Below are 144,179 nucleotides of genomic sequence, written 5' to 3'. Positions count from 1 at the left end.
AGACCATTGCATAGTCCTCTCAACAAGTCTCCCTGCATTCAGTCTTTTTCCATTCCAAACTACTGTTCTTTTTTTTTTTCTCTTTCTTTGGAGACAGAGTCTCACTCTATCACTCAGGCTGGAGTGCAGTGGTGCAATCTCAGCTCACTGCAACCTCTGCCTCCCGGATTCAAGTGATTCTCGTGCCTCAGCCTCCCAAGTAGCTGGGATTACAGGTGTGCACCACCACCCCTGGCTAATTTTTATGTTGTTAGTAAAGACAGGGTTTAGCCATATTGGCCAGGCTAGTCTCGAACTCCTGGCCCCAAGTGATCCTCCCCTCACGGCCTACACGTGTGAGCCACCTGGCCCCACCCCAAACTACTTTTTATACTGGAGACTCATTCATTGACTTTTCTAAAGCAGAAATCTGATCATGTCACCTCCTGCCTTGCCTTAAGTCTTCCCATTGCCTATTGAGTTCAGTTAAAATGTCTTCATAAGGCACGCAAGTACTAGTCTTATCTCTTGTCACTAACCACTTCTATATTAAATACACGTAGTGTTATTTCACCCTATAATCATACTAAACTGCACACAGCTGTACACATATTCATTTCTTCTTTCATATCCAGAGTGCTCTAATTCTTACTCATTCTTTTATGTTTTTTAATTTTTGTGGATACTTAGTAGGTTTGTATATTTATGGGATACATGAGATGTTTTGGTACAGGCATGCAATGCATAATATTCACATCATGGAGAATTGGGTATCCGTCCCCTCAAGTATTTATCCTTTGTGTTACAAACAATCCAATTATATTATTTTAGTAAGATTAAATTATTATTGACTAAAGTCGCCCTGTTGTGCTAGCAAATACTAGGTCTTATTTATTATTTCTATTTTTTTTTACCCATTAGCCATCCTGCCTCCTCTCACCCCCCACTACCCTTCCCAGCCTCTGGTAACCACCCTTCTACTCTCTATCTCCATGAATTCAATTGTTTTAATTTTTAGTTCTTTAGGTCTCAGCTAAGATATCCTTCCTCCAGGAAGCCTCATCTGACTCTCAAAGACTGTGTTAAATATCCCTCTTTAATTTTATCATAACACTGTTATTCCTTAAACACACCACTTAATCCCACTATTTAATTATTTAATTACCTGCTTATTTGTCTAGCTTTCTCCACCAGATTGTAAGCTCCTGGAGAATAGTCCTCCTTTATTGCCAGTGTTGAGCAAATTAAAGACATCCTGTTGAGGCAGAGAATCATCTTGAAAAGATGTATAGCCGGGCGCGGTGGCTCACGCCTGTAATCCCAGCACTTTGGGAGGCCGAGGCGGGTGGATCACGAGGTCAGGAGATCGAGACCATCCTGGCTAACACAGTGAAACCCCGTCTCTACTAAAAATACAAAAATTAGCCGGGCGTGTTGGCGGGCGCCTATAGTCCCAGCTACTCAGGAGGCTGAGGCAGAAGAATGGCGTGAACCTGGGAGGCGGAGATTGCAGTGAGCCGAGATCGCGCCACTGCACTCCAGCCTGGGCGACAGAGCAAAACTCCATCTAAAAAAAAAAAAAAAAGAAAGAAAGAAAAGATGTATAAAGGAAAGAAAACCACTTTATTATTGAATTAGACCTAAACCAGATTGCAATATGCATCATAGGCAATCACAGCTAGGAGATTACAAAAACGAAAGAAATTCCACCCTATATAACACCTACTGGCTACAATCTGTTATATATATGTTCTCAAAATTAAAGGTAACTTGTGCTCCTATAAAAGGACATTACAACACCATTTGTTATGTATTCTTTTACGGTTCATCCCAAATTGACCTGGCAACTAAGGTAGCCATTTTTGTTAGCTAATTGCCTTCATATGAAGGAATAATATAACTTCTATCACTAAGACAAATATGTGGTTACAACTCAGAGCAAGGCACTCCTATAGCATCAGGGGGATAGGGACACTATATTACTTGATGTTTACCTCTTAAAGAGATGGCTTCTAGGCCCTTAAGAAAACTCCTCAGTTGTGAAGCTGGAAAGAAGCTTACCTAGACTTTAAAAATATCTACAGAGCCATCAAAGGGACAGAGGAAGGATCCACAAACAATAGGTTTCTCACAGAAATGTGCTGAGAAAGGGAGGGAGAAAGACTACTTTTCTTTTTAGCAATGAGAAAAGATCCAATTTAAAACTACACTAGTCAGCTGAAATAGACAGAGCTTTGTCCCCCCTTGATATGCAAGCCTCCCTAGTAGAACATATTCTCTCTCACACAATCCATGTGCCCCTTAGCAAAGAGGTAGGCTTATTTGTTCCTTACTCTCCATTAAAGAGTAAATGTATTGAGAAAGTTAGACCCATGGCTTAAAAATACATACATATGTTGATGAAATGCTCAGATTATATAGTTGGCTGAGACGATTTCCTTGAACTCAAATACAAGACTCATATACAGAGAATACATTAAAATATATAAGATCAGTATTGCATGGGCATTGGCCAATCAGAAGAGATACAGCCTATATCCTATACAGGTGTATTTCCACTGAATAACTAAAAGCCATCTTAAATGTAATGTGTCCAAAATACCTATCCTTAGGCTATAATTACCATAATCTTTTCCCTATCAGTAAAAGGCCACTCCCTTCTTTTAGCTGCTTGGGCCAAAAAAGTGGGAGTCATCACTGACTCTCTCTTATATGCCACATCGACTTTATCAGGAAATCCTGTTGTCTCAAACTTAAAAATGTATTCTTAAATCTAAGCATTTCTTATTGCCTCCACTGTTAATACTTTAGTCAAAACTATAATAATTTTTTGCCTGGATTATTGCAAAAGCAATAATCCTAATAATCCTAAGTAGTCTCCCTGTTTCACACCTTGCATTTCTGCATTCTCTTCTCTATACAAAATCTGGAATAATACTTTAAAAATCCCAAATCAGATCATGTTTCCCCTCAACTCAAATCTTCAATGACTTCCAATTTCACTAGAGTTTAAGTCAAAGTCTCTGCACTGGCTATTTCTTCTGTCTTGAACTCTCTTTCTTGAGCTATTTGTATGACTGTCTCCTTTACTTCATTCACCATTTTTGGAAGTATTTTTTAAATACATTTTATTGAGATAATTTACATACTATCATATTCACCATTTTAAGGTATACAATTCAGTGGTTTTGGTATATCCACAAAGTTCCACAGCCATCACCACTGTCTAATTCAAGAAACTTTTCATCACTTCATGAGTGCTAAAAACCTTAGACAAATTAAATTTAACAGAGTTTAATTGAGCAAAGAAAGGTCTGTGTAACAGGCCCCAAATCACAGAAGATTCACAGAGACTCCAGTGCAGTCACGTGGTGGAAAATGTATGGACAGAAAAAGGGAAGCGACATTCAGGAAACAGAAGAAGTAAGGTTCAGAAACAATTGAATTGGTTACAGCTTGGCGTTTGCCTTATTTGAACCAGACTTAAACAGGTGGCTGCCTTTGACTGGCCAAAACTCAGTGATTTGCACGAGCCTAGGTTAGAGTCTGTTCACACATCTGGTTAGGCTGCAGTTCACTATGTATGGAGAAACCTTTAGGTCAAACTTAAAATATGTAAGGGGGCAACTTTAGGCCAAACTTAATTTAACAAAAGGAAACCCTGTACTTATTAAGGAGTTACTTCCTCATTCCTCCCCTGTCCTCACACACTGGCACACACACTTTCTGTCACTATAGAGTTGCCTATTCTTGTCATTCACACAAATGGAACTATATAATATGTGAACTTTTGTGTCTGCCTTCTTTCACTTAAGCATAATATTTTCCAGGTTAATTCTTTTTGTAGCATATATCAGTACTTCATTCCTTTTTGTCTGTTAAAATATTCCATTGTATGGATATTTTATAATTTTTTCATTCATCAATTGATGGACAGAAACACTAACTTTTAAATGTTAAAGAATAAGTTTGACATTAGTGTATCCACAATTATAATAGATAACGTCAATATTATACATAGTGTAAACAGGATGCTATGTAGAAGTGATATAAATTATTTGCCAGCAAGTGTTTTTTGACAAGGTCCTTTCTGGCTTTTGTTTTATTAAATATGTGAATATAGTATATTCATCAATCTCTTACCTCTGAAAACTTGGTATATGGGGTGGAGTTAGCCAGATCTCTAGAGCAACAATGGAGTTTTCAGTCCGTGCTTGTAAGAGCAACACACTGTAGTTATGACTATGAATCTGAACATCAAGGCATTGTCATAAAAAAAAAACAGCCATCTGGGAATGGCTTTGCCACCGTGTTTTTTTTTTTAATCTATGTAAAGCACTATTCAATGAGGCACTCAACACTGTGACAGACTTGTGTGCTGTGCCCAAAAATGGCTAGACGGTTCTAAGAGATCTTTGCGACACCATGACTCTCAGTGATCCACTGAGAGTCCTGAGACTCACCTGCACCATATTCAGGAGCTGTGGCCTTTATAGCTGGAAAATAGGCCTCAGCCTGGAAAAATCTCTGGGTTCCTACCACCTCCTTTTACTTCCAAGGGCAGCCTGCTTGCTTTTAGAAAGACTTCACTGAGCCACACTTGCTCAGACCTTGCCCAAATCTGACTTTGTCTTGAGGGGCTTTTTCAGTTGATAAAATTCACTTACTATCAAGTTCACTATTTAAAAGTATATCACTTAGTAGTTTTTAGTATATTTACAAGGTTTTACAACCATCACCACTGTCTAAATTGAGAATGCTTTCATCACCACCAAAAAAAACTCCATACACAGTAACAGTCACTCTCTACCCACTGTCCTCAGACCTTGGCAGGCACTAATCTACTTTATGTCTCTATGATTTTGCTTATTCTGGACATTTCATACAAATAGAATTGTACGACATGTGTCCTTTTGTGTCTAGCTTCTTTCACTTAGAATGTCTTTGAGGTTCATTGATGATGTAGCATACATCAAACTTTGTTCCATTTCATGGCTAATATCCCATTTTATGAATGTACCACACTTTGTTTCCCCATTCATCAAGTGATGGACATTGGGCTTCTTTCAACATCTTTAATATTATAAATAATACTGCTATGAACTTTCATGTACAAGTTTTTGTGTGAACATATCCTTAATCTTTTAAATTAAATATCCTCTTCTCAGTGAGCCCTGACCTAACAATCTTATCTAAAATAATAGCATCTCCTTCCATTTCCTGATATTCTCTATTCCTATTCTCTGGGCTACTTTTTTGCATGACACAGGTGGCATTTTGCTTATTGTTCATCTTTCTTCACTAGAATGCAAACTATATGAGAGCAAAGAATCTTTTTTTTTTTTTTTTTTTTGACAGATTCTCGCTCTGTCAGCCAGGCTGGAGTGCATTGGTGCAATCTCGACTCACTGCAACCTCTGCCTCACAGGTTCAAGCAATTCTCCTGCCTCAGCCTCTCAAGTAAGGAATCTTATCTGTCTTGTTTAATGCTATAGCCTCAATGCTAGAAAAGGGCCTGACACAAAGTATATGTACAATATGTGTTTGTTGACACTTTCTATGTCCTTCCTTCAGAGCTATTACTGTCCCCACTGCCCCACATACACCATGCCAGGAAAGGCCAATCCCAAACAGAAGATTTTGTTCATACACCTTCTATACCAAAGGAACTGAAAGAGATATATGTGTGGATATGCTCTAGACACTCGATCTCCTAGATGCCACTATGCTCTCCTAAGCAGAATGGAGGAACTAGGAGTAACGTTGCAGGGGGATATGGGTGGAGGGCACATATTCCTCCCTCCATGAAGAGAAAAATAATATGATAGAACTGTCTAAATTTCATGAAATGTGTACTGTGAAGGATGCACATATGGGCTTTGGAAGCAAAAGGCCTGGGTTTGAATCCCTACTTTGTTGCTTTTTAGCTGTATGACCCGGAGTAAGTTAGTTTCTTTAGTTGAGTTTTCTGATGTGTAATACAGGGATAATAATTGTACTTATCTCATGGGGTTGTTGTGTGAATATATGTGTTAAGAAATGTAAAGCATTTTTAACAGCGCCTGGCACATAGTAATTATTATCATTATCGTTGTCATCATCATCACCATCTCATAAAATGTAAAACAGCTCATAATATTCTTTATTTCATAGTAGCATAGAAATTACAAAATTTCCATCAATGTGGAAAACAAAGAAAAATCACACTTTGATATCAACCAACTGACAATGGCACTTCAAGCAAAGAATTTCAGATAATAATCAAAATATATCAACTAAAATTTAATGAGATTCAGTGCGGTATGGTAATTAAGAACACAGTCTCTGGAGCCACACTGCCTGGGCTCAAATCCTCACTATACTGTTTACTAGCTATGGGACCATGGACAAGTTATTTAATCTCTTTTTGCCTCGGTTTCGATTAAATGAGGATAATAAGAGTACCTAGTTTATCGGGTTGTTGTAAGAATTAAGAAAGTTTGTACATGTGATGAGCTTATAGTAAACACTCAATATATTTTAGCTGTTACCACTGGGTAGTATGTGCTAAGCACTATGCATGAAGACCTCCACGACAACTACATCTAAGTAACCTAAATCACTCACAAATATTTTATCCATGCTGTGCCTATAATAAAAATCTTTAAGTAACAATGAATTTCTGTCTATCTTTTTTACATAACTGCATCTCCTTAAGGGCCTATATCATTTATCTTCGTATCTCAATTATCTAGGAGATTACTTAGACTATAGAATGTGACAGTCCCTAGAATATGGTAATTGATAAATGCTTGAGAGTAGAAGGACAAAGGGACAAAAGCATATAGGCCCCAGTCAAGCTAACTGTTGCTACTGTTGCTACCCCTCTGCTCGGAAGTCTATTTCTCCATTTATTTTATACACAAGCTTTCTGACTCATGGTTCTCTATGTTCTGCTCTCTTGAGCTACTAGGCTAAAGGGCTAACATAGGTAGCAGAGAAACCTCAGAGGTTCCTACCTCATTAGCAAATTAGCCATACATGTATCTAGAATAGTTAAGCCCCAATATGTAAGTTTCCAAGCAATAATTTGACACTTCTAACACTATTTTTATGAATGATCTAAATATGTACAGCCTCAGTTTTCAGTAAACTCAGAAATAACTACACTGATTCTAATAAACTTCTTCACAAGAAAACAGGAGACTCTGTCTAAGAAATTTTAAGATAGACTTTAAATTGCCAGAATAAGGCCTAGAAATAATGAAGAAATAATGAAGTAAAACAGGTCATTTTATAGTAAGTTGGGTCAATATCTGTCAGAGTAATTGCAAAACAGCATGACAGGGCAGGTCTAATTTTTAAATTATGAAATCAAAACTGACAGACAGTGTATTTACGATTTTACATTTGAAATGAGCTGTCAGTATCAAAATCGAGTAGTTGACAATCCCACAGCAAACTGAAAATCACAAGCCAAATGTAATAGTCATCATCTTCTGAAGTTTCTCAAATTTGATTTAATATACCAATATACCATCTAAGCTTTTAGTTAATACTAAAATAGATCATACAGAGAATTAAGTTACTCATTTCTCATTAAAAAAATTGCTATGGCAAAATAGCAATCATCAGGGAAGTGTTTAAATCCAAGGCCTCCAAACAAAATTTTATTATTTTGAGTGGGTAAGGGGAGCAAAAGAAAAATAATTCTTCTAGCTTTATCCCCAGAAATGACATCCCCTTCTCCCCAAGCAATGCCAGAGGAACTATACTTTATGTAACAAAAACAAACAAAAAACACACAGAAACATGTATTTTCCTGTGTTTGATTATCATTTCTTTTGTTATTTCCCAACCTTCAATGGTGTATGAAGAATTGTCTAGCAGTTCCAGGGTAACAAAGAGCAGAACTTCTGATCTAGAAGTGACAAACTACAAATAGGAAATGATGTATGTATAGTTAGATGCTCCTAGAAATGCTGAGGATTTACTCTTTCCAGGCTCTCTTGAACTTGTGAATTCAGCATTGTTACCTTTGATTTGGATATCCATCTACTATCCTCTTTGCCTGATTGAACTCTTTTTATTTTTTAAATATATTTTTATTTAAGTAAAATATACGTATATAACTTACAATCTTTATCATTTTTAAGTGTACAGTTCACTAGTAATAAATGCATTTATACTCTTTTTTTTCCTCCTTTCTCCTCCTCCATCCTCCCCTTCCTGGCCTCTGGTAACAACCAATCTACTCTTCATCTTCATGAGATCAACATTTTTAGCTCTCACGTGAGTATTTGTTTTTCTGTGCTCATGTCACTTAATGTAACATAATGACCTTTAGTTTCATCTATGTTGCTGCAAATGATAGGATTTCATTATTTTTATGGCTGGATAATATTTCATTTTCTATATATAAACATTTTTATTTTCCCTTATCTGTTGATGGGCACTTAAGTTGATGGGCAGCTAAGTTCCTCATCTTGTCTATTGTGAATATTGCTGCAGTAAACATGGGAGTGCAGGTATCTCTTTGATATATTGAGTTTCTTTTTTCTGAATATACACCCAGTAGTGGAATTGCTGGACCATATGGTTGTCCTATTTTTAGTTTGTTGAGAAACCTCTATACCATTCTCCATAGTGGCTGTACTCATTTACATTCCCACCAACAAGTGTAACAAGAGTTCCCCTTTCTCCACATCCTCGCCAGCATCTGTTATTGCCTGACTTTTTGATACAAGCCATTTTAACTGGGGTGAGATGATATCTCATTGTGGTTTTCACTTGCATTTCTCTGATGATCAATTATGTTAAACACCTTTTCATATACCTCTTCGTCATTTTCTGTCTTCTTTGGAGACTGTTCATATCTTTGCCCATTTTTAAATCAGATTATTTGTGGGTTATTATTACTATTATTTTTGCAATTGACTTGTTTGTACTCCTTCTATACTCTGGTTATTAATCCCTTGTCAGATGGAGAGGTTGCAATTTTTGTCTCCAATTCTATGGATTGTCTCTTCATTTTGTTGATTATTTTCTTTGTTGTGCAGAAGCTTTTTGGCTTGATGTAATTCCAATTGTCTATTTTTGCTTTGGTTGCCTATGCTTTCGGGGTCTTACACAAAACAGTCTTTCCGCAACAACGTCCCAGAGAATTTTCCAAATGTTTTCTTCTAACAATTTAATAATTTCGGGGCTTACACTCAAGTCTTTAATCCATTTTGATTGACTTTTTTGTATGGTGAGAGATAGGAGTGTAGTTTCATTCTTCTGCATATGAATATCCAATTTTCCCAGCACAATTTATTGAAAACACTGTCCTCCCATTGTATTCTCTTGGCACCATTTTTGTTTTGTTTTGTTTTGTTTTTACTTTTACAATTTTTTAAACTTTTAAGTTCAGGGATACATGTGCAGGCTTGTTACATAGGTATACTTGTGTCATGGGGGTTTGTTGTACAGTTTATTTCATCACCCAGGTATTAAGCCTAGTACCCATCAATTATTTTTCATGATTCTGTCCCTCCTCCCACCCTCCACCCTTCAAAAGGCCCCCGTTGGTGTTGTTCCCCTCTGTGTCCGTGTATTCACATCATTTAACTCCTACTTATAAGTGAGAACGTGCAGTTTTTGATTTTCTGTTCCTGTGTTAGTTTGCTAAGGATAAAGACCTCCAGCTCCATCCATGTCCTTTGTTGAAGATGAGTTGGTTTTAAATGCATGGATTTACAGCTGGGTTCTCTACTCTGTTACACTGGTCTATGTAAACTCTTTTTATTCTGTAAGGTCCTACTCAATTACCACTAATAGTGATAATATAAAGTAATCCCATTACTGGGTATATACCCAAAGGATTATAAATCATGCTGCTATAAAGACGCATGCACACGTATGTTTATTGCGGCACTATTCACAATAGGAAAGACTTGGAACCAACCCAAATGTCCAACAATGATAGACTAGATTAAGAAAATGTGGCACATGTACACCATGGAATACTATGCAGCCATAAAAATGATGAGTTCATGTCCTTTGTAGGGACATGGATGAAGCTGGAAACCATTATTCTCAGCAAACTATCGCAGGGACAAAAAACCAAACACTGCATGTTCTCACTCATAGGTGGGAATTGAACAATGAGAGCATATGGACACAGGAAGGGGAACATCACACACCAGGGCCTGTTGTGGGGTGGGGAGAGAGGGGAGGGATAGCATTAGGAGATATACATAATGTTAAATGACGAGTTGATGGGTGCAGCACACCAACATGGCACATGTATACGTATGTAACTAACCTGCACATTGTGCACATGTACCCTAAAACTTAAAGTATAATAAAAAAAAAGAAAGAAAGTTGTAATACAAGGTACAAAGTGGTACAGGCTGTGAAACGGTACAGTAAAAGTACTGTGGAATTCTAAATGTTAAAAAAAAGACAGTTAGGTTAAGATAGTATCTGCCAGATCTCTCCACTAAGTTACTTGCCAAAGAGCTTTCTTTGATTTTTCTAGTCAAAGGAATATCTCTTGATATCTTGATGTCTTAGAGTCCAGAGCTGGCCAGCGGCTGGAGGATAAAGAATAAAAAGCGAGCTTGGTATCTCAGCTAAAGTATTGTGCCTGCTCTATTGGAGGAAGGGGATTGGCTATTTTATGCACATCCAAGTAAATGGGGTTTCTTGATTTGAGCTATAGCCATGGTTATTCAATTCAATTCCTTTCAACCCAATGACTATTAATCAAGCACTTAGTAAGTGCTCAACTATATTCTTGATGCTATTATGGGGAAAAGGAATATCAATATTGTTCCTGCCCTTCTGGAATTCATAACCTCATTGGATTAACAAGCATACACTGAAGTTAAGTAATGATTAAGTGTCCAACTGTGACGTACGGATTATACATTCTTAAGTAGTTCATAGGATGGGACGCCCTGGTAAGTTAGACTAGTCAAGGAAGACTTCTGAGAAGAGAGAGAATGTGAGGTGGATCATTAAAATATAAAATAATTTGAATCATGTTCTGTTTGAAAATATATCTATTAACTGGAATTAGCAGAATGGTTAAAATATTTATGAAAATATTTATGATCTCAGTTATTTTAGAAACTCTCAATAAAGATCTTAGGCAAATTGCTTAGCCTGGTTGGACCTCAGATTTTCCATATTTAAAATGAGGGAGTTTGGCTGGATGATTTCTAAGAACCCTGGGAGTAAGACACATTCAAGCTATGATTCAACAATTAGTTTCATGCTATGAGAAATTATGTGCTTGAAGAGAACAGCTACCTTTCTTTAAAAAGTATTGTAATTTTAATCTTTTACTAATTCAAACTTTGTTTTACCCAGATAACAAGGTTTTTGGCAGTGTCAAACACTGGCCTACAGGGGCCAACCTGTTGCATAAATATGTGAAGTGACTGGGTGTTTAAAACTTAGGATTTGTGGAAGTTGTGGTAAGTTTTAGAGTTCCTGCCCTAGGTGCTTCTTAACTCTAGCTTACTATTGCCAGCATGAACGTGAGACCAATATGGCAAGATCTTCCACGTTCAAAGGAAATCATAAATTTAGATTTTTAGGTAAAATATCTAGACTTTTCCAATTTTTCAGCCATGTGGAGGTCTACACACTCTTGCTAAAGCAATGTATGTGTGTGCATGCCAAAATCAGCCCAAGGATCACCAGTTTGTAACCTCTCTTATACTAATACTCTCTATTGTTCAAGATAAAATTAATTCTTAAGTGTCATGACTGCTATAGTGTTGTCATTTCACATAGTTCAAGATGAAAACTTTATTTCACACATAGATGACATATCTGAATGAGCATCGGGCAGGCAAGAAACTTGAGTCGGTTATGGGACAGAATTTATCCCAAGTCACCATACCTTCTCATAATAACCACCATGTGGCCAATAGCATATACTTGTAATATGGCTGGCTAAAGCCAACATAGGAGAGTTTATAAAGCCTTTTTGTCTCTGCATGGATGTTATTCTATACCATGAGGTAGAAATGAACACATCATATGTCATTCTAAATTCTTGAATAGAAAAAATTTTGTTTTTGACCTATGTTCATTTTAGAGATCAAGCATAATTCTCTTGCTGTTCTTTGCAGCTGTTACTAACAGGCAATTAATAGGGAGGGATCTTCCCACCCAGGAAAATTTTTAGCTTATTCCTAGAGAGATTTATATCTGAGATCTGATCCAAGCATCACTTCGAAACAATTTGAGAAGTAAACTGCTAATGTGTGTTAGAAAAAGATACCATGGAAAAAATGTACAATTTTCCACAACATCAGTGAAACGTAGAGTGAGAATGTACTATCAAAAGTCACCTAGTATTGTCCAGTATTCCAAATCCTTGCAACGCTCTTCTCCATGACAACCTTAACATTTTAGACATGCTGTTCTCCCTGTGTGGATGCTTTCCCCCCTAATTGAAGTTAACTAATATTATTGAGCACACATTCAGTACATAGCAATGTAATAGTCACTGAGAATTCTGGAATAAATAGGGCATGACCCTTCTGTAACGTAGCCTCCAATCTCATGTTGCATAGTATATCTAGCAAACTAAATATATCAATGAATTTAAGACTTGGCTTTAGACTCCTGTTACCCAATAGAAAGCTTTTCACAGCCAAGTCCAATGACATCACCATTATGATAATGGTGATAGTCATGAAGGTCATTAACTTTCTTTTGTTTATTTGCTACTTTGCTCTCATATTGCCTCAAATATGTATGGAGATCTAAGCAGCTGGATGTTAAGTTCTTCAAAGTGATTGACTAATCTTTAAAGCCTTTGTGTATACATACACACACACACACACGCACACACATACATGCTTTAAGGACTAGACTATGTATATATATATATATATACACACATATATATGTGTGTGTGTATAAAGTATGTGTGTGAGTATATGTGAAGAGCTGGGTGTGCAGCATAAAGTGGTTAATTCCACAAATATGATAGAATTAAGAAATCTCACGTCATTTTGTTTCTAAACTGAAAGGCAAGTCCTCATATTGAGTAAAATGATAATTTATATCCACAGAATACATCTAGTTCAGAGAAAAGAGCATTACATATGATGAGGGAAGACAAGATCAAGAGCTGTCTCTGATTTACCGTGTGACTTGTGGTAAATCACTTCCAATGCCTGAGCTCCAATTCCCATCTCTGTAAAATGGGATAATGGCTTTCTCCTTTTATCAAGAGTTCAGAGACTAAAGTTACCAACCATGAGGTTTATTCTAAATTGGTAATTATTTTTCATTAAATATTGCTGCTGCTTTTCAATAATAATTGTTATATTTCATTAACACCCTTCCTTGTGGTTTCTCTTCTTTCTACCAAATAACCTCCATTCTCTAAATATTTCTGCAGATTGCTTTGCACTCCATCCGTATTACAAAACATTCCAAATAAATAAGGTGATACGTCTATACATGTTTTTGTAGTTAATCCAAGATCTCCCTGATTTCTATTAAGCCTTTAATAATAAATCCACTCTTTAACAAGAAAAATAATAAGTGAGGTATTCCATGTAATTATACTGTTTAATCACTGTTAATAAAGCTGCCATGTATGGCATAGCTCATTTTATTTATTTTTATTTTTTTTCGGAGACTGAGTCTCACTCTGTCACCCAGGCTGGAATGCAGTGGCAGGATCCCAGCTCACTGCAACCTCTGCCTCCCAGGTTCAAGCGATTCTCCTGCCTCAGCCTCCCCAGTATCTGGGATTACAGGCGTGCTCCACCATGCCCAGCTAATTTTGTATATTTAGTAGAAACGGGGTTTCACCATGTTAGCCAGGCTGATCTTGAACTCTGGACATCTGGTGATCTGCTTGCTTCAGCCTCCCAAAGTGCTGGGATTACAGGCATGAGCCACCACACCCAGCCAAGCTTTAATTTTTTTAAAAAAATATAGACTATAATAAAGTATTCTGATAAAAAATGTTTTATAGTTAAGAAGGCAATTAAGAATTGGCAAGCTTATCTTAAAATACATATGGAAATGCAAGGTATCCAAAATAGATAAAATAATCTTAAAAAATAATACATTTGGAGAACTCAAACTTTCTGATTTCAAAAGATATTACACAGCTGCAGCAAGCACAACAGTGTAGTAACAGCATAGGACTGACATATAGACCAATGGAATATAATTGAGAATCCATAAATAAATCTTTGTTGATTTTACCAAGGATACTAAGACAATTCAATGAGGAAGTGATAGCCTCTTTAACAAACAGATCTGGGACAACTGGATATCCACATGCTGAGGAGTTTGGCTGCAGGCCAGACTTTTATGTGATCTTTCAGGACAGAACATAAGCAATTACAAAGTCTTTGTCTGGCAAGCTTCATAGGGGAAAGTTGCCTTCCCCACACCAGACTTGATACAAAGCCAGTGCATTTCGAGCTCTGGAGGGAGTTGCAGTCCAGGACCTAGCTCCCACTCCCACTCCCACCACCCACCACCCTCACTGTTCATGCTCTTACACATATCTTTATTTATGTCCCAGGCGTCTCAACACAGAGACTTCCTCATCAAGGACCTTGAAGGCAATTATCTCTAGTATGTAGTACTTTTTCAGGATAAGCCCTTGCCTTAGGTCCATAAAACAGCAAGAGCCCTTTTTTGGGGGGAATTACTCAGTAAAGAGATGATTCCTCACCTGTGCTGATATACTTAGTCTTCACCCTATGCCCTTCTCTGGGAAACAAATGGAATACTGGGGGTTCTGGCACCTGCTTCCATGCTACTGTATGTTAGCAAGTGAATGAAGGCTTGATTGTTACTTTCAGTTTGGTTTTTTGTCCTAATTGATCGCCTTGATACCTGACAACTCATGATACATACAACAGAATGAAGTTGGACCCCAACCTCACACTATGCACAAACACAATCTCAACATGGATCGTAAACCTAAATGTAAGTGCTAAAAAATATAAAATTATTAAAACAAAACCATAGATATAAATCACAAAGACTTTGTCTTAGACAAAGTCTTCTTAGACACCAAGCGCAAGCAACAAAAGAAAAAAAATAAGATAAATTTGGCTTCATTAAAATTAAAAACTTTTTTGTTTTAAAGAAAGCCAAGAAGAAACTGAAAAAACAATCCACAGAATGAGATAAAACACTTCCCAATCATACATCTTATAGGGGATTTGTATTCAGAATACATAAAGAACAGTTGCAACTCAACAACAAAAAGGACCAAGCATAGTGGCTCATGCCTGTAATCTCAGCACTTTGAGACGCCAAGGTGGGTGGATGCTTGAGCCCAGGAGTTCAAGACCAGCCTGGGCAACATTACAAAACTCCGTCTCTACAAAAAAAATACAAAAGAAAATTAGCTGAATGTGGTGGTGTACACCTGTATTCTCAGCTACCTGGGAGGCTGAGGTGGGAAGATTACCTGTGTCCAGGAGGTCAAGGCTCTAGTGAGCCACGATTGTGCCACTGCACTCCAGCCTGGGCAACAGAGTGAGACCCTGTCTCAAACAAAGAAATAAAACCAAAACCCCCAAAACAAAAAGAACAAAGAAAAAACAAAAACAAAAACAATAAAAAATGATCTGAATAGATAGTTCTCCAAAAAAGATATACAAATGGCCAATAACACACAAAAAACTGTTCAACATCAACATCATTATGCATCAAATAATGCAAATCAAAATCAATGAGACACCAGTTCATATTCACCAGATTGTCTAAAAAAGATAATAGATTGTCAAGCTAAATAAGAAACAGTCTTTTAAATATATATATGCACAGATATATATATCTGACATGCCTACTTCCATTATAATAATTAATCCCTATATACATATATATGTGTGTATATATATATACACACACATATATATATACACACATATATATGTGTGTGTATATATGTGTGTGTGTGTGTGTGTGTGTATATATATATATATAGGGATTAAGTATTATAATGGAAGTAGGCATGTCAGAGTGACATATGGTCATTTATTAAGATGGCCTCATCCAAACTAGATCCATAATAATATTAAAAAGCTTCTACCAAAAGGAGGGAGGCTCAGTCTGACAGAAAACTCACCAAGGCAGAAAAAGTGAGTCATGGAACAGGAGAACTTAAAGGGCTCAAGTGAGTACCATACACTGGCTCCAAAAGTCACTGATTCTTTCCAATTGTGATGTTTTTTACATCCCACTTCTGACACCACAAAAATCAACCTAGATAATAGGGAGAGATTTTTCTAAAAGAAAATATATTTACTTGGGAATAAAGGATTATAATGCATATGTCACATGCATATATTCATATAATGCATAATGAATACATATGTCATAGTAAACTATGTATGTACTCAGGGAGATAAAGGAAGACAAAGGCTTTTAAAGGCAAAAATGAGGAAGATGACATAATTGTTTTGAAACAATCAGCCTTGACTATAAAGATCAAAAACAAGAGTGATGCCAGTCTGAGGGTGGATAGAGAGTTGCTGGGAAGATGTTCTACCAGAAGTATTTTTTTGCATAAGGTTGTAATAGTCTTTGTGTAGATTTCTGTTTTTGCAGTCTTTTTGTAATCAGGCTTATAAGCATGAAAATCCTATCTTTATGATCTTTTTCATCTATATTTGTCAAGGTTTTCTTAACAATGGTGACTATTTTGATTTTGACAACTTTTACAAAACATTGGCAATGATGTGGAGAAATGTAAACTCTTGCACATTGCTGGTGATATTTTAATGGTTTAGCCATTTGGAAAATAGTTTGGCAGTTTGCCTAAAGGTTGAACAAAATAGCTACAATAAGATCCAGTGCTTCAATTTTTAGCTAAATAACAAAGAGAAATGCAAACACATTTTTGCAGAATAACTGTACATGGATGCTCATGTCAGTATTATTTATAATACCCCAAAAGTGGAAACAACCTTACGGTCTACCAACTGATTAATGGATAAACAAATACAGTACATACATACAATGGAACATTATTTAGTTGTAAAAATAAATGAAGTATTGCATGCTATAACATGGACAATACTTGGAAACATTAGGCTAAGTGGAAAAAGCGAGTCATAAAAGATCATATATTGTATGATTCCCTTTACATGGCATTACCAAAATAGGCAAACCCATAGAGATAGAAAGTAGAGTAATCATTGCCAGGGGTTGTGTGGAAGGGGCAAAATGGGGAGTGACTATCATTAAGTACAAGCTTTCTTTTTGAGATGATAAAATGTTTTAAAGTTAGATATAGTGATGTTTGGTCAACTCTATGAATGTACTAAACATCACTGAATTTTATATTTAGCAGGGTTAATTATATTGTAGGGAAAATTTGAGATCAGTATCTGGAAAGTCAATTATTATGATATTTAGCCAAACAATAAAATGCAAGTTAAGGGATTTGACAACAGATAGAATTCTTGGCAAATCCCTTTCATTGTTCCTTTATTCATGCACACATCAAGCCTTTTTTCCATTACTAGAAATTATAACTACTTATTTCTCTGTTTCCAAAATAATATTATCTTATATATCTGAGGAGCAGAATGATATAATAAATAATGGGCTATTACTGAAAAGTCCAGGATGCTAGTCCCGATTCTGTCTCTGTGTGACTATATGCAAGAAATAAGCTTCCCTTATTCCAACCTCCATCTGAGAAATTGGAACCCTTGTACATTGCTGGTGGAAATGTAACAGCCGTTGTGGAGATAGTTTAGCAATTCCTCAAAAGATTAAACATAGGATTAACATATGAACCCGTAATTCCACTCCTAGGTATATACCCAAAATAATTGAAAGCGGGTACTCAAACAAATACAAGAAAGTTTACAGCAGCATTATTTATAAAATTCAAAAGGTAGAAACAGCCCAAATGTCCATCAACAGATGAAGGAATAAGCAAACTGTAGTATATATGTACAATGGGAATATCATTCACTCATAAAATGGAATGAGGTGCTGATAAATGTTACAACATGATTGGGCCTTAAAAAAACATTTTGCTATTTTGCTAAGTAAAGGCAGCCAGACAAAAAAAAATGTCACACATGAGAGAAGGGGAAACAATTGGTTAATGGGTGCAAAAATACAGTTAGATAGAAGGAATAAGTTCTAGTATTCGATAGTACAGTAGGGAAATTATAATTAACAAAAATTTATTATACAATTTAAAATAGCTAAAAGAGAAAATCTGTAATGTTTCCAACACAAAGATAAATGTTTGAAATGATGCATATCCCTATAGCCCTGATTCATTACACACTGTATACATGTATCAAAATATCACGTGTACCCAAAAAGCATGCAGAACTATAACATTAAAATTCACATATTGTAGGAGTCCATTATATGAACTATCAAGACTAGAGACCAAAAGCAGATTGGTAGTTGCCAAGGGCTGGTACAGAAAAGAATTGGTGAGTGACGGCTTAATGGATATAGGGTTTTATTTCGGGTTGATAAAAATCTTACAGAACTAAGATGAAGATGGTGATTGTACAAAATTGTGAATGTACTAAATGTCACTGATATGTTCATTATAAAATGGTAAATCCTATGTTATGTGAATTTCACTTAATAAAATTAACACAGTAGGATATGAGTGTCTGAAAAGATTATAATGGCCTAGAGAATCTGTAAAGATTATCCGCAAACACATAAATCCTTAGCCTCACATACCTTAGTAATAAAGCTGAATAAAGCTGGATGCCAACTTTTTGGAGATGTCATATCCTAGGATAAGTTCTGAAACTGTTCCTATGAAATTTTCATCCAAAAAAGGATGCACTGATGGAGAATGTGCAAAATGCCAACTTTCACATTGTTCTATGAAAATAATTTATCGGTCTACATAAAAAGCAAAAATTTATGGAAAGAATTTAACAGTATAATCCCTACTTAAATGTTATTATTAAATGACTATAATTTTTTATGTATATTGCCTTGTCATGCCCATCTTCTCTGCAAGAGTCTCCCAGTCATTGTAATGAGTATTACTCAGAAATAACATGAAGCTCCTGTGGTATATAACATTATCAATATTAAAAAGGGCATTGGACTCCTAAATTTGAACTCTTCTCTACTACAGACAGGTTGCTAACAACTTAGATCCTGGGAGCCTAACAAATTGAGTACCATTAAATCTGATACTAGCCAGAATTCATGAATGCATATGCACGTTTTCATTTCTATGTATGTTTTCATTTCTATGTGCATCCACGCAATCCCCACTGCACAACCTTCTAGCTACATATTCCTTTTTAAAAGCATCTTTTCCCGTGAACGAAAAGTGGACTAAAAAGTTTCATCTCTGAGATTTACTCCACAGAAAGAAGGAAATAAAACTAGCAGAATGGCAAGATACATGCCAACTATTGGGTATGAGCCCGGTTACATAGCACTTCCTTCTACAAACTCCAGAGGCAGAGTAGGCTTAGAGAAGAATTTCACTCTCTGAAAAGTGTTTTATCGCCTACATACCAAGATTACAGGTTCCTTAGAAACACAATAATATGGAGATAATATCAATTCTAAATACGAACACTCCAAGTGTGCAATTATTCCATTAGCTCACAGAAGACTATCTAATCTAAATTGCCTCTTTTGTGAAAATATAGGGTAGGTATTGCTATTTGGCATTACATTTTTACTTCACTTATCTTGGTACTACACTTAGTGAGGAGAGAATATTTGGTTAAGTGTGAAATTATAATTATCCAATTGAAGAAAAACCTGCTGCTTTCACATACTTCTAATTTCTGAAAAATATGAGAAGTGCCCAATGATGTCCTCACTGTTATTTAGATAAAAGAAGGTATAAAGTGCGAAAACAATTAATTACCCATTTACCTATATTTTTGCCTGACAGAGAAGGGGTCTTACTGAACTAATTAAAAGTGAAACTAAACTCAGGAGAGCCCACATTACTCATTCTTCTCAACTGTCTTCTAGAGAAAATAGGAACTTGCTACAATGTGAAGATTAGAGATACTTTCTCCAGTTCTCATTGCATTCTCTTCCACTGGTCAAATGGGTAATGGTTTACTTTGTCCATCCCTGTTAATATTGTGATGTCGGAGAAAGCAGGAAAAGAGAGAAAGGGAAATTATGAAAATACACATTGGATATACACATTTGAATGATACATTTATGTCTTTTCTGGATGAATCTTCAGATAATTACAATGAATGCAAAAAAGCAATTCCTAAAATGCTGAATATTTCATTTATATAACATTATTTTTAAAAAAACATACAAAGCAAAATATATTATAATTAAAAGGGGAAATTAACAAGTCTACCATCGTAAGGGTTTTTTTTTTAATTTCCATAGGTTTTGGGGGAACAGGTGGTGTTTGTTTACATGAGTAAGTTATTTAGTGGTGATTTGTGAGATTTTGGTGTACCTATCACCCAAGCAGTATACACTGTACCCAATGTGTATTCTTTAAATGGCAATATCATACAAAGTGTAACAGATAAGTTGCCACATGATAAGAACGGGTGAAGGTAGGGGGAAATAATGAGAGTGGGTGGTGCTCTATAAAAGAACAATATGAAGGATCCCTGTGGTGATAGAAATGTTCTGTACCTTGACTGTATCAATGCCACTATCCTGGTTGTGATGTGCTATTACAACATCACAACATGTTACCAATGAGACAAACAGGATAGAGTGGAAATAACATTTTTTTGTATTAATGGGGATTCACCTGGGAGAGTTCTTGGCTTCACTCAGGAAGGAATTCAAGAGCAAGTCAAGAGTGAAAGAAAACACGTTTATTAGAGCAACAGTGTACAGCAAAATGGCTGCTCCATAGACAGAGCAGGGCTATCCCATAGGCAGAGTGGCCCAGAGTAGCACTCATGAATTGCTGGCTAGCTGTATTTATACCCATTCTTAATTATAGGCTAGCCAAAGGGGTGGGTTATTCAAGAACTTTCTGCAAAGGGGCAGGGAGTTACCAGAATCACGTAAGGTAGCTTCTGGGTCATTGCCATGGCATCATTCATAAACTCTCATGGCACTGAGTATCTTATGCAAATGCATTATAATTAGTGTGTAAGGAGCAATGAGAGCAACCAGAGGTCTCTTTTATCACCATCTTGGTCCTTGCTAGTTCTGGCCCGTTTCTTTGCTACATCCTGCTTTGATTAACAGGGTCATGACAGGCTCACAAATCAAGTCCTACTGATCACCCACCTCAAAATCATTCTTGCCAAAATCACAGACATCCTTGTAGTTTAATCTAATGAATCCTTTCACAATCCTTATCATAGAACCTTTAGATACCATTGACTACCAGCTCTTTTTCAAGGTATTTTTCTCCCTTGCTTTCCACAAAACCACATTCTCCAGATTTCTCTCTTTTTAACCTGTTTTGATGGCTACTTTTAGTATGGCCATCCCTTAAATGAGGGCTTACTTCTCAGGGATCTGTTCTGAGCCCTTTTCCTGCTAGTCAATATACTCTCCCTGGGATCTCCCAACTCAAAAGGCTTCAATCATTGCCCATATGTTAATGACTATCAAATCCATGGATTCCACACATACTTCCAACAGCTTCCTAAATTATTTCAGTGGAATGCTTTACTGGGAAAACTAAATTATTATCCCTCCCATTCCTTAATCTTTCTCCAACAGTGTTGCCTGTTTTAGGAAATGTTCAACCAGAAACAGCATCTGCTGCTGGGTCTTTGATCTCTCACCACATGCCTTGGCTGACACATCACCAAATCTTGTGAATTGTAACTCCAAAATCTCTTGAATCCACCTTTATTGCCACAACCCTAATTCATGCCTCCATTTTTCACATGGATTGTTACAACACCTTCCTTAATGACTGCACTGCCTTTGCTCTTGTCCTCCCACTCTGCCTTGCTATGCTGCACACAACAGTAAGAGTGATCTTTTAAAATATATCTGGTTGTGTCACTCCCCTGCTTAAACCTATTAAATGATTTCTTTTTGTAATCAATATTAAGTCTAATACATGGCTTTATGGTTCTTATTGTTTAGCTTCTGCTTCCCCTCCAAGCCTTTTGTTGTTGTTGTTGAGACGGACTCTCGCTCTGTCGCCCAGGCTGGAGGGCAGTGGCGCAATCTCGGCTCACTGCAACCTCTGCCTCACAGGTTCATGCGATTCTCCTGCCTCAGCCTCCTAAGTAGCTGGGATTATAGGCGCCCGCCACCATGCCCATATAATTTTTGTATTTTTAGTAGAGACAGGGTTTCACCATGTTGGCCAGGCTAGTCTCGAACACCTGACCACAGGTGATCTGCCCGCGTCGGCCTCCCAAAGTGCCGGGATTACAGATGTGAGCCACCATGCCTGCCCCTGCTCCAAGTCTTACCTATTACCACTCTCATCCTCAAGCTGTCTTCTCCAGCACTGGAGATTCTGAGCTTGTTCTCACATCCAAATCTTTTTATAATCTGTTTTCTCTATAAAACCACATCAATTCCTCCATTATTCTCTTAGCTAACTATTCTATTATTTACCATTTATATCTCATCTATGTTAATTTCCTCTAGAAAGCCTTCTCTGAAATTTTGGCAGACTTAGATACTTTCACTCTGTGTACATATTACACCGCACTTCGATCTTAGCATTTATCATGCTGTATTATAATGTGTTCACATGTCTACATTCTATATTACACTGTAAACTCCAAGATGATATGGGCCATACTCTTGTTCACCAATAAATCACTAGAGTTGAGCACAAACACCTGACACATAGTAGGTGCTTAATAACAATTTTCTGATGAAAGGAAAGGAAAGACAGAAAAGAGAAAAATTCTAAAGAGCCAGTCAAAAAGACTTACTTCCTTATTAACTGTTTATTAAGTATCACTAGCTCAGAAGACAATCTGGCAGTTGCTTGAAATAATAACTTTGCATTTGTATGTTTATTTTTAACCTTTTCTATTGAAAGAAGAAATAATAGTCCTCATCCCCAAATTCTTACCTGTACAAGCTTTAAACTTCTGATAAAAAATAATAAATTCTTCCAACACCATGGCATTTCACAAGGCTTCCCAAAAGAATATGCTGCAGCAACCCCAATATCAATTAAAAGTTGCGATTTTCTAGAAAGACAGTCAAGACCTTATTACTATCAATATAGTTCATCTCATATAATAGGTCAACTGCTTGGAGGCATGAGGAACATTACCAATTCCTCAGACATCATATGTTACTTATGGAAATTTTTTAAAGCACAATTTCAACTTTTTCCCCAACCAATTTATTATACTTTTCCATTTTAAAAACATATTTGCCTTATGTATACTGTATGAGCCTCACAGGTTAATTTTAATTTGTTTAAAATACTTCCTTTAATTCATTTTTTTAAAATTTAACATGATTAATTCCATTTCAAGGATTCTCATTAAAGTTACTACGTGGAAAACACATTTATCAAAATCCAAACAAATAATGAAATTATCCATTCTCTCAAATCATTTCCCAGTGTGCTTTTTCATTGTACGAAGCTTTTTCATTGTAATTGATTCTATACAGCCTTTATTGAGATATTTAGTTCAGATTATTTATGACCTTGACTCCATTCCCACTAGTGCATTTCATTCCAGGGGTTTTTATTTTCTTGGGAATGTGTTGAGAGATTACTTTTCAGAGTCCATGTTGGAGCAACACAGTAGGATATGAGTGTCTGAAAAGATTATAATTGCCTAGAGAATCTGTAGATTATAGCATAGCTCCCTGATTGACACTAGAAAACAGATACAATTCTGCTCCTTATTACATTATCTCAAAATCATACACAGCCGGTATTAAAGGTCTGAAAGAAGAATGAGTAAAGCAACATTTGCTCTTTAGGCTCTTAAGATTAAAGCTGTGTCTACAGGAAGTCAACTCCAATGGCCTGAAAAGGAAAAATGTCCTGTTAGACTACTACTTTGATGTATTAATTTGTCCACAGGACCCAAATAATCTGTTTCACTGAACTCTATCACTGGATTGACCAATTTCTTACAGAAAATGCAAGCAATGGGACCACAGTATTTTTTAACTACCATAATGAATTGTTTCTGAGTAACGAAATCCCCAGTAGTTGATCTGATTCAGTAGTTCAGACAATGCAAACATATCCATTATGAACATATTCTTTTGGACAGAATTGGGCAAGTAGGATTTATAAATCTTCTTGCATCCAATTAGCTAATACACATAAACATTGGTGTTGTCTAGGTTTTCCACCTTGAGAAACAGAGTCATTGATTATTTTTCTTTTTCCTACCCCCAACCTATCATAGCCACTGCTTTTTTGTCTGACCTATCTTATTGTTTTTGTTTATATTTTGAAGTTTCCTCAAATAGCACAACATATTGACTTGGCCATGTCAACGTATTTCGTTGCCTCTTGAGAAATAATAATTCTAAGTATCCTATGAAATTGTAAGAATTTATACATAGGTAGTATGGTGACATAAAATGAAGACAAGCATGGATAGTTTTACCTAAACTCAAATCTAAGACTGGTCACATATCAACTGTACGATTTTAAGCAAGTTATTTAGTTTTCTCAAAATTCATTTATATTCATTATAAGAATAATAATGATCTTATACAGTTGTTATAATTAAATAAATTATATGGGATATGGAAAGTGATCAGTAACTCATGGTCCTTTCTCTTCCTGTTTCCTGAATTCATAGATACAGAGTTTTCTAAGGACTTTTTAAACTAATATAAGTCTGTCACTTCCTCTACACAGTAGAAATTGATGTATTCCCACTGGGTATGACCCACACACTGTCCACATTTGATACAATGTCCTAAAATATTGAAGTACACACCAAATGCAGCTACTTTATTTGTTGAAATTTTACTAGTTCATCATTTCTCTTGCTCCTTGTAGCTCTTGTCATTTCCTTTCACATTGAATGGTTCTGGAAGCATTGATGTTGTTCTGCAGTTCCAATCACCATGACGGGGCAATTTTGAAAGTTTAATATAAAAGCAACCATTCGGCCATGATCCTTTAGTTTTATCTTCTCTAAATTCAGACACTAAAAGTTACTGAAATTTCCTAAATGCTAGGGCAAGGGAAAAAAAACCCAGGAACATTTCTGTGTCAATTTACTTAATTCTACAATTGTGTAGTCATGAGCAAAAATTGCTTGATATCACAGAAGACTGGTCTCTATATAAGGGTTTCGACTTTATTCAATGTTGTGAATATGTTAAGAAAATTGTAAATCTTATGCAAGTACAGGAGTATAGGACAAGCATGGTATTTGGCATCCAAGTCTAAGGATTATTGATAAGAGACAATTCTCTATGAGTTTCTCATTTTCTGCACATCTGATTAGAAGCATTGAGAGATTTTTACCAGACTATCTTTTCACAGATATTTGCTAGCAAACAACTTTGGAAGATGGAAATAGTGTATTCTTCTAGGAGAGAGAGCAGGTCTATTTGCTGTTGTCTGGGATAATAAAGACAATGTCTTCCTCCAAGTACAAATGTTGGGGAGGTTAAAACATTGAGGCTTCCTAAGCTCAGGGTTCCCCATCTGCGAAGTACATTACTGAATGTGCAGCAGCCACCTAAGCCACATCAGATTACTCCAGTGATACTTGAAGGGCAATGGGAAAAAACAAATTTTTAAGCTTCCAACAAGCAGAATAAAATCTGATATTTCACAGTTCTTGACAATTACGGTATTGAACATTCATGAATTCCTACAAGCTTCAATTCATTTATTTGTTCAAAGCAAATGATAATCATAATTAACATATCTATTTTGTAACGCCATTAAGAAGACTAAATTAGATAATGGTTTGGAAAGTTATTTGTAAACTGTAGAGCACTGTACCTATAAGATAATAATTATAGTAGCCATCTCATTTTAACTATTAGATTAATGTGCTTTTCCTGCTTAAACCTTCAATGGTTTCCCATTACCCTTAGAATAAGGTTCAAACTCAAAAACTGGCTTGTAAGATCCTTCATGATCTGGCCCCTGCTTCTCTCTCCAGATTCACATGTCCTGTTCACATTAGTGTATTATATGCACCTGCTGTATTGAATTCTTTCTAGTTCCTTAAAAGTCCACTTTTTTAAAAAATCTCTGGGATTTGTCATATGCTGCTCTACCTGCCCAGGACTCATTCCCATCCTCCCAGCCCTTGTTCACTTATCTACCTCCTGCTATTTCTTTAGGATTCAACCTAGAAGAAGAAAACAGAACTGAAGAGTCTACCCTTAAATAAATCACACACATTCACACACAAACACACACACACATTCACACACACACACAAACACTCCTTAAGAAGTGAATTGCTCTGGATACATGCTATTTGTTTCTTTCTCTATGTTAGCAGGACTTCAATCATTACCAAGAAAAAGTTTTTTTTTTTTTTTCACAGCAGTAGCAGTGCTGCATCATGCCTATTTAGTAATTTTTCTGATAATGATTACATCCAGGCAAAACTTATATCAAGGGATGTTTAACTTGAGATCACGACTTATACCTTCATTCAGGAGTGCTAGTTGCTCTTGGAGAATCAAAGTACAAAAATCCTCTGAGAAAACTAATATTTTGAAAAGTAAATCGATAAGCTCATGAGAGTAAGAGTTTTCCACAACAGGATTTGCTCTTTGCTGACACTTTCCTAATGTCATAATGTTGTCCTAAAGTACAGAACCCATGACTTCAGCACTTTCAGGAAACCTTTAAAAATAAGATTATGCCTCCAGAAATCTTGCCTAAGACAATTCTTATGAAACTTCTGTCCCAACAGATAGACTTTATTTCCTGTGAGCTTTGCACTCAGACTCTAGCTATTGAGAAAAGACAGAGTAACACTGCTCAAAATCAGACTTCAGTTCCTGCCAACTTCTGGCTACCTAAGTTCTCATTAAGAGAGGCCCTATAAGTAGGTTCCATTACATAAGATAACCAACATTTCTTCACCTTGAATCATGGGCTGTGGTTACAAATTAAACAAATTGTAATGAGCCTGAGAATTTGGCATATAGCATTGAGGAATGTCTGGCTGGTACACACTAGCATTTCTTACTAAGCAGAATAAAAATATGACCTCCTTTTCCTGATGAGCACATTCTCAAATCTTACGACTACATTTCACTATAGATCTAGAGAGAGCAAAGAATTTATATAAATTTCAAGAATGACCACATCCTCTTTCAATACTGTTAAGGTTCAAAATAATAACCATGTCATGGAAGAGGAAGAGTAAAATTGCTGGTCATTCAAGGTATTGATTGTTTGCATTAATAATGGGGAGCACTAGTGCAGAAAATAAAAAAAAAACAGATAATATAATAGATGTCCTCGTTATTCCATATCTATGGTAAACTAAAAGTAAAAATTTAGGTTAATATAAAATAACCTCTTCAACATTTATCTGTCATCATGTAGGGTTTTGTTTTCCTTACTAAATGGTCACTGAGTAGATAAACTAAATAAATTATGAGGCAGAAAACTGTAGCAAATTAATGATGGGCGAAAATAAACCCCTGGAAAATCAGAATGTAAAGGAGCTCATCTGTTCATCAGCAAATGTAACAAATGCATCCCTAACTATAGTGGGGGGTGACCTTGTTTTCTCTTCAAACTTTTTGAGCCTCAGGCCAAATGCCATGAATTCAGTTTGATATGCCATCCTTAAACTTACAATGTTCTAGTTGAAATATTTAGAATCCTTCCTGTGTCTCAAAGTGAAAGCAAGTTCAGACCAATATGTTTCTGATTAATTTACACTGACTCATCAAAACATACTTCTTCCTCTTGTGGCAATTTATACACAGACTCCTTGGATTACTGTGATGAACCATGTTGGCATTGTTCTCCTTGTATAAACAGGAAATCCCATTTTACATGAACAAACAAACCATAGATGATCTCGTTGAGAGATGGTATAAGCTTTAAGTGATATGAGTCATTAAATGTGTGATTTTAGATGTGTATTACAAGTCTCCCCATCTCAATCTATTTTATACCCAGCACCATCTAGTCTCACCACAATACTGCTTACTTTTCTTACTGAGTCAAAAAATCTTATCATAAATTAATACATTGTTTTACTAGTTAAACCACAAATGTCCGTAGTTATATTCCAAAGGCCACTATTTAAATGGATGACAGAGAGCACTATATCAAATTAGTATGTCTTTTCTCTTGAAAGGTAAAGAAAGTGGTGCCCTTAGGCAATGGACAACAGAAGGCAATTTTTATCTTTGGCAAGAAGTGTGAATTAGTAAAACAGGAACAAGTAAAATAACTATGAAAAGCAGGTCAAGATACTGTGAAGATCAAGGCTTCACACAATAAGGTAGATGGCTATGGTGCCAATCAATTTTCTAGTTTCCCCTTTTTTATATATAGTTGGCTCTGTGAATTTCAAAGGAAATTTGCCTGTGTACAACTGTTACAGACTCAAACCTTATTCTGATTATACATATATTTAATTCTGAAGTTATTGTGGTTTTTCTCATCTCTATTTTTATAAATTTGAATGTATGCATGGTGTTCATTTAATATAAAATACAGAGCCAAAGGAAAACTAATTTTATTACCTCTCAAAGAAATCTTAGCAAGGCTGTCATAATCTACATGATATTATACTATCTAATGGATTCACTGCTATATTAGTTCTACTCAGGTCAGAAGTAACTTGACACTGTCTTTTTAAAATTGCTTTTTATCCCGTATCCTGATTGCAAAAGTAAAATAAAATTTAGTAAAATACTCAAATAACACAAATGCAAATGAATAGAAATGAGAAGTTCTTTGAAATTCCACCCTATCTCAACCTCAAAATATAAATATTTCTTTCAATTTGACAGAGTTTAACTTGACCACTCGTGACCATTTACAAAGTAGCAGGTTTCTACAAGTGCACTATGTCATATATATAATTTCCCTAAAAGCATTCAAGCAGGCACTGTGCACTAATGATGTATATTAAATGAAGAAGTGAATATTCAGCATTTTTTATTGCTTGAGTACACAATAAACATGTCTATTATAGAGCAAGTAAGCATATAAATAAAAAACAGAAATGTTTTTGTGTGTACACACACACACATTTATACACACACATGCACCTGTTTGATATAAATAAGCATTTAAATGAATTCAGTTCCTCAGACGATCATTCTCCCAAACTGCTTCTCTCAGGAGTATCATGCCTCTATACTATATAAATATTCCAACAAGATGAAAGTATGACAAGTCTCGATGTTATTTATATGGGGTATTTAAATAGATTGAGTCAAAATTCAACAACAATTTAAAATCAAACAATTAATTTAAACCATGTTTTATTCAACAAAATTAAATTACTTTCTGGGATCTAGCTTTCTCTTTGACAGGAATAGTATATGTGTGTCTGTGTGTTTATATGTGTGTGTGTGCATACAAGGCCAATTGGTATGACTCAGACTAAAATATGGTATGCTCTTCCCTCTAAAAATAGTTATGTTTGCAGAAATATCACTATTCATGTGAACTATAAATACACAACCACTGGCACTATTTAATAAACGGCAAAAATCTCTCCCCCAGTCCCTACTGCAATATCCATTTGAATACATTCATTTGTAAATGTCCTTTGCATACACTCACTTCCAGCCTCAGGCCTTAGAAATTCTGATCTCTCTTGTCAGTCTCCATATTTGTTAGATAAATGTTTCTAATTAAATTGTCAACTGCTCACTCTTTGCTATTTAAATACTGGGTACACAGAAATGAATAAGGGACATTCCCTGGCCTAGAGAAACATACAGACTATTGGGAAGATAGACAAGTAAATAGACCATATAACCTAATAAGTACTTGAATAGAAGAAAACACAGAGTGCTACATGATCACAATGGCGATGCATTAACTCAGACTTGGAACGTAAGGCTTCAGTGAAGACTTACCAAAGGAGGTGATGACTGAACTAATTCTTGAACACCAATAAATAATTACAGACAGATGATTTTGTGCAAAGGTACAGAAATAAAGAAAATAAGACACACTATAATTGTACATTGCTATGGTTATAGGAAGATCATGGCAAAGGCCAGATCATGTGGAGTCTTGTATCATGCTAAAGTGATTTTATTTTATCTTGAAGACTTCTACCCCAAATTATTACTAAAGCGTATAATGCCTTTATACTGCATATAGTCATTTCAGCTCCATCCTATGCTTACCTAAAATAGATATTTGGATGAAGCAGGTTTTTAATGAAGGAACACAGCATATCAGAAGGATCTACAAAATGCATCTTAGTCACTTGGTAACATGGAAAATATAACTCGATATAGTTACTTGTGAATCAGAGAAATCTTCCTTTGTAAAATTCTACAGCCTTCTACTATAAAACAAGGAAATAGTGAGGAATCAAGCATCAAAATTTCATTTTGGATTACATGAAAACCTGGAAAGTCCTGAAGAACCCAAAGGGAGAATTTGTGATACCAAGAGAGAGGAATCTGGGCAAGCATATGTTTTACTGGGAAAATAAAGGAGGAGAAAATAAAAGAGGGAAGGAGGAGAGTGTTCTGAGCACAAAATGTAGCATCAAGAAGAAGAGCTGATTCAAAGCCTCTGGATCTGAAACTGCACCTGAGACACTATTCAGAATGTACCTGAAGCAACAATGGGGTAAGAATCCAAAGCCAGACTAGGCATGAAAATAACCTTTGGATTGGAATGTTTGAAGTGGTAATAAAGAAGAACAAATTGGAATTCTAATCAAGAGAGTAAGATTTGTATCTTTAATGAAGTCAAGCTACTAGACATAAAGAAGGTATATTTCAGATAAATAATAATAACATAATTTCTTAGTATGTACCATGAACTAGGTGTTAAATACAGCATTTCTAAGTTTTATTACTTTTCTTTCCAAGTAGACAGCAGTATTTACATTTTACAAAGAAAAAATTAAGGCTAAGAGATATTAAGCAATCTTCTATACAACAAGTAAATTATGGAGTCAAATGTTGAACATAACTCTGATTCTATGGCTATTCTTTTTCTACTGTTCACCAAGCTACAAACTATCCCTGTTTGTATACAAGGGTGGTGATATTTCAAGAACCCTGGGAAGAGCATGGGAAAACTGGAGACATATCAATGTTATTCTTTTTTTTTAAAGGAAAGAGATGGATGGGGCAGTTCATTTTATCATTGAAAAGATGATTTTATGATCACTTTTATAGGATTGCACATGAATTCATGGAGAACAAGTTATACCAAAGTAATCTCATTTATTCTTTTGGTAGGTTTTAAGTGACTGGTAGATAAGGGAAAGTGTTGTAAGTGTACTATATCTGGCCTTTAGCAGGGCACCAAACAAAGCCTGTCTCAATACCCTTAATGCAAAAATATAGCAAAATATGAACTGAGTTTTGGTAGACTTAGACTGATTTGTGTTTGAGATACCTCACAAGAATGTGGTAATATGTGAAGTAGTGTCAACTTAAAACTTCAGTGGCATTTTATGGTAATTCTTGTCAAAAATTATTATTAATTAGTTGAAAAAAATGTTGCAGTTTGGCTTACGATTTTGTCAGTGATGTGGAACTTGAATCAGAGTGAACACTTTGGATGACAGAGGCAGGGACCAAAAAAATTAACAAGAAGAATTATACCCAGGATTGCTATAGAATCTTGCCCCGGGTCTAAATAACAGTGTTCAAAAGACTGAAAAAATCATGAATCTGCAAGCACATATATCAACAAACTAAGATTTGAGTAGACTGACTACATAATTAATATGAGTCAGCTGTCTAATATAGCTGTTTAAAAATTAATGTGATCCTGGGATACTGCTGTAGTTTGAATGTGTCATCTCTAAAATTCATGTGTTGTGAATGTGATAGTATTAAGAGGTGGGGTCTTTAAGAGGTGATTAGGTAATGAGAGCTCCTCCCTCATGAATAGGATTAAACACCTTATAAAAGAGGCTTAAAATAGTCTTCATCTTTCTTTCTCTTACACCATGTGAGGGTGCAGCAGGAAGGTCTTAACCAGAAGCCAGCACCTTGATCTTGGATTTCTCAGCTCCCAGAACTCAGAGAAAATACATTTCTGTTCGTCATAAATTACCCAGTCTGTAGTAGTATGTTACATAGCCAAAATAAATAAGACAGATGCAATCCAAAAACTTTGATTAGTAAAACAAGTGAGATGATAGACCTGTATACTCTAGAATAGCCAGATGAACTACTGTATTCTTTGGGACTAGGTCATTTCTGAACTCTATATTGGCAAATCACATATTCAGAGGAGAATGAACACAATGGTGAGGTGGAAAGAAACCATACTATCCAAAGAAAAGCTTCAAGAACTAGGGGTATTGAGCCGAGCAAAAAATAGGATTGTGAGTGGCTTCAAATATCTGATGGACTGTTACATAGAAGAGAAAATCAGATTTGTTCCAATTTCCTTCTATGATCAATGTATGGAAGTTATTGGAATGCAGATTTTGGCTCTACATAAGAAAACTATTTTCCAATGAATAGAGATGTATACAATTGAAATTAAGTAATTCTACAGATAATGAGTTTCTTGTCACTAGAAATGTTCAAGTGAAAACTGATTAACAACTTAGAATTTTAGAATTCTAGAATCTTGAGAGTTAGAAGGGATCTTAAAGATAAACTTCTAGCCCAACATTTTTATTTTGCATTTATACAGACTAACCTAGAAAGGAGAAGTGACTTCTCCATGGTGTCACAGGCAGTACTTAAATCCATGCTCTCTGATTCTAAGTCAGGTACTCTTTACTCCATAAATGGCAAATCATGCAAATGCAACAACTTACCCTTCAACTTAGAAGGAATATTTTGATATCCTTTATATCAATGGACCCCTGTAAATTTCACTGAGATAGAGGACTCCTGAAGTTTTGTCAGACTTTTTTCTTTTTTTTTCTTTTTCCTTTCTTTTTGCGGGGAGGGATGGAGTCTCACTCTGTTGCCAGACTAGGGTGCAGTGGTGTGATCTTGGCTCACTGCAACCTCCGGCTCCTGGGTTCAAGCGATTCTCCTGTCTCAGCCTCCCGAGTAGCTGGGACTACAGGCGCATACCACCACACCCAGCTAATTTTTGTATTTTTAGTAGAGATGGGGTTTCACCATGTTGGCCAGGATGGTCTCAATCTCTTGACCTCATGATCCACCCACCTCGGCCTCCCAAAGTGCTGGGATTACAGGCATGAGCCACTGTGCCCAGCCTTTTTTTTCTTTTTTCTTTTCTTTCTTTTTCTTTTTGAGATGGAGTCTCACTCTGTCGCCCAGGCTGGAGTCCAGTGGTGCGATCTCAGCTCACTGCAAGCCCTGTCTCCTGGATTCACGCCATTCTCCTGCCTCAGCCTCCAGAGTAGCTGGGATTACAGGCGCACACCACCATGTCTGGCTAATTTTTTTGTATTTTTAGTAGAGATGGGGTTGGCCAGACTGGTCTCGAACTCCTGACCTCAGGCAATCCGCCTGCCTCAGCTCCCAAAGTGCTGGGATTACAGTCGTGAGCCACCGTGCTTGGCCTGTCAGATTTATTTTCTATCCTCTGATATGCAAAGATCTTACCAGTAAGTCTAGCTACTACTTCTTGCTCACCAGGTCAAATCAGTACAAAGTAATCAGTGAAAAAGAGCAGGGTAATATCTTGTAGAAATGAAAGATGATCAAAATCCCTGCAAACTAAATTATGACATAGGGCTAGAAGTAGGACAGTTATGGTATGTTGATGGCCTTTCCAGTTCAAAGCAAGCTGGATTTCATGGGCCTTTTTAACATGTAAGGAAAAAAAGTATTTGTTATTTCAGTACCTGCATACCAGGAACCAAGGGATGTGTTAATTTATTCAAGCAACGAAGTCATATTTAGTATAGCAGTTGCAGTCAGAGGCACCACCTAGTTAAACTTAAGATAATCCACTGTCATTCTCCAAGATCCATTCATCTTATGCACAGGCAAAATAGGTGGGTTGAATTGGGAAGTAAGTGTGTCTTTCAAGTCCTTAGCAGTGGCACTAATCTCTGCAGTCCCTTTATGAAAACATTGCTTATGTTTTACTATTTTCCTTGGTAAAGACAGTTCTAGGGGCTTCCCCTTTGCCTTTACCGACATAATAGCTCTCACTCCACAGGCCAGGGAATTAATGCAGACTTCTGACTAGCTGCTGAGTATATCTACATCTGTTCCAATTATGCATTCCAAAACTGGGTAACTGACCACAGGATAGGTTTGTGGTCTATTTTTTCCACTTGAGATAAAGCTGGCCTAAAACTCAATTGAACACCTAACCTCCATGCCCCTACTCTGACTGCTAGACCAAAGTGGCATTCTTGGTCTCCTGGGGGCAGTGTCAGTTCAGAGACATTGTCCAGTAGTATTCAAGAGATCTAATTATTTCCTTTACCCCAATGTACCCCAATGTACAATTACCCCAACAAAAGGCCATAGGTCCTTTTGGGGGATGCTGGAAGAAAGATTAAGATGAGTGGGTCAGTGGGGCATAAACACCTAGAAAGCAAGAAAATTGACTACAATATGGATGTCTGAAAAAAATTCATGGAAATACATTCATGTTTTCCTTTCAACCAATTACTCTGGCAAATCATCTACTTCATAAAAAATTGGGTTGAGCTTTCTAATCCTAGCCAAGGCGGAGTAAGTCAGCTACCACTTATCCTTCCCACTGATTACAAGTACAATTCTTGATCAAAATATACAAGTTTCTACCTGAAGGCTCTGAAAAGTAAATGGGAGACAAGTTGGGAATGATAGTTACAGCTTAAATAATAGTAAGCTTCACATATTGTTTTCCTGTTTGTATCCTGAATTTGACCTAAGATGAGATATAAATGCAGAATTGTGTTAAGCTGCCTATTTACAGCCAGAGAACATTTAAGAGAGTCCCTTGAAAGCTGAAGAATACAGCATAATCCTCATTCTTTCTTTCAGTTTTTTTTATTTAATATAGAGCAGTTTTAGATTACAGAATTACTGTGAAGATAGTATAGAGAATTCCCAAATACCTAATATCAGTCCCATTATTAACCTCTTAGATTATAAGGTACATTTTCCACAATAATGAACCAATATTGATACATTACTGTTAAAGTTCATACTTTATTAACAGTTCATGTTCCCTTAGGTACTTATTAACTGTTTCTTAGACTTGCCTCATTGCTGATGATAATAATAGATTTGAAAAATTACCGGTCAGATATTTTGTAGAATGCCTCTCGATTGGGATTTGTCTAATGCTTTTCTCATGATTAGACTCACGTAATAGGTTTTTGGGAGAAAGATTATAGAGTGCCATTCTCATATCATCATATCAAGGGAACATAGTATCAATATGACTTCACACTCTTGATGTTAACCTTGATCACATGGCTTGAGGCAGTGTTTATTAGATTTCTTCATTGGAAATTTATTTTCCCCTCTTTTTTCATAATGTAATCTTTGAAAGAAAGTCAGACAGTATGTGCAAACCAAACTTACCGAATTGGGGAGCCATTTTCTACCTCCTTAAGGGCAGAACATCTGCATAAATTATTTATGATCCTTCTGCCTATGTGATTTGTCTCTTCTCTGTACATTTATTTGTTCAATCATTTATTTATATCTGTACTTATGAATATTTATCTTATACTTTAGGTTATAATAAAATACTACTTTATTTTGTTTTATAAATCGTTCTATCTTTGGCAACTGTAAGCTCTATTACCTGATGATATGGTTGGATTCCGTGTCCTCATCCAAATCTCATCTTGAATTGTAATGCCCATAATCCCCATGTGTTACCGGAGGGACCCAGTGGGAGGTGACTGGATCATGGAGGCGGTTCCTCCACGCTGTTCTCATCAGAGTGAGTGAGTTATCACGAGATCTGATGATTTTATAAGCATCTGGCATTTCCCCTGCTTGTACTTCTCTCTCCTGCCACCATGTGAAGAAGGTCCTTTCTTCCCCTTCTGCTATGATTGTAAGTTTCCTGAGGTCACCCCAAACAGGCAGAACTGTGAGTCAATTAAACCTCCTTTGTTTATAAACTATCCAGTCTTGGGAAGTTCTTTACAGCAGTGTACAAATGGACTAATACAGTAAATTAGTACCGCTGAGAGTGTGGCACTACTATAATGATACTTGAAAATGTGGAAGCAAGTTTGGAAGTGCAGAATGAGCCAAGGTTGGAACAGTCTGAAAATATCAAAAGATGACAGGAAGATGTGGGAACCTTTGGAACTTCCTAGAAACTTGTTAAATGGTTTTGACCAAAATGCTGATAGTGATATGGACAATAAAATCTAGGCTAAGGTGGTCTCGGATGGAGATGAGAAACTTGTTGGGAATGGAGGCAAAGGTCACTCTTGCTATGCTTTAGCAAAGAGACTAGTGGCATTTTGCCCCACCCTAGAGATATGTGGAACTTTGAACTTGAGAGTGATGATTTAGGGTATGTGGCAGGGGAAATTTGTAAGCAGCAAAGCATTCAAGAGGTGAAAGAGTGTAAAAGTTTGGAAAATTTGCAGCCTGATAATGCAATGGAAAAGAAAAACCCATTTTCTAGGGATAAATTCAAGCCAGCTGCAGAAATTTGCAGAAGTTACAAGGAACCAAATATTAATCACCAAGACAATGGGGAAAATATCTCCAAGGAATGTCAGAAACCTTCATGGCAGCCCCACCCATCACAGGCCTGAAGGCCTAGAGAGAAAAATGGTTTCGTGGGCCAGGACCAGAGCCCCCCCTGATGTATCCAGCCTCAAGACTAGGTGCCCTGCATCCCAGCTGCTTCAGCTCCAGCCATGGCTAAAAGAGGCCAAGGTATAGCTTAGGCCATTGCTTCAGAGGGTACAAGCCCCAACTCTTTCACATGGTTTGGGGCCTGCAGGTGCACAGAAGTCAAGAATTGAGGTTTGGGAACATCCAAATAGATTTCAGATGATGTATGGAAATGCCTGGATGTCTAGGCAGAGGTCTGTTGCAAGGGCAAAGCCCTCGTGGAGAATCTCTGCTAGGAAAGTTTGGAAGAAAAATGGGTTGGAGCCCCAACACAGAGTCCCCACTGGGGCACTGCCCAGTGGAGCTGTGAGAAGAGGGCCACCATCCATCAGACCCCACAATGGTAGATCCACCAACAGCTTGCACCATGCGCCTGGAAAATCCAGACATTCAATGCCAGCCGGTGAATGCAGCCAAGAGGGGGGCTGTAGCCTGCAAAGCCACAGGGGTAGAGCTGCCCAAGAACATGGGAGCCCACCTCTTACATTAGCGTGACCTGGATGTGAGTCATGGAGTTAAAGGAGATTATTTCAGAGCTTTAAGATTTAATGACTGCCTCTCTGGATTCCGGACTTGCCTGGGGCCTGTAGTCCCTTCATTTTGGCCAATTTCTCCCATTTGGAATGGGAGCATTTATCCAATGCCTGTATCCCCATTGTATATTGGAAGTAACTAACTTGCTTTTGAGACGGAGTCTCACTCTGTCGCCCAGGCTGGAGTGCAGTGGTGTGATCTCGGCTCACTGCAACCTCTGCCTCCCAGATTCAAGCGATTCTCCTGCCTCAGCCTCCTGAGTAGCTGGGATTACAGGCGCATGCCACCAGGCCTGGCTAATTTTTGTAGTTTTAGTAGAGACGGGATTTCACCATGTTGGTCAGGCTGGTCTCGAACTCCTGACCTAATGATCCCCCTGCCTTTGCCTCCCAAAGTGGTGGGATTACAGATGTAAGCCACTGCACCCAGCCACGGAAGTAATTAACTTGCTTTTGATTGTACAGGCTCATAGGCAGAAGGGACTTGTCTTGTCTCAGATGAGACTATGGACTTGGACATTTGGGTGAATGCTGGAATGAGTTAAGACTTTGGGGGACTGTTGGAATGCATTATTGTGTTTTGAAATGTGAAGACATGAGATTTTGGAGGGGCCAGGAGCAGAATGATATGGTTTGGCTCTGTGTCCCCACCCAAATCTCATCTTAAATTGCAATCCTCATAATCCCCACATGTCAGGGGAGGGACCCAGTGGGAGGTGATTGGATCATGGGGGTGGTTTCCCCCATGCTGTTGCCATAATAGTGAGTGAGTTATCATGAGATCTGATGGTTTTATAAGCATCTGGCATTTCCCCTGCTTGTACTTCTCTCCCCTGCCACCATGTGATTAAGGTCGTTGCTACACCTTTTGTCACGATTGTTAAGTTTCCTAAGGCCTCCCCAGCCAGGCAAAACAGTGAGCCAATTAAACCTCTTTTGTCTATAAATTACCCAGTCTTGAGTAACATATTTATAGTAGTGTGAGAATAGACTAATACAGTATGTTCCTGGTATCCTTTAATATATATAATCCTTGTGTTTTGGTTATTTTTTTGAAGTGTGGGGCATGGGTAGTACTTTCTCACTTTCAGACACTATAAGATGCTTAAAGCTCATCTTATGTATGTCCTGCCACACCCTTAGAATCAGCCATTTCTCCAAGGGTCTCTAGATCCTTTTGTTGGAGAATGGTATTACACACCAAGATCTGGGTGATAGGTGTGCTCACTAGTACAGGATTGTTGTTGCTTCTAGGCCTTATAAACTGACAGAGCAAAAATCTTATGGGTATACACTAATCCATATATATACATATATCTATAAATATTTCTGTATATATCAATTTGTACCTGAATTAAGCTAAACCTGAATTCACACTAATCTCTCCAACTCTAATTCATTAACACACTGATCATTCTATCCTATTCTCTTGCTTATTTGTGATCTCTCAATCCAGCAGTAAAAAACCTGGCTTCCACCACCTACTATCCATTTACTTAATTCTTCCTGTTCAGTTTACATGTATAGTAATTTCAGAATTGTCAAACAATGTCCCAACAGAAAACAACATTATCAAGTAGAGTGTAATGTTTATATATGGTTACCAGTTGATTTAGTCTTATAGACTCCACCAATTTTCAAAGTTACCTATGCCAGCACATTATTCCCTCACTCCTTTTAGGTATTTTATATATTCATATTCTTTTAGAATACAAATAAAACACATTTAGACTCTTTTAACACATCCTGCATTCAATCCTGGTTCCCCTAATCTCCTAAATAATTTTTAAAATATGCGTGCAGTAAGAGTCACTCTTTCCTATAAAGTTTTATGGGGTCTGAGAAATTCATAATTTAAATAGCCACCATACCAGATACAAGAATATATAATATAAAAAAGTTAACCACTGAAAAATAATTTTAGGTACTTCACTTATTCAACCTCTCCCTTCCCATAACCCTATGCAACCACTAGTAATTTTTTTTTTTATTTCTGTGGGTACACAGTAGGTGTATGTGTTGTGAAGTACACAAAATATTTTGATACAGGCATACAATGCACATTAATCACATTAGGGTAAATGAGGTTTTCATCACCTCAAGCATTTATTATTTCTCTGTGTTACAAATAATGTAATTATACTCTTTTAATTACTTTTAAATGTGCACTAAATTATTGTTGACTATGGTCACCCTTTTGTGCTATGAAATACTAAATCTTGCTCATTCTCCAAAAGTATATTTTTGTACCCATTGGCTATCCCCAATTCTCCTGCAATACTATCCTTCTGAGCCTCTACTCTCTATCTCCATGAGTTCAACTGTTTTGATTTTTAGCTTTGAGAAAAAAGTGAGAACATGTGAAGCTTGTATTTCTGTACCTGGCTTATTTCACTTAACATAATGGCCCCAATTCCATCCATGTTGTTGCAAATGACAGAATCTCAGATTTTTATAGCTGAATAGCACTCTACTGTGTTTAGGTACCACATTTTCTTTATCCACATATCTGTCAGTTGGCACTTAGGTGGCTTCCAAATCTTGGCTAAGGTGAATAGTGCTGCAGCAAACATAGGAGTGCAGATATCTCTTTAATATGCTGATGTCCTTTCCTTTGGGTGTATACTTAGCAGTGGGATTGCTGCATCACAAGGTAGTTCTATTTTTAGTATTTTTAAAGAACCTCCAAACTATTCTCCATAGTGGTTTTATTAAATGACATTGCCACCAACAGTGTACAAGAATGTCCTTTTCTCCACATTCTTGCAAGCATTCATTATTGCCTGTCTTTTGGATAAAAGTTATTTTTAACTGGGGCAACACAGTATGTCATTGTAGTTTTGGTTTGCAGTTCTCTGATGATCAATAATGTTGAGCATTTTTTATATAACTGTTTCCCATTTGTATGTCTTTTTGGAGAAATGTTTATTCAGATCTTTTGCTCATTTTTAAATTGCATTATAATTTGTTTCTATTGAGTTCTTTGAGCTCCTTACATATTCCGGTTATTAATCCCTTGTCAGATGGATAGGATGCAGATAACTTTTCCCATTCTCCAGGTTATCTCTTAACTTTGTTGATTGTTTCCTTTGCTGTGCAGAAGCTTTTAAACTTGATGTGATCCATTTTGCCCTTTTTGCTTTGATTGCCTGTGCATGTGGGTATTACTCAAGAAATATTTGCTCAGACCAATGTTCTTCAGTGTTTCTGTAATGTTTTCTTTTAGTAGTTTCATAGTGTGAGGTCTTAGATTTGAATATTTTGATTTTTCTACATGGTACAACATAGGCATCTAGTTTCATTGTTCTGCAAGTGGATATTTATTTAATATCCATTTATTAAAGAGAATGCCTTTCCCTAGTGATTGTTTTTGGCATCTTTGTTAACAATGAGTTCACTGAAGATGTATGGATTCATTTCTGGATACTCTATTCTGTTGCGCTGGCCTATGTGTCTCCTTCTATGCCACTATCATGCTCTTTTTTTGAAAAAAAAAATCCAGTAGTATAATTTGAAGTCAAGTAACATGATTCTTCCAGTTTTGTTCTTTTTGCTCAGGATAGCTTTGGCTATTACGAAACTACTGTAGTACCATATAAATTTTAGGATTATCTCTCTACGTGTTGAAAGAATATCATTGGTATTTTCATAGGAATTGCACTGGATCTGTAGGTTGCTTTGGGTAGTATGGACATTTTAACAATATTGATTCTTCTAATCCATGAACATAGAATATTTTTCCATTTTTTGTGTACGTCTTCTCTGAAATTTCTTGCATCAGTGTTTCCTAGTTTTCATTATAATGATATTCTGCTACTTTGGTTAAGATTATCCCTTGGAATTTAATTTTATTTGTAGCTATAATAAATGATATTACTTTCTTGATTTTTTTTCAGATGTTCACACTTGGCATACAGAAATGCTACTGATTTTTGTATGATGATTTGTGTCTTGCAACTTTACTGAATTTGCTTATCATTTCTAACAGTATTTTGATAGAGTAGATTTTTCCAAATATAAGATCATATCATCTGCAGACAAAAATAATTTAACTTCTTCCTTTCCAATTTGGTTGCCCTTTGTTTTTGTTTTTGTTTTTTCTTGTCTGATTGATTGCTGTAGCTAGGATTTCCAGTACTATGCTGGATAACAGTGGTGAAACTGGTCATCCTTGTCTTGTTGTAGATCTTAGAGGAAGATCCACCTTCATTATGATACTAGCTGTGGGTCTGTCATACATGGCTTTTATTGTATTGAGGCATGTTCATGATAGCTTTATTATGAAAAGATACTGAATTTTATCAAATGCTTTCTCAGCATCAAATGAAATACTCATATGTTTTTCTTTTATTCTGTTGATATAGTGTATCACATTTATTGATTTACATATGTTAGACAAACCTTGCATGCCTGGGATAAATCCCAATTGGTAATAATGAATAAACTTTTAAAATGTGTTGTGGAATTCAGTTTACTAATATTATGTGGAGAATTTTTGCATCAATGTTCATCAGTTATATTGGCCTGTAGTATTATTTTTGTTTATGTGTCCTTGTCTGGTTTTGGCATTAGGGTAATACTAGCCTCAAAGAATGAGTATGGAAGTATTCCCTCCTCTATTTTTTGGAATAGTTTAAGTAGGATTGGTAGTTCCTTATTTTCCAAACACAAATGAAGTCTCTCTCACTTGGCTGAGCTGTCTGGTATGGGTAGGCGGGTGACACAAGCACCTTTGCAGCCACCACAATTGGAACTATGCTGGGTCAGACCCAAAGTCAGCACAGCATTGGATCTCACCCAAGGCCCACAGTGACCACTGACTGGCTACTGCCTATGTTCACTCAAGGTGTCAAGGCTCTAAAATCAGTAGGTCACTAATCCAAATGCTTCTGTCCTTTCCACCAAAACAGCAAGTTTACCCCAGCCTTGGGTGGGTCCAGAGATTCTGCCTGGGAGCCAGGGCCTGGATTCAGGAACCTTAGGAATCTACCTGGTGCTCTATTCTCCTGTGGCTTAGCTGGCACTCAAGCTACAAGAAAAAGTCCTCCCCACTCTTCCCTCCCTTTTCCTCAAGCAGAGGAATCTCTCCCCGTGGCCACTGCCAAAGCCAGTGCTGCCCAGCTACTGCTGATGTTTACTCAAGGCCCAAGGGATCTTCTATCAGCTTATGATGAATGCTGCCTGTCCTGATTCTCTTCCTTTAGGGAAGTAGGCTCCCTTCTGGCCCAGGGCAGGACCAGAAATGCTGTCCAGGAACCAAGGCCTGGAATTGGGAATCCCAGGAGCCAACCTGATGCTCTATCCCCACTGTGGCCAAGCTGGTACCCAAGCTGCAAGACAATGTCCCCTTTTACTCTTTCGTATTCCTGGGTGAGAATCAGAGCTGGCTGCCACTGGTGAGTATTTAAGGACCGAGAGCGCTTTAGTCAGCAGGTGGTAGGTACGGCTGGGACTGGGATTTTCCCTTCAAGGCAGCAAGTTGCTTTCTGGCTCAGGGTATGTCTAGAAATATCATACAGGTGTTATGGCCTGTAATGATGCCCTCTGGACTCTGCCTGGTCCTCTATTCTATTGTGGCTTACTTGGTATCCACTTGCAAGACAAAGTCCTTTTTACTCTCACTTCTCTTGTCTTCAAGCAGAGGGATGGTGTCTGTCCCATAGCTTTGAGCTGCTCTGCTTGTGGTTGGGGGAGGGTAGACACTAGCACTCTCTTGGCTACTGTAGCTGGTGTCCTACTAGCTCAAGTGCACCCCAAGTTGGCTGCCTTTGAGCCCAGCACAGTACCAGAACGTGACCAGAAACTGTAGTCTTTGTGGTCTAGATGGCCTTTCAAGTTCATTTAGGACTCTAAAGAACTTTAGCCTCGGTGGTGGGGCTTGTTGGAACTCAGGTTCCAATAGCTGGGATGGGCAATTTATCTCTGCTTAGGGCTTATCTAAATTATGCCTTCATGGGTCCTGGCTGACTTCCGCCTGATGTTGATTTCCACTGTGACAGGACACCACTGAGTTTCAATGAAAAGTCTCACAGCCACTGCAGTATCCATTCTCTAAACACACAGATTCTTTGTGGTACACAGCTACTGCTAGGGGGTAGGGGAGGTGAGGTGTAGACAGTTCAAGACTATCTTATGCTTTTCAGTGCCACTTTATTTAATATGATGTTAAAAGCTGGTAAGGTAATTGCTCCCCTAATTTTTGTTTTTTACGAAGGTACTCTTTTTTGTATGTATAATTGTTAAATTTGGTGTTCCTTGGAGCATGGAATGATTGTTGGATGCTTCTATTTAGCCATATTGCTCCACCTCCAACATCCACTAATCTTTTTTACTGTCTATAGTTTTGCTTTTTCTAGACTGTCATGTAATTAGAATCATAGAATATGTAACCTTTTCAGACTGAATTGTTTCACTTAGCAGTGTGCATTTAATGTTCATCTATGATTTTGTGGTTTGAGAGTTCACTTTCTTTAAAACATCACTACATTTTAATGTATGAATGTACCAAAATTTGTTCATCCATTCACCTATTTAAGAACATATTAGTTGCTTTCACATTTTGGCAATTATAAATAAGGCTGCCATAAACACTCATGTGAAGGCTTTTGTGGGGATGTAAGTTCATATCATTTAGATAAATACCAAGAAGTATAATTGCTGGATCATATTACCAGACTATATTTATCTTTGTAAGACACTACCAAACTATCTTTCAAAGTGATTGCACCCTTTTGCACTCCCACAGTTCGTTGATGACAGTCCTTACTGTTCTGTATTCTCACTAGCAGTTGATATTATCAAATATATATATTTTTTATTTTAGCCATCCTAATAGGTATGTAGTGGTATTTCCTTGTTTTTAATCCCATATTTTGTTTTACATTTTTTTTTTTTTTTTGAGACAGAGTCTCACTCAGTCGCCCAGGCTGGAGTGCAGTGGCTCGATCTCCGCTCACTGCAAGCTCCGCCTCCTGGGTTCACGCCATTCTCCTGCCTCAGCCTCCCGAGTAGCTGGGACTACAGGCGCCCGCCACCATGCCCGGCTAATTTTTTGTATTTTTTAGTAGAGACTGGGTTTCACCGTGTTAGCCATGATAGTCGCAATCTCCTGACCTCGTGATCCGCCCACCTTGGCCTCCCAAAGTGCTGGGATTACAGGCGTGAGCCACTGCGCCCCGCCCGCCTTGTTTTACATTTTTATAACTCTTTTCTCTTTATTCTTGACCCTGGGTAAACTTCTATGCCCTAAGTTGCACTGCTGTGGTGGCAGCAGCCTCACCATCTAAAACTCCAAGGAAAGAGCTCTCTCGATAGAGGAATAAGGACAAAGTGTCACATTGTTCATAAACGCTTTGAACAATGTGATACTTTGTCCTGATTCATTATCTTAAGAGAAACAATCAGAAACAGAAAGACAAATACTGCATATCTTCACTGATAAATGGGCTCTAAATAATGTGTATACATAGACTTGGAGTGTAGAATAATGGACATTGAAGACTCAGAAGGGTGGTAGGGGATGAAAGATGAGAAATTACTCAGTGGTTACAATATACATTATTTGGGTGATGGTTACTCTAAAAGCCCAGACTTTACCACTAGACAATATTTCCATGTAACAAAACTTTACTTATAACCCTTAAATTTATGCAAATAAGAGTGTATGAAATATCATTTTTTATTTGTTTTCTCTTTCTTTTTTATTGCCACTTTACTCCAAATGCAGCCAAGTTGAAAAGATGCACAACAGCGCAGAATGCTAACCCTCCCTCCACAAAAAAAAACCTTTCTTTCTAGCCAGATAAACTGGTGTAAGTGGCTCTTGGGAGCTGGGGAATATGGTGAGAAGGCCTCTGAGAAGAGAACTGGAATAGGAGACCACCTAATTCTGTGAAGTAACTGACTTAAGTCCCAAGCTCACCTGAATCTGTGCATGAAAAGAACAGACATAGAGCAACACAGAGTAACACTGCAGAAGTTTTGAGAAGAGAAATACAATATCAATCTGACAACCTGAGTCCCAGAGTAACTGGTGAGTGGTACATGGGATGGTCAGACTCAAACAGAATAGCAAAGGCTAGAGAAAATGAAATGACATTGAAGCTACCATTCACATAAAGCAAGACAGACCTGGCAGTCTGAACACAATTGTGGTAAGCTAAGAAGCTAACAGAATTAACTTTCTCAACTAGATTTTAGGAAGATCTGTACTCTCACAAAATAACATTCAAGATTCCAAGGATACAATCCCAAAGTACATGCCATAACAACAACAACAAGGAAATCTGGCCAATTCTGAAGGGTAAAGAAAATCAAAAGATGCCACTCCCAAGATAAACCACATGTTGGAGTTATCAAATAAAGAAATTATAATCATCCATCACAAGGTAACATACACACTTTTCAAATTAAAGAAATAATAAAAGTTTTAATCAAATGATCAGATATTATAACAAAATTAAAAAAAATTTTTTGAAACTGAAAAATCTGATATCTAAAATAAAAACTTCATTGCGATGGGCACAATAAGAAAATGGAGAGGACAAAGAAACTATTAAGTATTTTGAAGATGATTAAATATTACATAATCTGAGTAACAGAGAAAAACAAATTTCAACAAAATGAACAGAGCTTCAGGGACCTTTTGGACAATATCAAAACCCTAACATTTGTGTTCATGAAGTCTCCAAAAGAAAAGAGGAAAAGATTAGTACATAAAACACTCTTGAAGAAAATAATAGCTGAAAACTTTTCAAATTTGATTAAATACATATAAATTCACATATTGGCCAGGTGCGGTGGCTCACACCTATAATCCTAGCACTTTGGGAGGCCAAGGCGGGTGGATCACTTGAGGTCAGGAGTTCAAAACCAGTTTGGCCATCATGGTGAAGCCCCAACTCTACTAAAAATACAAAAAATTAGCTGAGCATGGTGATGTGCACCTGTAATCCCAGCTACTTGTGAGGCTGAGGCAGGAGAATCGCTTGAACCTGGGAGGTGGAGATTGCAGTGAGCCGAGATTATGCCACCACACTCTAGCCTGGGCAATAGAGAGAGACTCCATCTCAAAATAAATAAATACATTAATTAATTAATTCACATATTCAAGAAGTACTGGATACCTCCAACAGAATAAACTCAAAGAAAACCATGACCAAATACATCATAATCAAACTGATTAAAATCAAAGATTAAAATATTTTAAAAGCATCCAGAGAAAAATACAACATTATATATAAGAAAACAGCCATTTGTATAATTGTGGATTTCTTATCAGAAACCACAGAGGCAAAAATAAAGTTAAAAAACAGCATTGAAAGCCTAAAAGAAAATAAATATCAACCTTGAATTCTATATCCAGCAAAGTTACAGGCATTTTTCAAATAACATAAACTAAGAGAACTTGTCATCAGTGGATTTGGGTTTATAGAAATGCTAAAAGAAGTTCTTCAGGCTAGAGAGAATTAATACCAGAGGGAAATTTAGAACATCAAGAATGAGAGAATTGACAGAAATGATAAATATTTAGGCAAACTGTAATAAAGCATTTTTCCACTTAAATTCTTTAAAATATGTGTGACTCTTGAAAGCAATAACTTTGCCTGTGGGAGGGTATCAATACATGTAAATAAAATGCATATGACAACTAGAACATCAGGGACAAAGAAAAAAGAGCATTCTATGGCTTAAAATCATCTACATTTTACTTAAAGTGGTAAAATATTTATGTGAAATAAAATTTGAAAATATAAATATACATATTTTAGTAATTTGAGAAGCCACTAAAAATATGAATGTATATGGGCAAAAGAAAATAGATGAATTAAAATGAAATACTAAATGGTATGCAAATAATCAAAAAGAAGACAGGAAATGAAGATCAGAGAAACAAAAAAAAAAACAAAAAGAAAGAATAAAGTAATAGTCTTAACACAAGCAAAAAATAATTAAATTAAATTTAAATGGCATGAGAACACAAACTAAAACACGGAGATTACCAGACTCATTTAAAAAATCAAGACCTAACTATATGCTTTCTATAAGAAACCCACTTTAAATAAGAAGACATTGATAGGTTAAAAATAAAAAGCTAAAAAAACAAATATCAGGCAAACACAAGTATAAAAAAGAGGTGTAGTAACTATATTGATATGAGACAAAGTAGACTCACATATAAGGAACATTAGCAGAAATAAAGAGGGACATTACATAAGAGTAATAAGGGTCACTCCATCAAGAAGAAATAACAATTCTAATTCTGCATTCACCTAACAGTGGAACTTTTCAGTAAATGGTTCTGGAACAACTAAATATCCTTATCCAAAATATGAATTTCTATTACTCACATCTTATATAAACATTAATACAAAAAGAATTAGAAACTTAAATCTAAAATGAGAAAGTACAAAACTTTTTGCAGAAAACAGGAGCAAAATATTTGTGGGGGGGATCTGTCAAATAATTCTTAGATTCAACACCAAAACACAATAAATTTAAATTAATAAATTAACAATTTGGACTTCATCAAAATTAAAATCTTTATCTCTGGAAGCAACTCTACTAAGAGGATGAAAATACAAGCCACGCACTGAGAAAAAAATAATTAGGTAACACATGGTCTCACAATAGGCCATCTGCAAGCTGAGGAGCAAGGAGAGCCAATCCAAGTTCCAAAACTATCCTATCAAGTTAACACTCCATATTAACCATCACAGGAGTGCAGAAGGGAAATGTGGATTTGGAGCCCTCACACAGAGTCTCCGCTGGGGCACTGCCTAGTGGAGCTGTGAGAAGAGAGACACCATCCTCCAGACCCCAGAATGATAGTTCCACTGACAGCTTGCACCATGTGCCTGGAAAAGCCTCAGACACTCAACACCAGCCAATGAAAGCAGCCCAGAGGAGGGTTGTACTGTGCAAAGCCACGGGAGTGGAGCTGCCCACGACAATGGGAGTCCACCTCTTTCATCAGCATGACCTGGATGTGAGACGTAAAGTCAAAGATTATTTTGGAGCTTTCAGATTTAATTACTGCCTCATTGGATTTCAGACTTGCAAGGGGCTTGTAACCCCTTTGTTTTGGCCAATTTCTCCTATTTGCAATGGGTGTATTTACCCAATGCCTGTACATCACTTGTATCTAGGAAGTAACTAACTTGCTTTTGATTTTACAGTGTCATAGGTGGAAGGGACTTGCCTTGTCTCAGATGAGACTTTGGGCTTGGAATTTTGGGTTAATGATGGAATGAGCTAAGACTCTGGGTGACTGTTGGAAAGGTATGATAGTGTTTTGAAATGTGAGGACATGAGATTTTGGAGGGGTCAGGCATGGGATGATATGGTTTGGCTGTGTCCCCACCCAAATCTCATCTTGAATTGTAGTTTCCATAATCCCCACGTTGGTGGGAGGGGCCAGGTAGGACATAACTGAATGATGGGGCACTTTCCCCCCTGCTATTCTCATGACAGTAAGTTTTCACGAGATCTGATGATTTTATATGAGTCTTTCCCTTTGCTCGGTTCTCATTCTTCTACCTCCTGCTGCCTTGTGAAGGACATGTTTTCTTCCCCTTCTGCCATAATTGTACGTTTTCTGAGGCCTTCTCAGCCATGCAGAACTGTGACTCAATTAAACCTCTTTCCTTTATGAATTTCCCAGTTTTGAGTATTTCTTCACAGCAGCACGAGAAAAAACTAATACAATATTCCTTTGGATATATTTCTTATTTATTTCTGAAGGATAGCTTTATAAAGATATGTACACATGTATGTTCATTGGCACTATTCATAACAGCAAAGACATGGAATCAACCCAAATGCCTATCAATGATAGACTGGATAAAGAACATGTGGTACATATACACCATGGAATACTATGCAACCATACAAAAGAACGAGATCATGTCCTTTGCAGGGACATGGATGGAGCTGGAAGCTGTTATCCTCAGCAAACTAATGCAGGAACAGAAAAACAAATATTGCATGTTCTCACTTATAAAGTGGGAGCTGAACAATGAGAACATATGGACACATCAGCAGGAACAACACACACTGGTGCCTACTGACTAGGGGCGTGGGGAGAGAGAGAGCATCAGGAAGAATAACTAACAGATGTTGGGCTTAATAACTATGTGATGGGTTGATCAGTGCAGCTAACCACCATGGCACATGTTTACCTATGTAACAAACCTGCACATCCTGCATATGTACCCCAAAACTTAAAATAAAAGTGATAAAAGTTGAAGAAAAAAAAGAAGAAAGAAGAAATAAAAACTTTACCAGACAAACAAAAGCTGAGAGTTCATCATGACTAGATGTACCTTATGATACATGCTAAAGTTATTTAAGAAGAGACAAAGGATTACAATGAGTGACACGAAAACATCTGAAAGTATAAAATTCACTGGTAAAAGTAAATAAACAGGCAAATTCAAGACTCTCTAATACTGCTATGACAGTGTGTAAATTATTTTTAATATGAAAGATAAAAGATAATATATTACAAATAAGTATAAAAATAAAATATGCAATATAAAAACATGTAAATCATGGCATCAAAAATTTCAAATGTGTAGGAGGTGGAAATAGAGTAAAAGTGTCATGTTTTTACATTTTCAGTCAAAGTTAAATTACTATTAGCTTAACATAAACTGTGATAACTATACTATGTTTTATGTAAGCTTCATGGTAATCACAAAAAAAAACCTATGATCGATTCTCTGAAAATAAAAAGCAAAGAATTTTAACATATAATTAGAGAAAAATCACTTATTTATAAAGCAAGACATTATGTGAGAAAAGAACAAGAATCTACAAAACAACTAGTAAACAATTAATTAAATAGCAATAATGATTTCTTAGCTATCTATAATTACCTTGAATGTAAATAGATTAAATTCTCCAATCAACCTGTAGAGTGACCGATTGGATTAAAAATGACAGGTCAAACTATGTATTGCCTTTAAGAGGATTACTTCACTTGTAAGGACGGAGATAGAGTAAAACTGAAAGGATGGAAGTGGATACTCTATTGAAAATGAAAACTGAAAGGGAGCAGGAATAGATATAACAGATAAAAGAGACTTTAAGTCAAAAACTGTGAAAGGACAAAAAAATGGTCATTATATAATCATAAAGGATTCAATTTAGCAAAAAGACATAATAATTATAAATATATATACATCCAATATTAGAGCACTGGAATATATAAAACAAATTTTAATGGATGTGAAGGAAAGAGAGCCTGAAATACAATTATAGTAGGGGACTTAAATATCCCACTTTCAGCCATGGACAGGTTATTCAGACAGAAAATCAACAAGGAAACATTGGACTTAAATCACCCTTTAGACCAAATGGACCTAGCAGGCATATGCAGAACATTCCATTGAACAGCTGTAAGAACACACATGCTTCTCAACTGCACTTTCTCCAATATAAATAATATGTTATGCTACGAATTTTTTTTTACAAATTAAGAGAAACTGAAATCATACCAAGTGTCTTTTCTGACCACAATAGTATCACTAGAAATCAATCAGAAGAGGAATTTTTGAAAATTCACAATACATAAACAACTTGCTTCTGAACAAACAATAGGTCAAAGAAGAAATTTAAAGGGATATTTAAAATTTTCTGGAGAAAAATGACAATGGAAACAGCATCCACCAAAATCTATGTAATACAATAAAATCAGTTTTAAGAGGGAAGTTTATAGCAATAAAGGCCTACATCAAAAATAAGAAAGATCTAAAAAAAATTTTGATGCTGCTCCTTAAGAAATTAGAAAACCATAAACAAGCTAAGCCCACAGGTAGTAGGAGCAAGGAAATAATAAAGATCATGGTAACAATAAATAAAATAAAGGTAAAAGCAATTTTAAAATTCAAGAAAATAGTACGTTTTTTGAAAAGATAAAATTAACACTTTTAGTTATACTACCTGATTGGAAAATAGAAAAGATTAAAATGTTAAGTTAGTGCAAAAGCAATTGCAGTTTTTGCGTTTTTTGGAATTTGACTTTTGATATTAAAATACATTATTAAATAAATGTGGTTATGTTATACATCATTTTAATGCGCATTTCTCACTTTTTTGTGTGTTGCTAATGACATTACTTGCTGCTTATTTTATGTTTATTTTAGACTATGGGAATAATGTTAGACAAAAAGCAAATTCAAATAATTTTCTTATTCAAGTTCAAAATGGGTCGTAAAGCAGCAGAGATAACTTGCAACATCAACAACGCATTTGGCCCAGGAACTGCTAATGAACGTACAGTGCAGTGGTGGCTCAAGAAGTTTTGCAAAGGAGATTAAAAACATGAAGATGAGGAACATAGTGGCTGGCCATCAGAAGTTGACAACAACCAATTGAGAGCAATCATCAAAGCGGATTTTCTTACAACTACACAAGAAGTTGCCAGAGAACTCAATGTCAACCCTCTCCAGTCATTTGGCATTTAAAGCCAACTGGGAAGGTGAAAAAAAGCTCAATAAGTGGGTGCCTCATGAGCTGCCTGAAAATAAAAAAAAAATCATTTTTAAGTATCATCTTCTCTTGTTCTATGCAACAACAACAAACCATTTCTCGATTGGATTGTGATGTGTGATGAAAAGTGGATTTTATACAACTGGCAACAACCAGCTCAGTTGTTGGACTGAGAAGAAGTTCCAAAGCACTTCCCAAAGCCAAACTTGCACCAAAAGACAGTCACTGTTTGGTGGTCACTCTGGTGGCCTGCTGCTGGTCTGATCCACTACAGCTTACTGAATCCCATTAAAACCATTACATCTGAGATGTATGCTCAGCAAAACTATGAGATGCACCAAAAACTGCACTACCTGCAGCTGGCACTGGTCAACAGAAAGGGCCCCATTCTTCTTCATGACAACACGTGACCGCACACTGCACAACCAATGCTTCAAAAGTTGAATGAATTGGGCTATGAAGTTTTGCCTCATCTGCTATATTCACCTGACCTCTCACCAACTGACAACCACTTCTTCAAGAATCTCAACTACCTTTTGCAGGGAAAATGCTTCTAAAACCAGCAGCATGTAGAAAATGCTTTCCAAGAGTTTGTGGAATTCCAAAGCACAAATTTTTTACTACAGAAATAAACAAACTTATTTTTTGTTGGCAAAAATGTGTTGATTGTAATGGTTCCCATTTTGATTGCTAAAGATGTGCTTCAGCATAGTTATAATGATTTTTAAATCATTTTAATTCATGGTACAAAACTGCAATTACTTTTGCACCAAGCTAATAAAATCAAAGCTGAAAAAGGAGTCGTAACAACTGATACCACACAAATACACAGGATTATAAGAGACAATTAGGAACTATTATGCACCAACAAATTTGATACCCTAGAAGAAATGGAAACATTCCTGGACACATAAAACCTACGAAGATTAAATTATAAAGAAATAGGAAACCTGAACATGCCAGTAATTACTAAGGAGAATTAATCTGTAATGAAGTGTCTTCTATCAAAGAAAAGCCCTGGACCTAATGCCTTCACCGCTGAGTTCTACCAAACACTTAAAGAGGAACTGGCCTTTCTCAAAAGAAAACATACAAATTGCCAAGAGGTATATGAAAAAGTGCTCAGCATTACTGATCATCAAAGAAATGCAAATCAAAACCACAATCAGATATTAACTCACTTCTGTTAGAATGGATGTTATCATCATGACAAAAGATAAAAAGTGTAATTGAGGATGTGGAGAAAAATAATCCCTTGCTCAATGTTGGTGGGAATGTAAGTTAATAAAGCCATTATAGAAAAACAGTATGGAGGTTTTTCAAAAAATTAAAATTAGAAGTACTACATAATCCAGCAATCCCGGTGGTGAGAGTATGTATCCTAAGGAAATGAAATCATCATGTCAAATAGATATCTGCACTCCTAGGTTTATTGCAACACTGTTCACAACAGAAAAGATATGGAATCAACCTCAGTGTCCATCAACAGATGAATGGACAAAGAAAATACGGCATATATGTACAATGGAATATTACTCAGCTTTAAAAGAGAAGGAAATCCTTTCATCTGTGAAAATGTGGAAGATCCTGAAAGACATTCTGTTAAGTGAAATAAGTCAGGCACAGAAAGACAAATACAACATAACCTCACTCATATGTGGAATCTAAAAAAGTTGGTGTCATAGAAGTAGAGAGTGGAATGGTAGGATGGTTAGGAGAAAGGTGGATGTTGAGATGTTGGTCTAATGACGCACAATTGCATTTAGATAGGAAGAATACATTCAAGTGGTCTGTTATGCAGCACGATGACCATAGTTAATGACAATATATTCTTGAAAAATGTTAAGAGAGTGGGTGTTAGATGGTCTCACCTCAAAAATGATAACTATGTTAGGTGATACATTCATTACTTAGCTGGATTTAACAATTTAACAATGTATATGTACTTTATAACATTATACACAATAGGTTAATACATTTTTATATGGCAATTTAAATAAATAAATTAGAAAAAAACTATCATGATGAGATGGCACTACCCACCTATTATAATGACAATACCAAATTTTTGGAGAGGAGTAGAGCAACTGGAACTGTCTAGCATTGCTGATGGGAATGGAAAATGATACAGCTACTTTAGAAAACAATTTGGTAGTTCCTGATAACAATAAATACACACTTCCCATTTGACCTAGCGATCCTACTCCTATGTATTTATCCAAGAGAAATGCAAACTTATGTTTACAATGAAAGCCAGAATGAGAATGTTTATAGCAGTTTTATTCATGATCAGCAAAAACTGGAAATGGCCAAATGTCCACCTGCAGATGAATGTATAAACAAACTGTGGTGCACTCATGCAATGGGACACTACTGAGCCATAAAAAAATACTGATATATTCAACAACATATAAATCTCAAATACATATATTCTGAGTAAAAAAAAAAACAAGTATCAAAAAGCTACATACAAGGTATGATTAGATGTATATGTCATCCTGGAAAAGACAAAATTGTAAGGGCACCAAATGGATTGCCTGGGGTTAAATGTGGGAGGAAGAAGTGTTTGCTTACAAAGACATAGCACAAGGATTCTTCTGGAATGTAGAAATTATTCTGTATGTTCATCTTGGTGATGGTTATATGACTCTATGGATTTGTAAAGAATAGGTGAACTTATTACATATAAATTTTTAAAAGTCAAGGTGAGACAAAGGAGGGAATCATAAGCATTTTATAAATATTTATGTCCCAGAAGAACATCTGTTGTCATCTTTGGGTTAGATAAAAGTCCACTTTTTGATTTTGTTGCTTTTGTTTTTATTCTGAATATACTGCTATGCTTTTCATGGTGCAAAATCTTAGTGGTGGAGATCATTAACTGGAAATCATAAACTAGGTCTCTGGCCTTTATTTCTGTCCTCCTGTATTGAGTAGATAATGCATTTCCGTATCTTATACGGTACAAAGGCTTTAATTTCAACCTACTAGACAAAACACCTTTTATAAAGAGGGCACAGCAGCCCAGAACAGATCTAAATGCTTTTCATTCTTTATAAACAATGTATTATATAGAGTTCAGCACGTAGTTTATTTATCGAGAGTGAAAGAAGTAGTCCTAAACTTGCCTGATAAATTGGCAATTCCATCTCCTGCATAATAATATAAAAATATATGTCATTTTCAGTTTTACTGTAAACTCTAAAACTACTTTCCACTCCTGCAGTTACTTTCAGCCCAGGCTGTTAAGAAGCTTTCTGTCCAAGTACTAAGGCAGGCTTACCTTATAATCAGAGCTTGATATATTCTCAAATAAATATTCCTTAACATTTGTATATTGCTGAACTTTTAAAATGCTCTTATATTTAACATCGGTGGATTCTTTCAGCACAATCGCAAATGTAGGTAGGGCTGATTTTCAGTGTCTTCTTTTTACAAATAAAATCTGCATCTCCAGGAAGTTATATAATAAGCACAAGATCACACAGTTCAGAAGTAATGCAGCTGGGACCAACATTCAGATCTTGTGACCCTGATGGAGTTCTGAGAATATTTTAATTTAAAGCAGAAACTGATTTTGGTTTCACCCATAATTGAAGGTTTGTTTCTCCTGCTTTGGGATGAATAGTATACTGAAAATAATTTTAATCATTCCTGGATGAAGACTTTATAGTGGTTCAGGGTCTTCAATTTTCTGACCATTGACACTCATCATGCTGCCTATGATTATTTACTATAGGGGGCAAGATAAGAGTTTGAAAATACACAAGTTAAAGCAGAGTTCATGGATATTGATTCCGTGGATGACAGAGCCTCAGTGTGCCTCTAATCTCAGATTACTGGAAGCTCTTTGACCTTTACTCCAACCTCCTGATTAAAGGCCCCTAGCTTAATTCCAGCCACATCTAACTCCCTGAACTCTGTCTTAAGTTCCAGTTTCCCAGTTCTTGCATAATTTCTTCCCAAGGTAAAACTGCCACTTTATTTAAGTCCATTCTGTGCTACTATAATAGAATACCACAGATTGGGTAATTTATAAAGAACAGAGATTTATTTCATACAGTTCTGAAGGCTGAGAAGTCCAAGACTGGGGGACTGACATCTGGTGAGGGCCTTCTTGTGTCATCCCATGACAGGAAGTCAAATAGAGGGTAATAGAGACTGAAGAGAGATGAAGATACTGAACTCAGAACCTCAATTCCTTTCATAATTGGCATTAATTCACTCATGATGGTGGAACCCTCATCACTTAAACATCTCCCATTAAATCCCACCTCCCAACACTGTTTCATCGGGGAATACATTTCCAACACATGCTTTTGGGAGGACACATTCAAACCATAGCATGCCTTCTCCTCCAATTATTTATTAAGGAGACAGAAGGTCTGTCTGATTCATTCTCAATCAAAGACATAGCAAATTTCCTTTGGGACACTTTCCTTAGTGTCACAAAGAGCTACACCTTTGTCTATTATTAGAAGTATTTTGAACCCCATTATAACTCTAACACCTAACAGAGTGCCCAGCATATAATAAAAGCTAAAATATTTGTTGAGTTGTTAAGTTAATGAATCAATGAAATATACATGGTTCTTTATCTCCTGGGAAGAAAGTTGGCACCTAAAGGTATTTTGATACCTTACCACTAAGGAGATAAAAGTGGTGGCCACTGTACCAAGCACATTGAGAAATATTTGTAGGTGGTCAGGAAATTTAAAACACACAAACAAAAACAACTATAGCTATAATTGTGCTGTGATCCAGACTGGAAGAAGACTCATAAATATAGTATCACAGTGATGTTAGATTCCTTTGAGTCTTTTTACTGTGAAAAGGACAGTTCAGTAGGTATTTTTAATGAGCATAAGCCTTGAACAACTTTGCATTTTCCCTATTTTGGTTTTAAAAAATGATATTCACATTTTAATTTTTTCTCTAAAATCCTCTTGGAAACTTAAAAAACTCACAAATGTTGTCAATCTAAACAAATATCTCTGATTGAAAATTTACTTCCTAAACACTCATTGAGGATTATGCATTTCAGGGTTTTTATAACTTAATCTGCATAACCTTGAAGAGTCTCTTCATCTTTTAGTTGATTAAAAATATTTTTCACAGCCTGTAAAGCAAGATATGACTTCATGCTATGGCTATGGGTATTTAATAAAGGAAATATGCTTTATGTGCTCCATTAAGTCGTTTGTGAAATTGCATTAGTGCCATGCCATTAGTACACCTCTTTCAGATACAGCTGTGGCCCTCTCTTGACAGGAAAATTAGCAGTTTCATTAATCTACTCATAGATTTGTAATGACCTTCTAATATAAAGAAAAATATCTGTCTTATCAGGAATTGCTAAAGAAATCAAACATAGTTTTCAATAGAATGCCAGAGAAATGAATGGGACAAGATAATATCATACTTCTTGATGGATGATAATGGCATATTTTAGAGACATTATTAAATTATATTTATTTATGAGGCTGAAAAACAAAATATAGCATGCCACAAAATAGATAATTATAAGAAAAATGATGTATAAAATATGGTGACATTTTTAATATTCTAAGAAAAGTATTAGAACAGAAACCAAACAGGTTTCTATAGCATGAAAACTGTTAAATTACAAGCATACTGTTAAATGCTGACAGTATCCACACAGCAAGTGTTTCTTTTGTAAAAATCACCCATTAATCATTCTAATTTTTTTGCTATTGTATGAAAGCCTATTATTGCAGCAAAGTAGTATCATCTTTATCTCTCTTGCCCAGTGCTTTTAATATGATTCATTTTGTAACCATTTGGAGGTAGATTTCAGTTGTTACTTCCCAATTCCTTTCTTTGGTTCTTCATTGTCTGAACATTTACTGTTAGTGTATATTTTTCCATAATAAAAAATTACAGCAGAAACAACTTTTTCTGCTGTGTCATTGTCTCAAATCATCAAGTATCTTTATAGTATTTTTGCTTCCCTATACCACTCTCAACTCACAATTTGTGCTTTGTTATGGACTGAATGGCATAAAAATTAACATCACTACCTTCTCTGTGTCCACTCCAGTCCAAAGTGCCTTCCTTTGAATTTTCACAACACTTAATGTCTATTCAGCTCATTTTATAAGTGTCATTTGGTATTGTTAGTAATAATTTCTTAGCTATATCTCTTATCTTTTCAACTAGAGTATATTTTTTTTGTAGGTAATAGGTAAGATGGTTGAAACTTGGGTCCAGCACCAGATAGGCCTGGGATCCATTTCTAGGTCTGCCAATTGACTAGCTATGTTACCTTGAATAAGTTGCCTTATCTCTCTACATTTTAGTTTCCTCAGGTGTAAAATAAGCATGACATTACTGCCTGCATTAGAAGATTATGGTACCCCCCAACAGTATTTAGCATCTGCTGTATATGTCGATGAAACAACACAAAAATTCTGGATAGACAAACAAATTGTCTTACTTCAGTGTATCCTTTGAAATGTATTGATACACAACTCATATGACTGAAATTATATTAATTTTATTTTTTAATTTTATAAAACTGAGTTTCAATCTCATCTGCCTAAAACTCTAGAGCCCACTAGAAGAAGTGTGCTAAGAATATAGGATCTGGAGTCACACTACCTATGCTTAAATCACACCTTTAGATTTGTCTAACTGTGAGACATTGGGTAATTTGCCTAAACTCTTTAAGCCCCAGTTTCTTATCTGTAAAATGGTTGGTGATAATAACAGTATCTTTATCATAATGTTATTGTAAGGATCAAATGAGTTAATGAATGTTAGTCATTTTGAATATCATTTGGCACACAGCACTAAGTACAATGTTAGCAATAATTGTTATGTATGTGCTATTTTTTCAAATATGCTGGGTTCTCAATTTTTGATCCTTATAAAAATTTTTTTTAACTGTTAGCATTTAGAGAAAAATTATTATGGGTAAGCTCATAGAAGGAGTGAAAATCAGAGTGCTGTTCCCATCTGTAGGTTCAGGAAACTCATGGAGTATCCAAAGCATTAAAAACTACCTCCTAAATTCTGTTTCTAGTTACTTACAGTTGGTAGCCCATACATTTTTCAGAGTTACACGTTGTGTAGCATTTATATTGTTTGCTCTAGGGATAAAAGAATTACCACTCCAAATTAGATTTATGATCCATTTATTCTCTAAGACTGAGTTCAAGTATCGCCTTTTATAAGAAACTCACCATACTAGCTAGCATCCTTCTTGAGATCCTACAGTATTTTATCATCTATAGCAAAAGCCAGCAAACTAATATCTCTGGTCAAATATAACCTCAAGACTGTTTTTGTATGGTTTGTGAGTTAAGATTGGTTTTATATTTTTAAAGAGTTGTAAATTAAAATAAATAATATGTGAAAGAGACCATATGTGACCTGCAAACCCAAAAATACATGTATTTACTATGTGCTCCTTCACAGAAAAAAAGTTTGCTGAACTGTGAGCTGTTCACATGGCTAGACAGGATCTTAAGTTATATCTGTCTTACTTGTAAACTCATGTTTTTTGGGTTTTTTTTTTTCTTACTGTGGCTCACTGCTGTTTTGTTCTCTTAAACCATTTAAATTGTGTGCACGTGTGTGTAGGCCTAGATTACAAACTCCTTAAAGGCAAAGACCACTTGTCCTCCACAACATTTAGAGAACACTTCCTGCACAGTGGATGTTTAAAAATATTTAGAAAATGCATGAATAAATGAATTTGGGACAATGCTCAATTTTGTTTTAGAGGACCGCTGAGGGATATGTTATTAAACAACATAATCATATATTCATAAATTAGGGTTGTACCTAACACTTCATGGCATTCCCCAAATCCCTAAATAAATCTTTCTAATTGGACCTTTTTTTTTTACTCTAGACTAAAGCCCTGTTCAAAATGTTTTCCATAAGTTACATTCCCTAGCTCCTCCCTCCCTCTCTCCCTTCATTCTTTCCTTTCTTCCTTCCCTCCTTCACTTCCCGTTTTTTCATTAAGCAGATATTTAGCATATTGCTTAACATATGCAAGTTAAAGTGGTAGACAAAATAAACATGGCCTACATAAAACAGCAGTCTACATCCCTTTGTTCTTGTTTATATTTACCTTAAATGGATCATTTTCAAAATTTAAAGCATATCATTTAGTTCTCATTGACATCTAGATGTCAACTGGAATTACCCTCCCCTTATGGTCCTGGTAAATTTGCCTTAAAAGGACAGTTGTCATGGGACTCTAATATATTAATCTGATATTTCTGCATATCCTGGGAATTTAAGTTTTTGCTAATTTTCTGTGGCTCTGATTTATAGATTCTGCTGAATCTTCTTTTCCACTATGCATCTTACTGCTGCTCCTTTATCAGTGCCCAGTCTTCAACCAATTACCAGATATTGTTCCTTCTCCTTCATACTAATCCGACTTCCACTCTCTGGCCATCGCATCCAGTAGCATGCATGCAATAAAAGTGGATGTAATAGACTTTAACTGGAGATGTAAACACAGTGATATTTGACCTTCCAATAAACAAATAAACAAAATATAACTCTTACTCTCATAAGCCCCACAGTCTTTACAGAAAACACATATATTTATTCATAATAGATCTGCCACCATGACCCAAATACGTCCCACCAGGCCCTGCTTCCAACACTGTGGATTACATTTCAGCATGTGAACATACCTAAACTATATCACATGACTCATGACAGGTTATTTCTGTAAGCCTAGAAGAACATTCTAAAAAGTTATAGACCAAACTTTCATCAGCAGTGATTTCAAGAGAGCAGGATTGTTTATACAAGCAGTGTTATGGTTTGAATATGTTTTCCTCCTACCAAAACTCATGTTAAAGCTTGGTTCCCAATATGATGTTAATGAGGGGGTGGTGCCTTTAAGAACTGATTAGGTTGTTAAGATAGATTTTCTTTCACAGAAGACAGTGTTAGTTCTTGCAGGAATTGATTTATTTCCCCAGGGAGCAGATTGTTATAAAGCAAGATTGCCTCTTATGTTTGGTCTTTTTGGCATGCATGCTTCTACTTCTCCACCATGTTGTAATTTAGCACAAGGCCCTCACTAGAAACTGAGCAGCTGCCAATGCCATCCTATTGGACTTCCCTGGCACCAGAATTGTGAGCCAAACAAATCTGTTTCCTTTATAAATTACCCAGCCTGAAGCATTCTGCTATATTCACTGATATGATTTGACTCTGTGTCCCTACCCAAATCTCATCTCAAATAGTAATTTCCACATGTGGAGGGAGGGACCGACCTGGTGGGAGGTGACTGCATTATGGGGGTGGTTTCCTCCATGCTGCTGTCATGATAGTGAGGGAGTTTTTATAAGATGTGGTAGTTTAAAAGTGGCAGTTTCCCCTGCATGCTCTCTCTATCCTACCACCATGTAAGACGTGCCTTGTTTCCCGTTAGACTTCTCCCATGATTGTAATTTTCCTGAGGACTCCCCAGCCATACAGAACTGTGAGTCAATTAAACCCTTTTTCTTTATAATTACCCAGTCGCAAGCAGTTCTTTATAGCAGTGTGAAGATGGACTAATACAGCGACATTAAACAGATTAAGATTAGCAGAGAGAAAACACTTTCACTTTTTATCTTTATACATTTCTGTATTTAAATGTGAACAGTGGACACATTTTATAATTAAAACATAAATAAAAGTGAACCAAAGGGTCATCTGGTTGACATAAACTGATTGTAAAGGCACAATCATTTTGTTGAATTCATTCGATTTTTTGGTTGTGGTTATACTTGTACACACAACAAGGCACTTTTTGCAGTTTAGGAGTGGTCCTAATATATATTAAAGAAATTTTTCTAATTTTAGGTCATTGCTTTTTCAGTACTTTCAGAAAGTCTCATTCTTCATGGTACATGAATGTTAATGTGACCAATAGGTGAAAAAATTGTGAATAAATAGAAATATTCATTTTCAAGTAGTATATCCTTTGGACCAATTTGTCGTTTCCACTCATTTCTCTTTTTTTGATGTAGTATCACACTCTGCTGCCCAGGCTGGAGTGCAGTGGTGTCATCATGAGTCACTGCAGCCTTGACCTTCCCAGGCCCAGGTGATCCTCCCACCTCAGGCTCCTGAGTAGCAGGACTACAGGCATGAGCCACCATGCCCGGCTAATATTTTTGTTGTTATTGTTGGTCTTTTGTAGAGATGAGGTCTCAGCATGTTGCACAGGCTGGTCATGAAGCCCCGGACTCAAGCAATCCTCCCACATCAGCCTCCGAAAATTCTGGGATAACAGGTGTGAGCCACTGCACACATCCTATTTTCAACCATTTTCTTTTTCTTTACCAATTCACCTGAAAGTACTTGGTAGGGGCTTTTCAGGATTCACTGAAAAGGAATATGGGTATATATCCTGATTTGATGAAGTGCTATCTTTTGAGATGCTAAAATGTAGAATGGAATGGGTATGATTTTGTATGTTGAATGATGGTATATGGATAAAAATAAGAACACGAATTTAAAATGAATGGAATGGTGATTGCTTTAATAGAAAAGGAATAGAACCAATCTAAACAGCCATAAATAAGTATTTGAATAAATGAATTCACTATGATACATCCATGTTATACAACCATAACAATGAGGTGAATTGCTGGGTGTGGTAGTTCACGCCTGTAATCACAGCACTTTGGAAGGCTGAGGCAGGGGGATCATTTAAGGTCAGGAGTTTGAGACCAGCCTAGCCAACATAGTGAAACCCCATCTCTGCTAAAATACAAAAATTATCTGGGCGTGGTAGTAGTTGCCTGTAATCCCAACTACTCGGGGAGGCTGAGGCAGCAGAATCTCTTGAACCCAGAAGGTGGAGGTTGCAGTGACCCAAGATCATACTACTGCACTCCAGCCTGGGCAACAGAGCAAGACTCTCTCAAAAAGAAAAAAAAAAAAAAGAGGTGAGTCTATATGTATTGTCACAGAAAGGTTTTCAAAATACATGAGAGATTTAAAAAAATGCAAAAGAGGACATGTAGTATGATGGCATTTTCATAAGCATAATAGATTGATAGATAGGCTTCTCTGCCTGTAGAATATATTTGAAAAGATATACAAATGTCTTAAGGAAAGACCTTGGATGGGCCAGGGTTGAAAGAGGGTGGGTACAAAAGACAAAAACTTTACTTCTTATCTTATTCTCCTATCTACCATTTAAATTATTTACACAATGTATGGATTGCTTAGTTAGTAATGAAAGGTGAAAAGATATTCCAGGCAGACAAAATAGCATGTGTAAAGGTTTATTATCAACATCACAGCCTATTTTTCTTTGTTTTTCTTTTCTCTCATCTCATTACCACTTATAAGGTCTTCTCCTTTGCTTTCTTTGCCAATCTCCTCATTGACAGCTTGTCAAAACCTCCTCAGTTTCAGCCCCAGGTGAATTGTCTATCAGTGCAGTCCCTTTAAAAATGTGTCAGTTAATTGTGAGTAAACAGAAAAATTGGCGGTAGAGACACCTTCCCAGTTATTTAATAAATGATACAAAAATAGATCTACACACTACTCTAGGTATAAGGCCAACTACTTACTAAGCTGAAGTAAAAAATATTTGGAATGGAAGTAATTATTTGAACACAATATTGAAGATTAATTTTTGCTCACCCAGGCAACAATATCAGAAAGGAAATCTTTAACCTTTGTTGAGCTGGCAAACAATGTATCTACAGAAGAAGAACAGACCACCCACTGCCCTCTTAATGCCCTTTCCCTAAATGCTAAAGTTGTTTAATGAAATAGTGTTACAGAGAAAAGATGTACTGGCTTAGAGGCAGACATATCTAGATTTGAATCCATGTATATGGTCAGCTGTGTGATGTTAAGCAAGCTAACTTCTCTGAGCTTCATTTTCTTCATCTATAAAAGGGAGAGAGTAATACCTAACTAACAGGTTTCTATGTGGATTAGAAATGGTGTATATCAAGTGACTATCACAGAACTAGGAACATATCAGGTGTTTTGCTCAATGGTGGCCATTATTATTAACCATAATTTCAGATGAAGACCATTCAGGTATTTAGCTCAGTTGAGTAAGTAGGAGGACATCTTGTGCAAATAAGAGGAAAGTCTTGTCTCAGAATTTATTGAGCCTTTTTAATGCATCATTGTGTTTAATAATCACAACAATGCTTTATGAGGTAGGTATAATTATCATCTGCTAAGATTTTTTATGATCAGAAAAGAGATATTCAGAGAGGTTAATTTTTTATCTCTACAGCTGCTAAAACAAGTCACAGTCGTGCCATTTTCCCTACTCTGTAACTTCAACTCATTCACCAAATTTCATATCACCTATTCAAAATTACAGATTTGGAAGAGAAGAGCCAAGATGGCCAACTAGATGCAGCCTGGACAAACATCTCCCAATGAGAAACCAGGCTATCAGGAAGACTAGAACACTATGAACAGATCTTCAGAGAGAAGGCACTGAGAGTGGATGGAGAGAGGATGCAGAACCTAGGCTGAGTGGGAAAGAAACTGGGAACACTGCACAGGGCTTCTGAGCACTGGGACTCATTCCTGGCCTCCTTGGAGAGGGGTGAGTTAAACAGGCGAGGAGTGGCATGCTGTTGCCATAGACCTCTGAAATCCTAGCTTCAGGACACCCCCATGACCTTCATGAGCACTATATCTGGAAGGGAGAGCTGTATGGAAAGGAGGCAGGGACAGGACTCCAGCCTGTGAGGAGCCCAGCAGGTTTGGAGTGGGAACAACTGCAGTGAAGCATAGCCCTGGATACCCATCTCCTAAGACTCACCATGCTCCTCTAAGTGGCCTTGGCATTTGGTGACTGCCACATCTGGACAGAAGATGGCAGTCTTGCTTGTGGGAAGGTGCCAGTTTTTCTGAGCACCCCCAATCTGCTGGCTTAGACACAGATGCCCAACCAGGGTGCTTCCCAAGGCAGCATCATAGTACTTTCACAGGCAGATTGTGCCTGACTACCAGAGAGCTCCAGCAGACTGGAACCTGCTAAGGTACAACCACCTACTTAGAGCCTCCCCCAACCACAGGCTCCTCCTGCCACTTGGCTGGCATGCACTTGCCCACGGACACCCCCCACAACTTTGCCGGTACACATACTCTGGCAGACCTCATCTCCTTTTCCCTGTTGGTGCAAACGAGTGTGCTCAGAAACCACCACCCAGCCCTTGCAAGCTGGTACCCTGGCCCTACCGATGTGTGGTCACCCATCTGTTCTGCCACTGCTAACACAAGTGCATGCACAGACACCAGTACCCTGCTTCTACTGTGCCCCACCCCTGCCAATGCACAAGAACCCTGCTGCACAGTGGCTCCTGATGGCATGCACACACAGGCAAGCATCCTGCTTCCACTGCCCTGACTAAGCACCATGGCTGGCACACTTCATTGGAGTGCTATTGCCAGGGGACTGACTGGGAACATCTCAGACACCCTAGTGCAGCAGGTTTCTAACCTCAAAAGACCAGAAAACAATGCCAAGGGTCAAGTACCAGCCCTTCCCCAAAGGTTATATCACGCAGTCCAAGAATGATGAACTAAGCCTTGGTCCCCTGAAATCTTTCAGTAGTGAAGTCAACAAACTGAACTCACCTTTTACCCCAAACAAACCCTCAAAAGTATCAAAGAATATAAAATCAAAATAAAAGAAAAAAAAATCCAAAGGACAGCCACTTTGAATGCTAAAGTACCATCAACCCACACAAAGAGGGGGAAAAAAAAAAAAAACAGTGCAAGGACACTGGCAACACAAAAAGCCAGGGAGCTTTCTTACCTCCGAATGATTGCACTAGTTTCCTAGCATATGTTCTTAACCAAGCTGAAATGTTTGAAATGACAGACATAGGCTTTAGAATCTGGATAGGAATGAAGATTGTCAAGATTCAGGAGAAGGTTGAAACCCAATCCAAGGAATCTAAGGAATCCAATAAAATGATACAAAAGATGAAAGACGACATAGCCATTTAAAAAAGAACCAAACTGAACTGATGGAGCTCAAAAATTCACTACAAAATTTTTATACTACAATTGCAAGTGTTAATCAGCAGAACAGACCAAGCTGAGGAAAGAATCTCATGGCTTGAAGACAGATAATTTAAATAACTCAAACAAAACTAAATAAAAAAGTACAAAAAATAAACAAAACCTCTGAGACATATGGGATTATGTATCTGTAGCTCACTGGCATCCCTGAAGGAGAGGGAGAGAAAGCAAGCAACAAAGAAAACATATTTGAGAATATTGCCAACAATTTTTTTTCAACCTTGCTAGAAGGCTAACATTCAAACTCAGAAAATGCAAATAACCACTGTGAAATACTGTATAAGATGACCATCTCCAATACATATAATCATCACATTCTCAAAGGTCAACAAGAAGGGAAAAAATATGAAAGACAGCTAGAGAGAAGGAGTAGGTCACCTGCAAAGGGGAACTCATCAGTTCTAACAGCTGACCTTTCAGAAGAAACCCTACAAGCCAGAAGAGATTTGGGGCATATAGTCAGTATTCTTAAGGAAAAGAAATTCCAATCAAGAATGTCATATCTAGCCAAACTAAGCTTCAAAAGTGAAGGAGAAGTAAGATCCTTTTCAGACAAGCAAATGCTAAGGGAATTTGTCACCACCAGTCCTACCTTACAAGAAGTCCTTAAAAAAGTACTGACTATGGAAAGGAAAGATTATTACTGGCCACCACAAAACCACACTTAAGTACAAAGACCATTGACACTATAAAGCAACTACATAATTAAGCCTACATAATAAACAGTCAACAGTCAACGATGACAGGAACAAATCTGCACATATCAATATTAACCTAGAATGTAAATGGGGTAAATGCCACACTTAAAAGGCACAGAGTGGCAAGATGCATAAAGAAACAAGAACCAAAGCTATGCTGTCTTCAAGAGAACCATCTCACATGCAATGACATCCAAAAGTTCAAAGTAAAGGGATGGAGAAATACCTAACAAGCAAATGGAAAAGAAATAAACAAAAAAACAGGGTTTGATATTCTAACTTCAGACAAAACATACTTTAAACCAACAATGATTTAAAAAGAGAAAGAATGTCATTACATAATGGTAAAAGTTCAATTCAACAAGAAGATTTAACTATTTTAAATATATATGCACCCAACACAATAGTACCCAAATTCAAAATACAAATTCTTAGAGAGACTTAGGAAACACTTAGCCACACAATAACAGTGGGAGAATTCAACACCCCACTGATAACAATAGACAAATCATTGAGGCAAAAAGCTAACAAAGATATTTGTGACCTGAACTTGACATTGGACCAAATGGACCTAACAGAGATCTACAGAATTCTCCACCCAAAAACAAAAGAATATACATTCTTCTCATCTGCATCTAGCACAAACTCTACAATCAACCACACAATCGGCCATAAAACAATTCTCACACACACTTCAGGCAAATATCCTTGATAAACATAGATGCAAAAATCCTCAACAAAATACTAGCAAAGTAAATCCAGAGCCAGAAGCACACTAAAAAGCTAACCTATCATGAATGAATAGGCTTTATCCCTGGGATACAAGGTTGGTTCAACATACACAAATGAGTAAGTTATTCATCACATAAACAGAACTGAAAACAAAAAGAACATGATCATCTCAATAGATGCAGAAAAGGCTTTTGGTAAAATCCAACATCCATCCATGTTGAAAACCCTCAACAAATTAGGCATTGAAGAAACTTATTTCAAAATAATGAGAGCCATCTAGAACAAACCCACAGCCAATGTCATAATGAATGGTCAAAAGATGAAAGCATTCATCTTGTGAACCAGAACAAAACCAAGATGTCTGCTCTCATGACTGTTATTCAATAGAGTACTGGAAGTTCTACCCAGGGCAATCAGGGAAGAGAAAGAAAGAAAAGACATCCAAATAGGAAGGGAGAAAGTCAAACTATCTCTGTTTGCAGAAAATATGATTCTATACCTAGAAAACATCATGGTCTTTGCCCCAAAGCTCACAGATATGATTTAAAAAAGCAAAAACTTCAGTAAAGTTTCAGGATACAAAATCAGTGTATAACAATCAGTGCCACTTCTATATATCAAGAACATTCAAGCTGAAAGCCAAATCAAGAATGCAATCTTGTTCACCTTAGCCAGATAAAATGAAATACCTAGAAGTACAGCTAACGAGAGAGGTGAAATATCTCTAGAATGAGAATTATAAAACACAGCTGAAATAAATCAGAGATGACACAAATGGAAAAACATTCCATGCTCATGGATAGGAAGAATCAATACTGCTAAAATGTCTGTACTGCCCAAAATAATCAACAGGTTCAATGTCATTTCAATGAAATCACCAATGACATTTTTCACAGAATTAGTGAAAAGTATCATAAAATTAATACAGAACCAAAAATCAGCCTGGACAGACATAGAAATCCTAAGCAAAAATAATAAAGCTGGAGGCATCACATTACCTGACTTCAAACTATACTACAAGGCCACATTAACCAAAACAGCATGGTACTGGTACAAAAACAGACACATAGACCAATGGAACAGGAAAGACAACCCAGAAATAAATCTGTACTCCTATACCCATCTGATCTTCAACAAAGTTGACATAAACAAGCAATGGGTAAAGAATTTCCTATTCAATAAATGGTGCTGGGATAACTGGCTAGCCACATTCAGAAGATTGAAATAGAACCCCTTTCTTACATCATATACAAAAATAAACTCATGATGGATTAATAAATGTAAGAACTAAAACTATAAATGCTCTAGAAGAAAACCTAGGAAGTATCATTCTGGACTTAGGCCCTGGCAAAGATGTCATGATGAAGACTCCAAGAGCAACTGTAATAAAAGCAAATATTGACTAATGGGACCTAATTAAACTAAAGAACTTTTGCACAGCAAAAGAAATCATGAACAGATTAAACAAAAACCTACCTAATGGGAGAAAATGTTTGCAAACTACGCATCTGACAAAGGCCTAATATCCAGTATCTATAAGGAACTTTAAAAAAGCAACAAGCAAAAAACCAAACAAGCCCATTTAAAAATGCGCAAAAGAAATGAATAGATACTTTTCAAAAGAAGACATACACGTGGCCAACAAGCATATGAAAAAGTGCTCATCATCATTAATCATCAGAGAAATGCAAATCAAAACCACAGTGAAATACCGTCTCGCATCAATCAGAATGGCAACTATTAAAAAGTCAAAAAATAACAGATGCTGGCAAGGTTGCAGACGCATATACACTGCTAATGGGAATGCTTATATACTGCTGATGGGAATGTAAATCAGTTCAGCCATTGTGGAAAGCAACACGGCAATTTCTCAAAGAACTTAAAACAGAATTACCATTTGACCCAGCAATCCCTCCATTTGGTATATACACAAAGAAATATAAATTATTCTACATTAAAGACACATGCACACATATATTTATTGCAGCACTATTCACAATAGCAAAGACATAGAATCAACATAAATGCCCATCAGTGGTAGATTGAATAAAGAAAATGTGGTATATATACAACAGTAATTACTACACAGCCATAAAAAAGAATGAGATCATGTCCTTTGCAGCAACATGGGTGAAGCTTTAGGCCATTATCCTAAGCAAACTAATGTAGGAACAGAAAACCAAATACCAAATATTCTCACTTATAAATGGAAGCTAAACATTGAGTACACATGGACATAAAGAAGAGAATAACAGATACTGGTGTGTGCTTGAGGATGGGGGATGGGAGGGAATGGATCGATTGGGTACTATGCTTATTACCTGGGTGACAGAATAATCTGTTCACCAAACTCCCATGAAATGCAATTTACCTAGATAACAAACCTGCACATGTACCCTTGAAACTAAAATAAAAGTTAAAAAAAAAAAAAGAAATTGTCTCTTGACTGATCTATCTGTGTGAATAACCATTGGCTCTAGAACCTCATGTAGCTCCATTATAGAATTATACTGTAATGCAGAATGCTTTGTAGAAAGGCTTTTCGGTATGTCAACTTCTGAATATTTTCAACGTCACCTAAGTTAATCCTATATAATGCTAAATTCTTTTTTGTACTAAGTGAAGTGGCCCTCTCTACCAGAGAAAAATAAATTCAACAGCTTTAGAAAGAAATAAAAAAGTGAGTCACACCAAATAATAGCTTCTTTCCAAACAATTGAAGCTCCTGCATACTTTCTCGAGCAAATATTTGCAAATGATTGACAATTAAATGTTGCCTCCTTTCTTTAGTGGTGGATATTCAATAGAAAACAACCTGTCAGGATGACAAATGAATCTAATATAAGCTACAACAAAGTGACACCAATAAACCAATGAGCTTCCAATTCTTCTCATGTGACCATCACACTGTATGTGGGATTAGCTGAAGTTTAATCAGATTTTTTTTATAGACTTGTCACAGAAAAGAAAGAAACTCCCACTTTCAGAGCCATTGGAATGACCTAATTCCAGAGACCAGATGATTTCAACAACACTTACTACTTGTAACTGTATGCAGGAAATATATTTTGCTTTGCAACTAGGTCCTTGTGATGGTTAACATTGAGTGTCAACTTGATTGGATTGAAGGATGCAAAGTATTGTTCCTGGGTGTGTCTATGAGAGTGTTGCCAAAGGAGCTTAACATTTGAGTCAGTGGACTGGGAGAGGCAGACCCACCCTCAATCCAGGTGGGCACCATCTAATCAGCTGCCAGCATGGCTGGGATATAATCAAGCAGAGGAACATAGAAGGGTGGAAGGACTAGATAGGCTAAGTCTTCCAGCCTTCATCTTTCTCTCATGCAGGATGCTTTCCTGCCCTCCAACATTGGACTCTAACTTCTTCAGCTTTGGGGCTCTTAGACTTACACCAGTGGTTTGCCAGGGGCTGTGGAACCTTCAGCCACCGACCGTAGGCTGCACTGTCGACTTACCTATTTTTGAGGTTTTGGGACTCAGACTGGCTTCCTTGCTCTTCAGCTTACAGACAGCCTATTGTGGGACTTCACTTTGTGATTGTGTGAATCAATATGCCTTAATAAATTCCCCTTTATATATACATCTATCCTATTAGTTTTTCCCTCTAGAGAACCCTGACTCATACAGTCCTCATTGTTCTCAATGTTGATTCTGCTCTAGCTTAGCCATCTAGTTAGCCATTGCTAACTATCCTTTGCTGTTTGACCTTTATTCTCAGGGTGTTTAAGTCCATCAACCTATTAGCCTAGCTTTTTTTATTACTCTACCAAGAAGACTTTTGATTTATTAGATTCTTCTAAAAGAAAAGGAAAAAAGCGAAGGAACTCCATGAGTGCTACTATGCTGTGTTCTTCACTTGGTCTAAACACTCATACCCTTCTGCACTTCAAGTAGTTAAGGGCCACTAGTCATTCACATCTCAGTTTAATCATCATTTTCTCAAGGAAAACTTCTCTGACGCTTTGAAATCGATGAAGTTCCCTTATTATAAGCTCTAATTGTTCCCTCTACTTTTCCTTCACATGTTGTTATGTCGTTCCTTCACATTCTGTTACTACATTAGGTTGACCCATATGACACTGTTGTTTACGTAGATCAGAACTATCAAGTATTGGCAGTTTCATATGATTAATCCTAAAATACTTATTTGTTGAGTTAATAAATTAATTCCTATGTCTCTCACTATACCATAAAGTCTGTGAGATCAGAGAACAATCTTTTACTTTTATATCCCTATTTGTCTGTCACATAGCAGTTTCTCCATAAACATTTATTGAGTGAGTTAATGAATGAATAGCCTCTGAATTCCAGTTTCAAGGATCGCATATAAACTCTTAAAACAAGTATTCAAGATACTCTAGACTAGAACAATAATACTGTGTGTGGAAGGGAGAGCATGCTTTATTATGAGGAGATGTCTTTTTTATTTTACAAAGAATATAGCTTGTTCGCAATAATTTACTTTATGTTTCCTAGGATCCTAGACACCTCTTCACTCCCCACACATACTCCCAAGTCAGAATTACTATTGTAGGTTTATGTTATTGATGGATGTCTATCATATCACTCAGGAATTTTGGGCCAAAACAAACAATGAGATTGAACACAATTGCTCTGGCTTATGACTCCTACTTCTTGGTGAACCTTATCTCCCACTGTGTTCTTAGGTGAAATTTTTACTCAATCAAATTGGTCTGCTTGTTGTTCTCCACATAAATTTTGGGCTTCTTTCCATCTGCAACTTCATTAATGCCCCTGTCTTCTACTTGTTGATATTCTATCCACCTTTCAAATCTCAACTCTTATCCCTTCCTGTTTCTGAAGCCTTTCATGGCCAGTCAAGGTAAAGTCTCTCCTTTAAACTCCTACAACACTTACTATGTGTCTCATACAATGGTTTTGTCACTTAGTTACTGACTAGTTTGACAATAATTTGATCATAGGAGGATCTGTTGTTCTTTTGCCCATTCTTATCCCTCATTACCAATAATTTGGGGGAGAGGAGATGTGGGAGAAAGCCTGCCTATTTTGAAGAAGTGATATCAGTATTTTTATAGTTGAAGAATTTAAAATACACTCGTTTTAATATACAATGGATAGAAAGTTTATGCATTTTTTTAATATTTGGCAAAAGGAAGCATTCATTTTTAAGAGTGGAGAAACACTTCCAAAGAGAAAATAACAAGCCACTGTAGGCATTATGTGATCACAAGGTAGAGAAGTGCCCTGATCTGGAGGGCAGAGGAGAGGGTAGACATAGCCTCTTTCCTCTTCTACCCACAGAATGTAGGGACATTACAAAAATATAAGGTAAAATTTTTTAGTGACACACATGGTTACTATAAAAACTCTTTTCACTTCTTTCCTTTCTGTTTTGTTTCTAAGAGTAGCAATTTGGGCCATTAGACTTGGAGATAAGCAGTTTAGGACTGAGGTAACTTTTGCTTAGTAAATACCTTAGGTTTTGTTTCACACTCCAAGGTAAGAAAATTTGAGTGATTGTAAGTTTTTCTCTAAGTGATCCAGCCTAGATTCTCCAAGTAGAGGAGGAGATAGGAGGAAGGGTAGATGCTTTGTTCATCCAAAGAGACTCATTTGGCTGTAGCCATTTCTAAGATGCTCTTTCTAGACATGATTTTATGAAAGACAAATTGATGCCTATCAGTAAATGCTAGAGAACCACGAAGATATCTTGTTTCTCCTCGAAAATTTTAATGGTCATACTTGTACTTTTATTGTGCACAACTCAGGTTATTACACATAGTAATTTCTCAACAAATATTTTATTGAATAACATAAATTTGGAACTGACAGTTAATCTAGAAAACATTTAGTTTAATGTCTTCATTTTGTAGTTCATGTTTGCAACATACATTTATAATGTAACTACTCTGTGCTGGGTAGTCTGTCCACAGAAGTCTTAGAGACAATAAGACAGTTCCTGTGTTTGAGGGCAATTACAGAATGAGAAAACAAACTAAAAGAGGTAACTTCACTTGTCTAAAATCATGAGGCCTACAGGTAGACTTGGTCATGCATAGTTTAGTACATGAAAAAATAATAATACCTCAGTTGAGTCCATGGTGATCAATCCTACCTCATTCTGGATCCTGGTACCTGCTGCTTCCCTAAGTTTGGAAAATTACTTCCTGCTCTTATCCTCACCCTAGAAGATGAACTACAATATTTAAGACCTGGTACTTCATTAGTCCTCACTGTGTGTAAATTAAGAATTTATTCTTACAGTAAGCTTTCTCTTTTTTCTCTATATGTTACTTTCTTTTATTTGGTTGCATAAAGATTTGTAGATCTTAGCCATTAGCTTACCTTTTCCCTCTACTTTCTTTCTTTCTAATCGGGTTTCTTTTTATCTGACCCTTTGTCTCATTTTAAGATAAACTCCTTCTACAGAGTCCTCTCTTTTTTATTTTATCAAGAATATTTTTATTTATAGCAAACACTTTTCAAGTTAATTGTGAGAATTCTAAAGATACAGAATATATAAAGAGACAATAAGAATCATACGTAACATTATATATCCAGAAATAGCTACCCAACTTTTTAATACAGTCAGCCCTCTGTATTCATAAGCTCTGCATCTGTGGATTCAACCAACCACAGGTCAAAAACATTTTTTAAAAACTACAATAAAAATAATATAACAATTAAAAATAATATAAATAAAACCAATTGACTATAGCAATTATTTGCTTGGCATTTACATTGTGATATATATAGGTAATCTAGAAATTATTTAAAGTATAAATCAATCAAGGATGTATGTAGGCTATATACAGATACTGTGCCATTTTATAAAAAAGACTTGTGCATCTGCAGATTTTAGTATCTTGTTGGGGGTCCTGGAACCAATCTCCCATGGATACCGAGGGACAACTATATATTAACCTTCATATATATATAGAGAGAGAGAGTTTTTGAAGTAGAGTAATAATGATGTAATTCTATAATCTTTGACTCTGCAATCTGCTTTTTCCTCAATAATATATTATGAATATCTATTCACATCAATAATTATTCTTCTACATTAATTTTAATGGTTGCATAATATTCTACTGTATAAATGTTTTTCTATCATGTGACTGCTATATGCAAGTTATGGTGCTTTAAAATACATGCTGGCATAAAAAGAGTTCTAATGAAGGATTTAGGCATAAACAGCTAACTGCAGAGATCCACTTAGGAAAAAAATAATATTTTGAGAACATAACTTGATAAGCATTTTGGGAGTGAACTAATTAATCTCTGAGAATGTGGGTTTGGAGAAAACTTCTAGAAGCACATATACTCAGATATTTATTGCACATCATGTTGGGCCATGTTTCTGCATATTACCTGTAACCAAAATTTTTAAACAGTTACACACACAAATAACTATATAAACACTTATGTGCATTATGTACCAGATACTTTAGTTTTGTAGTGCATTTAATCCCCCAAATCAGTTTATGTGTTATATGCTTTTATCTCCATTTCACTAGTGACAGTATTGAGGTTCAGATGAGTTAAGACATTTGCTCCATATCATAGAGCCTTTAAGCATCTGAGCCAGATGTGATTCAGGTATGGCTTTTTCCAATATGCCACATTGCTTAAACTACAAAAGTACCATACAGAGAGGTATATCTTACACCCAAGCAACATCTGTAAAGCTTCAGAGCACAGAAATTTAAACCATCAAAAGTCACCTTAGGAAGCCATAAACTAACCTTCTTTTACCACATTACTCCAGAACTAAAAGCCCTCTCCTGGTGTATGATCAGAGACTTACAGGTGATATGGACAGGACACAGGGAAATACCAGGTAAAAAAGGGTGGTTTCCTAGTAAGGGCCCCACCCTCAAGCCTGGAGACCCATGGCCCTAAGTGGGAACAGGCATTTCTGTTTTTTGCCCAGAAAGTTGCCTTTCGGCCCACCATGGTCCCCTATCCTGTACCCATATGAACCCCAAACCCCAGCCACTCCATCTCCCTTCCAGCTCTGCATCCATCCAGCTGAGAGCCACCTCCACCACTCAATAAAACCCCACATTTATCCTTCAAGCCTATGTGTGACCTGATTCTTCTGGGATGCTGGGCAAGAGCTTGGGATACAGAAAGATGTCACACTGGCCCTCTGCCCTTGCAAAACAGCAGAGAGTCCATTGAGCTGGTTAACGCTTAAGCCATCTGCAGAAGACAAAGCTAAAAGAGGATAGTAACACTGGGGCTGCAGCTACCCACCCTTAGACACTACCATGGGGCCCAAGCCTAAAGCTCTCACCCCAGCTCCGACACCTGCCTGTCTTCATGCTCCCCCTCCTGTCAGGGATTTGAGCATCACTGGGGACCAAACACACCAGCCACACCCCTGTCACACATCCTGCAAGTGGGATCAGGGAACTCTCCTCTTTCAAAGGTACTATCAAATAATGAAATTACTTAGAATATATATATATATATATATATATATATATATATATATATATATATGATATATCTGAATCCTCTGCCTGTTGAGAATAATATTTGCACCACTGGAAAAAAATAATATTTTTCTTAGTAGCAGAAAACCATTTTTAGCAAGAGACCTACTTATTGGATGAAGGAACAGAGGCAGGGTGGGGAGTGAGGTGGGTATAGGAATGAAAGGTCCAGATAAACAACACAAGATGAAAGGGCAAGACCCCACAAGGGTCACACTTGAAGTATTATTGAATGTTTGCTGAGATGCTTTCTAAGAGGGTCGGATTAGGTAAACTATGGGGTCTTTGCTTTGCTAACTGGGAAGGCAAGTTTGGAAAGAGTTGAGTCACTCATGCAATGGGAAAGATTAAAAAAATCTGTGTCAGGGAAATAGGCAAAAGAGGGAAGTGAGGCAGGAAACTGCCAAGTAAGAACATTTAAAAAGAGAACAAATATTTCAAAAGTAACTTTGGATTAAATTTGCTGTGTAGTGAATTTAAGCAATATTTAATAATAACAATAACAACAGATGCTAAGATTGATTGATTGCTTACTTTATGTCCATCGCTTAACATGCATTATGTCACCTGATCTTTATTTTAACCCTATAGATAAGCACTTTCATTATCCCCACTTGACTGCGAGAAAACTGAGACTTATAGAGGTTAAAGGACTTTTTCCAAAGTCACAGCTAAGAAATAGCTGAGTCAGGAGGCATACTCTAATCAGCGTGCTTCCAAAGTCTATGCCACCAAGGGTAAACATCCAAATATGGGAGCAAGAAGAGACAAGAGAAAATAAATCATTTCTACCTTTTCTTCTTTCCCCATAGTCTCTAATTCTGTTCAAGAACATCCTGCATTACAGTATTAGAGATCAATTTGTCTTGCATTCAACAAAAGCAAGCAATCCCATTTCTGAAGCTTGCTTGGTGGCCCCTTCTCAGTCCTCAATCTTGTAAAAACTCCACAAGTAAAGCAAGATCCTTTGAAGAAAAATCATAAATAAAACTCAATGGAGATTCAAAATATGCTTGCACTAGCTATATACAGAGTTCATTAGCATATTTGCTTTTCCTCTGTACAAACAACTAGCCATTGAGTTCATGTTGCTTCTCCAACAGTGATTTGGAAAACACTAACTCTGAAAAGGACAAGAAACAAACTTCAGCCCTTTAGAGTTAATTAGCATTTGCGGTTGGCTAAAAGAAAGGGATCACTGTAGATGTTACCAGAAGAAATGAACACAGTTTAACTGAAGATGATATTGAAAATAATCATGAAAATTAATTTATTTGGATAAGTCATTCAACCTTGCAAATTCTGAATTTTAAATTGAATTCTAATCTCTGAATTAAGGGTTTGTAGATGCTTTGAAAACAGCTTTTTTCAAAGCTTATATAATTGGTGAGATTAGACATAGACTGATAAAAGAGCACTTAAATAATTAGTGTAAAAAATAAATGTGTGCATTGAATTTCCCTTGAATGTTCTTTATTAGTCTCAAAGTGAAAAAAAAACTATTAAGATATTTTATCCCTCCAAGGGCATAGCTAAAATTTATACCCAGGAACTTATTGAAGATGCATATAAAGGATCTAGACAGCTAAATACATCACAGTGAAAGAGTTTATAAGTAAATAATCAGGATCACATTTTTTTTAAGGACTAAAGAGTTACACAGGGCTATTCTAGTCTAATCCCAACATTTTAGAGTTGAGGAAACAGTTGACCAGAGATTAAGTTGATTCTCTTAGTCTATTTGCACTGTTGTAACAAAATACCATGGAACGGGTAGTTTAGAAACAACAGCAATTGATTTCTCGCAGTTCTGGAAGCTGGGAAGTTTAAGATCAAGGTGTCAGCAGATTCAGTGTCTGGTGAGGACCTGTCTCCAGATTCATAGATGGCATCTTCTCTCTGTGTCTTCTTATGGTGGAAAAGGCAAAGCACCTCTCCGGGATCTGTTTTGAAAGGGCACTAATCTCATCCATTGGAGATCTGCCCTCAGACCCAATCACCTCTCTCGGTCCCACCTCCTAACATCATCACATGGTGATTAGGTTTCAACACATGTATTTTGGGGGGAAACAAACATTCAGATCCTAGCATTCTCCAAAGGTCACAGAGCTAGATAATGGGGGTGATATATGAGACTTAAGTGGGAAAGTGGCAGCAGATGTATATGAAAAATCTGGCAAAAGTGAGGGACTGGAAAGAGTATTTGAAAATCAGAAAAAGCTAGGTCATATAGGGCTTAGTAGAACTGGTTTAAAATTTAGATTTTAACTTTAAAACTTTGGGAAATGAAAGCTTTTAATCAGGGAACCAACATGATTAGACTTATATTTTAGAAATCCTGCCCTAGAGGAAGTTGGAAAACATATTGCAAAGAAATAAACTCAAAGAAAAAAGATTAATTAAAATGCTATAACATTTTTTAGGCCAGACACACACACACACACACACACACACACACACACACACACACACACACACACACGCATAAACAACCCATGAGGTAGGAACCAGGGACTGAAGAATAGAATGACAACAGTGGATGTAGAGATATAGAAGACGGGATAGAGCCATCTTATTAATGATGTAGCTATACTCAACAGCAGTTTATGACCAAATTAGATGAGGCAGGTGGGAGATATCAAAGAGCAAGCATAATATGTGGCATGAAATGGTTAAGCACATGGACACTGGGCCAGACAGCCTGGGTTCAGATTTTAGGATTTTCTATTAACTGACTATGTGGCACTGGTCACGGTGCTCAAACCCTTTATGCTTCAGATTTTTCACCTGTAAAATATGCATAATTATAGTGCCTACTTCATAGGCTGTTTTGAGGATTAATGGATTAAATTTTATAAAATACTAAAATTAGTGTTGTGTACATAGTAAACACTATATAAGTTGTTCAATAAAATTTTGAAAACACCCTCAGATTTCTGTCTTAAGGGACTATCAGAGTAACTGACATTTTTTAAGTTAAAATTTCTTCTTAAGGAGAGTAATATGGAAAATATGAGTAAATAGCATAATTCTCATAGATATGTTAATTTTATCTGCCAGCATTCTTTCCTTGGAGTAGCCATATCACTCACACTATAAATGGTTCTAGTGGGACTGTTTACCCATAGCACCTGACCTTTCCCTGAATATATTGATACATGTGACCCAGGCTCTGCCAATCATGACATCTTATTCCCTATCCAAGACACAGGCCTGTGATTCAAGAATAAGTAATAAGAGTTCTACCATAACTTTTCAATGTTCACATTGGGAGTGAGAGAAACTGTTTATGAATTACAAATTATAAAGTTGTAGGCTTAGGACTGGCTGTAGCCGTCTTTCTTGCCACATGGAAACAGCCTCTCCTAAAATTATGTTGATACACAGAGAGAATTAGTGCCCCAGATACAGTAGTAACTGGTATTTACCCTTAGGCTACCCAATTATGTGAGCCAATTAAAATTTTTTTGACTTAAACTACTTTGAATTGGTTTATTGTTTCTTTAACCACAGCATCCTGATTAGTACAATATATTTGAGATAAATGTTCAGGAAGATTTCTTAAGGGATTACTGACCTTAATTAATTAGCATATAAGCTTACCTATGACACAGATATCCATGGAATACAAAGAAGACAGGAAAGACACATCAGAATAGAAAAATCATTCAAAATGTTGTGGTAGCAGAAAAATTTGATGGACTTCATATGCAAAAGCTGTCCAAACTTAGATATAAGAAGGAGAGAACAAACTAGAGAGGACTAAATGGAGAGAAAGAACAGATATACCACATGCAGAAGAAAATAAGTTAATGGAAAATGGAATTTAGCAACAACTTCTAAAGATAATCTTGTATTAGGAATTGTTGAAAATAATAGAGTGAGGTAAAGATTAACACATGATCGCACTGTGCTAAGGAGCCTGAGTTATCCAAGAATTGATCGGTCCACTTAATGACTCGCTGGAGCTACAATGAAAGTGGATTTTAGAACAACTGAAATATCATTACTCTATGGCACTAAACTAAATACTATAGAAAAGAGCTACACAATATTTGAGAACATCAGAAGTGTCTCCTAGGGTTAGGCAAAGTGATTGATTAACCATTGAGATTCTGTCTCTCTTACAGGGGGAGCAGAGGAAAGAGAAATGCAGAAACAAACAGGAGTTGATAATATATTATCTGGTAAAGACTACAAAACTGCAAATGCATTTAATGTCCTCCCACAGACCTGCTATGGATCTAGTATCTGAAAATGACCTGTTAAGAATATGTTCAGGCTGGGAGTGATGGCTCACGCCTGTAATCCCAGCACTTTGGGAGGCCAAGGCAGGCAGATCACTTGAGGTCAAGAGTTCAAGACCACCCTGCCCAACATGGTGAAACCCCATCTCTACTAAAAGTTCAAACAAATTAGCCAGGCATGGTGGTGCACGCCTGTAATCCCAGCTACTTGGGAGGCTGAGGCAGGAGAATTGCTTGAACCCGGGAGGCAGAGGTTGCAGTAAGCCGAGATCACGCCACTGCATTCCAGCCTGGGCGATAGAGCAAGATGAAAAAGAAAGAAGAAGAAAAAAGAAAAGAAAAGAAAAGAAAAGAGGAAGGAAGGAAGGAAGGAAGGAAGGAAGGAAGGAAGGAAGGAAGGAAGGAAGGATGGACAGAAGGAAAGAAGGAAGGAAGTTAGTTCACAATTTCAGAAGAAAAACCTTCAGAAAAAGTTTCAAAATGGCATCTCAGGACTCAACAGCTAGTAGCTCCCGACTAGCAACTCCTGGCTAGCAACTCATGAATCAGCCTCTCACAACTTAATCAGAAAGAAAGAAAAAAATTGCCAAGGCTATGTAATTTGAAGATTAAAATACAATTACTAGAGGTATTGCTTGCCACCCATAAGTTTGAGAAGGCAGTTTAAGAGTAGGAAAAGTAGAAATGAGTGAGACCAAAGACAGGACTGTGCTAAGCCATTTCCCTTTCTCTTTCTCTCTTTCATTACTGACCATGCTACATCACCATTCACTCTTAGTAGGTTAATGTGCTTTCCATTTCACGTAAAAGAGAAACTTTATTTTCTGATCACTATTTTCGCAACTTTTTTTGCATTCACATTCATTCTTCTCTTCCGCCTTCCTATTACAATGAAAGAGGTACCTTTGGTCTGCCTAAGGCTAAAATCTCATTCATGCTTTGTATCCCATCACCTCTCCTTTGCTCAGAAGAAAATTTAAGATTGTTCCTTTTCCTCTTTTTTATCTTCAGATTCTATCTACTAAATCCTTCCCATCAGCATTTAAGTAAGCTCAATTTCTCCTATCTAACAAACCTAACTCCCTACCCCTCTCAAATTACTACCTTATTTCTTCCCTCCAGGTTACAGTAAAACTTCTTATAAGAACCATTTACAGTTGCTATCCCCATTTCTAATCTACACTCAGTACCCATCTCAACAAAATTTGGTTTCAACCCCCAGTAATTCACCAAAACGCCTCTCACCAAGAAGCTCCTTATATTAAATCCAATGGATATTCCTCAGACATTATCATACTTGTCCCATCAGAAGCATTTGATATTATTGACAAAATCTTTATTCCTAGAAATACTCTTTTCCTGTTACCTTTCTCACCAGGGATTGTCTTCCTCTTTCTTCTCCTGGTATTCCTTAGGATTCTGTGCTGGAAGTGCTTTTTTATATTTTCACTACATTTTCAGATGATGGGCAATCTTGTCTGTTTTTTTAATTGCCATAGATATACTGAGGACTTTCAAATCTATCTTTTTTAATCAAAGTTCTCAAGCTTCAAACACATACGTTCAACTTCCTACAAGGAATTGATATTTGGATGTAGAACAGGCATCTCAATCACCACATATCCAAAACCAATTGTCCTATTTTTTTGCCACGACCTCATGTCTGGAATTCTGTTATATTTTTAACTACTTATTTAGGACTTCCACAGGTTAGAGTATCCAACAGGCATCTCAAACTCAGTATATCCAAAACAGAACTTTTGATTCTCTCTCCCAAGCCAGTTACTGCCTAAGTCTTACATAACCTCATAATTTGTTCCATTTACTTAGGAGCCCAAACCAAAACCAGATTTAATCCTTGAGACCTTGCTTTCCCACATCCGCTCATGGAAGTTAGTTTAACCTTGAAATTATTCTTTTGGCAAATATTTTGGTTAAAAATTGTATTTCTATATTTTTATAATAAAATATTTACCTTAAACTTGCTAATTCTGACTGCCAATGCTGGCTAATCAGAATTTCCTGATAACCTGTCAGCCACATAAATCCCCCTATTTTCATTTAATCAAAGAAATGGTCTGTGAAGCAAATTCCCTATAACATTCCACTAATTTGTGGGCTATATGACATCAATAAATTGTTTGTATAAAACAGTGAATGGCAGCTGGGCGTGATGGCTCACACCTGTAATTCCTGCACTTTGGGAGGCCGAGGTGGGCGGATCACGAGGTCAGGAGTTTGAGACCAGCCTGGCTGGCCAACATGGTGAAAACCCGTCTCTAGTAAAAATATAAAAATAAATTAGCCGGGCGCCTCTGTCTCAAAAAAAAAAAAAAAAAAAAAAAAATGCTGGGTGTGGTGGTGCGCACTTGTAATCCCAGCTCCTCCAGAGGCTGAGGCAGGAGAATTGCTTAAACTCAAGAGTTGGAGGTTACAGTGAGCCAGCCTGGGTGACAGAGCAAGACTCCATCTTGGAAACAAACAAACAAAAACCGTACATGGCACATATCAAAGACAGAAGACCCAGTACCAAGTTCAATCTAATCACACATGCTACTTAGTAATATTTTGCTTACAGAGTCATGACTAGCTAATCCCATCAGCTCTACCTCCAACATTTCTCAAATTTATCCTATCCACTCCATCCCTACAGCCACTACCCTAGCCCAAATCATACTTTTTTGCTTGGACCACTGTAAAAGTCTCCCAATAGTCTTTTTACTGCCTTTAATTTTGCCTCCTAAAGTTTATTCTCTACAAAGTAGCCAGAGTAAATCTTTTCAAAGAGCAACTCATATCACACTACTTTTCTGTTTCAAACCTTTTAATGGTTTAACACTGCACTTGAAATATATTCAAATTCATTGCCATGGCCTACATAATCTCTGCCTCACCTTCAACTTTATCTATTTCCCTGCCCTCTATTCCTTACATATAAACTGTGAATAAAGTAAGATAATTTAGAAATTAGAACCAAAGTGCTTTCTATGATAAGGATACCAAATGTCCTGACATCATTCATAATTTGGTACAGCAATAATACTAATAAATGAACATTATTTTAGGAGTTGTAAAGTATTTTCACATATATTAACTTATTTGAACCTCACAGTATAAAAAATAGGTGGAAAAGGTTTCATTATCCCCATTTTACAAATTATAAAACTGAAGCAATAGAGACAAGACCAGAACTAGTTTTTCTGACTCTCAGACTGGTCTTGTACTATGTTGCATTACAGAATCATGGAAATGTGAAAAGTGGCACTGTCGCATATCACTTTCATTTACAGTTGTCTTCTGTTAACAAATCATATACAGCTGTCCCCTGGTTTCCAAGTGGGATTTGTTCCAGAAACCTCTGAGGATACCACAATCCATGGAGGCTCAAGTTCTTTAGCTAAAATGGCATAGTAGCATAGTATTTGCATACAGTCTATGCACATCCTCTTATATACTTTAAATCATCTCTAGATTCTTATTATACCTGATACAATGTAATACAATGTAAATATTATGTATATAGTTGTTGTACTACATTTTTTCTAATTTGTATTATTTTATTTTTGTACGGATATTTTTATTGGGTTTTTTGAATACTTTTGATCTGTAGTTGGTTGAATCTGCAGATATGGAACCCCTGGATACAGAGGGCTGACTGTATTCTGTCGTTCTTCTTCAGATTTTTTTGTTGCTATGGAGACTTGAAAAAAATAGAAGCATTATTGCTTTAAAAAATACATCTATTCCTTTAGGGACAATGAAAAACTTGAAAACATATTTAACTAGAATTGCATGCCAAGAGTACGACTTTCTTTTCTAAAAAAGTTCTTTATGCTATTTCACTTTTTATAAGAAAAAATAAAATGCCTACTTCTAAAATTCTGGGATTATCCAACACCCTATTTCCTCACTATACTATAATCTCCAGGGCAGTAGCCATGTATACACATCATGGCATGTCTAATAACTTACACAGTGCCTGATACAGCAAAAGTTCCTAATATATTAATGTTGAATAAATATAAACATTCACTAGCAATTATTTCAGGCTAAGTGGCTATCAGTGCAACAGAGAAAGCATGCAGTCTTGCCTATTCAGTAAATATACTTGCCTTTATCATTGTACAGATGCTCCTTGACTTCTGATGTCCTGATAAACCCATTGTAAGTAGAAAATATCGTTAAGTTGAAAATTCAGCCTATCTTAAACATGCTCAGAACACTCACATTAGCTTACAGTTGGGCAAAATCATCTGGCAACACAGCACACTACAGAGTATGTGTTGCTTACCCTCATAATTACACAGATGCCTAGTATCACAAGAAATTACGGTATGACATATCACTAGCCTGGGAAAAGATCAAAATCCACAATTTTAAGTATTTTTTCACTGAATGCATATCATTTTCACACCACTGTAAACTCAAAAAACCATAACTGAATCATTGTAAGTTAGGGAGCTTCTGTTCTCATTAAATTACCAAATGATTTGTTTTTTATAGGTATTCATTGGATTTTAATTGAACTATTTACCTAGAAATTTTATCTTCTATGTTTTAGTACACTGTACCATGACCATAATTATTTCCTAGGTATGACAGAGATTCCTAAATGTCTCCTAGTACTCATTCTTTTCTTCTTAGTTACAGCTGGGAACATGACTACTCAGCTAGAAACTATATTCCTCAGCCTCTCTGCAGTTAGGCATGCCCACCTTACTAAGTTCTGGACAATGGGATGTGTGTAGAAGTGCCGCGTGCAGCTCATGAGTCTTCTTAAGGACAAAGCTACTTGCCCTGGTCTGCCTTGGACTGTTCTGAGAGACAGAAAGTTACTTCTTTCGTGATGGAACCTACTCTTGTTTTGGACTCTTTATTATAACAGCTTAGCCTATTCCCTAAACAACGAATTACATCCACTTTAGCTGATGAGAAAGAGTATGAAGTCAAAAAGTGTCATCTTGTCTGGGGACTAATTTCAACTTGCAAGCCTCTATTTTGAATTGGCTTTAAGATACATAAGGGTTTATACCCAAGTACTTAGTATTTCAGAATATGTATAGTCAGAGATAAAAGACCTATTATATACCATCTAAGAGAGGTTACTGACTGTCTGGCTTTTTATGGCTGTTTTAAGTAGATTTCCCTAAAAATAGTATTTACCAAACTGTTCTCCATAGATCATTAAAACCCTTCAAGAATTATATAGACATTGTGTGTTTGTCACGCACCGACACTTATAAAGGGGGTGAGAGAGTGATATTAAGACAGGAGTGTCCTTACGTCACATTTGGGAAACTCTTGGTTTAAAAGCTTGACTATAGGATTTCTCATAGGATTTAATATGATTTAATATCCTACTAGTTTGGTTCTTTATTTAACCATAGTCTAACGAGCTGCCATGTGAGGATAGATATGCTGTTGTAAAATCCATTAAAACACTATCACAAACTCAAATAAATTTATTTAAAAGAGGGATACATTCTCTAGCCCACCCTGCCATTACTAAATGTCCCATTTCTAGTTTCCTTATGAATTTATGTTACCTGCTTAGTTCTTAAATACATTTAAATTTGTAATCTCTGGTTTAAACAAACAATTCTATATTTAAGTCTAGACTCCTTGACCTGCCTTGAGCCCCATGCCAATTTATTTCCAATGAAAGTTTCCAAGAAACATTACAGCTTACCAAACTGCTCCTCTTTGAATATTACCTGATAAAATATGGAGAACTTGAGCTTCAGACACTAAACATTCCTTTTTTTTGGTATTTCCACTAACTAATACAAAAATAGTTTTCTCTGAATAAAGTTTCTTGGCACTGAAAATAATAACTGTACCTTGCTTTTTTTATAAAGGAAAAAAAGGAAAGGTTTCTTGCTATAGCTTTCCATACCATCAACTTTGCCTCTGATTGCTATTGCTTCAAAATCATAAACTCCAATGAAGCAAGCTAGCTAGAATTTGATAATACAATAAAGCTACCTTTGGGGAATTATAGAAGGAAGCTGAAGAAAAAAAAGTACTCAACCTAGAAGCAGCATGGATCTTAGATATTTAAGACTTCCATCCCACTAAATAAACTTTAAACAAAGATATTATGGTATTGGTTTTCATTCATACTAAGCAGGCTAGAGAATTACATGTTTCAATTATATATAATTGCCTCACAGCAGACTGATTGCTATGGATCTGTGCTCTTAGCCAGTATCGATCAGCAACACTTTGCAAAAATACGAGACAATCCAAAACACTTCATCAATGAAGCAGTTTACGTGAGGTGAGGAAATGATACCACTTGTGTCACTCTATAGTCAATGAGGATGTCCCTACTTCTTCTCTGCCTTTCATCTCCACGCTTTATAAAAGTATAACTGAAATGAGTTTTCAAACTAGTTGAGAGAAAAACACCTTTGAGGATAGAGCCCTTAAGTATATTTTGGAGCTCATTACGGTTAGTAATGAAAAGACACTAATAAATCCATGATTTACTGCAGTAAATTTTCTAGCCTTCAGAGGACCACAAAGTGAATGCTCACCAAACCCACTGATTTTTTGTTTTCAAGTAACCTCTACACTTTAGAAACTTCGTTTGGTACCACTTAACAAATGGCTAGTGTCTCACTTTTAGGAAATGTCTAGATTTCTACAAAAGAGTTAATTGCAAGAGTCACATTATATGTGACTTATGATTATCTAAGGCAAAGATGATATGCTTTCTCATGGCAACTGGGGTCAGTATTCCTCTTCACCCTTTTTCTTAAAGAAATTCAAAATGACCATATAGGTATAGCCTAAACAAAGTTTTCAATAGCCAAATAATATAAACTATCTATTGTGGTCCACTCCTTTCAGTCAACTAGTGTTTTAAGTGGAATTATAGAAAGAATGTAGTTTCTTTTCAGATTCTATTCTTAAGCCCTCTGAAAAGCTATCCTACTACAGTATACGTATTTTAAAAGACAAAATTATTTATAATTTGTTTTACTTGTCTGATGGCATAAATACAGAATAACTTTCTTACTGAAATTAATACCATGAGAAAAATAAATATTGTGAGCTACCAAAACTGCATATGTGTATATTTCTCTCATATGAACAGAGTGAAAACCAGAACACTGACAACTAGTTCTTTCGCATACCATTGAGTTTTGCAATTTTGTCATTTTAACAATTTGGCTTTTTCTGTGCAATTTTGAGGTTTAAAAAAGACCACATTTATGGTTTTGGCAGAATTTAAGCAGCAGGCATTAATAGGTGGTCCAAGAAGGCAGAAAATTGAAGTCAACGAGGTCTGGTAATAAAGACTAAACAAATTTCCCTGACATAGGTGGAGCAAAGTGTTCAAATGGTGGATAGGGTGGATAGTGTGTCAGTCCATAATAGGTAAAGATCTAGTTAGTGCCGCCTCATTCCACAACTCCAAGGAGCACTATTCACATCAGAGTCTGCACAATGGTGTCCCCTAGAGTTTGCAGTGTATAGTTTGTGTGACCAATATGTGACAGCCCCAAGGGCTAGGCAGATAGACAGTGAGTGTCAAAGAAATCAGATAGCACTTGACATGGGGAATAAAATTCCGGATGTGGATTTCAGTTTCTGGAAATAAACAATGTTAAAGAAAATGAAGCAATACAATATTAAAATAACTACAGTATTTGGCAAAGGATCAAGCAAAAGAGAAAGGCCCTAATTGCGGGTATTAGAGAACAAGGCACAGACCTACTCCATCATAGGAAAGAAAACTAAAAAGGGCTCAGTTATTTTACAAAGTCAGAAGCATCTTCAGCAAGAGTACCTTGATGTTGAGCTATTGTTACATAAATTCCCTTTTCTAGAGAATAGAACTATTACTACAATTTTGGGTAATTTTAAAACAACTGATAGTAGGTGAATGAACTCTTGAAATTTTAGGTTCAAGGACAGAATTGAGCAAAGCTCCTTTTAATATACTAGCTCCCATGTTTGATGCTTTGCTCTTTAAACAATGCTAAAATATAAAGGTTGTCTAAGTCTATCAAACACCAAAATATCTGTACAAAAATGAAAAAGCAATCCAACTACAGAGAAGGTTGATCTGCCCTGTGCCAAAGACCTTTGCATTTCCAAACATGGTGAGGAAGAGAGAAGTATCTTAATGACTAAAACCCGTTCCCATATAAATTATTTAAAATTTTTTAGCTATAACAATCCCCCCCATCTCTACACTTAACCTATTATCTTGCTTACCCTAGAGATACTTTAAGTTGAGCACCCTTCATTTATATAACTTCTTATCTGGAGAAAGAATATATTTGGGGCCTTTTTCTTTATGCATGTTACTGGAGTGTTTACATGCCTGATGAAGCTTGAGAGTCACTAAAGGAGAGCATAGGCAGACGAATCTTCGCCAAATATTGCATACCCTGGCTAAGCATTTAAAATCCAAGTTTGTTTGCAGGAAAGCATGTTGAAAAAGATCTGGAATGTTTAAGAATTATTAACACATGTTCATAGACCTGAGTACATATTATATTAAAGTAAATACATTCTGCATTAAAAGAGGTTTTTCATGTGTTTTTGGATGAACATTCTCATGCATTGGTAAATCAAAACCCTGAAAACTCCTTAGTTTCCATTATCCATGCTTAAAGATGGTACCATTGAGACTTGAGAAAATGGTGATTTCATTAAAGAAATGTAGAAAGTAAAGAGTTTTGCTTAGGATTAGGGATAGGGGTTTAGAAACTTAATTTTAGATATGCTGAGTTTGAAGTGATATGGCATAAAGAAGGAGAGCTTATAAAAGTAGTCAAACACTTAGATGTCAGAGCACCTGAGTTCAAATCCTGGCTTCACCATTTACTAGTTTATGTGAACTTGGGAAAGTTATGAAATTTCCCAAATTTGTTACCTGATCTGTATAATGAAGAATATGATAGTACCTACATTTTAAGGTTGTCGAGACAATCAAGAGTTAATACATACAAAGTGCTTGGGACAGTGCCTGGCAGTGCTCAATAAATAATTTGCTTTGTTGTTATTGGTATTGTTTTTATTGTTTATGTTTATGCTGTTGCTATACGGGGGGGAAATGCCAGCAGATATTTATAAAAGCAGAAACACATTGGGAAAGAGATTTGGACAGGGAAATATAGGTTTGATACGGCATTGGTGACTTTTAGGAGTACAAATTAAGTAGAATGATGGGAAGAAATTTCAGGTGAGGTATATTTAGGTTAGCGGTTAAAGGATTAAAGAGGGACTGGGTAATAAACATAGAATAAACTTGTAAACAGAAGTTTATTTGTAAAAGAAAGGAAAGAAATAAGGACAAGTAAAGAAAGTGCATTTGGGTCCAGTAAAGGTGATTTTCAGGAGAAGGGAAACCTGTGAGAGAAGTTATTATTTGCTATTCACCATTTCAGTAAGTTCCATCTGCTTTCTTAGTTCAGGTAACAAATCGTCACTCTCCATCCCCTTTTCCTCCCCTAATTACTCAGCAGTTTTCAAACTCAATTATTTTTCTAATTCCTCCTCCCAATTTGGTGCTCCAATATCTCCCTTACTTGTTTTGCTAATAGGCTTCTCTCCCCCTGAAACAGTGTAAGGAGGGGCTATGTAATTTTCACAGAGAGCACAGTTGTCCTCAAAGAGAGAACAAACAAAAGTTCTAATTTCCTCTGCATCTGGATTCAGCATGCTCTTTTGATGACCTACTCCCGGAAGTAAATTTTCCACTGTGGCCTCTAAATTTGTGGGCAAGATTCTTCTCAAGGTTACAATCTGGTTGCAGGTGCAAAAAAAAAAAAAAAAATGCATGTGAGGGAAAAATATTCTAAATGGAATCTATAGCTCGTCAAGCTGTTTCTGTCTTTTCTTAGTTACTTATAACTAATTTTTTCTTTCCTTTACCACAGAAAATATGTAATATGACAGTATGGCAGCTACAGTCATAACAAGGGCAAAGCTGGCTGATAGTTTCAGGATGGTTTCATTAGATCAATAGCTTTAGTGCAATCTTTCTTGGTCCAAGTTCTGGTGCTCAACTCTGTAGGTAATAAAACTATGATTCACTCAAGTCTAAATAACAGGAGACTGATTTATGAATGAAAATGTGACTGTATTAAAATAGGGTATATTCTTATTTCTAGTAACTTCCTTATCTCAACATCAAGGCATCTTGAATGCCAAATTTGTAATGTCTGGTGAATCGAACCATGGAAAACATAAATCTTTTCATTTTGAGTGTGATAGAGATTAATGAACTACCCTGCTCCAAAATATAATTATGCTAGTACTAACTGGGAACATCTGTATGTACTGATTTAAGATCTGCACTGCAAACTCTAGGGGGTGCCATTCACACGGTAATCTATGTGAATAATTCACCATGGAGTTGTGTACTATCCAATTTGTGAGGCTGTACACAAATAATCTTGATGATTTTATGCTTCTCCTTTGTGTGGTGTTGGTTAACTCCTAATAATCGGTGCCATAGTATTCCAGGTCATTACAAAAGCTTTCCATAGTATGATAGAGTTCCCATTTTGTATGTTATTTTCCATTCATCATATTTTAGTGGAATTTCATACAGATAACACTAAGCAATGGTTCCCAAAGTTATTATGTAAAAAGAAAGAAAACAACCTTCCTTTAAAATGCAGATTACATGTGCCTGCATCCAGGGATTCTGCTTCAGTTGGTCTGTGCTAGAGCCCAGAAATCTGCATTTTAAAAAGCACTCCAGGTGGTTCTGAAGTAAGTGGAAACACTAACTTTAAAATGCAGATTAATCATTTACCTTTTTCCAAAACACTCTCTAAGATGTGGTATTGCTCAAGTTTTCTTTACACAACTAATTTCATCCATGCTGTAGAGATTTTTTTTTTTTTACTTCAGTAGCAGATATGGACATTTTTCTGATCATAAGATCTATCCCTAAAGCCTATGGTCCTTTGTTTGTGGGCTACACCAACATTTAGAACAACACTTCAAAGTAAAATGCATTTTTTTTGGAAATAAGTTAAAAATTCAGTGTGAATCTTCTCATTGCTTGAGAATTTTATTTAGCCTAATTCTATTCTAGTGACTGCCAAATGCTCACAGCACGGCTGATTTCCAGTCAGTACTCTCCTTAGACTAAAATATCTATTTTTGATCATTTTCCCTGCATGATTGCTTTTACTTGATAGGTTAAATCTGGCTTTCTAGTTTGCTTATATCCTTAACCTCTCCCAAAGAGGTTATTGTTTGGAATCTCAATGATATTCACAACGCTTTCTCCTTTACTATCACCTCAAATTTAATTAACATGTCATTTAACTACTTTTCAAAGTCATTAATAAAGACATTAGACAAACAGAAATAACATCATCCCTCTGCAACTGGAAATAATTCCATCTAGCAAACAAGACCCATGTTTCAATTGCTTCAGCTTCATTTCAAGTCTTCTACAAATATAGGGCCACTCATTGCTAATGAATATTTACAGAAAAAAAAGTATTAAAACCAAGACAGCATACATATGGAACACAAATAACTAACCATTAAAACGTAAATATTCACATAAAATTAATCATATTGACATATATATTGCATATCCTTTCCCCAATAGTGTTGCTGTCATTCAACTTATTATGGTAATTTAATTTTCATTACACAGAATTTATTTCTTATATAACAAATATACTATTTTTTGCTTTTTGATTTTCAATTTCTTCATCATGCTTATAACTACCTCAAAATATAATTATATTTCCATTCATCTATATTTTTATTCTATTTTGTTTATTTTCTACATATGTGAACTTTTGATTCACCTGCAATTTATATTGATGCAAGGAGTGAGACAGGGATCCAGAAACTACCATTTATTGAGGATTTACTGTATGTAAATTATGTATTACTATATGTAAATTGTACCAGGCACATACATTATTTCATTATGATGTAAGTATTACTGTCCCATTATACAGATGATGAAACTCATATTCACATAGGTTGAGGAAATTAATGAAGGTACACACAGCTAATAAATGACAGATCAGGGGTTTGAACTCAAGACTGCCTGACTCTAAAAACATTCTTAATCATTATTCTGAACTGCAGATTTGTGGTGGTAAATTTCAATGGCACTGAATTCTTAATGTACTTAATAACCTGTCTTAAGGCTCCAATGCGTTCCATTTCTAGGCCAGCAATGCAGTTTTAATTTCTGGATAGCTTTATAATAGGCTTTGAAATCTGGTAAGGCAATGCCTTTTCTGGCTATTGTCATATGTTTACTCTTTCAGATAAACATTAAATCACTTTCCAAATTACAAAAATGCCCCACTGGAATTTTTATTGGGATTATCAAAACTAGTATTAATTAATTTAGGGGTAACTAAAATATTTACAATCAGAGAAAGAAGTACATCTCCACATTTATTCAAGTATTTTTTATATCCCTCATTTATGTTTTATAGCTTTGTCTTATAGGTTCTATTTATTTGTTGCTTATACCGTGTTTGTTAATGTTTTTGTTGCTATTTTCTGAGTGTATATATATAACTCTTTCTTCTATATTTTATTTGCACATTTTATCTAATTGTAAAAAATTATAGTAATTTAAATCTGATTTTACTTATTTTATAAGTATTTGCCATCTTACATTGTCTCTTTTAAAAAATATTTCTTAAAATATTTCCAAGATACAAAATTTTATACACATTAACATATATAAAAGTTGAAGATAAATATAATATGCCATCATGCACCTGCTATGTGAAATTCTTACCCATTTTGCCTAAAATTGGTAGCTGTATTATCCATCTCAGGCTTCCATAACAAAGATGAAAGACTGGGTGACTTAAACAATAGAAATGTATTTTTCACAGTTCTGGAGGCTTGGAAGTCCAAGATGAAGGTATTGACAAGTTAGGTTTTATTCTAAAACTGCTTCTCTTGCCTTGCAGGTGTCTGCAATCTCATTATGTACTTACTTGACTTCTCTGTTTATGTTTATGTTCAGAGAGTGAGAATGAACTCACTAGCATCTTTTCTTTTAAGGATGCTGATCTGATTATATCAGGGCCTCACCCTTATTAGCTTATTTAGCCTTAATTTCCTTCTTATATGCCCTATTTCCAAATATAATCACATTGGGGATTAGGGCCTCAACATATAAATGTTGAGGGAAAATAACTCAGTCCATAGCAGTAGCCTACTATTTTACTCAATCATCATATTGCTTCTTATTTTGTTTGGTTTAGAAATTCTTCCTTTTTTTTCTAGATACACAATCATGAGTAAATAATGGTAATTTTGCCATGTTACTTAATCATTATTAAGTAACACTTTTGGATTCATTATTTTGTATTATTGCTTTAGGAGAAATTCCAAAAAAATTTATATAATAGTGATTTACACAATACTAATGGTTTTTGAGACTACTGTCTTCTTCCTGATTATAACAGAAATAATTGTAGTGCTTGACTATTAAATATGATTCTGGCTGCTACTTTAATAAAGCAAATCTGTACTTTATTTTTTATCAGTAATAAATACTGCATTCTTTTTCTTTTTTAACATCTGTCATGATTATATGTTTTATTTTTCTTTTTGGCTTATTAGTGTTGCAAATGTCATCAGATCTTCTAATACTTATCTTGCATCTCTGGAACAAAATCTGTTTGCTCATGTTATATTCTTATTTTATTTTAATCTTGGGTTCTATATATTAATTACAAACTTCTGATTTTCCCATCTGTATTCAAAAGTACAGTTGTGTCACTATTTTTTAAACTCTTTCATGTTTTCTTATCAGCCTGCTGCTGGTTCTGTAACCAAAACTCCCCGTTTTACTCTATGATGTAATACAATATAAACTACATCAGAAATATTTTCTAATTGAAAGTGTGAAAGAAATTGTCAGTGAAATTATCTGGACTGAATTTTTTAATGGTTTTCTCATTTTTTTTCCTAAGCTATTGTTTTCTTAGATTTTGACCTTTTATTCACTCAATTTTAGAAATTAATATAGCATAGAAAAACATTTCAAATTTATTAGCAAAGTGATATATATTGTCTTAAAACTTGTATATCTGCTACTATTTCCTCTTTTTGATATTCTTATCACAGTATATTTGTCTACTTTTGCCCTTGTTTATTATCAAAATTAGTGATTTATCTTTTTTAATATTTATTTACAAACTGTTACTTTTTTTCTGCTTTTAAAATTTATTTATTCATGTTATTTTGACTAACAGCTTCCTCTGTAGCATAGATCTACTTATGTATTATATTTCCACCTTCTTAAGTTACAATATTGATTCATTTTTTAATCTGCTCATGAAGATGTTTAGGGATTTTAATTTGCCTTTTAATACACCTTTTGCCTATCTCAAATGTTCTAGCTTGTAACATACTCATTCCTTATGAACCACACTTTTCCAATTCTCTGTAAATAGGGTTAGGCTTTCCACTTTGTATACTTTCATTTAGGAAAATAGTTTTGTTCATTATTAACATTTTTAAGTAATTTGGTTTTCTGCATCTTTATTTACATTCATTTGTAGTTTTATTGCTTTGTGTTATAGAACATGATTTATAATGTATGTATTCTGGCAGATTCTTTTTAAACTTTTTAAAATATTTAACTTATGTGGGTACATAGTAGGTGTGAAATATTTTGATACAGGCATACAATACATAATAATCACATTAGGGTAAATGAAGTATCCATCACGTCAAGCATTTATCATTTGTGTTAAAAAGTGTGTTGTACCCACTAACCATCCCCATTTACTCCTAACCTACTGTTATTCCCAGCCTCTGGTAACCACCATTCTACTTTGTATGTCCATGAATGCAACTGTTTTATTTTTTAGCTCCAACAAATAAGTGAGAACATGTGATGTTTGTCTTTCTGTGCCTGGCTTATTTCACTTAACATAATGATGTCCAGTTCCATCCATGTTGTTGCAAATGACAGAATCTCATTCTTTTTGATGGCTGAATAGTATTCCATTGTGTATATGTACCACATTTTCTTTATCCACTCATCCGTTGATGTACACTTATGTTGCTTCCAAATCTTAGCTATTGTGAACACAGCAACAACAAATATGGGAGTGCAGATATCCCTTTGATGTTGTCGGATCATATGGTAGCTCTATTTTTAGTTTGTCTTTTGTATGTCTTCTTTTGAGAAATGATCATTCAGATATTTTGCCCATTTTTAATCAGATTATTAGATTTTTTTCCTATTGAGTAGTTTGAGCTCCTTATATATTCTGGTTATTAATCCCTTGTCAGATGGATAGTTTGCAAATATTTTTCCCATTCTGTTGGTTGTATCTTTGTGGATTGTTTTCTTTGTTGTGAAAAAGCTTTTTAACTTGACGTGATCCCATTTGTTTATTTTTGCTTTGGTTGCCTGTGCTTGTGGGATATTACTAAAGAAAAAATTGCCCAGACCAATGTCCTGAAGCATTTCCCCAAAGTTTCCTTTTAAGCAGTTTCATAGTTTTAGGTCTTACATTTAATTATTTAATCCATTTTGATTTGATTTTAGTATATGGCAGGAGACAGCAGTCTAGTTTCATTCTTTTCCATATACATATGCAGTTTTCCCAGCCCCATTTATTGAAGAGATTATCATTTCCCCAATGTATGTTCTTGACACCTTCATCAAAAATGAGTTCACTGTAGATGTCAGGATTTCTTTCTGGGTTCTATATTCTGATCTATTGGTCTATGTTTCTGTTTTTATGCCAGTACCATGATCTTTGGTTTACTATAGCTCTGTATTGTAATTTGAAGTCAATGATTGTGATTCCTCCAGTTTTATTCTTCTTGTCCAAGATGGTTTTGGCCATTATGAGTCTTTTCTGGTTCCATATAAATTTTAGGATTAATTTTTCTATTTCTGTAAAGAATATTATTGGTATTTTCATAGGAATCACATTGAATCTGTCGATTGCTTTGGGTAGTGATATAGTTTGTATATTTGTCCTCATCCAAATCTCATGTTGAACTGTAATCCCCAGTATTAGAAGTGGGGCCTGGTGGGAGGTATTTGGATCATAGAGATGGATACCTCTTGAATGGTTTGGCCTGAACCCCTTGGTGATGATTGAGCTCACTCAGTTCACACAATATCTGGTTGTTTAAAAGCGCGTGGCATCTTTTCCCTCTCTTTCTTCTGCTCTTGCCATGTGATGTGCCTGCTCCCCCTTTGCTTCCCCCCATGATTGTAAGCTTCTTGAGGCCTCCCCAGAAACAGAGCAAATGACAGCATCATGCTTTCTATAAAGCCTGCAGAACTGTGAGCCAATTAAACCTATTGTAAAATAAATTACCCAGTCTTAGATATTTCTTTATAGCAATGCAAGAACAGACTAATACAAGTTTTATGAACATTTTAACAATACCAATTCTTCCAATCCATTAACATGAAATATATTTTCATTGTTTTGTGTCCCCTTCAATTTCTTGCATTAATGTTTTATAGTTTTCATTGTAGAGATCTTTCACTTTAGTTAATTCCTTGGTATTTTATTTTATTTGTTCCTATTGTAAATGAGATTACTTTCTTGATTTCTTTTTCAGATTGTTAGCTGTTGGCATATAGAACTGCTACTGATTTTCTATGTTGATTTTGTATCCTGCAACTTTACTAAATTTGTTTATCAATTATAGTAGTTTTTTTGAGGAGTCCTCAGGGATTTCTTTATAGAAATGTGAGAATGAACTAATGCAATCTCATTGTACCATCTATGTTTTTAAAAGTTGTTGTAGTTATTAGTGTGATCATTTCATCTTTTAGTCTTTCTACTCAAGATCTGAGTATTAGAACCTCCACCACAATTATAGCGTTACAATATTCTGTGATTTTCTCTGTACTTACTATTACCAGTGATTTCTTATTGCTCATTAAGTCCTCTTCTTTCAGCTTGAGGAATTCCCTTTAGCATTTTTTTGTAGGACAGGTCTGGCATTGATGACCTCTTCCAACTTTTTTTTTTGTTGGGAAACTTTTTATTCCTCCTCCATGTTTTAAGGACATTTTCACTGGATATACTATTCTAGATTAAAAAGTTTTTTTTTTCCTTCAGCACTTTAAATACGTCACGCCCCTATCTTCTGCCCTATAAAGTTTCCACTGAAAACTCTGCTGCAAGACGTATTAGAGCTCCATTGTATGTTATTGGTTTATTTTTCGTGCTGCTTTTAGGATTGTTTCTTTATTCTTGACCTTTGTGAGTTTGATTATCAAATGCCTTGAGGTAGTCTTTTTTGGGTTAAACTTGTTTGGTGTTCTATAACCTTTTTCTACTTAAATATTGACGTTTTTCTGTAGATTTGGAAAGTTCTCTGTTCTCATTCTTTGAAAAAACTTTCTACCCCTATCTCTCTCTACCTCCTCTTTAAGGCCAATAATTCCTAGATTTGTTCTTTTGAGACTATTTTGTAGATCTTCTAGGTGTGTTTCGTTGCTTTTTATTCTTTTTTCTTTTGTTTCTTCTAACTGTATTTTCAAATGGTCTATTTTCAAGCTCACTAATTCTTTCTTCTGCTTGATGAATTCTTCTGTTAAGAGACTCTAATGCATTCTTCTCTATGTCAAATGCATTTTCACTCCAGAATTTCTGTTTAATTCTTTTTAATTATTTCAATCTCTTTGTTAAATTTCTCTTCTGGGATTCTGAATTTCTTCTCTGTATTATGTTGAATTTCATCGAGTTTCCTCAACACAGCTATTTTTGAATTCTGTGTCTGAAAGGTCACATATCTCTTTATCTCTGAGATTTGTCCCTGGTGCCTTATTTAGTTTGTTTGGTTAGGTCATGTTTCCTCGGATGGTCTAGATGTCTGTGGCTGTTCATCGTTGTCTGAGCACTGAAGAGTTAGGTACGTATTGCAGCCTTTGCAGTCCGGGCTTGTTTTGTACCCTTCCTTCTTGGGAAGTCTTTCTAGGTATTCAAAAAGGACTTGGGTGTTGTGATCTAAAATTTTGGTCACCGAAATTGTATCTACATTAGGGGGCACCCCAAGCTCAGTAAAGCTGTGGTCCTTGCAGACTTATGGAAGTATGACCTTTGTGGTTTTAGGGAAGATCTGGAAGAATTCCATGGATTATCAGGTAGAGATAATTTTCCTCTTCCCTTACTTTCTTCCAAATATTAATGAATGGAGTCTCTCTCTCTCTCTCTTTCTCTGCTGAGCTGTGTGGAGTTGAGGAAGAAGTGACTGTAGCAATACTGTGGCCACCACCACTGGAAATGTTGTGTGTCAAACTTGGAGCCAGTCATGCACTGGGTCTCAACCAAGGACTGTGGTAACCACAGATGGTGAGGCCAGAAATACTGTGCCCTTCCTTTTAGGGCAGTGAGTTTCTGCCAGCCCTGCATGGGTCTAGAGATGCCAGAGATCTGGGAGTCAGGATCTGGAGTCCAGAATCCTAGGAATCTACCTGGTGCTCTATTCTCCTGTAGCTGAGCTGGCACCCATGCCACAAGACAAAGTCCTTTCCATGCTTCCTTCCCTTTTCCACATGCAGAAGAGTCTCTCCATGGCCATAACCACCCCAGTTGCACAGCAAGTACTATCTGGCTACTGTCCATGTTCCCTCAAGGGCTAAGGGCTCTTCAGTCAGCTTGTTGTGAGTGCTGTCAGGTGTGAGTCTCTCCCCTCAGGACAACAGGCTCCTCTCTGGTCCAGGGCATATCCAGAAATGCCACCCAGAACCAAGGCCTGGAATCAAGGACCCTGAGTGCTTGCTTGCAGCTCTACCCTACTGTGGCCAAGCTGGGACCTAAAGTGCAAGACAAAGTCACCTTTATACTTCCTTTTCCTGTTCTCAAGTAGAAGGAGTCTCTTCCCATAGGCACACAGCTGAGAATGTCCTGAGTCATATCTGAAGCCAGCATGTGTCTGAGTCTTACTCAAGGCCCACAGCAAGTACTGCCTGGCAACCACTTCTAATTGTTCAGAGCCCAAGGTCTCTTTAGTCAGCAGGTGATAAGTTCTGCCCAGACTGGGTCCTTCCCTTCAATGCAGAGAGTTCCCTTCTGGCCCAGGCTATGTCTGGGAATGTCACCCAGGAGCTAGGGTCTAGAATGAGGGCCTCAAGACTCTGCTTGGTGCTCTATCCTACTGTGGCTGAGCTGGTATCCAAGTTGCAAATCAAAGTCCTCTTTACTCTCTCCTCTCTTTTCCCCAAACAAAAGGAAGGAGTCTGTGCCAGAGCTTCAAACTGCACTGCCTGGGGTTGGGGGAAGGGTAGTGCAAGCAGTCCTTGGCTGCCTTGGCTGGTGTCGCACTAGGTTATATGCCCCCCAAGTCTACTGGCTCTGTGCCCAGCGCAGCACCAGGACTTGCCCAGGAATTGCAGTCCTTGTGGCTTAGATGGCCTGTCAAGTTTATTTAGGACCCCAGAGTACTTTTGCCCACAGTTGCAAGGCTTTCAGAACCCAGGTTCTGTCTAGGGCTGGTCTCAATGCTCCCTCCATGAGTGCCAGCTAAGCTCTGCCCAGTGTTGCTTTCTGCTGTGGCAAGGCAGCACTGAGCTCCAATGCAAAGTCCCACAATCATTGTACTTTCCCTCCTTGAATTGCACAGATTCTCTCTCCATGCCACGTGGCTGCTGCTGGGAAATGGGGGAAGGATGGTGCAGGTGATTCACAACTGTCTTTCTTACCATCTTCGGTTCCTCTTTCAGTGATATGGCATTAAAACCAGATACTGTGATCACTCACTTGATTTTTGGTGCTTATAAAGGGGCTTTCAGTGTGGACAGTTTTTCAATTTTGTTTTCCTTTGGGGAGGGCAATTGGTGGAGGCTTCTATTCAGCCACCTTGCGCTGTCCCTCTAGGGGATTCTTTTGAGGTTTGCTTTGTCATCTATGCACTTTTTATAAAAGTAATGTGGTGCCATATTAGTTTTCTATTGCTGTGCAACGAATTACTACAAATTTAGCAGCTTAACACATAAATTAATTATCTCACAGTTTCCGTAGGTAAGGATCTAAGCACAGGTGGCTCAACTAGTTCTCCGTTTAGGGTTTCACAGAGTCAAAATAAAGATGTTAGTCAGGCAGGGCTTTTATCGAGAGGATGTAGGAAGAATTCACTTCCAGGCTCATTTAGATTGTTGGCAAAACTTAATTCCTTGCAATTGTAATATTGAGGTTCTCAATTTCCTGCTGATTGTCATTCTTGTCACATGACCTCCTCCATCTCTAAACCAACAATGATTTTGTCAATTCCTTCTCATCCCTCAAATTTCTCTAACTTCTGTTGATCTCTCTGGTTCTTCTACTGCATCTTTCTGACACCAGCCAGAGAATGTTCTCCGCTTTAAAGGGTTCATATGATTAGGTTGAGCCCACCTGGATAATCCAGGATAATCTTCCTATCTTAAAGTGCATGCCTTACCTTTATCTGTCTCTTCCACCAGGTAAAATAACAGTCTCTTCTACCAGGTAAAATAACATATTCACCACTTCCAAGGGTGAATCTTTGTGAATCCATCTGCCTACCACAGGTGTTTACGTTAAAAAGACTTCTTGATTTTCAGAATATAAAATTGAATATGTCTAATTATATCACACTTATTGTGTTATTCAGAAAATATTTATTCTTATTCTCTACTTCTCTCTCATAGACTGAAATTTATTGGTAGAAACACTTCTATTTCTATCTCTCTTCATATTTTCAGCAGTTTATAATTGTAAACTCTAAGCCCTCACAATATTTCAGAAACCATCCTAAGTGCTTTACATATAACAACTCACTTAATCCTCACAACAATATTGTGAGGTAGATATGTTTACTATCTCGTTTTACAGATGAGAAAATAAGTGAAAATGGAGGATAAATAATTTGGTTAAGGTCACACAGCTAATTGGTGGTAGAAACAGGATTTAAACCCAGGATATCTAGTTTCAGATTACATACCCTTAATTACTTATGCATATTTGTGCTTTACAAATCTGTGACTTATCAAATATTTCACATATTTGATAATTCATTATTATATTATCTTTTGATAATTATTTTGTGAAGATATTTATTATCACTGTGGAATGCATCTTTCAACATTTTAAAATGACTGTTTTACCCACACTTAATGCTTTTACTTTTAAATCAACTTAGCTTGAAGAAAAAGGGCAATCATTGCTTTTTTGCAATAGGATAAACCATATCAAAGGTGGTTGAGACTAGAAAACAAAACATACCTCCTGTAAGCATTTAAACATTTCTGGAATCACTTACTTCATTTATAAAATTCATTAACTATACTGACCACTTTAAAGCTAATTTTAAAGTATTAAATGAGCATCCATGTGAAACTTTTAGAAGTAGCTGACATGTAATACACATTCAATATATATTATTGATAATGATGATGGTGATGATGAAGAAAAAACAAACAATATCCTTAAATTCATAAAGGCTGACAAAACAAACCCAGGAAGGAAGTGCTAAACAAAGACATTAAATAAAGATAAAACAAAACTTTGTGCCAAAGACTGAAAACTTCTACATCAAGCATCAGATGTTCCTTATCAGAAATGAGAATACTAATACAATGTTATGCAAGTCAAATAGAAACTCTACATATTCTTAAGTATGCAAAAAAGCAGGTTACAAAACAGCACGTACCTTGTGACAGAATTTCTTTGTGTGTGTACACACACACACAAATACAGAAATGCATACATATTGACATATAAAACAATAATTTAATATGATTAAGCTTCCACTACGTTAGAGGAACTATGTGGGTTTTCTTGGGTCTTTAGTTTGTATTTTCTGGCTTTCATGTAATATGCATACAACGCTTTTGCAATAAGAGTATATAAAAGATTCTGTCTTCTAAAAAGTTGCAAGTGGAATATCTATAGCAATAAAATCACACGATAAGGAAGTATTTCATAAACAGACCTCAGACCTGTGCTACACACTGCAAAGTCAAAAACATACCATTGACATGTAGTTTGAAACAATCTCTCTATACCATAGTGCTGATTTTTTTATTTTAAAATCTCCCTCTATTACCCCTATTCCGTTATGCATCCTCTATGTGACTTGCATAAAATGTTTCTCTCGCAATAAATTTTAAAAGAGGGATCACATTCCATTCATTTTTAAACTGACCAATGACACTAAGGCAGAATCTGGTACATAGTATTGGTTTAATACATTAGGAAATTTTGTAAATATAATCAATGTAGAAAACCATCCTGTTTAATGGTCAAACTGTATTGGAATACATAGATCCATTCAGAGGCAGTTTTATTCTAAGCCAGATATTCTATGTTTGATATTTTTTCTTTTGATTAAGAAACCAATAAATTGGTTTTTTACCCTCTCAGAATTAAACAAAAGAACGAACACCTAAAGGATCAGAGAAAATATACACAGTCTGCTAAAGACTCCCAGGACAACAAGAGTTCATACATTTTTTGAATGTATTAATATATCTAAGGGATGGCTGTCAATCAAGAGAGAGTTTGGTAGTCAAGAAGCACAGAAAATATTTAGTGGTGGGGGGAAATATTAATTTTCTAGAGAAGAAGGAACTTTGGTCATTGAACTATGAGAACTCTCATCTAATTGGTAAGGGTATTTCTGTGATAAAATGAATATATTAATCTATCTTATCTTGCTACATTGAACATTTCAGTTCGATTAAATTTCCTTGCCATCATTTCCTACTCACCAAGCAACTTTGTGAATGATTTGATTGTAATTGATATCTAGCAGTTTCTTCCTCTGTCCTACGTCTCTAGCTTTCTTTCAGAGATGTACACTTGACCCACACCTGGCTAATGAAAGCATTTCTTTACCCTCGCTGCAGTGATGGGCACATAATATAAGCTTGATTAATGAAATTTATGTTCAGGACTTTGCCTAGACTCTTGGGAAAGAGGATATCTTCTCTGGAATCATTGACTACATAGTGAATGTGAACCTAGAGTTGTCAGTGGCCACTCTTGCCTGATAATGAAGTCAACTCGGTTGAAAAGAGAAAGATTTAGTGCAGAGGATATTATTTGAGGCTCTTGACCCACCCCTGAAATTTTAGCCCATGTTAGCCAATAGATTCTCCATCTTTGATAAAGAATATCTCAATTTCCAGATCTATGCCCATTTGTAGATCTATATCTACTGATTTTTTATAATTATCTCAAACTTTCTGATGAGAACACTAACATGAGGAAACAGTTTTATGTGTTTCCAAGACTTTTTAAGAGAGATTTTTCATTGTGTGATGTTATCCATGGTCCCATATATACAGATCCTTATAGAATTTTAACGCCAGGGTCAAAAAACTTTCCTTTTCAATACCAAGTTTTGTATTTCATTCTAGGTGGTAATGAGATAAATATAACACAATTTAGTTCACTTTTTCCCTTGGCTACCAGGCTGCTCAGAACCAAATTTCATGTTCAAACTTTGGCATTAATACATCTATGGGTTCTGAACACACACATTTCTTCCTTCTAATGGATTTTGCTTTTCCTTCTTAAAATTTTAATTGGCCTAGTTTATAGATAATATTGCAAATCTCTTTGAATATATTTTAAGGTCAATGAAGCATAATATATTCAGAAAAGATTAACTCTAGGGTTTCCTTTAGCTCTGGAATTTCTGATAATGTATTGCAAATGCATATACAATCTCATTTTGACTAGTAATTTTCTTGACTGAGAGAGAAATTTATAGAATGCTAGATGCAAAAAGGACTTTAGAGGTCATCTGTTCTAAATATATTTATTTTGCATATAAAGATTAAATTATTTGCTCAAAGTTATATAGCTGAACATGAGCAGATTAGGGATTAGCACCCAGATCATCTGAATGCTAATTTCCAATCTACAATTCTTTTTTTAAATCAACTCTATTATATCTAAAATCAAAAAAATTGTCATACTCAAAATCAAAAAGAAATTTAACAGAAAAGTTCAGTTAGAAAACTTACTTCTTATCTCAGTTTCCTATCAGTAAACACTGTTATCCCTAAAAATAAAGTTGTATTTTTTTTCCAAATTGCCTACGACTTACTTTATGTCTTAAAAGGCATAAATACATTTTAATCAAAGCTTCAATAGCTTAGGCCATTATATTGTATCAGCCTCCTTTTTAAATAATGGGGTTTCTTCTTTTTGTTTATAAAGATCCCTTCACCCCGATGGCTAAAATTAATTCATGTTGTTTCTGTTGCCCTTATCTTTCTACTGCATGCCCGAACTGACTCAGAGAACCCTGTCAAGTGCCATTAGTATGCCCTCACCTCAGAGAACTCTGATGACTGCTCAGCATAATGAAGAGCAGGGTGTCTGGTCCTAGAGAGTTAATTGGAGTTGTCTGACCAAAATTTTGAAGCTTTATTTCCTGACCTTTTCTTAAATGAACACACATCTCAAGCCTACAGAGGAAAGGTAGTGGTTGGGGGAAGGGAGTGCAACAATCTGCTACTGAACTGCTGGGTGTTCTTCTTGAGTATAACTGCACCTTCCCTTCAGTTTATACAGAACTTCCAAGGCTCAGCTGGTTATATCATTCTTGCTATGTTACATAAAACTTAAGTTGAATTAACAGTCTCTTGATGAGGCACAGAACTAAGAGAGAAAAAGGCAATAGGCAGAAAAAGGAAAAAGGCTTTTGGGTCTATGCCTTTTGTAAAAACATCTACCTCTTCCTCCAACCATACTGGCCATTACTAATAGCTAAAATCCAGGATTAGTCCTCAGTCCTAAAGTAATTGCATATTTCTGAGCTTGTTACTCCCTCTTTCTGCAACCCTTGCACTACTCTCAGCCTTCTTTTCATAGAATGAAGGAAAAAATACTAGCTTTTATTGAGCAATTACTGCATAGGCACTCTGCTAGGCATATTCACACACGTCGTTAATTCTCTCATTACTGTTGACTAGTAAGAATGATCAACTTTTTTTTCAAAGACTGAAAAACATAATCTTCCTAGAGATAATAAATTGCTTGTTACCCAGTAAATGGTACTGAAAGTCATAGTCTGAATCTACATCTTCTACTGTCATCATTTTACCATGCTGTCTTTCTTGGCAAAGTGTCATATTAAGGGATTAAGTGTCACCATCCCAAAGAAAACTAGTGGGAAAACAAGTTATGGCTAACGGTGAATTTTAAGATAGTGCAATACTTTGGTAGAACAGATTACTTTGGAAGAGAGTTTCTTCTCCAACAGTCTTCATATCACACAACCAATTACTCACAACTCAGAGCAGCTTGGTGAGGCTTTAAAATACTATTTCAAACTAATGTGAAGAATACATTGCTGGGATTCTGCCCCATTGGGCCTTAAATAATAAAATATACTGTGAACAGCAGTTTAAGTATTTCAAGCACATCTGGCCCATGTCTGTCTTTCATTCTTTAATATATAGACAGGAAGGCATGAATGTATGCACACAAACCCACCCCACGATCATATATATACTTTGAGGGCCTGATCATTGTCAGGAAATCAGACATTGGGTTCTAATGCTATGAGACAGGCAATTCAAATGCCTGGCTCTAATAGCTGTGTCAAGAAGAGTTCAAGGTTATGGAATGTGAAGGCAAGTACATTCTGCATATTCTGTCAGGAGAAAACCAGCTTGACATGCTGATAGGTTTTACCTACCCCCAATCTTCCACCTCCACGTACAATGGCCTTCTTACTTGATTCCTAAAATCTTTACATACATTCCAACAAATTCTAACTCTGATTCTAATCAGTTTTCATTTACAATTTCAAAATGGAGACTTTACAGACTGGAATATCTCACACACACACACACACACAGTCTAAGTAATCATTTTAGTTCTTTGTCCTGTAATGGTGGTTATTTCTCACTGAGGCACGCACATGTAATTGTCAGATAATCACTGAAATGAATATTTTCTTAAGGGCAAGACAGTTTTTTTTTTTTTTTTGTCTGTAGGCCTTCAGAATACTGTAAGGCATCTGAAACATAGTAGGAGTTCAATTAATATTTGGGGGAAAATAAAATTAATATATTGGGAAAGTATTAGAAAACATGTAGAGTGAAACTTTTGCCAGTAGGATTATAAAATGGGTACAACAAATAGAAAGAATGAACAGCTTGTTTTTAAATAGAATCAGGGTTTAGAACACAAGCATTAGAGTTCCATAACAGATGATTTTGGTGCCCCATGCCACAGCCACTTAGTCCATCTTTACTTTCAGCTGCTTTTGTGGCATACAATTCCACAGGTGTTCAGACAACTTTCTGCAGGCAGCTGTCCTACCTCAAGCCTGTAAAGCTTAAGGTCTTTCTGCTTTGTGCCCCAAGGCCTTCTCTCATGCCTCTGGAGCCAATTTGTTCCTAGAAAAATTGCAGCCCAGAAATGCAGTTGAGTTAATGCTCCCAGGGACAACCCTTAACTACTGGAGGATGAGAGTCAGTTAATATATTTTCTAGCTATCTTTTCAAGTGGATTATTCTGGAAGGTATTTTGTATGCTTCTCAGGAGGTTTCAGTGTAATTCAGCCCCTGCTGCTCACAGTAGTGACTTAAAAATGCACTCTTGTGTCAGCTTTTTCTTCTTTCTTGTCTTTTTCTACCATCTTACTCTGCTTGTTAAATCATATACCAAATAAGTTACCTTGATCCAAGTTTTTTTCACAGGCTCTGCTATAAGGTGAACTTAAGTTCATATACATCACAACTTAAATTATGATTCTACTGCTTATTGTCTATATGGCCTTGAACAACTTACTAAACTTCTCTGAGTACCAGTTCCTTTAAATGTTAATGGGTATAGTAATAGTGTTTAACTCACATAGTTGTTGAAAAATTTAAATGCAATAATATATATAAAATGCTTAGCATATTGTCTAGCTAATCGTTAGAGATCAATAAACTGATGATTACAAATACAATTATGCATTTAACTAAGTTGTTCTTAAAGGGCTTGAATCTGCAGTAGTCTCATAGCACACACTTAACCAGTTGCTAACTACTGTAGGTTGGATGAAGCCCCTATTCCCTCAGATTACTTCAACCCTGCCTTCCAAAAGATGACTAGCACAAAGGATATACTAAAGATCTGGTACATATTTAATATTTAACTGCTTCTTATATATCTAACAAAAATGCTTGATTAACACATATTCAAAAGTATAGCATTATGTATTGAAATCTGATTGGTAGTTAGTCACCACACTGATTATGGTAGCATATATAAGGGAAGGGGAATAAGACTGAATGGGAATATTGGACTGGAACGATTCCCTATACCAAACCAATCAGGAAGGCTCCTCAAGTGGTGGGATTGGTATTTCTAGCCTAAGGAGCAATAAATCATAACAAGTCTTTCATTCAATTCATTAAGTGCCAGGCATCAGAACCTCAAGAGCAAACCCTTACTACACTCTTTCATCATAGGAGAAATTTTTGTCATTCTGCAAATTTAGTTTAAAAATCATTCTGTGTTTTCCTTGTGAGCAACCTATTCAGATCCACGACATAAGTAATAAAATAAAAATTATAGGTTCCATTCATTGAACAAACTATGCTGTAAATGGGAATATAAGACTTAAAAATCAGAAATAATTAACAAAGCGTATGAGACAGAATTTGAACAATTCACAAAATATCACAGGCATTCACACAAAGAACACTGTTTTTTCAGTCTGTGGCACATGGAACCACACATGGGAAGAGAGGTAGATTAAGGCAGTGCTTCCCAACCACCTTCACGTGATGGCACACATAAAAATGAGAATATTTGTATGGCATGCTAGGGAGGAATGATGTGATTGATCCTTCCTTCTTCTTACCCAGGAAGTCCTCCGTTTAAAAAAATCAAGCCAAAACAAAACAGCAAAACAAAAATCTACTAAATCTTCAAAAATATGTGCCTCTCCTAAAGAGACTTGCCAAAAGCTTACAAAAAGCAAGCCCTTTAATTTTTCTATTCATCAATGCTCAACCTGGACACAAGCATACTTACGAATACATTCATAAAAATCCTCTCCCATTGGAGTACAGATTTTCTTGCCATCTTGAAATAGGCACATACAAGGGTGAAAAAGGTTCTTCTCCAGTCTCAGAGAGAGAAAGCCAATTTAAATGCACATGGTAGGCAGAATAATTGTCTCCCAAAGATGTCAATGCTTGAATCCCCAGAACCTGTGAATATGATAAATTATATGGCAAAGGAAAACTAAGGTATCAGAAGGAATTTAGGTTACTAATAAGTTTTTCACTTTAAGATAAGGAGAATATGCTGGAGTATCTGGGTGGGCCCAATGTAACTGCAAGGGCTGTTAAATGCGAAAGAGCAAGGCAGAAGTGTCAGTTTCAGGGTAATGCAATGTGAGAAAGGCTTGAACAGCTATTGCTGGCTTTGAAAAAGGAATGGGGCCATGAGCTAAGAAATGTGGCCAGGCCTTTAGAAGCTTGAAAAGACAAGAAAACAGATGCCCTCTAGAGCCCCCAGAAAGGAACACAAACTTACTCTACCTCTTGTCCCACACGTGGTTCCATGTGCCACAGATCTTGATTTTAGCCCAGTGAGATGCATTTCAGACTCCTGATGTACAGAACTGTAAGATAATAAGTTTGTGTTGTGTTAAACTACTAAATGTGTGATAATCTGTTGCAGTTAATACCAACAGAATACTAATATCACCAAAAAAAGCATAAAATAATTCACTCTTGATAGTCTGCTTCAAGACTAAATGAAGCAGACTATCTTGTGGTTACCTTCTAGTTATTCCTAACCAATTATTACCACATTTCCGAGTAGAAGTCCTCCCTGGCCTTTATAACACTTATACGGTGCTACCAAAAAGACATGAGAGAAAAAAACACTAGAGACTCCCTTCCACAAAAATATTTTTCTCAACAGCTTACCACATTTCTTAATACTACCTATACAAAAGTCTTTTGAGATGAAGAAGACCTGTGCTCTAACACGAAGAGGTAATCTGAGAAAATACAAGTTAACATTATGCTTTTCAAAATGAGATATGCATATCCCCATAATTGTAGTGTTGGAAAGCACAAAACCACAGTAAAAATGCATTGTATCTTCGTGGGGTGTCGATTTTACTTTAAGATTGGTGAACAGGTGAAATAGTTTTTATCGTAAAACACACTTGAACACGTTGAGAAATAGGCTGGATTTTTGAGTAGACAGGAAACATTAAAGAAATATCTCACTGGTAAAGTTTTATTTTGTTTTGTTTTTCAGAAAAGCTCCCACAGACTCTGGTGAGCTGACTTTTCTTTTAAACAACAACTTTGAGAAGTACTGAATTAAATTATTATCTGCTATTTTCAACTTTTCTCATGCATGTAGGCTTGACGCTGCCAAACAGACTGCAAGCTCTTTAAGGGCAAGTACTTTGTCTTCTTTTTTTTTTTTAACATTCTGATTAGAGTTCCTTATGTGAACACTCCACATCAAAGTTGCTTTTGGAACCCTTAATTCTTTTCAGTAGCTTCTGCTTTTCAAGATGAATACTAATCCTACTGGATAGATGACAAGCCACAGACATAACAACTTTAATTACATTATAGATAGTGATGGGGACATACTACCAGCTAGCCTGGATGTTTTTGCAAAATCCACTTCTGGAAGATCTCAGCTCGCCCACTAGGCTAAGACAAAATAGGACAGAAAGCATATTTCGTGACAGGACGTTCCACGTGGCCCTATGAAAGTTTTCCAAAAGGACAGGAAATGTTGTTCTTTGTTTCTACTTTGGCTTCCTCTTTCTCCTCACTCCAGGCTGGTCTCAGAATTCACAATGAAAAGCAAAAATAATCAAGAAGTGTTTGGAAGAGTACTGGAGCACTCTAATTTGTTGACAGTGGAAAGTTTTCCATTTGTTAGCACATTGCAATTTTCATATTCTACACCTTACCCTGCATTTTTTACTGAGTGTTGCTGACACGGCCTCTCAGCAGAATGAAACTTAATTATTTTCCCCACTGCATAGTCAAAAGAGCTTCCTTTTTTTGAGGCTTGCAACATGAAGCCAAAATAAAACACCTGGTGAAAAAAATAAAATGTCAATAATCTGGCTGTTCTGCCACATGACACGTGAATAAAATATGCTAACTATATCCATGCAGATATATATACATATATATGCTTACTATTTGTGTATCTATCTACCTACATGTCTGTGTGTGAATATATATGTGTGTATATATACATGTGTGTGTGTGTGTGTATATATATATTAAAAAACTATATAAACTGTATACTGAATGTTTGATGCAATTGGCATTTTGTAAGTATATCCTTACACACTGCTTTGGTCGGGCAGAGTTAGATTACAAAAAGTTGTGATCTATGAAATTGTCTTCCCACACCCCATCAATTTTTTGATACCTCATTAACTACTTGTGTCCTGGGTATCCAGTTTATGACCTTTCCTACTGTCTTTCTTCTCATCTCTCGTGTCTTCTCTTAACTTCAAATGCTCCATCTATGCTTTCCTTTGCAAATCAGGTTCTCTGGCAAGTGAACTCAGAGATAAAGATTACCATACAGAAAGTGTATAAGAGAGTGCTCTCCAGATCAATACCTGTGGAAATTAGTAGAAGAAAACAAGGCTAGACAAAAGGAAAACTCCAGCTGCCATACAATTCCAACAAAGATTTCCATGATCCCACTGAGATGGCCTTTCAGAATTGGCCCAGAGTGTGAAAAGAAGCCTATATAACTTTTGTCAATCAGTTCTTGATATGAGCTGCTCCTTAAGTGAGGCATTTTTCTTATTCATTCTTAGCAGCTAAGGGAATAATCCTTCATTCCTGAGGAGGATCTGAGTGGTACAGCACAGTGTCTACCACACACTCCATCAGAGACTATATTATTGAGAATTGTAATTAACATACATTCCTAATAAATATTAGTATCACCAGATAAAAGTTAAAAATATGATTTTCCTGGAGGTGGTCCTTAAGCAATATTACTAATTTGGGATATTTATGATCTCACGACAAACTAGAAAAAGAGATGATTTTTCAAGTCTTTTCAAATTGTTCCATAAAAGTAAATGCTCACTTTATTAATATTGATAGGCTAAATCTTAAAAGTGAGTGGAGTTGCTGAGTGGAAGGAACATGAGCTTTGGAGTCAGATAAACTTGAGAATCCTGATTCTTAGTTAATTTTCTGCAAGTGTTACAGCAAATTAAATTATCTGAGCTTCGGTTTTCTCAGCTGTAAAATCCGGCTACTAATAGCACTTACTTCATAAGATTTTTATGATCATTAAATGAGATGAGGTGCAATAATTAATACAGTGCCTGGCTAATAAGAAATGTGACAATATAATGAAGAGGTTAAAAGGGCCACCTTTGAAGTCAGAAAAGCTAGGGATTAGCTTTCAGGTTTGCTTCTTACTATCTATGTAACCTTGGGAAAATTACTTGAAATACCTAAGCCTCAGCTTAGACCTATTAAATGGTGATAATAATAGTGTGTATTTCATATAGTAGCTGTGAAGACTGAATAAAATGATGTATGAAAAGTACTTAGTACAGTGCTTGGCACATAATAAGTGCTCATAAGTGTTAGCTACTATTAAATCAGTCTAAGGAGGCTTCAGCAAGTCATAAACAGGTTTCCCATATATGTTTCCCAAAACATACGAATATTTATTCAGTATTCAGATTTTCTGTAATTTAATATTAATTCATAGTAATATAGATTTAAAGAATTCAACCGCTCATTACAATTACAAACTTTGCTTAAGAGTACTAATGACAGGCACTTTTAACTTCATTTATTGAAGCATTATTGAGGTATAATTGACAAATAAAAGTTATAAATATGTAAGGTATACATTGTGGTTTTGATACAGCTATAAATTATGAAATAACCACAATAAGCTAATTAAAATATCTATCACCTCACATAGTTACTATTTTCCTCCTTAAGCATTATTCATTCAGTTGTAAATAACCCAATTACACTCTTTATTTTAAAATGTACAGTTATTTTTGACTATAGTCACCCTGTTGTGCTATCAAGTAGTAGGTTTTATTGATTCTTTCTAAATGTTTTTTGTACCCATTAACCATCCTCACTTCCCCTCATCCCACTACCCATCCCAGCTTCTGGTAAACACCCTTCTACTCTCTATGACCATGAGTTCAATTGTTTTGATGTTTAGATCCCACAAAGAAGTCAGAACATGTGATGTTTGTCTTTCTATGCCTGGCTTATTTCACTTAACATAATGACCGCCAGTTCCATCCATGTTGTTGCAAATGACAGGATCTCATTCTTTTTTTATGGCTGAAGTACTCCCTTGTGTCTATGTACCACATTTTATCCATTCATTGATGGACATTTAGGTTGCTTCCAAATCTTAGCTATTGTGAACAGTGCTGCAATAAACATGGAAATGCAGAGATCTCTTCCATATATTGATTTCCTTTCTTTTGGGTATACACAAGGTAGTGGGATTGCTGGATCATATGGTAGTTCCATTTTCAGTTTTTTGAGGAACCTCCTAACTGTTCTCCACAGTGATTATACTAATTGACATTTCCATCAACAGTGTACAAAGGTTCCCTTTGCTCTGCATCCTCTCCAGCACTTGTTATTGCCTGTCTTTGCATAAAAGCCATTTTAACCAAGGTGAGGTGATATCTCATTGTAGTTTTGATTCGTATTTCTCTGATGATCAATGACATTGAGCACCTTTTTATATGCCCATTTGTCATTTGTATGTCTTCTTTTGAGAAATGTCTATTCAAATCTTTCACTTATGTTTTGATCAGTTTTTTTTCCCATAGAGTTGTTTGAGTTTCTTGTATATTCTGGTTATTAATCCTCCTCAAATGAGTGGTTTGAAAATATTTTCTCCCATTCTGTGGGTTGTCTCTTCACTTTGTTGTTTTCTTTTCTGTGTAAAAGCTTTTTAACTTGATGTGACCCCTTTTGTTCATTTTTGCTTTGGTTGCCTGTGCTTGTGGGCTATTGTTAAAGAAATTTTTGCCAAGACCAATCTCCTGGAGATTTTCTCCAATGTTTTCTTGTAGTAGCTTTATAGTTTGAACTCTGAGATTTAAGTCTTCAATCCATTTTGATTTGATTTTTTGTATATGATGAGAGACAGGGGTCTAATTTCATTATTCTGCATACAACTATCCAGTTTTCCTGGCACTATTTATTTAAGAGACTGTCTTTTCCTCTAGCGTATGTTCTTGGTGCCTTTGTTGAAAATGAGTTTACAGTAGGTGTGTGGATTTGTTTCTGGGTTCTTTATTTTGTTCCATTGGTCTATGTGTTGGTTCTGATGTCAGTAACATGCTGTTTTGGTTACTAGCTCTGTAGCACAAACTGAAGTCAGGTAGTGTGATTCCTCCTGCTTGCTCTTTTTCTTTAGAACACTTTTGGCTATTCTGGGTCTTTTGTGGTTCCATATAAATTATATGACTTTTTCTTTCTATTTCTGTGAAAAATATCATTGGTATTTTGATTGGGATTGCATTGAATCTGTAGACTGTGTTGGGTAGCATGGACATTTTAACAATATTAATTTTTTTTCAATCCATGCACATGGAATATTTTCCCATTTTTTCATGTACTCTTCAATTTTTTTCATCAGTGTTTTATAGTTTTCAGTATAGACATCTTTCACTTCTTTAATTCCTAGGTATTTAGTTTTATATCTGACTACTGTAAATGAAATTTAAAAAAATTTTTTTCACATGGTTCACTGTTGATATATAGAAATGCCACATATTTTTGTATGTCAATTTTTGTATCTTGCAACTTTACTCTATTTGTTTATCAGTTCTAATAGTTTTCTTGTGGACTCTTTAGGTTTTTCTAAATATGAGATTATATCATCAGCAAACAAGGATAATTTGACTCCTTGCTTTCCAATTTGGATGCCCTTTGTTTCTTTCCCTTCTCTGACGATCTAGCTAGGACTTTAAGTACTATGTTGAATAACAGTGGTGACGGTGAGAATCTTTTTTGTTTTCCAGATGTTAGAACAAAGACTTTCAGTGTTTTTCCATTCAGTATGATACTACCTGTGGGTCTGTCATATATGGCTTTTATTGTGTGGAGGTACATTACTTCTATATCCAGTTTTTTTAGGGTTTTTATAATAAATGAATGTTGAATTTGATCAAATGCTTTTTCAGCATCAATGAAAATGACCATATGGTTTTTAGTATTCACTCTGTTGATACTATGTATCATGTTGATTAATTTGTGTCTGTTGAACCATTCTTGCATCCCAGGAATAAATCCCACTTAGTCATGATGAATAATAGTTCTAATGTATTGTTGAATTTGGTTTGCTAGTATTTTGTTGAGGGTTTTTGCATCAATATTCATCAGAGATAATGGCCTGTAGTTTTCTTTTTATGGACATGTCTTTGTCTGGTTTTGGGATCAGGGAAATACTGGCCTTGTAGAATGAGTTTAGAAGTATTCACTCTCCTCTATTTTTCAGAATAGTTTCAGTAGGATTATTATTAGGTCTTCTTTAAGTGTTTGGTAGAATTTAGCTGTGAAGCCATGGGGTCCTGGGATTTTCTTTACCAAGAAACTTTTCATTACCTTCAATCTCATTACTTGTTATCGGTCTGTTCAGGGTTTGGATTTCTTCCTGGTTCAATTTCGGTAGGTTGTATTTATCTAAAAATTTGTCTACTTCTTCTACATTTTCCAATTTATTGGCATATAGTTGCCCATAGTAGCCACTAATGATCCTTTGAATTTCTGCAGTATCAATTGTCATGCTTCCTTTTTCATTTCTGATTTTATTTATTTGGATCTTTTCTCTTTTTTTCTTAGTCTGGTTAGAAGTTTGTTTTGTTTAACTTTAAAAAACAATTTTTTGTTTTATTAATTTATTTCAATTTCTTTGATTTCTGCTCTCATCTTTAATATTTATTTCTTCCAGTTTGGGGTTTGGTTTGCTCTTGCTTTTCTAATTCTTTAAGATGCATTGTTAGATTGTTTATTTGAATCTTTTTCTTTTTTTGATGTAGGCACTTATAGCTATAAACATCTCTCTTAGTACTGGTTTTGATATATTATATAGGTTTTGGCATGTTGTGTTTCTATTATCATTGTTTCAAAAATTTTTTTATTTTCCTTCTTAATTTTTTCATTGACCCACTGGTCATTCAGGAACATATTGCTTAATTTCTATGTATTTGCATAGCTTCCAAATTTTTTCTTGTTATTAATTACTAGTTTTATTCCATCATGGTAAAAGAAGATGCTTGATGCTATTTTAATTTTTGGAATGTTTTCAGAGTTGTTTTATTACTTAAAATACAGTCTATCCTTGAGAATGATCCATGTGCTGAAGAAAAGTATGTATTTGGCAGCTCTTGGATGAAATGTCTCTAAATAGCTCTTGGATGAAATGTCTCTAAATAGCTCTTGGATGAAATGTCTCTAAATATCGATTAGATCCATTGTTCTATAGTGCATATTAAGGCTGATGTTTCCTTGTTAATTTTATGTCTGAAAGAGCTGTTTAATACTGAAAGTGGCATGTTGAAGTCTCCTACTATTATTGTATTAGGGCCTATCTCTCCCTTGAGCCCTAAGTTTTATATATCTGGGTTCTCCAATGTTGGGTGCATATATATTTACAATAATTGTATCTTCTTGTTAAATTGACCCCTTTATCATTATATACTGACTTTGTCTCTTCTTAGATTTTTGTATGGAAATCTATTTTGTCTAATATAAGTATAGCAACTCCTGCTCCTTTTCTGTTTCCATTGACATGAAATATCATTTTTCATCCCTTTATTTCAGTCTATGTGTGTCTTATAGGTGAACTGTGTTTCTTGTAGGCAGCAGATCAATGAGTCTTTTTCTTTTTTATTTGTTCAGCCAGTCTGTCTTTTGATTTAGTCCATTTACATTCAACGTTATTACTAATAAGTAAGAACTTACTCCTTCCGTGTGTCATTTGTTTTCTGGTTGTTTTGTGGTCTTCTCCATTTTTTTCTTTCTTTCCTTTTTTTTTCTGTAATGAAGGTAATTTTCCCTGGTGATATGATTTAGTTTCTTGCTTTTTATTTTTTGTGGATCCATTGTGTGTTTTTTAGTTTGAGGTTACCATGAGGCTTGCAAATACTATCCCGTTATTTTAAACCGATAACAACTTAACACTTTGCATAAATAAACACGCAAAAAGAAAACTAAAAAAAAAGGCTCTATGCCTTAACTTTGTACCCCCGCTTTTTAGCTTTTTGTTGTACCTATTTATATCTTTTTGTATTGACTATGTCTTGAAAAGTTGCAGTTATTATTTTTTATTGGTTCACTGTTTCATCTTTCTACTAGGATAAGAGTAGTTTACACATCACAATTACAGTGTTATAATATTCTGTGTTTTTCTGTGTACTTACTATTACCAGTAAGTTTCATACCTTCTGGTGATTATGCTCATTATTGTTCTTTTCTTTCTGATTGAAGTACTTCTTTTAGCATTTCTGGTGGGACAGGTCTGGTATTGACGAAATCCCTTAACTTTTGTTTGTCTGGGAAGGTCCTTATTTCTCCTTCATGACTGAAGGATATTTTCACCAGATATGCTATTGTAGGGTCAACTTTTAATTTTTTCCTTCAGCACTTTAAATATATCATTCCACTCTCTCCTGGCTGGTAAGATTTCTACTGGAAAGTCTGTTGCCAGATGTATTGGAGCTTCACTGTATCTTATTTCTTTCTTTTCCTCTTGCTGCCTTTAGGATCCTTTATTTTTGACCACTGGGAGTTTGATTATTAGATATCTCGAGGTAGTCTTCTTTGGGTAAATTCTTGTTGGTGTTCTATAAACTTCTTGTACTTAGATATGGATATCTTATCTCTATGTTTGATAAATTCTCTGTTATTATCCCTTTGAATAAACATCTAACCTTATCTCTTTCTCTACCTCCTCTGTAAGGCCAATAACTCTTAGATTTGCCCTTTTGAGGTTATTTTCTAGATGCTGTTGGTGTGGTTTATTGTTTTATTTTTTCTTTTGTGTCCTCTATGTATTTTCAATTAGCCTGTCTCTCAGCCCACTAATTCTTGTTTCCGCTTGATCCATTCTGTTATTAAAGGACCTTGATGCATTCTTCAGTATGCCAATTGAATACTTAAGCTCCAGAATTTCTGCTTGATTCTTTTTAATTATTTCAATCTCTTTGCTAAATTTATCTGATAGAATTCTGAATTCCTCCTCTGTGTTATCTTGAATTTTCTCTGCATTTCCTCAGCATAGCCATTGTGAATTCTCTGTCTGAAAGCTCACTTAACTCTGTTTCTCCTGGATTGTTCCCTGGTGCTTTATTTAGTTCATTTGGTGAGATTATGTTTTCCTGAATGGTGTTGATGCTAGGAAATGTTCTTTGGTGCCTGGGCATTTAAGGGCAAAGAATTATAGTGTTCACTGACTGGGCTTATTTGTAGCTGTCCTTCTTGAGATGTCTTCTTAGATATTTGAAAGGACTTGGGTATTGCAATCTAAGCTTTATCTGCCTTAGGAGTCATCCCAAGTTCAGTAATGCTGTGGTTCTTGCAGACTTGTAGAGTTCCACCTTTATGGTATGGGACAGATGCAGAAGAATTGTCTAGATTATTAGGCAGAAATTCTTTCTCTTTTCTCTTATTTTCTTCTAAATACACAGAGTCTCTCTCTATGTTATAAGCAACCTAAAACTGGGGGTGGAGTGACACTAGCTCACCTGTGACTAATCTGGCCTGGGCTGCTTTAAGTGCTCCCTCTGTGGGCAGGCGTCAGCTGTTTGGTCTGGTTTTCCATTCTGCTCTAATGTGACAGCACCGAATTCAGTGTCTTCACAATTGCTTTGTTCTCTCTTTCCCAGTGCCCAGAGATGCTCTTGGCACCCTGCTGCTGCTGGGGTTGAAGGAGGGTTTCTGTCAACAATTCTAGACTGTTATTTTTTTTTCTATCTTCAGTTCTTCTTTTAGCAATATAAATTTAGACCCAGGTACTACGAATGTTCACCTGATTTTTGGTTCTTTTGAAGGCGTTTGTTCTTTGTAGACGGTTGTTAACTTGGTGTTCTTGTGTGGGGGAAAATGTTGGAGACTTCTATTTCACCACCTTCCATCTATGATTTCTTTCAACAATGTTTTGTAGTTCTACCTGCACAGATCTTTCACCTTCTTGGTTAAGTATATTCCTAGGTATTGTATTTTTTTGCAACATTTTAAAAGGAATTGCATTCTTGATATGATTTTCAGCTTCTTTGTTGTTGGTATATAGCAGTGTTACTGATTTCTGTACACTGTCTTTGTAAACTGACACTTTGTGGAATTTATCAAATCTGGTAGTCTTTTGGATGAGTCTTTGGGGTTTTCTATGTATACAATCATTGGCAAACAGTGATAGTTTGAGTTTCTCTTTTCCAGTTTGGATGACCTTTATTTCTTTTTCTTGACTGTTTGTTGTGGCTACAACTTCCAGTACTATGCTGAACAAAAGAAGTGAAGATGAGCATCCTTGTCTTGTTCCAGTTTTCAGGAGGAGTGCTTTCAACGTTTTCCCCATTCACTATGATGATGGCTGTGGGTTTGCCACATATGTCTTTCATAACTTTTGAGGTGTCATTTTGAGGTATGTCCCTTCTATGCCCAGTTTATTAATGGTTTTTATAAAGGGAAGCTGGATTTTTTCAAATAATTTTTCTGTGTCTATTGAGATGATCATATAGTTTCTTTAAAATTCTGTTTATGTGATGTAGTACATTTATTGACTTGTGTATGTTAAAACATCCCTACATCCCTGGATAGAAATTTATTTGATAATGGTGAATTACCTTTTTAATGTGCTGTTTGATTCGGTTTGCTTGTATTTTGTTGAGGATTTTTGCATGTATGTTGATCAAGGAGGATACTGTTCTGTACTATTTTTATTGTTGTTATGCCCTTTCCTGCTTTGGGTATGGAGGTGATACTGGCTGCATAGAATGAGTTGGGGGATATTCCCTCTTTCTCAATCTTTTGGAATAACTTCAGTAGGGTTGGTACCAACTATTCTTTGAATGTCTGGTAGAATTCCATGGTGAATCCATCTGGCTCTCGGCTTTTTTGTTGACAACATTTTTTATTATTAATTCAATCTCACTGCTTGTCAGTGATCTGTTCAGGGTTTCTATTTCTTCTTAATTTAATCTAGGAGGGTTTTATGTTTCCAGGAATTTATCCATTTCTGCTAGATTTTCTAGTTCGTGTGCATAGAGGGGTTCATAGTTGTCTCTGCTGACCTTTTGTATTTTTGTGGTGTTGGTTGTAATGTATTTAAATCCTCTCTCTTTCTTGGTTAATCTAGGTAATGGTCTATTTGTTTATCTTTCCTAAGAATCAACTTTTTGTTTCATTTATCTTTTGTATTGTTTTTCAGTTCAAATTCATTTAGGTCTGCTCTGATACTTTTAGTTTCTTTTCTTCTGCTAGCTTTGGGCTTGTTCTTATTTCTCTAGTTCCTTGAGATATGATGTTAGGTTGTCAATTTGTAACCTTTCAAGTTTCTCAATGTAGGAATTTAGTACTATAAACTTTCCTATTAGCACTGCTTTTGCTGTATCCCAGAGGTTTTGATAACTTTTGTCACTATTAGCATTCACTTCAAATATTTTTTAACTTTCCATCTTGATTTCAGTATTAAACCAAAAGCCATTCAGGACTATGTTGGTTAATATACATGTATTTACATAGTTTTGAGGTGCCCTTTGGGATTTGATTTCTAGTTTTAGTCTACTGTGGTCTTGGAAGATACTTGATATGATTTAAAGTTTTAAAAATGTAGAGTCTTGTTTTGTGGCCTATCATATGGTCTATCTTGAAGAATGTTTCATGTGCTAATGAGAAGAATGTATATTCTGTAGTTCTTGGGTTGAATATTCTGTTAATATATGTTAGGTCCATTTGTTCTAGAGTGCAGTTTTATTCCATTTTTTGTATACTTTCTATATCAATGATCTGTCTACTGCTGTTAGAGGAGTGTTGAAGTCCCTCACTATTATTGTGTTGCTGTCCCCCACTATTATTGTGTTGCTGTCTATCTCATTTCTTGGGTCTAATAGTAATTCAGGAATCTGGGAGCTCCAGAGTTAGGTGCATATATATTTAAGATCGTAATATCTTCCTGTTGGATTAATTTTTTATCACTATATAATGACCTTCCTTGTCTTTTTTTACTATTGTTGCTTTAAAGTATGTTTTATCTAATACAAGAATAGCTCCTCTTGCTTGCTTTTGGTTTCCATTGGCATGGGATATTATTTTATACCCCTTTGCCTTGAGTTTCAATAAATCATTACATGTTAGGTGAATTTCTTGGAAGACAGCAGGTATTTGGTTTGCAATTTTTTAATTCATTCTATCAATCTGTATTTCTTATGTGGAGCATTTAGGCCATTTAATTTGGTTCTTGGTGCTTTCAGAGGTTCAGTGCTACTATTGAGGTGTGAGGTACAGTTTCAGTCATCATGTTGACTGTTACCTAGATATTTTGTTTTTATGTTGACTTATTGTTTTATAGGCCCTGTGAGTTTTATGCTTTCAAGAGGTTTTACTGTGGTGCATACTGACCTTTTGCTTAAAGATTTAGAACTCCTTTTAGCATTTCTCATAGGACTGGTCTAGTAGTGACAAATCACCTTAGCATTTGTTTGTCTAAAAATGACTTTATTTCTCTTTATGAAACTTAGTTTTGCTGGATACAAAATTCTTGGCTGATAGTTATTCTGTTCAAGGAGGCTAAAGATAGGATCCCTATCCCTCCTGGCTTGTAAAGTTTGTGCTTAGAAGTCTGCTGTTAGTCTGATAAGTTTTCCTTTATTGGTTACCTGATGCTTTTGTCTCTCTTAGAATTCTTTTTTTCATGTTACCTTTAGATAAGGTTGATGATTATATGTCTTGGTGATGTCCTTATTGCAATGAATCTCCCAGGAGTTATTTGAGATTCTTTTATTTGGATATCTAAATCTCTAGCAAGACAATGATGTTTTCTTCAATTATTCCCTCACATATGTTTTCCAAAGATTTTCCTTTCTCTTCTCCTTCAGGTACACCTATGTGTCTTAGGTTTGGCCATTGTACATAATCCCATATTACTTGGAGACTTTGTTCATTTCATTTTTTTCTTTATTTTAGTCTTACTGGGTTAATTCTAATATCTTGTCTTTGAGCTCTGAAATTATTTTTTTCTACTTGGTCTAGTCTATTGTTAAAAGTTTCTACTGCATTTTGTAATTCCCTAAATGTGTCTTTCATTTCCAGAAGTTCTGATTGGTTTTTCATTGGAATATTTATTTCTAGAAAATTTTTCATTCATATCCTGAATTCTTTTTTCTTTTTGTTGATTTCCACATTTTTCTTGTACCTCTTTTAGTAGCTTAATAATCAACCTTTTTAATTCTTTATGTAGCATTTCAAATATTTTATCTTGGTATGGATCTATTGATGGAGGTGTTACAGAACTATCTTTTGTCATATTGCCAGAATTATTTTTCTGATTTTTCTCATTTGGGTAGACTATTTCTTCTAATTATTCTTGAATTTATTTTTGAATTAACTGTTTTTTTAATCTCTTTTTCCCACTTAAGAATATGACGTTAATGTTTATAGTTTATTGTAATCTAATTCAGCTCTTGATGCTTTCAGAGGTAAATCTGTATGAGTTCCTTGTTTATAGAGAATCTTTTTATCATGGCTTTCTCAGATGCTGGTTGTAGTAGCAATGTGCTCAGTGTGTAAGCAAGTTCACTGTCTCCTATGGTGTTTTAATAGGAATGGTCTCTTGAAGATTACCTTGTTCCTTCATGGTGTGCATTAATTAATTGATCAATTAATTAATTTACTTGCCCCAGTATTTTATTTACTGGGCTCAATAGGTTAAGCTTCAGTCCAGTAGGTGAGGTGTCCCCAGGCAGAAATTGGTTGTGGCTAAAGCAGGTGTGTAAATGCAATACCCAATGGTGAGTAGAGGTCCCAGACTTGATAGAGGTGGCTGGGAGAGCTCTCAGTGAAATCACTGAGGTATAATCAGGGGGAAGGATGGGAGCCACCTCAGCTCCCCTAACAGGCCAGCAGGAAGGCAATCCACTTCCCAGTCATACTCCTGACCCAGTTTTCTGGCTATTCAGATCAGAGAGGCACTTCTTTTTATCTGAAAGAATGTTGATGTTCCAAGTAGAGAGGAACTGTGACTCTACTCTTCATGCAAGCCTGAACCTGAAGGGCACTATTTCTGTGGGGATGCAGTCACCCTGAAGTGCTTTGGAAAGGCTGTGTGTAGGTGCACCGATGCTGACCTCCATGGGAGAAGTCCCCACTGTGTCTGCAGTGGTGGATGAGGGAGAAAAAGACAACCCTTTCTACAAGACCCTTCATGAGCACAAGGGCTGCCTGTCTGTTATTATGGAGCTGCAGATTGTTCCTGCTGAGCCTGGCAATACACCTGTGCCTTTGCCGAAAGAAATTTCCCACCAACAGTAAGTTCTGAGGGTTGGGGGAAGTAGGAAAATAATATAGGTTGCTGTGGGATCATATTTGGTAAGCTGCTTTCACTATTATTCATCTTTTCTCAAAAGTATGTCATGTAAGTTTTAGGTGTGTTATTAAAAATATAATGTTCTTAAGTGTCGTCTTAAAATATTAGTAGCTACTCTTTGTTGAATACCTACTTTGTATTAGACTGCATGCTATGTGCTTTACCTAAATAATCTGTCTTACTTATAAGTATTCTGCAGATTCTTTGTATCTATTGTCTTTTTACATGAAGAGAAACTGAGGCTCACAAAGATTGCATCCTGGCTAAGCTTCCCAACCACAACTGCTCCCCCACCACAACTGCTCCCCCAGTGACTGGTGGCTGGCATTCAAACCCAAGGTTCTCTATGTCCTAAATTGACACTATTTCCTTTTCCCCTAGGTAATATTATCTTTCCCCTGTTAGTTTCCTAGCAACCAATCGTTCTTCAAAATAAAATACAGTTAATGGGAATTTTTTAAAAAGTTCTGAGACTCAGGCCTGTTGTCCAGATTCTTTTGTCCCAGGGGGTGTTCCCTTGGTGTCCTATAGTACCCCTTCCCCTGGGAGTCAGAATCTCTGAAAGTAAGACTACTGTGAATGCTGCTGCTCCTCTGGGTCTAGCCACTTGGTGGGGCTGCCACACTCCAGGCTGGTGCTGAGGAATGAGGAATGTCTACAAGGAACCCAGAGATGTGACCTCTCCTCAAGTCTCCCAGTAGCAGGTACCAGCACCAGCTCTGATAGGGGTGACAGGAGAGTTACATAGACTCTGTGAGATTCCTTGGTTATAAATAGCCTTACTGTGTTGGCTTTCTCAAATGCCAGTTGTAGTAGGAATGGACTAGTCACATGGACAGACTCAAGACCTCTTATTAGCCACGGTGCTGCAGGTAATGAATGGTGATAGCTGAGATCACGCACAAATTTTCTCCTTCCTGGGTTTTGTGTTATTCTACCTGGAGATACTGTAACAGACATTATCGGTAGGCTTACAGCCAGGAGGCGGCACTTGAAAAACAGCACCAGCTACAGTGGTAGCAGCAGTGGGATTTGTGCTTGCCTTATATTACTCAGGGGAGTTACTCTGATTCTCAGGCAATGGGTGTGGCCATAAGGACCCCAAAAGTTTCTGTCCTTTGTGTTTAGTTACCAGGAATGTTGGACAGGAAAAGCCATTCGGGGGGCTGGGTCAGGCAGGTCCACACTCTGGATTTCCATATGCAGGGCAAGCAGAGGCCTCAGTGGGGTTTCACGGGGGTGGGGGTAGGTTTAGTTCTCTGGCTGTTGGAGTAATGATCCAGGGAGGAACACAGCTGCCTCTGTTGCACAGAAGAGTTCACACAGAAAGTGGGGAGTAGCAGGCATCTGTAAACCCTGCCCAGCTCCTATGCACTTGGCAAGGAATATCACACACCTGCAGTGTTCCAGTAGCAACAACTCACTAAGTTTCAGGCAGTCTGAACTCAGAACTCAAAACTGTCCCAGGACATCAACCTTCCCTACAGAAACAGCAACCACAGCCTTCAAACCATGCCCCTCCCAGTCAGCCTGCAAAGCCAGGGACACCAGCTTCTGCACTTATGGCTACAACATACTTCCCATTCTCCCCACAGTCCTGGCAAGGGGAGTTCATCCCCACTTAAGATTATATTGTGAATTTCACTTGGGATCTTCTCTCAACACGTGACCACAGTCTGAGTTCGCTGGCAGACTTCTGTGAAGTCCTCTGTGAGGTAGGATCAGGAATTGTTTCCCTCTGTCAATGCTGGAGACTGGAAATGCATGGAAGGCTCTTCTAACTGCTGCTCCTACTTTTATATTCCCCAGTGCTCCCCAAATCAGTTCCAGCGCTGGGTAGGGTTAAGGACTTCCACCATGGCCTGGATGGCCAGGTTCCCTAGTAAAAATGTATGTTTTGGAGGCAAATTATCCCCCTCTCACACTCTGGGGTCTTACAGTATTCCCACTGGGCTCATGGTATGGACTGCAGCCTGCCACTTCTTTCAAAGGGTCTATCTGTCGTTTCTTTCAGTTATCCTGTCAGGTCCCTTAATTGCTTTTTAGACAAAAGTTCACAGTGTGAATATCTACCACAATTTTGTCTTTCCAAGTGGGAGAGGAATGCTAACAATGCCTCCCATCTTTCATCTTGGGGAATAAAAGTGTTTGGCTAAAATTTTAGTAACTAAAATATCAAAGTGAGCTTGCAGGAAGTCATCTGGTTCGATTGGCTTTCAATCTCTTACCAAAACCATCAATGACCTTGTGAGGTTCATCAGAATGTCACAATTCCTGGGGCTCTAGAGCATCAATCAAACAAAAGGGGCTTTATTTCTCCAAAATCAGTTAATAATCAGGGTTTTTTTTTTTTACCTCAGTAAAAGTAGAACTGATCTTGTGGGACATGTATTGATTAAATTATCCTCATCCCAAGATAAAATATGTCCCAATCCTACCATACATTATTATCAACAGATGTCAATTGATCTAGAATCTATGAAGCAGAGATATCTAATCAGAAGTCATGTACTTGAATGAAGTCCTCTCAAGAATAAAACTTGTTGGAGGCATTCTATCACCCAAACTGAAACTTTTCCCCATTCCACTAAGATCAGAAACCAAGCCATTACTGACTGGTGTATGCTAATTATGATTATCTATCTATGCAATAAGATGTGTTCGCGTGTGAATCATAATACACTTTTTTACTTGATACTTTTTAGAAAAATTATAATTCAATGTTTATTTGTATTTTGTCGTTAAACTTTCCTCACTGAGTTCCTACCTTCATGAAAATAATATTCTATTTTTTCTCAATAAATTTATACATTAATTGACTGCTGTGCACCCCATAAGGATTCAGTGGATATCGTCAGTGGATAGCACAAAGTCTGGAACACAGTAGGTTTCAATAAATTTCATCAATTAATGATGCTGGTCATGATACTGTTGGCTAATGAAAGACTAGAAAAATGGAAAGGAGAGATGGCCTACATGAGCTCCAAAATTAGACAAGAAAAATTATCTTTGTACTTCATTTTATAATTATAATTAAATTAACCTAAATCAACTTAAAATGACATAGCACTTTATAGTTTACAAAATAACTTATTACATATTTCATTTCATCTTTTTAACAATATTACTAAAATTATTTAAGAGAATTTTTATCATCCCCATTTAACAGATAAGACAGGTTCATAAAGAGTCATTCTCTATGACCACATAGTAATGAATTCATGGGAATACACTCCACACTGATGTCTAGATTCACTAAATCCTTACCAAATTCCCGGATTGCATTTTTGCAAAAATTGACAAGCTAATCTCAAAATTCATATGGAATTGCAAGGGACCCAGAATAACATAAATAATCTTGAAAAAGACGAACAAAATTAAGAACTCGAACTTCCTGATTTCAAATTTCACTACAGAGCTATAGTAATCAAAACAGTGTGGAACTAGCATATAGAGATATATAGAAATGTACAACAATAAAATAAAATTGAGAGTTCAGGAATTAAACTTTAGATTTAGAATCAATTTATTTCTGACAAGTTTGCCAAGAAAATTCAATGGGAAAACTAGTTTTTTTAAAACAAATTGTGCTGGGACAACTAGATATCCACATACAAAAGAATGAAGTTGTCAAGCCAAGGAAAAAAAAGAGAGAGAGGAACCAAATAAACAAAATTAGAAATAAAAAAGGAGACATTATAGCTGATACCACAGAAATACAAAGGATCATCACAGACTATTATGAACAACTACATACTAACAAACTGGAAAACCTACAGAAAATGGATAAATTCCTGAAAACATACAACCTACCAAGATTGAATTAGGAAGAAGTAGAAAACCTCAACAGATTCATAACAAATCATGAGATTGAACTGATAATAAAAAGTCTCCCAATAAAGAGAAGCCCAGTACTGGGTGGCTTTTCTGTTGAATTTTAACATATTGATAAAGAAGAACTAACACCAGTTCTCAAACTATTCCAAAAAAATCAAGAAGGAAGAGATTCTTGCTAACTCATTCTATAAGTCCAGATAAAATTTTAAATTAGGTTAAGCTGCTGAAATTTTAGGGCTATTTTTTTTAGAGAAGCTCAGCCTTAATATCCCTAAATAATACAATGGGAACCTTTGATTGTCTGGTTAGCAGAATTTGATAATTTTTATGCACCATTGACTACTGTGTGTCTCCCATTTTTCCCCTTTTCTAATAAGAAAGTTTAGTGAAATTATTACATCCCTGCTCTACCACTGGATATAGAGTGTGGAGGGTTAGGCAGGTAACCTGTATTTCAGTTCAGGGATAAGCACTAGAGAATAGTGCTTATCATTCAGAGATTTTTGTCTTCTAATTTGATACACTATTGATTTGAGTTGCAACTATGGGTTGTTCCCCTTGCTGAGAGATGAGTGTATTCTAGGTTTGGGAAGAAACATGAAATTGATATTTAGTGACCAGAAAAGCAGACTGTGGAAGAGACTATCACAGATATTCACCAATTTCATTTTATCTTCTTGGGAACAGAGCCTCCCTTGTATCTTGGTGGGGCCACATGACTATTCCTGGCCAAGGTAATGTGGACTGAATTAATATATATAATTTCCAAGGCTGATTCCAAAAATCTTCTCTGGCATCCTCAGGTCACTCTTTCCCATATCCATGTGAATAGAGATGAAAAACATTTGAGATGACAGAGATCCACAATACAATAAGTTCAGGTCCTTGTGTCACTAATTGGAAAAGAGTTATCCATAAATGTGATGTTAGAAAAAATATGTATTTTATTAATCCACTAAGATTGAGTAATTTACTTGCTCCATCATCTAGCATGAGTAATCATGAGTATGCAAGAACAAATATTACTATTAAGATGGCTCAGAAAACCCTCGGCCTCAAAACATCATTGAGAGAGCATATAGGAAGACTGAGATAAACTTTGACCTCCAGATACCACTAAATTCCCTTGCTAACAGAACCAACTCTTACCCTAATCAGCTTACCTGAAGACCAAGTAACAACTTCTGAGGCAGTTACATAGAAAGTGAATGTCAGTTCTTCCTATTTCCTCCCTGTTAAGAGCCCTTAAGGCCACTGAGACCTGTATGTAACCGGAGTTAGATGGCAGAATGTTCAAAGGGACAAACTTCAAGGTTACACCTTGAATTGAAAATATTACATATCAAAATAATTTCAAGACTCTTGGTTATTACAACAAATTACTGGCGAATAGGTATGAAAATATATTCTGAGGATGAGAGATCAGAAAGAGAACAAAATTTTAAACAAGGTAAATTTATATTATAGATATGAATGCACTTAACAGAAATTCTGGGTTGCAGGTGCTAATTTAAAGAGCTATATTTCTTTGTGCTTGATTGGCTGACTAAACTCAATATAGGCCTACTCTAAATGAAGTTAAGATGTGAGAAATTCCTATCTATAATTTGGAGGAAAAATGCCAATTTTCAGAGAAGTAGGAGCATTGGAATAGAATTATCATGTGTGACATACTAACCTACCTTTTAACTATCCTGTGAGAGGATCCAAAAGACTCTTTCTTCCTCATGAGATTGAGAAATCCACTGATGAAGGGTACACCAGCATCTTTGAAAAGTGCTATGACAGGTGTCCTCCTTAGCCTGAAGATGAGGGGAGCAGATGCTGCAACTTAAAATGGCACCTAATATCAACAAGGGTAATGCTGTCTTAAGTGGCAGATGCCAAAAACTAGAGGCAATGTATGCAAGGTTAATGAAATGAACAAGGTCAAATTTTTAATCATATTGATTTGACCCTTAATGGTCTTTGGTAGAGGAAAACTAATTATTCAGTACCTATGACAAACAGATGGGATGCCCATTAATGTCTTACTTGACTGGTAAAACTGAAAACAATTCTAACTCTGGTTTAAAAATTCTAACTTGAACCATCAAAATTATGGGTCAAAGCCCCTCATTCAGGTCTCATTCCTGAAGCAAGTTAATAAAGTCATCAACTTTGAATGAAAGGGAGACAGGGAATCGTTGAGGAAAGTCTTTGTTATGAAATCACTAGGACTTGTGCCATTATCAGTGTTCCTGTGCCCCAAGGAAAGCAAATTCTCACACTTTTCAGGAATTATGAAATAAAGTTAATATCTGAGAACTCAGAACACTACTGTAGTCCTCTGGTCAAAAAAGAAAATTACAAGCTCAGTTTATAGATAAGACTTTTGTATTCTCGGGATTCTCCAAACCATCTTGTGGTTACCATTCCATTTACTGATATGTAGTTGGAATAGACATACTCCACAACAAGCAGAATCCTTATTTGGCTCCCTGACTCAAGGGGTGAGGGATCCTTGGAAAGCCCCTGGGTTCCCTCTCCTACTAAAATAAAAAAACTACTTAAGGAAATCAAAGTGGTTGATGGAACCATCAAATATTTAAAATATGTGCCTCCTTTTCTATCTTCATGTAAATCACCAGTTTGACCTGTGTACAAGACAAAGCCATCTTGGAGCAAAACAATGAATTATTTTAAGCTTAATTAGGTGATGACTCCAATTGCAGCCACAGTTGTAGACTAGTCAGTTTTCTGGAGCAAATCAATATAATTTCCAATACCTGGTATAAAGCTATACCACTGGTAAATACTTTTTCCCCTATCTCAATAACTGAAGAACAAAAAAATGTTAGCTTTCACTTGGTAGGCATAGCACTAAACATTTACCATCTTGCCACAGAGGTATATCAACTCTACAGATTTGTGACACAATTTTGTCTACATGGACAGTGATCATTTTATCATCCCACAGAACAGTACACTGGTTGATACTAATAAAGACAGCATAACAGGACCAAGTGAGCAGGAAGTAGTAGGAATTATCTTAGACATCTTCATCAGACACCAGACACATGGCTATCAGAATGTAGAATAAATCTCATGAAAATTAGGGAGTCTAAAGCATAGGTAAAGTTACTGGGGATCCAGTGGCTTTGGTAATGTGATTTCGTTGTAAATAATGTGATTTTCCTTCCAAAATGAACAAGTCCCTGCACCTTACTCTCCTAAACTTTAAGAAAGAGGTATAACACTCAATGGGACTTTACAAAAATTATGCTTGGGTATGCTGCTCCAATTCATATACCAAGTAGCCTACAAGGCCTCAGACAGAGATCAAAATAATACAAGCATCTCCAGATATTACAGGCTACGGTGCTTGCAAGCAAATTTGCCAACTGGCCATTATGATACAGCTCATCCAATTCTTGAAGTGTATTAGATTGTATTAAATTTTGTACAAAGTCCAATCCCTTATAAGAACATCACAGTAGAAGCTCCTAAAATTTTAAAGCACAACTATGACTTATCTAGTATGTATCAATTCTCCTTCATGGAAACAGATTTTGGCTTACTGGTTGGCCCTGCTAGAGACTCAAAGTCTGACAATGAAAAAACCTTTTAAGCTTTGTTTTCTTCACAAATCATATACGCGCAAAAAGTATTCTATTGTCAAGTAGAAGTGGTTTTCAGGGATTACCTTAAAGGCACATGTAAATTGCTTGAGCAGCAGCAGGTGGCTTACAATGCCAGCGTGCCTACCTTTATCACACTACCATCACTCCTTCTACCCAAACTTATGAACGACTCCTTAAGAGAAAGAAAAATCAAGCTGCATTTTTAGGGAACTCTGCACAATATGCTGGCACTTTCTTGAAGTGTATTGCCTCAACATTTCAGTCCTACTCAACGGTGGCCGTGAAGAACAGTGAGGAAAGAAACTTCTCCCTGTGGACATAACTTTAGCAGCATTATTGTTATCCACTCTGCTTGTAAGGAGAGATGATCTGAGAAATGGATTTATATTAATTCTTGAGCAGCAGTTAACAGTTTGGTCATATTGTCTGGGACTTTGTCATATTATCTGAGATTGAAAGATTCGTGGACAAAGAAGTCTGGTGAAGTATGTAAACTGGCATTTTATGATTGGCAAAGAATGTGCATATTTCTGTGTCCTTTACTAATAATCACCCAAATTCCCCTCTTTATGGAAAGAAATTTCTTAATAATCCTGTGGACAAGATGATAAGTTATAAAGATAACAAACAGCCTCTTTCAGTGGACTGGACAATGCCTTCTCAACGAGCTCAAGGATAAAGTGGTCATAGTAGCAGGGATGATGATTCTCTATAGTTTCCGTTTTTGAAATAAGAATGATTTCTGTTGTTGTTCTTGTTTCATCCCTGTGTCCTTTTTGAATGTGGACAATTCTTTCAATTTTCTTTTTTATAGTTTCTGGCTTTGCAGTAAGACTCACAAATGTTCTCCTCACCACAAAATGATTAAAACAGTCACCTAATTTTTCACCTGGTAGATTTCTGATGTTGTTTAGATTTAATTTATCTAATATTTATTTTTTGGTAAGGAGTGAAGTAGAGATACACTTTATTTCTCTCACAATGGCTAACTAGTTGTTTCCAACACCATTTACTGTATACTTTTTCTACTTTCCTGACAATAATAGAAAAACTTCTAGAGCAGCATTTGCCAGCACGTTCTGAGAAACATGATAGGACTGGACACTAATGTCTTTCAAGAAGAGATATTTCCATAGTTAAAAACATTTGGAAAACCTAGAACAACTAAATTAACTATTTAAATTTTGGACTTCTCAGATGTTACATAACCCTATTCTCATTGAGCCTTTAAATGGCCAAGTAATCTATAGAAAATAATCTGAGGAACACTGCTTTAGAGATTTACTTTGAAAACCTATATTTCTGTTATTGTTGTTGTTTTCTATATATGGCTATAATTATATTTTTATAATTATAAAATATAAAAATATTTTATAATTATAAAAATATTTTTAATTACATTTCATTGACTTTTATATAAAAATGTTTTATTTTTAACATTCATTGAAATAATCACATAATTTTCTTCTTTTAAACCTATTAATATTATGACATAGGCCATACATTTCCTAACACTGAAAAACGAGTTGCTTTTCTAGAATGAATTCCACTGGATCATGGTGCATTACTTTTTCACACAGGTAATATAAATTGAGTGAAATTTAATTGTGTGTGTGTGTCTGCATGTGAAAGGGAGAGATAAGGAGGAGGACAAGCAGTGGTTCCTGTTTTAGGAAGTTTTCCTTCTTCCTTTAGGCCTTAGGACGGTTTAAAAAATGCAGAAATTGAGAAGGCAGCCAAGAAGGCCGAATAGGAACAGCTCTGGTCTACAGCTCCCAGCGTGAGCGACGCAGACGACGGGTGATTTCTGCATTTCCATCTGAGGTACCGGGTTCATCTCACTAGGGAGTGCCAGACAGTGGGTACAGGACAGTGGGTGCAGCACACCGTGTGCGAGCCAAAGCAGGGCGAGGCATTGCCTCACTCGGGAAGTGCAAGGGGTCAGGGAGTTCCCTTTCCTAGTCAAAGAAAGGGGTGACATACGGCACCTGGAAAATCGCGTCACTCCCATCCCAATACTGCGCTTTTCCGACGGGCTTAAAAAACGGCGCACCAGGAGATTATATCCCGCACATGGCTCAGAGGGTCCTACGCCAACAGGGTCTCACTGATTGCTAGCACAGCAGTCAGACATCACACTGCAAGGTGGCAGTGAGTCTGGGGGAGGAGCGACCACCATTGCCCAGGCTTGCTTAGGTAAACAAATCAGCCGGGAAGCTACAAATGGGGGGAGCCAACCACAGCTCAAGAAGGCCTGCCTGCCTCTGTAGGCTCCACCTCTGGGGGTAGGGCATAGACAAACAAAAAGACAGTAGTAACCTCTGCAGACTTAAATGTCCCTGTCTGACAGCTTTAAAGAGACCAGTGGTTCTCCCAGCACGCCGTTTGAGATCTGAGAATGGGCAGACTGCCCCCTCAAGTGGGTCCCTGACCCCTGACCCCCGAGCAGCCTAACTGGGAGGCACCCCCAAGTAGGGGCAGACTGACATCTCACACGGGCAGGTACTCCTCTAAGACACAACTTCCAGAGGAACGATCAGACAGCAGCATTCGTGGTTCATGAAAATCCACTGTTCTGCAGCCACCACTGCTGATACCCAGGCAAACAAGGTCTGGAGTAGACCTCTAGCAAACTCCAACAGACCTGCAGCTGAGGGTCCTGTCTCTTAGAAGGAAAACTAACAAACAGAAAGGACATCCACACCAAAAACCCATCTGTACATCACGATCATCAAAGACCAAAAGTAGATAAATCACAAAGATGGGGAAAAAACAGAGCAGAAAAACTGGAAACTCTAAAAAGCAGAGCACCTCTCCTTCTCCAAAGGAACGCAGTTCCTCCCCAGCAATGGAACAAAGCTGGACAGGGGATGACTTTGACGAGTTGAGAGAAGAAGGCTTCAGATGATCAAACTACTCCGAGCTACAGGAGGAAATTCAAACCAAAGGCAAAGAAGTTAAAAACTTTGAAAAACATTTAGGCGAATGTATAACTAGAATAACCAATACAGAGAAGTGCTTAAAGGAGCTGATGGAGCTGAAAGCCAAGGCTCGAGAACTATGTGAAAAATGCAGAAGCCTCAGGAGCAGATGCGATCAACTGGAAGAAAGGGTATCAGTGATGGAAGATGAAATGAATGAAATGAAGCGAGAAGGGAAGTTTAGAGAAAAAAGAATAAAAAGAAACAAACAAAGCCTCCAAGAAATATGGGACTATGTGAAAAGACCAAATCTACGTCTGATTGGTACCTGGAAGTGACGGGGAGAATGGAACCAAGTTGGAAAACACTCTGCAGGATATTATCCAGGAGAACTTCCCCAATCAAGCAAGGCAGGCCAACGTTCAGATTCAGGAAATACAGAGAACGCCACAAAGATACTCCTCGAGAAGAGCAACTCCAAGACACATAATTGTCAGATTCATCAAAGTTGAAATCAAGGAAAAAATGTTAAGGGCAGCCAGAGAGAAAGGTCGGGTTACCCACAAAGGGAAGCCCATCAGACTAACAGCTGATCTCTTGGCAGAAACTCTACAAGCCAGAAGAGAGTGGGGGCCAATATTCAACATTCTTAAAGAAAAGAATTTTCAACCCAGAATTTCCTATCCAGCCAAACTAAGCTTCATAAGTGAAGGAGAAATAAAATACTTTACAAACAAGCAAATGCTGAGAGATCTTGTCACCACTAGGCCTGCCCTAAAAGAGCTCCGGAAGGAAGCACTAAACATGGAAAGGAACAACCGGTACCAGCCACTGCAAAATCATGCCAAAATGTAAAGACCATCAAGACTAGGAAGAAACTGCATCAACTAACGAGCAAAATAACCAGCTAACATCATAATGACAGGATCAAATTCACACATAACAATATTAACTTTAAATGTAAATGGACTAAATGCTCCAATTAAAAGACACACACTGGCAAATTGGATAAAGAATCAAGACCCATCAGTGTGCTGTATTTGGGAAACCCATCTCACGTGCAGAGACACACATAGGCTCAAAATAAAAGGATGGAGGAAGATCTACCAAGCAAATGGAAAACAAAAAAAGGCAGGGGTTGCAATCCTAGTCTCTGATAAAACAGACTTTAAACCAACAAAGATCAAAAGAGACAAAGAAGGCCATTACATAATGGTAAAGGGATCAATTCAACAAGAAGAGCTAACTATCCTAAATATATATGCACCCAATACAGGAGCACCCAGATTCATAAAGCAAGTCCTGAGTGACCTACAAAAAGACTTAGACTCCCACACAATAATAATGGAAGGCTTTAACACCCCACTGTCAACATTAGACAGATCAACGAGACAGAAAGTTAACAAGGATACCCAGGAATTGAACTCAGCTCAGCACCAAGCAGACCTAATAGACATCTACAGAACTCTCCACCCCAAATCAACAGAATATACATTTTTTTCAGCACCAGAAAACACCTATTCCAAAATTGACCACATAGTTGGAAGTAAAGCTCTCCTCAGCAAATGTAAAAGAACAGAAATTATAACAAACTGTCTCTCAGACCACAGTGCAATCAAACTAGAACTCAGGATTAAGAAACTCACTCAAAACCCCTCAACTACATGGAAACTGAACAACCTGCTCCTGAATGACTACGGGGTACATAAAGAAATGAAGGCAGAAATAAACATGTTCTTTGAAACCAACGAGAACAAAGACACAACATACCAGAATCTCTGGGACACTTTCAAAGCAGTGTGTAGAGGGAAATTTATAGCACTAAATGCCCACAAGAGAAAGCAGGAAAGATCCAAAATTGACACACTAACATCACAATTAAAAGAACTAGAAAAGCAAGAGCAAACACATTCAAAAGCTAGCAGAAGGCAAGAAATAACTAAAATCAGAGCAGAACTGAAGGAAATAGAGACACAAAAAACCCTTCAAAAATTAATGAATCCAGGAGCTGGTTTTTTGAAAGGATCAACAAAATTGATAGACCACTAACAAGACTAATAAAGAAAAAAAGAGAGAAGAATCAAATAGGCACAATAAAAAATAATAAAGGGGATATCACCAACCGATCCCACAGAAATACAAACTACCATCAGAGAATACTATAAACACCTCTACGCAAATAAACCAGAAAATCTAGAAGAAATGGATAAATTCCTGGAGACATACACCCTCCCAAGACCAAACCAGGAAGAAGTTGAATCTCTGAATAGACCAATAACAGGATCTGAAATTGTGGCAATAATCAATAGCTTACCAACCAAAAAGAGTCCAGGACCAGATGGATTCACAGCCGAATTCTACCAGAGGTACAAGGAGGAACTGGTACCATTCCTTCTGAAACTATTCCAATCGATAGAAAAATAAGGAATCCTCCCTAACTCATTTGATGAGGCCAGCATCATCCTGATACCAAAGCCGGGCAGAGACACAACCGAAAAAGAGAATTTTAGACCAATACCCTTGATGAACACTGATGCAAAAATCCTCAATAAAATACTGGCAAACCGAATCCAGCAGCACATCAAAAAGCTTATCCATCATGATCAAGTGGGCTTCATCCCTGGGATGCAAGGCTGGTTCAATGTACACAAATCAATAAATGTAATCCAGCATATAAACAGAACCAAAGACAAAAACCACATGATTATCTCAATAGATGCAGAAAAGGCCTTTGACAAAATTCAACAACCCTTCATGCTAAAAACTCTCAATAAATTCGGTATTGATGGGATGTATCTCAAAATAATAAGAGCTATCTATGACAAACTCACAGCCAATATCATACTGAATGGGCAAAAATGGGAAGCATTCCCTTTGAAAACTGGCACAAGACAGGGATGGCCTCTCTCACCACTCCTATTCTACACAGTGTTGGAAGTTCTGGCCAGGGCAATTAGGCAGGAGAAGGAAATCAAGGGTATTCAATTAGGAAAAGAGGAAGTCAAATTGTCCCTGTTTGCAGATGACATGATTGTATATCTAGAAAACCCCATTGTCTCAGCCCAAAATCTCCTTAAGCTCATAAGCAACTTCGGCAAAGTCTCAGGATACAAAATCAATGTACAAAAATCACAAGCATTCTTATACACCAAGAACAGACAAACAGAGAGCCAAATCATGAGTGAACTCCCATTCACTATTGCTTCAAAGAGAATAAAATACCTAGGAATCCAACTTACAAGGGACGTGAAGGACCTCTTCAAAGAGAACTACAAACCACTGCTCAAGGAAATAAAAGAGGATACAAACAAATGGAAGAACATTCCATGCTCATGGGTAGGAAGAATCAATATCGTGAAAATGGCCATACTGCCCAAGGCAATTTATAGATTCAATGCCATCCCCATCAAGCTACCAATGACTTTCTTCACAGAATTGGAATAAACTACTTTAAAGTTCATATGGAACCAAAAAAGAGCCTGCATCGCCAAGTCAATCCTAAGCCAAAAGAACAAAGCTGGAGGCATCACGCTACCTGACTTCAAACTATACTACAAGGCTACAGTAACCAAAACAGCATGGTACTGGTACCAAAACAGAGATATGGACCAATGGAAGAGAACAGAGCCCTCAGAAATAATGCCACATATCTACAACTATCTGATCTTTGACAAACCTGACAAAAACAAGCAATGGGGAAAGGATTCCCTATTTAATAAATGGTGCTGGGAAAACTGGCTAGCCATATGTAGAAAGCTGAAACTGGATCCCTTCCTTACACCTTATACAAAAATTAATTCAAGATGGATTAAAGACTTAAACGTTAGACCTAAAACCATAAAAACCTTAGAAGAAAACCTAGGCATTACCATTCAGGACATAGGCATGGGCAAGGACTTCATGTCTAAAACACAAAAAGCAATGGCAACAAAAGACAAAATTGACAAATGGGATCTAATTAAACTAAAGAGCTTCTGCACAGCAAAACAAACTACCATCAGAGTGAACAGGCAACCTACAAAATGGGAGAAAATTTTCGCAACCTACTCATCTGACAAAGGGCTAATATCCAGAATCTACAATGAACTCAAACACATTTATAAGAAAAAAACAAACAACCCCATCAAAAAGTGGGCGAAGGACATGAACAGACACTTCTCAAAAGAAGACAGTTATGCAGCCAAAAAACACATGAAAAAATGCTCACCATCACTGGCCATCAGAGCAATGCAAATCAAAACCACAATGAGATACCATCTCACACCAGTTAGAATGGTGATCATTAAAAAGTCAGGAAACAACAGGTGCTGGAGAGGATGTGGAGAAATAGGAACACTTTTACACTGTTGGTGGGACTGTAAAGTAGTTCAACCATTGTGGAAGACAGTGTGGCGACTCCTCAGGGATCTAGAACTAGAAATACCATTTGACCCAGCCATCCCATTACTGGGTATATACCCAAAGGACTATAAATCATGCTGCTATAAAGACACATGCACACGTATGTTTACTGCAGCACTATTCACAATAGCAAAGACTTGGAACCAACCCAAATGTCCAACAATGATAGACTGGATTAAGAAAATGTGGCACATATACACCATGGAATACTATGCAGCCATAAAAAATGATGAGCTCATGTCCTTTGTAGGGACATGGATGAAATTGGAAATCATCATTCTCAGTAAACTATCGCAAGGAGAAAAAACCAAACACCGCATGTTCTCACTCATATGTGGGAATTGAACAATGAGAACACATGGACACAGGAAGGTGAACATCACACTCTGGGGACTGTTCTGGGGTAGGGGGAGGGGGGGAGGGGGGACGGATAGCATTAGGGGATATACCTAATGCTAAATGACGAGTTAATGGGTGCAGCACACCAGCATGGCACACGTATACATATGTAACTAACCTGCACATTGTGCACATGTACCCTAAAACTTAAAGTATAATAATAATAAAATTTAAAAAATTAAAAAATGCAGAAATTACCAATTTGTTGATATTCTGAAATACACATGCATGCATACACACACCTACACACACACACACACACACACACACACACACGAACTGAATCTCGCATTTGTTTTTCTGTTATATTTTAATTGGAAATGAGAAAAAAGATGACAAATAAGCTACAGTAATTAATAAAGCACTTTTCTGACATCTATGGAAAAGCAAAAGCCTCCCCCCACTCCAACCTTCTGCTCTTCTATCCTACCCGTCCCAAGGAGTAAACATTGCTAAAAGATAAGGTAAATATTTCCATATTTTCTCTATATCTATATGTGGCAGCTAGTTTCCAAAGATGCGCCCTATTAATAAACCATACCTCCCAGTACACACACTCTTTTTTAATCCCTATTCCTTGAACCTGGACTAGTGCTATGGCTTGATTTTGACCAATAGACTATAAGAAAAATAATGCTGTATGATTTTCAGGCCAGATCAGAAGCCAGAAGACTTACAGCTTCCACTTGGATATCTTACGATGCTTGATTTTGTGCACTCCATCTCAGAACCCAGCCACCATTCTATGGAGAAGTCCAAGCTGCACAGAATGGCCATATGTAGGCCATTTCCAACTAAGCTCCCAGTGGACAGTCGGCATCAACCACCAGACATGTAATTCAACTATTGGATTTCTAAGGCCAAGTCAAGACTTCAGATCATTCCAACTCCAGCCATCACTGACAACAAACACATGCGAGAAGTTCAAATAAATACTACCCTGATGATAGCAACTGACCCACAGAAATGTGAAAATAATAGATTTAAGCCATTAAATTTAGAAGTGGTTGGTTACTTGGTAACTGATAACCAAATTACTATATAAACTATACGTGGAGGCAGATTTACATGTAGGTACACACTTTTCATGCATGTGCAGAGGGTACACAACTGAGTTTTGTTCTATATCCAGCTCAGCAACTTGCTTTTTATATTAATATGTCATAGACATATTTCCAAGACTTCCTCACATGGCCTGTGCCTCCATCTCTATGTTCTTTTTCAGTCCCTTATAAGGACACTGGTCACTTGACTCAGGGCCCATTCTCATCCAGAATGATGTCTTCTGAAGATCCTTACTCATAGTTACATTTGCAAAGACCCTTATTCCAAATAAGGTCACTACTTGAGGTTCTAGTGGGCATGTTTTAAGGAGGACACTATTCTACCCACTACAAATAGTGATTTTTTAAAATACATTTTTATGTTGTCAATAATATTTTGAAATGTATAAAAAATATTTGTTTCATAGACTTTTTTTTTCATTTAGCTATAATTGGGAAAATAAATCCAACATCACTGATACTTTCAAACTGAGTTCCTGCCTACTCTGCTTTACAGAATCTGAAAAAGCATATGGCCCAGTCTAATATCTCTGAAGTGCCAAATGTCACAGAATATTTAATGTATAAAACACAATATACCTACCTTTATTAGCCCAAGATGCTTCCATCTATTTGGCTCTTGATAAGATGTCAAAGCAGCCATACCCTTGCATTCTTTTGGAAATGCTAGAGTTAAATAATTCTCCACGTATCAGCACTGAACTTTGATATTCTCTGAGTGCTTTCCTTTATGCCTATTGGTGTACAAGGCAGACTACAATTATATTCACTATTTATCATAAATTCCTATTATCCTTTAGTTCTCTCTTGCCTAACCCCCTCAAAATCAGTATCACTAAAAGGGTACTCTAAAGCAGCATTCCCCAATATTTTTGACATCAGAGATGGGATTCATGAAAGACAATTTTTCTACAGATGGGGGCAGGAATGATTTCGAGATAAAACTGTTCCACTTCAATCATCAGGCATTAGATTCTCATAAGGAGTGCGTAACCTAGATCCCTCACATGTGCGGTTCACAATAGGGTTCATTCTCCTGTGAGAATCTAATGCTGCTGCTGATCTGACAGGAGGCGCAGCTCAGGCATTAATGCTCACCTGCTGCTCACCTTCTGCTCTGTGGCCTGGTACCAGTCCGCGGCTCAGGTGTTGGGGACCCCTGGACTACAGCACAGTTAAGTTCTCTGCTTTATACTCCCACATTGCATCTCACTAAGGCAAGTGGGATTTTTTAAAAATATATACAAAAAGAACAAAAATGAAAAAACAAAAACAGCCAATTTATCTCAACAGAGTTCTAGTCCCAACACCAATATTTTCTGAAAAGCCTAAGACATCTATAATTGTTTTTTTATTTGCTTATAGTGACCATCCTCTGCCTTAATTACCAAAATTCAAAAACATTTCCATTTTAAATTGTCTCAAACTTAATAGTTGCACAAATGGTGAAGTCTGAAATCAAGAGTCATAGATGAGAAATTTTGATATAATTGAATGTGAAGCATTTCATCTGAGGAAAATAGATTAACAAACACAAATTTAATAGCATGGGATATTTTGAATTGCAAAAAGCAATCATTACAAGTATATGCAAAATTAGTTACATTTTCTCAACATTCTGTAACTTCTTTTCATTCAAAAGAATTTTTTTCATTTATTTTTTGGTCTATGTAATATAATTTACATTCAGAAAGCTGATTCCAGTGCAATGTCAACAGCTTAATGGCCTTGGTTATGTTACAACCATCATCCAAACACAAGTGTAGTGTACAGAAGAAAAATGGCAAACGAAAGTTATAAGAGAAAAAGCAAACTAGATAAAATATAAAATTGGTTTACATTTTGGAAAGGGAGCATCGGTAGCAAAACACACACACACACACACACACACACAAACACACACACACACACACAGGAAAATGAAATCAATAGATAACTAGTGGCAGGTTTCCTCTCTAAAGCAACGTGATTTAATCTCTAGGAATTCTGGCAATACCAACATGGTAGAGAGTTGAGTTTCCACACAGTTTGAGGCTTACTATCTTACACATTTTGGAATTGTCCATTGGATCACCTGGTAAGTGTTTAATTTAATTCCAGGTAAGTATAATTATAGCAGGGCTTCTAGTCTACATAACTCTAGGCAGGTTAGAGTTCAGACTTTATAGCCAAATGATAATATTTTTTAAATAAATAGTTTTATGCTTCTGCTATAATATATTGATCACAAGTCATACAAAAGAATTTCAAAGCCCAGAATATATCCATGAACTATATTCATGTTTCTTTCCTAGACCAATTAATTCTAAAACAGATTTTTTATTTGAAAGACCAAGAATTATTCTCACATTTAACATTCTTAGGTGTTGGTAAAAGGAACAAGTTTTCTTAAATATGCCAAATTCTCTTAATGTAGGGTAAGGTAAATTTGGATTCTAAAATTGCATTAGTTCTAACTCTATTTAAAACTGAACTTATCAGGTGTTACACCTCAAATCACATAAGACAGATACCACTCTGGCATCTGATAATTTTAAGCTATGGTAAGAACAATGTACCATGCCGACGACCCAGAAAAAGTCATAGCACCTGGATTTTTTGTTTTTATTATTTAGTTCTGTTTGTGATATCCTCTGCCCCTCCCCCGCAAAAAAGAAATTTTTTAAAAAGAGGGAAAGAGAAGAAGTTAACTGCACACAAAGGAGGCAAGAATCCAGAAAGAGGCTATAGCAAAAATAAATAATTAAAAACCTTTTTTGTTCAAATATCTGTTAGTCATTTTGGCACAGTATCCAAAGAATATCACCTTGCATGTCTATAATTTTACAATTGTATTTACCGTAATTTTATAATGGAACCTTCCAACAAATCTTAAGCTAGCCAGGAGACACCAGAAAGATCTCACTAAGTTTTTATAAGCAGAGCTATATTCCACTGTTCTGACTACATTTCAGTCCATTCTGTCATGTTTACATCGGCTTAGTTATAGGTTTTTATTTTTTTAATTTTTAATTTTTATTTTTTTCTAAATCAAGTAATTCTTTTTATTAATAGCTTTATGTAGATATAATTCACATAACACAAAAGTCCCTAATTTAAAAGTGTGCAATTTAAGGGATTTTAGTATCTTTACAGAGTTGTGCATTCATAACCACTATCTAATTTTAGAAAATTATCACCCCTAAAAGCAACCTCATTAGAAATCCAATTTTCATTCTACCCCCATGCCCAGCTGTAAGCAACAGATTTGCCTATTCTGGATATTCTGTGTAATTGAAATCACACAATATGTGGTCTATTGTGACTCACTTCTTTCATTTAGCATAATGTTTTCTTTTTTTAAAAAAATTTTAAAATAGATTTAGTGTTACAAATATAGTTGTGTCATGTGGATATACTGTGTAGTGGTGAAGTCTGGGCTTTCAGTATACCCATCACCCAAAGAGTGTACATCATACCCAAATCTTTCATCCCCCTCACACCCTCCCACCTTTTGGAGTCTTCAATGTCTATTATTGCATTTTGTATGTTTCTGTGTACCCATTGTTTAGCTCCTGCTTAAGTGAGAACATGTTGTCCTTTACTTTTTTACTTTCTGTTTCTGATGCATTTCACTAATGATAATGGACTCCAGTTTCATCCATGTTGCTGCAAAAGACATGATTTCATTTTTTATGGCTGAGTAGTATTCCATGATGTGTGTGTGTGTGAGAATATATATATATATATATATATATATATATATATATATATATATATAATACCATTTTCAATCCAATTAGCTCCTGATGGACACTTAGATTGATTCCATGACTTTGCTACTGTGAATAGAGCTGCAATAAACATACCAGTGCAAGTGTCTTCCTAATAAAATGATTTCTTTTCCTTTGAGTAGATACCCAATAGTGGGATTACTGAAGGGAAGGATAGTTCTATTTTTAGTTATTTGAAAAAACTGCATACTGTTTGCCATAGAGGTTGTACTAATTTACATTCCCACCAACTGTGTATAAGCATTCCCTTTTCTCCGTGTCCTTGCCAACATCTGTTTTTTTATTTTTATTTTTTATTTATTTTTTACTTTTTAGTAATAGCCATTCTGATTGGTATAAGACGGCATCTCATTATGGCTTTAATTTGTATTTCTCTGATAATTAGTGATGTTGAGCAGTTTTTAATCTGTTTGTTGGCCACATGCATGTCTTCTTTTGAAAAATATCTGTTCATGTCTTTTATCGATTTTTTAATGGAGTTATTTGTTTTTTTCTTGTTGAGTTATTTGAATTCTTTGTAGATTCTCTATGTTAGACCTTTGTCAGATGCATTGTTTGCAAATATTTTCTCCTATTCCATAGATTATCTGTTTACTCTGTTTATTATTTCTTTTGCTCTGCAGAAGCTCTTTAATTAAGTCCCATTTTTCTATTTTTGTTTTTGTTGTGTTACCTTTTGAGAATGTAGACATAAACTATTTGCCTACATCAATGTCCAAAAGAGTTTTTCCCAATGTTTCTTCTAGGATTTTTATAGTTTCAGGTCTTACATTTAACATATTAATCCATCTTGAATTAATTTCTGTACATGGTGATAGACAGGGGTGTAGTTTCATTCTTCTGCATATGGCTATCCAATTTTCCCAGCACCATTTATTAAATGATGTGTCCTTTCTCTAGTGTATATTCTTGTCAACTTTTGAGTTGGCTACAGGTATATGGCTTTATTTTTGGGTTTTCTGTTCTGATCCATTGATCTATGTGTCTATTTTTATATACAGGTTGTTTTTAAATAAATTATCCTGATAAAAGGTGTAGTTATCTGTCCTGCCCATTTATCCCACAAGATACACACGACAGACAGGCCACAGATAAAATATCTGAATTCCTCTGTACTGTCTGTTATGACTAGATCTGGTAAAATTTTAAAACATCTTTCCCCTATCTTTACAGGTTTGTTTCTGCAGAACTCAACATGAAAAATAAAAAGAAGATACTGATTAAGCTCCTGGGAGAATTACACTGATTGTGCACAGATTAGATGCAAAACATAATTCATTTTACAGTATCCCAAACTCCAAAGGCAATTTCATCAACATTATTTTCCAAACAATTTTTGTTTCAAGGCAGTCCTAGAGAACATTTGGTCACTAGATCATTATAGCACAGCCAGACACTGGACTCCTGAAAAACAGTCAGAAATAAGGAATACCTTCAAATGTTGAGCAGGCACTTGCACTTTACCAAAGAATGGCATTGGTAAAAACAAATTACCATTTTTCCTGTATCTTGAACATGCGGTTCTAGCTTGGATGCCACATTTTTTTCTTGGGAATGCTT

The sequence above is a fragment of the Pan troglodytes genome, chromosome X (genome assembly GCF_028858775.2).
Source record: "Pan troglodytes isolate AG18354 chromosome X, NHGRI_mPanTro3-v2.0_pri, whole genome shotgun sequence".
Lineage (NCBI taxonomy): Eukaryota > Metazoa > Chordata > Mammalia > Primates > Hominidae > Pan > Pan troglodytes.
Note: the sequence above shows the minus strand (reverse complement) of the source record.